At 55.1% G+C, this 112,989-nt stretch overlaps 36 protein-coding genes and 2 non-coding genes across 38 annotated transcripts; 18 read left to right on the top strand and 20 right to left on the bottom strand.

Annotated features, from left to right (window-relative positions):
- Positions 1–1,717: 1,717 nt before the first annotated feature.
- BO86DRAFT_451397 (uncharacterized protein) lies at positions 1,718–4,317 on the bottom strand. The gene is made up of 3 exons (XM_025676856.1): positions 4,142–4,317; positions 3,803–4,066; positions 1,718–3,716 (listed from the first exon to the last, which is right to left on the bottom strand). The coding sequence occupies exons 1-3, from the start codon at positions 4,175–4,177 to the stop codon at positions 1,950–1,952; spliced, it is 2,067 nt and encodes a 688-aa protein (XP_025522777.1). The 5' UTR covers positions 4,178–4,317; the 3' UTR covers positions 1,718–1,949.
- A 1,040-nt stretch (positions 4,318–5,357) lies between these two features.
- On the top strand, positions 5,358–9,505 carry BO86DRAFT_422842 (putative MFS transporter; the record flags this gene model as incomplete). Its single annotated transcript, XM_025675366.1, has 7 exons — positions 5,358–5,586; positions 5,687–5,720; positions 5,775–5,939; positions 5,999–6,470; positions 6,525–6,852; positions 6,909–7,218; positions 7,849–9,505. 7 exons carry the CDS (start codon positions 5,358–5,360, stop codon positions 9,503–9,505), a joined length of 3,195 nt encoding a protein of 1,064 aa, XP_025522776.1.
- Positions 9,506–10,284: 779 nt separating this feature from the next.
- On the bottom strand, positions 10,285–10,852 carry BO86DRAFT_404278 (40S ribosomal protein eS30; the record flags this gene model as incomplete). Its single annotated transcript, XM_025673999.1, has 4 exons — positions 10,285–10,308; positions 10,457–10,600; positions 10,746–10,757; positions 10,844–10,852. 4 exons carry the CDS (start codon positions 10,850–10,852, stop codon positions 10,285–10,287), a joined length of 189 nt encoding a protein of 62 aa, XP_025522775.1.
- Positions 10,853–11,369: 517 nt separating this feature from the next.
- On the bottom strand, positions 11,370–12,599 carry BO86DRAFT_348577 (uncharacterized protein; the record flags this gene model as incomplete). The annotated part of the gene is made up of 3 exons (XM_025669324.1): positions 11,370–11,858; positions 11,963–12,251; positions 12,352–12,599. 3 exons carry the CDS (start codon positions 12,597–12,599, stop codon positions 11,496–11,498), a joined length of 900 nt encoding a protein of 299 aa, XP_025522774.1. The 3' UTR covers positions 11,370–11,495.
- Positions 12,600–12,901: 302 nt separating this feature from the next.
- Positions 12,902–13,149, bottom strand: BO86DRAFT_404276 (uncharacterized protein; the record flags this gene model as incomplete). The annotated part of the gene is made up of 2 exons (XM_025673998.1): positions 12,902–12,993; positions 13,059–13,149. The coding sequence occupies 2 exons, from the start codon at positions 13,147–13,149 to the stop codon at positions 12,902–12,904; spliced, it is 183 nt and encodes a 60-aa protein (XP_025522773.1).
- Positions 13,150–13,452: 303 nt separating this feature from the next.
- On the bottom strand, positions 13,453–14,299 carry BO86DRAFT_324625 (Zn(II)2Cys6 domain-containing transcription factor afumD; the record flags this gene model as incomplete). The annotated part of the gene is made up of 2 exons (XM_025668484.1): positions 13,453–13,594; positions 13,632–14,299. 2 exons carry the CDS (start codon positions 14,297–14,299, stop codon positions 13,453–13,455), a joined length of 810 nt encoding a protein of 269 aa, XP_025522772.1.
- A 1,108-nt stretch (positions 14,300–15,407) lies between these two features.
- Positions 15,408–16,695, top strand: thiA (thiamine thiazole synthase). Its single transcript, XM_025667063.1, has 2 exons — positions 15,408–15,965; positions 16,022–16,695. The coding sequence occupies exons 1-2, from the start codon at positions 15,623–15,625 to the stop codon at positions 16,678–16,680; spliced, it is 1,002 nt and encodes a 333-aa protein (XP_025522771.1). The 5' UTR covers positions 15,408–15,622; the 3' UTR covers positions 16,681–16,695.
- A 359-nt stretch (positions 16,696–17,054) lies between these two features.
- Positions 17,055–19,128, top strand: BO86DRAFT_451393 (uncharacterized protein). Its single transcript, XM_025676855.1, has 3 exons — positions 17,055–17,373; positions 17,462–18,158; positions 18,204–19,128. The coding sequence occupies exons 1-3, from the start codon at positions 17,219–17,221 to the stop codon at positions 19,074–19,076; spliced, it is 1,725 nt and encodes a 574-aa protein (XP_025522770.1). The 5' UTR covers positions 17,055–17,218; the 3' UTR covers positions 19,077–19,128.
- A 1,068-nt stretch (positions 19,129–20,196) lies between these two features.
- Positions 20,197–21,956, bottom strand: BO86DRAFT_393123 (inositol phosphosphingolipid phospholipase). Its single transcript, XM_025672957.1, has one exon. The coding sequence runs from the start codon at positions 21,857–21,859 to the stop codon at positions 20,315–20,317; it is 1,545 nt and encodes a 514-aa protein (XP_025522769.1). The 5' UTR covers positions 21,860–21,956; the 3' UTR covers positions 20,197–20,314.
- A 167-nt stretch (positions 21,957–22,123) lies between these two features.
- Positions 22,124–25,524, top strand: BO86DRAFT_348565 (WD40 repeat domain-containing protein). Its single transcript, XM_025669323.1, has 4 exons — positions 22,124–22,977; positions 23,725–24,004; positions 24,070–24,233; positions 24,299–25,524. The coding sequence occupies exons 1-4, from the start codon at positions 22,462–22,464 to the stop codon at positions 25,211–25,213; spliced, it is 1,875 nt and encodes a 624-aa protein (XP_025522768.1). The 5' UTR covers positions 22,124–22,461; the 3' UTR covers positions 25,214–25,524.
- A 3,151-nt stretch (positions 25,525–28,675) lies between these two features.
- On the top strand, positions 28,676–29,239 carry BO86DRAFT_237156 (uncharacterized protein). Its single transcript, XM_025667062.1, has 3 exons — positions 28,676–28,969; positions 29,073–29,136; positions 29,212–29,239. The coding sequence occupies exons 1-2, from the start codon at positions 28,800–28,802 to the stop codon at positions 29,113–29,115; spliced, it is 213 nt and encodes a 70-aa protein (XP_025522767.1). The 5' UTR covers positions 28,676–28,799; the 3' UTR covers positions 29,116–29,136; positions 29,212–29,239.
- Positions 29,240–29,396: 157 nt separating this feature from the next.
- On the top strand, positions 29,397–30,257 carry BO86DRAFT_324611 (glycoside hydrolase family 128 protein; the record flags this gene model as incomplete). The annotated part of the gene is made up of 1 exon (XM_025668483.1): positions 29,397–30,257. The coding sequence occupies one exon, from the start codon at positions 29,397–29,399 to the stop codon at positions 30,255–30,257; it is 861 nt and encodes a 286-aa protein (XP_025522766.1).
- Positions 30,258–31,506: 1,249 nt separating this feature from the next.
- On the bottom strand, positions 31,507–38,303 carry BO86DRAFT_237069 (putative ubiquitin-protein ligase E3 component (UBR1)). Its single transcript, XM_025667061.1, has 2 exons — positions 31,882–38,303; positions 31,507–31,787 (listed from the first exon to the last, which is right to left on the bottom strand). The coding sequence occupies exons 1-2, from the start codon at positions 38,121–38,123 to the stop codon at positions 31,520–31,522; spliced, it is 6,510 nt and encodes a 2,169-aa protein (XP_025522765.1). The 5' UTR covers positions 38,124–38,303; the 3' UTR covers positions 31,507–31,519.
- Positions 38,304–38,855: 552 nt separating this feature from the next.
- BO86DRAFT_393119 (cytochrome b-c1 complex subunit 9) lies at positions 38,856–39,680 on the bottom strand. Its single transcript, XM_025672956.1, has 5 exons — positions 39,580–39,680; positions 39,471–39,490; positions 39,343–39,408; positions 39,200–39,248; positions 38,856–39,124 (listed from the first exon to the last, which is right to left on the bottom strand). The coding sequence occupies exons 1-5, from the start codon at positions 39,589–39,591 to the stop codon at positions 39,062–39,064; spliced, it is 210 nt and encodes a 69-aa protein (XP_025522764.1). The 5' UTR covers positions 39,592–39,680; the 3' UTR covers positions 38,856–39,061.
- A 285-nt stretch (positions 39,681–39,965) lies between these two features.
- BO86DRAFT_348553 (putative RNA binding protein Pym) lies at positions 39,966–41,224 on the top strand. The gene has a single exon (XM_025669322.1). The coding sequence runs from the start codon at positions 40,079–40,081 to the stop codon at positions 40,763–40,765; it is 687 nt and encodes a 228-aa protein (XP_025522763.1). The 5' UTR covers positions 39,966–40,078; the 3' UTR covers positions 40,766–41,224.
- Positions 41,225–41,330: 106 nt separating this feature from the next.
- hem14 (oxygen-dependent protoporphyrinogen oxidase) lies at positions 41,331–43,256 on the bottom strand (the record flags this gene model as incomplete). Its single annotated transcript, XM_025669321.1, has 3 exons — positions 41,331–42,119; positions 42,179–42,859; positions 42,921–43,256. Coding segments are annotated over 3 exons (1,806 nt in total), but the record flags the coding sequence as incomplete, so codon positions are not given.
- Positions 43,257–43,611: 355 nt separating this feature from the next.
- On the bottom strand, positions 43,612–45,636 carry BO86DRAFT_393118 (mRNA-binding protein NAB2). The gene is made up of 2 exons (XM_025672955.1): positions 44,947–45,636; positions 43,612–44,887 (listed from the first exon to the last, which is right to left on the bottom strand). The coding sequence occupies exons 1-2, from the start codon at positions 45,381–45,383 to the stop codon at positions 43,852–43,854; spliced, it is 1,473 nt and encodes a 490-aa protein (XP_025522761.1). The 5' UTR covers positions 45,384–45,636; the 3' UTR covers positions 43,612–43,851.
- A 649-nt stretch (positions 45,637–46,285) lies between these two features.
- Positions 46,286–48,365, top strand: BO86DRAFT_236968 (cytochrome P450). Its single transcript, XM_025667060.1, has 3 exons — positions 46,286–46,613; positions 46,675–47,248; positions 47,318–48,365. Exons 1-3 carry the CDS (start codon positions 46,454–46,456, stop codon positions 48,204–48,206), a joined length of 1,623 nt encoding a protein of 540 aa, XP_025522760.1. The 5' UTR covers positions 46,286–46,453; the 3' UTR covers positions 48,207–48,365.
- Positions 48,366–48,523: 158 nt separating this feature from the next.
- BO86DRAFT_383491 (glycerol kinase) lies at positions 48,524–50,626 on the bottom strand (the record flags this gene model as incomplete). The annotated part of the gene is made up of 4 exons (XM_025670842.1): positions 48,524–49,069; positions 49,194–49,360; positions 49,456–50,444; positions 50,493–50,626. 4 exons carry the CDS (start codon positions 50,624–50,626, stop codon positions 48,524–48,526), a joined length of 1,836 nt encoding a protein of 611 aa, XP_025522759.1.
- A 1,697-nt stretch (positions 50,627–52,323) lies between these two features.
- BO86DRAFT_275209 (MIP/aquaporin family protein) lies at positions 52,324–53,423 on the top strand (the record flags this gene model as incomplete). The annotated part of the gene is made up of 3 exons (XM_025667260.1): positions 52,324–52,478; positions 52,598–53,177; positions 53,307–53,423. Coding segments are annotated over 3 exons (852 nt in total), but the record flags the coding sequence as incomplete, so codon positions are not given.
- Positions 53,424–53,998: 575 nt separating this feature from the next.
- BO86DRAFT_236935 (uncharacterized protein) lies at positions 53,999–55,365 on the bottom strand. Its single transcript, XM_025667059.1, has 2 exons — positions 55,193–55,365; positions 53,999–55,130 (listed from the first exon to the last, which is right to left on the bottom strand). Exon 2 carries the CDS (start codon positions 55,050–55,052, stop codon positions 54,321–54,323), a length of 732 nt encoding a protein of 243 aa, XP_025522757.1. The 5' UTR covers positions 55,053–55,130; positions 55,193–55,365; the 3' UTR covers positions 53,999–54,320.
- Positions 55,063–56,339, bottom strand: BO86DRAFT_324632 (glycoside hydrolase family 16 protein; the record flags this gene model as incomplete). Its single annotated transcript, XM_025668485.1, has 4 exons — positions 55,063–55,130; positions 55,193–55,573; positions 55,632–56,186; positions 56,243–56,339. 4 exons carry the CDS (start codon positions 56,337–56,339, stop codon positions 55,063–55,065), a joined length of 1,101 nt encoding a protein of 366 aa, XP_025522756.1.
- A 2,155-nt stretch (positions 56,340–58,494) lies between these two features.
- On the bottom strand, positions 58,495–58,566 carry BO86DRAFT_t294. The gene has a single exon. It is a non-coding gene; the product is annotated as a tRNA-Met (tRNA).
- A 660-nt stretch (positions 58,567–59,226) lies between these two features.
- On the bottom strand, positions 59,227–59,298 carry BO86DRAFT_t293. Its single transcript has one exon. It is a non-coding gene; the product is annotated as a tRNA-Met (tRNA).
- A 2,569-nt stretch (positions 59,299–61,867) lies between these two features.
- Positions 61,868–68,039, top strand: acyA (adenylate cyclase acyA; the record flags this gene model as incomplete). Its single annotated transcript, XM_025668482.1, has 3 exons — positions 61,868–62,473; positions 62,561–67,807; positions 67,857–68,039. The coding sequence occupies 3 exons, from the start codon at positions 61,868–61,870 to the stop codon at positions 68,037–68,039; spliced, it is 6,036 nt and encodes a 2,011-aa protein (XP_025522755.1).
- A 1,050-nt stretch (positions 68,040–69,089) lies between these two features.
- On the top strand, positions 69,090–71,452 carry BO86DRAFT_383487 (putative sister chromatid separation protein (Src1); the record flags this gene model as incomplete). The annotated part of the gene is made up of 2 exons (XM_025670841.1): positions 69,090–70,702; positions 70,837–71,452. The coding sequence occupies 2 exons, from the start codon at positions 69,090–69,092 to the stop codon at positions 71,450–71,452; spliced, it is 2,229 nt and encodes a 742-aa protein (XP_025522754.1).
- Positions 71,453–73,911: 2,459 nt separating this feature from the next.
- Positions 73,912–74,410, top strand: BO86DRAFT_280254 (Zn(II)2Cys6 transcription factor domain-containing protein; the record flags this gene model as incomplete). Its single annotated transcript, XM_025667329.1, has 2 exons — positions 73,912–73,995; positions 74,117–74,410. Coding segments are annotated over 2 exons (378 nt in total), but the record flags the coding sequence as incomplete, so codon positions are not given.
- A 1,228-nt stretch (positions 74,411–75,638) lies between these two features.
- On the top strand, positions 75,639–78,456 carry BO86DRAFT_413557 (uncharacterized protein; the record flags this gene model as incomplete). The annotated part of the gene is made up of 4 exons (XM_025674757.1): positions 75,639–76,913; positions 76,971–77,405; positions 77,457–78,348; positions 78,412–78,456. The coding sequence occupies exons 1-4, from the start codon at positions 75,931–75,933 to the stop codon at positions 78,454–78,456; spliced, it is 2,355 nt and encodes a 784-aa protein (XP_025522752.1). The 5' UTR covers positions 75,639–75,930.
- Positions 78,457–79,018: 562 nt separating this feature from the next.
- Positions 79,019–82,312, top strand: BO86DRAFT_324656 (putative NRPS-like enzyme; the record flags this gene model as incomplete). The annotated part of the gene is made up of 3 exons (XM_025668486.1): positions 79,019–80,040; positions 80,091–81,090; positions 81,149–82,312. The coding sequence occupies 3 exons, from the start codon at positions 79,019–79,021 to the stop codon at positions 82,310–82,312; spliced, it is 3,186 nt and encodes a 1,061-aa protein (XP_025522751.1).
- Positions 82,313–82,754: 442 nt separating this feature from the next.
- Positions 82,755–86,693, bottom strand: BO86DRAFT_413556 (putative DNA damage repair protein Mus42; the record flags this gene model as incomplete). The annotated part of the gene is made up of 2 exons (XM_025674756.1): positions 86,587–86,693; positions 82,755–86,509 (listed from the first exon to the last, which is right to left on the bottom strand). The coding sequence occupies exons 1-2, from the start codon at positions 86,639–86,641 to the stop codon at positions 82,755–82,757; spliced, it is 3,810 nt and encodes a 1,269-aa protein (XP_025522750.1). The 5' UTR covers positions 86,642–86,693.
- A 283-nt stretch (positions 86,694–86,976) lies between these two features.
- Positions 86,977–92,566, top strand: BO86DRAFT_451378 (uncharacterized protein; the record flags this gene model as incomplete). Its single annotated transcript, XM_025676854.1, has 11 exons — positions 86,977–87,224; positions 87,277–87,714; positions 87,774–88,443; positions 88,503–88,684; positions 89,470–89,602; positions 89,661–90,211; positions 90,245–91,579; positions 91,629–91,691; positions 91,745–92,219; positions 92,250–92,353; positions 92,522–92,566. Exons 1-11 carry the CDS (start codon positions 87,132–87,134, stop codon positions 92,564–92,566), a joined length of 4,089 nt encoding a protein of 1,362 aa, XP_025522749.1. The 5' UTR covers positions 86,977–87,131.
- A 924-nt stretch (positions 92,567–93,490) lies between these two features.
- BO86DRAFT_236754 (DUF3591 domain-containing protein) lies at positions 93,491–97,687 on the bottom strand. Its single transcript, XM_025667058.1, has 3 exons — positions 94,321–97,687; positions 94,215–94,271; positions 93,491–94,132 (listed from the first exon to the last, which is right to left on the bottom strand). Exons 1-3 carry the CDS (start codon positions 97,449–97,451, stop codon positions 93,637–93,639), a joined length of 3,684 nt encoding a protein of 1,227 aa, XP_025522748.1. The 5' UTR covers positions 97,452–97,687; the 3' UTR covers positions 93,491–93,636.
- A 142-nt stretch (positions 97,688–97,829) lies between these two features.
- On the bottom strand, positions 97,830–99,003 carry BO86DRAFT_371918 (RNA methyltransferase). The gene is made up of 4 exons (XM_025670333.1): positions 98,839–99,003; positions 98,673–98,771; positions 98,314–98,606; positions 97,830–98,243 (listed from the first exon to the last, which is right to left on the bottom strand). Exons 1-4 carry the CDS (start codon positions 98,922–98,924, stop codon positions 97,999–98,001), a joined length of 723 nt encoding a protein of 240 aa, XP_025522747.1. The 5' UTR covers positions 98,925–99,003; the 3' UTR covers positions 97,830–97,998.
- Positions 99,004–99,128: 125 nt separating this feature from the next.
- On the top strand, positions 99,129–100,771 carry BO86DRAFT_348513 (putative Golgi reassembly stacking protein). Its single transcript, XM_025669320.1, has 4 exons — positions 99,129–99,401; positions 99,485–99,568; positions 99,657–100,112; positions 100,188–100,771. Exons 1-4 carry the CDS (start codon positions 99,231–99,233, stop codon positions 100,614–100,616), a joined length of 1,140 nt encoding a protein of 379 aa, XP_025522746.1. The 5' UTR covers positions 99,129–99,230; the 3' UTR covers positions 100,617–100,771.
- Positions 100,772–100,800: 29 nt separating this feature from the next.
- BO86DRAFT_393105 (MICOS complex subunit MIC26/MIC27) lies at positions 100,801–102,030 on the bottom strand. The gene is made up of 3 exons (XM_025672954.1): positions 101,994–102,030; positions 101,845–101,937; positions 100,801–101,752 (listed from the first exon to the last, which is right to left on the bottom strand). Exons 1-3 carry the CDS (start codon positions 102,018–102,020, stop codon positions 101,108–101,110), a joined length of 765 nt encoding a protein of 254 aa, XP_025522745.1. The 5' UTR covers positions 102,021–102,030; the 3' UTR covers positions 100,801–101,107.
- A 273-nt stretch (positions 102,031–102,303) lies between these two features.
- On the top strand, positions 102,304–104,918 carry BO86DRAFT_393104 (mitochondrial intermediate peptidase). Its single transcript, XM_025672953.1, has one exon. The coding sequence runs from the start codon at positions 102,481–102,483 to the stop codon at positions 104,860–104,862; it is 2,382 nt and encodes a 793-aa protein (XP_025522744.1). The 5' UTR covers positions 102,304–102,480; the 3' UTR covers positions 104,863–104,918.
- A 458-nt stretch (positions 104,919–105,376) lies between these two features.
- BO86DRAFT_393103 (uncharacterized protein) lies at positions 105,377–107,288 on the top strand. Its single transcript, XM_025672952.1, has one exon. The coding sequence runs from the start codon at positions 105,437–105,439 to the stop codon at positions 107,018–107,020; it is 1,584 nt and encodes a 527-aa protein (XP_025522743.1). The 5' UTR covers positions 105,377–105,436; the 3' UTR covers positions 107,021–107,288.
- Positions 107,289–107,344: 56 nt separating this feature from the next.
- Positions 107,345–112,047, bottom strand: BO86DRAFT_236692 (M protein repeat protein). Its single transcript, XM_025667057.1, has 2 exons — positions 107,588–112,047; positions 107,345–107,531 (listed from the first exon to the last, which is right to left on the bottom strand). The coding sequence occupies exon 1, from the start codon at positions 111,959–111,961 to the stop codon at positions 107,726–107,728; it is 4,236 nt and encodes a 1,411-aa protein (XP_025522742.1). The 5' UTR covers positions 111,962–112,047; the 3' UTR covers positions 107,345–107,531; positions 107,588–107,725.
- Between the last annotated feature and the right edge of the window lie 942 nt (positions 112,048–112,989).

Below are 112,989 nucleotides of genomic sequence, written 5' to 3'. Positions count from 1 at the left end.
CTGAGATCAGGGGAGTTGAGTGGATCATGTGCTTGTACTCGTACATAGTGCATAGTACTCAGAACTGAACCTCAAACATGACAAACATACACCAACAGACAACCAACAAGGACCCCTTTCAATCACAATACACAAAACAACATACCCAAAGACCAAGCCAAATCCAACCAACCGACAATAAACACACACACACACACACACACACACACACACACACACACACACACACACAATCTGCCTAGAATCTCAACAATCACAAACGCAGCCAAACCCCATCCCTACACTCCGATACCTATCCCGTCCATTCTCAAACCCCCGGATCTAACAACGAGCAGGAATATACTCCACCTCCACCTCCACACAACCCACTTCAGATTCCCTCTCCCTCTCCACCTCCCAAACCCGGCCTGCACAGCGCCCCCATCGACTCACAACAAGACACTCCTCCGGCTCCACGATCTCAACGCATTCCACCGCAGCCGCCGGGATACACCGATACGCGCGACGCACATCCACCCACGCCGGCCGCGGCCGTTCCACATCCACCCGGATCGGAATCAGAGATTCCTCGACGGTCCGGCACCGGCTTCGGCGGACGGTCGTGTAGGAGGGGGCGGGATGACGACGACGACGACGACGACGCGGGGAGTAGCACCGCGGTGGGGGGCGGATGGGGCTGCTGCTGCTGCTGCTGCTGCTGCTGCTGCTACCACTGCACCCGCGACGAGAGCAACTGCGGCTGCGGCCGCGGCTGCAGCTGCGGTATTCGCGGAAGCAGACGCTGCATGTCTCTTCGGTGCAGTCTGTGAAGCACATCGCGTTGCTGTATATCGTAGCCTGGGTATCGTACAGCGTATAGAAAGCGCACGAGCTAGACACGAGAACAGATCTGGATGAAGGGCCAAGAGCAAGAGGGAGAGTATGCGGTTGCTGCGCTAACCCCGGGGGACTGTTGAATGGTACTCGACCTTATGGACTTCAACAATTCAGCCTTAGAACTTCATACTGAATGACCTCAAATTTGGGGGAATCCAGATACCCGTCTATTTCAGATTCAGTGGCACAGCCCGCACTCGGAGGTGGAGTTTGAGAGAGAGTCCATGGGGATCATTTCTCTTAAGACAGGCATACAGTTCCCAAAAATCACTAGAGAGGTGGGTTTTGAGCGAGTGATGGGAAGTTGTTTGATCCTATTCTGCGTGCCTCCGGGAACGGGATCACTTGACCCCCTCTCCCCCCCCCCATGGCGCATCTAATGCGGGTGATCGGCCCCGGTGATAGGGTGATGGGGTTCTTAACCATCCATTTCTCGGGCTCAATATGATTCAAAAGGGGTGTGTTTGTGTGTCTGTTCTTCTGATGTTGGGTTATGACTGACAGGGGACCTAAATTGAGCGTCGGTGGGTGGCGATGTGGCGATGTGACGGACTGGCCTGCCGTGCCCTAAGATTGGGGGTGTCTTGAGGTGGAATAACCACCTCGCTTGAACGGGCATGGGGGCTGTTTTGCTACTGGATGAATCTCTGGCAGTCTGCTGATGTTGTGAGAGTATGGAATGGCTGTTGAGGGGGCATACAATAGTAATACTATCCCGCGATACAACAGTAATACAATCCAGGGATACTAGGAGAAGTCCCAGCATAAGCTTCTGTAAGATACCGCAGAGATTGCCCAGATCATGAATATGAAATGAAATTATAAGTAGATTTGAAACCCTGTCACCTGATTGATTCGAATCCAGGAGAAAATAGCAAGATGGCTTACTCCTATCTCTACACTGGTCTCCACCTCGACCTATACCGGACAGCGCTGCGAAGGCCGGAAGACGACCGAAAGAAACAAATTTAGCGCCAAACCAAGTGGTTGAATATCATACCATCAACACCGCACCGAATCATTACAAGACATCTAGAACTATCCCGAAACACCCACGTCGGCAGCCGTCTCTCTTACGACATGTCGTCAGCATCGTGATGGTGGGTATTTTCATTATCCGACGCATGGAAAGCGTCTCCGAAGGCCGAGTTCTCCAGGTCGGGAAGGTCAAGGCCATCATTCTGCTCGGTGTATGCGGCGAGTGCGTCGCCAGCGCTGTCCATGTTGGTGAAGTCAAAGTTGGCACCATCCAGACCATTGTCCCCGGTACTGCCTGCGTTGCCGGGGGTCAATCCTTGGAGGCCGCTGCCCGGGGTATCGACACCAGGTAAAGAGCTATCGCCAGGTACAGGCTGGTCCTTCTTCTCTTCGTTGACCATCACCCAGTCTCCAGTCTCCCCGGCGGCACTCGCAGGTTGCTGGTCGCCCATATCCATTTCGATATCCAAAGAGGCAGACGGGCCCTGCTGAGGGACGTGCGCTGCCGGTCGAGGCTGTTGTGGGACTGCCCCACCCGCTCCAGCTGCGCCGGCCGGGTTAGGAACATGTGCTGGCCCAGTCTGGCCGGCATCCTGGATTGTTGACTCGCCTGCGGCGGTTCCCGGTGAGCCCAGCTGATCCAAGAAGTGGCTGTCGGCATTCTCCATGTCAATGTCACCCTCAGGTTGAGACTCAGGCTTCTGCTCTGGTTCGATTTTCTCGAGCAGACCACCTTTCTGCACACAAGAGACTCGAGGCTCCGGTACAATCTGCCTCTGCCACACCTTCTCCACATCCCGCACAATATCGTCCACTTTGTACTTGGCCGGGTTCTCAACGTGAGCCGCCTGCGAGTCATCTTCTTCCGAGGGAAGCACCAGGCGACCTTCCAATCTCCATGGCTCCGAGCCTGTCTCTGCGGGATCCGCTGCGGCTTCCCGGAGTCGGAGTTCTGCGTCCTTGAGTAGAGAGGTGCGGTTGAACTTCTCCATTCGACGTGCGTGACGCTTCTTTAGCTTCTCGATCTCAGCAGTCATATCAGCGACCTTCTTAGCAACCCGATCAGCGAACTCCTCGGCCTTGGCGGGTTCCAACTTCTCCGCCTGCGAGGGGGCGGTGGCGTCTTTTGATTCCCCGTTTGCAGGTCCTACTGGTGCGTCGAAAAAGCCGGCCGTCAATGATTCGAGTGCACCTTTCCGGCCCAGGCCCAGAGAGACGGGTGTGATTTGACTGATGGCATATGGCGAAGCGAATATCTCCTCCATCCACTCATGATGTTGCGTGTAGCGCACTTTACTGATCTCGCGAGGTGTGAGGAGATCCATGGTATCCCCGGTTGAGACATCTTCGTCCTCCAGGGCAAAATCCGTGGTGGCAGCGTTCACCGCGGTGGAGGAAGCGCGATGCCCGCGGGCGGCCTTGGCCGGCGGGGCAGCGGCGGGAGGTGGCACGCCTGGTCCGGGAGGAGGGTAGAAGGGTTGACGTCCGACCATGGCACTCGGGTAAGCTCCGGGCATCTGCGGAAAGCCCTGAGGCGCCATGTGTGGGGGGAAGTTGATGGCGGGCCAGTTGTTCCGATCGTGCAGCATGAAGTCCTTGCGGGCAAGCTGGCCTTGGCTCTGCAAGAAGCGCCGCTGAGCTAGCATGTTCTGCACTTGAGGTATGACGGGAATCCGGCTCGCAGGGATATGGTCTTGAGGAGGCGCTCTCGTGTAGTGGACGATCCACAAGGCGGGATCGGGGTTGGGCAGGTTGGGGTTGGGAACCTTCGGTGGTAGCAGACGATACCGGCGACGGCAGTGGATTGCCACGGATTCGTTCGGAGGGTGATATCCGCTACGGTGTAGCCACATCTCTACTGTCTGTTGTGTTCTCCTGTTAGTGACCAATATGTCTGCGCGCAGGGCAGCCGCAGGGAAAGGGTTGGAGAGGAGTGACGTTGACGTACGTAGCCGCGAGCATCAAAGGTGAACGCCTGTTCGACATCGGCCCAAACATATCCATCACTAGCGAAATTGGTTCCGAGTTGGTTGAGGGGCTGCCATGTAAGCATAACCGACCCATCTTGAGGCGCATCGAGGAAGGTCCAGTGCATCGGTTGCTGTTCGCGCACAACCTTGGCTGCGCCGAGCAGGTATTCGACAACAGTGTCTGTAGGCATCATATGCATCAAAGGGTAGCGTTGCCGCGACACCAGATGCATATGCGGCAGCTGAAATGGTCAACATGATGTCGAATTAGTGCTCAAGCTCCATACTGGTTCACTTCATTCGAAGGATTAACGTACCAGCTGCGCGGGAACACGGGTCGCCGGGTCGTCCATCTTGACTGAGAAGCCTCAATGGCGGAGGATCGCAAGCACTAAGTCTGTCGCAAAATGATAAGAGGGAGTGATTGACAGTTTAGACACAGAAGATTGAGAAGCAAGACAGCCTGTCAGCGATCACCCAGCACCGTATACTGAGCAAAGACAGCGAATCCTTAACGCGACGCGGAAATTTGAGGTTCCTTACCGGTTCAGTTGGCGCGGTACGGGAGTCCATAGAAGCCTGAAGCATATTTTTACACCTTACACCTCAGGCACCAAAAAATTACCCGATCGGGTCTAGTGTCGGGGTCGGAGCGCTTTTACTCTTTCCAGCTGGAGATCGTCTCACTCCCCGCAATTTGGCTTGCTGGATCTACAGTTTACATCCTCGACTCGCTTACCCACCCACCCCAATGACCCAACGATGTGGGAACTCGCACGGGCTGATCTTTGCTATGCTTTTTACGGGTACTCTTACAAACGGCAGGGGTCTCTTTCAGACTTCTAGTCAAACGTGCTTCACTGTTTGCTCGTTACTGCTGGGAGAGGCATGCATCAGAATGCGCAAGGGGGATGAAACAAATCAGACTGGGATATCCAACCTCTTTCACCTCGGCTATCGTCCAATGCTATCACTCAGTCTCTGACCAAGCCTTGCGCCTGCTCGGATGGTTTCGTCTCAAGCTTTGGCCCGCCACCCATGAACCGATGGGTTTGTCTCCGCAATTGGGTGTGCGAAAGCATGTCATCATATTTCCGAGGAGCAAGCCCCATGCGTCCATTCTGCCAGTTTCCTGCACATTCAGCATAGTGTATCTTTCACTCTCTCGGATGATTGGGCGTGAGCTCTGTCCCACGTATCACACGGAGCTCTCTTAGAAAGTGACCTCAATCGGCTCGGCTTGACAGTCCACTCATCGCCCGCGCCCCCTCCCTCGTTTTCTCAAACTTTCACGTCACCCCTCGCTAGCTGGACGTCTAAACTGTGTTAGTCGGGAGAACCTCACAGGTCAGGCTGGTAGCTCATTGTCCAATCGTCTAACTCCGTGCCAAACCATAAACAGCGTAAAGGTTTTGGTGTGGACGCGTTCATAAAGCAGTGACCCCCCTCTCAACAAGAGAGAAGTCACAATTACATCCCTGTTGCTGTCATCAAACTCCTGTTACTCCTTATTGCGACACTTTACAGTCGACCATGGGGTTGTTTGGGAAGAAAGACATCCCTAGCAGTCCTGCTGAGGACGTCGACGCCATCGTCGAGGCTCCGAGTCACGATGCGGAGAAGCAGCAGCCCATGCACAAGGAAGAAACCCACACCGCACTCCCGCAGATGCCTCAAGCTGCAATGTCGATAGATCCTGCATTGGAAGCTCGAGTGCTGAGAAAGTTGGACCTCAGAGTTCCGACCTTGTTAGGATTTCTTTGTATGCGCGTCCTGTCTAATTCATCTCCTGCACGATTGCACATCTTTGCTCTTCATATTAGTACAATCGAGTTCTTATCTGACTTGAAGGCTTCGCACAGATCTCTTATCGCTGCTCGACAGGAGCAACATTGGGTAGGCTTAATCGCACAATATTCAATAGTTCCCCTTGGTCTAACGAGCAAACAGGAATGCAAAAATTGCGGGAATGGAAGAGGATCTCAACCTTACGGGAAATCGATACTCATGGCTGTTAACGATCTTCTACATCTCATATACTCTTTTTGAGTTCCTGGCATTGATGTGGAAGATCATGCCTCCGCACAGATGGGCAGCTATCACCGTCTTGAGTTGGTATGTTCAGACTTGACTTATACCTCCCATGTGTTGAGTCATAGCCTTATGTTGTATAGGGGTATTGTGGCAACTTGTCAGGCGGCAGTGCAGAATTGGGGAGGGTTGATGGCCCTGCGATTTCTGTTGGGCATGTCGGAAGCTGCCTTTGGCCCAGGAAGTCCGTACCTGCTATCATTCTTTTATCGACGCCATGAGTTAGGACTTCGATGTGGCATGTTTCTGTCGGCAGCCCCTCTGGCAAACACCTTTGCCGGCGCTCTCGCTTATGGTATCACCTCCGGCCATGCTAGGATAGCGAATTGGCGGCTGCTGTTCCTGGTAGAAGGGAGCCCGTCACTCTTGGCTGCCATTCTGGCTTGGTTTTACCTGCCAGATCACCCGTCGTCCGCACGTTTCCTGACCGAAGAAGAGAAAGAGGTTACCCGAGCCAGATCTCTTCGACGGAGTGGTGAGAGCGAGCGAGTTAGTGGGATCGACTGGAAAGAATTGGGCCATACTTTGCTGGATACGAAGGCGTGGATTTTGGCAGTATGTCCCAGATTAGCCGCCTTTGCCTGAGGTTTATGCTGACAACAGTTCCAGTTTATGTACTTCAGCTGCAACGTGAGCTTCTCATCGCTGCCCGTCTTCTTGCCAACGATCCTGGAAGATATGGGTTTTACTTCAATCAACGCTCAGGGCCTGACGGCACCACCATTCTTTGCGTCCTTCCTCGTCACGATCGCCACGACATGGGTTGCCGATCGGATTCAGCAGCGGGGCCTGGTGATTGCTTGTGCCTCCCTAGTCGGTGCCGTTGGCTATGTATTACTTGCGGCTTGCGATTCTGTTGGGGTTCGCTACCTTGGCGTGTTCCTTGCCGCCATCGGGGTGTTCCCGTCTATCGCCAACATTCTTCCTTGGGCTCTGAGTACGTCTGACTGATCCTCGCAAGTAATATTTCATGCACTAATATGGCTTCTGTAGACAACCAAGGCTCGGATAGCCGGAGAGGCATGGGCATTGTCATTCTGAACGTCATCGGCCAGTGTGGTCCGTTTCTGGGGACCAACGTTTTTCCATCCAGCGATTCACCTCGCTTCACTCGCGGGTTGTCTATCTGCGCCGCGTTCATGTTCTTTAACACGATTCTTGCCCTGTCTTTGCGAGTTCTTCTGGCCTGGGAGAATCGCCGCCTCGATAAGCGGTATGGCGCAGTCGCGGAATGGACAGCTGAGGCTAAGGATGAGACCGCTGTGGGGGAGGAGAATTACGGGGCAGGCTTCCGATATGTGTTGTAGGTTGTGGTGTTCCTTTAGCATGCGTGGTTCTGCTTTTTGTTGCGGTAATGAAGTCATGCTCGTTGACGAAATAGAAGTATGCTGGGCTTAAAATTTAGAAGGCAATTGCATGGTGTTGAGATTGTTGGTGAAACTGATTGTAGGTGCATGTTTGCGGTGATCACCGCCGTGGAGGGGTAGTAACTAATCAGTAGCATAGTCTCCACCTCCGCGGGAATATATCTCGGCTACGTCAACCCAATCGTCAACACAACACCAGCATCTCGCCTCGCTTCTATTGCCTACTCTTTATATTACCCTTTGAAGCCTTACTGCTGAGAGCATAGCCGACTACAGAATCTACTCTTACCCTAAGCTAGCAGCCTCATAGTCAAGCTAGTCGCACACACCCAAACCATGCGATTAAGGTCGTGACTCTCGCAGCACCTACCGTGTTGACCTCACATTTGACATCATTCCAGTCCGGACCCCATCATGACCGAACCATCAACCACAAGCCTCAATCTCTACGGGATCGTGGATATGGGAAGGTGAGTCAGTCCTCTACACTTCACAGCTCCATCAACTACACCCTCAAACCCCTACAACTCGATCAAACAAAAGCACTAAGCCAACCCAACCCACAGCAATGGCATCCGCTTCTCAATCACCGACCTCTCCCCCCCGACCGCGAGAATCATGCCCATTGTCTACCAATCCCGAGCTGGCATCTCCCTGTACGATGCCCAGTTCTCCCGAGCCACGGGCACGCGGGGCCCGATCCCGGAGGTGATCATCGACCAAGTAGTCGACCACCTGCGACACTTCCAGTCGACCTGCACCGACTTCAACGTGCCGGACACCAACATCCACGTGCTGGCTACGGAGGCGACGCGGACGGCCCCGAACTCGGCGGAGTTCCGCGCCGCGATCCGCGCGCACACCGGCTGGGAGGTGCGCCTGCTCTCCAAGGAGGAGGAAGGGCGGATCGGCGCCCTGGGGATCGCGAGCAGTTCCGCGTCGGTGGCAGGGATCGCGATGGATCTGGGCGGGGGCAGTACGCAAATCACCTGGGTGGTGGAGGAGGGCGGGGAGGTGCGGACGAGTCCGCGGGGCTCGTTCAGTTTTCCCTACGGCGCCGCGGCGCTGGGCCGGTTGCTGGAGGAGGCAGATACCAAATCAACAAACGCTGTGACGGAGCTCAAGGCGGAGATGACCCGCCAGTTCCAGACGGCGTACCGCGAGCTCGCGGTGCCGGAATCCCTGCTGCGCCAGACCCCACCCCTCAGTCTGTATCTCTGCGGCGGCGGGTTCCGCGGCTGGGGGTACGTGCTCATGAAGACTTACGCCCAAAAGCAGAGCGAGGCGTACCCGATCCCCATCATCAACGGGTTCCGGGTCCCGCGGGCCGAGTTCCACGACACCGCGGCGGTGCTGGAGGAAGTCGCCGACCAAAACCCGGCCGCCACCAAGGTCTACGGCGTCTCGCGGCGCCGCGCCGCGCAGATCCCCGCCGTCGCCTTCTTGGTGAACGTCATCATGGCCGCGCTGCCGGAGACCGTCGTCACGCACATCCAGTTCTGCCAGGGCGGCGTCCGCGAGGGCTTCCTATACGACCGGCTCCCGCGGCCGGTCCGCGCGCAGGACCCCCTGCTCGCCGCGACGCGGCCGTATGCGCCGCCCTCGGCGGAGGGAATGCGCGCGCTCCTGCGGGCGGCGCTGCCAGACACCCCGTCGCCGCGGGCCTCGTTCCAGATCCCGCGGTCGTTCCTCGCGACAAATCTGCTGGCCGCGCTGGCGAACGTGCTGTTTGCGCATGCGACGGTGCCCCGCGAGTCGCGGGCCGCCGCCGCGCTGCATAGCACGGCGACGGGGATCCTGGCGTCCACCAACTGTCTGTCGCACGTCGAGCGGGCGCTGATCGCGCTGGTGCTCTGCGAGCGCTGGGACGGGGACCTTGCCCCGATCGATGAGGGGTACCATCGGCAGCTGGTCCGGTGCGTGTCGAGCGAGGAGGCCTGGTGGTGTCGGTACCTGGGGCGCGTGGCAGCCATGGTCGGGGATGTGTATCCTGCGGGCCGGGAGTTCGAGGGGCGTTGGAGGGTGCGATTCGAGACGGAGTGGCGCGCGGTCGAGAAGAAGGAGGTGCGCGATGTGCTGCACCTGAAGGTGAAGCGTGGGGACGCTGTCCCGTCCATGCTACATGAGATACTGACGGGAAGGGCGGACGGCCTGGAGAAGGTGGGCAAGAAGAAGAATTGGGTGAAGGATCGGGGGGTGAAGGTCAAGGTCACTATCGTGTAGTTTGGGATTCTACGGATGAAAGGCTTACCAGCCAGCCAGCCAGCTGCCTCGTTGCTACGAAGCCATATGTGCCCTGATCAACCTCTCTCTACAGGTTGACTCGAGGTGCATCTCAGGCATACCGCCCACAGTTTGATAGACGAATCTCCCCCGAGTTTGATATATGGAGTCTGAGGTTACGTAGCGAGCAATGACCCTTAACCAGACAGCGAAACCGAGCCTGGTTGGCCACCGAACTCAGACCCCAAGCCTTGTCATGCAGGAAACAGGATGAAACGCCATCCATCTACTAGCGATCGCAGCACACAGATTGCAACCATCGATTATGCATGAAGAAAAAAAAAACAAGACACAGAGAAACCAGCCATATGAGAGACTTGAGAATAGTGATGGTATTGCATCGCCAGATCAAAAAGTCCGAATAAATATCGTCCTTCCTGCTACCACAGAAGAAAAAAACACCGTCTTTCACTCGCTTTCCCCCACGTCAAGAAAATCCGTAAAGGCGAAAAATCCGTCGTAAAAGTTGGGGAGGGAACCGTGTTTTAATCCTCTTTGATCGAAAAGGCAAGGGGAAATGTTGCCGCTTCCGATCGCAAATAGCGCATCACCAAAATCCTCCAGCCTCTCTTCGCTCCATCATTTCACGCCACCTTGAAAACCCGGGGGAATCGTCGTTTTGCCTTTCAAAGAAAAAGGGGGTCATCGGAATCTCAAATTCGATCGATCACAAAGAAAGAGGAATTTTCTTGTTTCGTTGGGAAGATGATGGGGTGCGTTTAAGCGGTGGGGTTGGCGTTCATCTGTTTTGAGGGTGTTGTAAGCCCTTCCGTTCGGTAATCCATCACACCGCCATCTTTCCCAGCTGGAGGAATTCCATCGAATATCCATCTCAACTGTTGCTGCATCCCTCCCTCTTTTCAGTTCCATGATATTTTGGTGATTTCATACCTTGCGCTTGCCACCGGTGAGGGTGACGTTGACGAAGCGGCGGGTGTAGACGACACGCTTGTAGGCACGGCCCTTGGGCTGCTTGGCCTTCTCCTGCTTGTCGACCTTGGGAGTGGCGGCCTTGACCTTACCGGCACGAGCGAGCTGTTTTGATTGGAAGGTCAGATATCTTTCATTCCTTTATGGTGATCAACTGTTTTTCGATGGTCGTTTGCGTTTTGCAGCCGGTCGTCGGTCGTCGATGGGGCGAAAGAGAGAGAGAGAGAGAGAGAGGGAGGGGAATGCTTACAGATCCGTGAACCTATTTTCATCTCAGATGTTAGTCTTCTCTGCTTTCTTCGTCATATCGCAGACGTGGAGGGCCTCATCTCGTCGAATTAAACTTACCTTACCCATTTTGGCGTTATGTGATGATTTTCAAGAACAACGGAAAAAAAGAGGGATCCTGTCGAGATTTGTCGTACGGGGGGGCGCGGGAAGTGCGAGGGCGATGAGACTTGAGGGGGGGAATTTTCGTCGACGGGGAGGGCCGAGTCACGCGTTTGTGCGCCCGTTCAACCTTTGCCCCACCCCGGTTTCGGTTAGCTTCGTTACATAAGAGGGGATGACTCAGTAGGGTGCATAACCTACTTTATGCTTGTGCTATGCTATCTTGGGTTATCAAGTATGAGTAACTTCCTTGGACTACAAGTCGTAGAATGACTCTACCTTGGTCCCTCTCTGGGGCTTATCCCTCGTTAACCTCCCTCTCCGTTGGTGAGACAGGCTCAACTAGCCCCGGCAAGCCTCCGCATGCATCCTGCATACTTCTACAACGTACACCTTGTTAGACAAGAGCACTGTGCTCTCTGTCAGGTTAGGATTGCTCCAGCTGAGACCATAAAGCACATACACAGATTAAGTATTGGATTCTGAGAGACTTGATCGTATAACGCCTGGCACCAAGCCGCATATAGAGCACCATACAAGAGATCATACACCATTTCGATACGATACTGATCCTCGCCCCCACTCCGCCCCGGAGGTGCTAATGCGAAGGCTATTCATGTGACCTCGAAGGCAACCTCGTGCCATGTTTCGAGCTCGAGCGCCTCCTTCCATGTCTATGAGCATGAGCATGTCTGTGTTGGCGCCCTTGCCCATGCCCATGCCCATGCCCCTGCCCCAGCCCAGCCTCACCAGCCCCAGCCCCAGCCCCAGCATTACCCACTTTCCTGGTCACAATCCCAACGACCACCAAAACCATCGCCGCGAGCAACTCCGGGAGAAATCCCAACACAACACGAACCGCCAGACCCCCAGTCATCGGGTTCAGGTCCGCGCGCTGGGTGAACTGCGCGACAAGCATGTATATCACTGAAACCTCGACGAGGGGAAGGGCGAGGAGGGTGCCGGTTAGAAGCTGTGCCTCGAGGCGTCTTGGTGTTAGCACGACCTAAGCGATCCTCCGTATGCAAAACCAGATACGATCAACGTTCTGGACGAAAAGGCAGGGGATGAACGTACCACCCACCCCTCCCTCCTGGCCAAGCCCGCTGGTGCATCGCCACTTTTCCACCCCGAGCCCCTCCCATCCCAACGAGTCCACAGCCCCCACCCAGCGAGCACGCCCCACGCAACCTCCAGCAGCACCATCCCGACCTTGATGTTGGAGAGATCGCTGGGCTTCGGTGTATCGCCCAGAAGCCCGCCGGCACCAGCCCCGACCATCGCCACCCCCGTCGCCACGAGGACATGGATGAGCGCCATGAACGTCCATTCGGTTCGTTGACTGGGCGATAAACAGTAGATTCTCCTAGGACATATGAGATATGTTGCACTTGCACTTGCTCCTGCATGAAGGACAGGAAATAAGGGCTGGGTGTGTGTGGGGTCAGTTTGAAGGGCAAACCTACGCCTCATGCAACACCCCGTCTATCGCAAGCAGCAGCGGCGAGAGCCCGATACTGGAGAGTATCTGGGCGCCGGTGTTGTGCGGGTCGTGAAGACCCATGGCGGCTCCGGTGACGCGAAGCACGCAGAAGGCGAGGAGGTAAAACCAGGCGAGGAGGCCGGGGCGGCCGTGGCGGAAGAGGAGGTAGAGGGTTTGAAGTGTCAGCGGAGCGTAGAGGGCGAGTTGCGCGATGAGGAGTCCGGATGGCATCTTCGGTCATTCGGTGTAGGAGAGGTGCGATGTTGGTGTAGTGCAGGTTGAGTTGAGGTAATTGAAAAGGAAAAATAGATAATATATCTATATGCATTCTAGGCAACAAGTCTCGGGTATAGGGCATATAGTGAGGATGCAGGGCCGAGATGCAGGCCCACACGCTACTAAACGAGACCGAGAATCCTTGTCTATGAGCGCCAATCATCTGCGAGGCCTCATGCGAGGGTTCACAAAATGTGCGAATCATGAAGACAGTGTCCCAGACCGGGAGAGAGAGCATTGGAGGCGCTTGCCATGGTTCACTGCCCACGTAAGCGTTCGATGGCTGCTGGACCAAGCTGGATAGGCTCGTCGTGTAACTTGTACCCCTCGAGTAAAAGGGCGTTGATGCCTGCGTGTATGGGCGGATTGATGCCTGCCTAGTCGCCGGATCTCTCTTGGTGCAGCAGGATTCACGTTGTACAGCAACGGCGCGCGGCGCGCGTAGCCTCTCGTAGGGCTGCGCGATGCCCCAGGAGCCGTCGGCGTTTGCTGCGAGAGCAGCCATTGGCGGTATTGCCTGCCTTGATCGGGGTCGATGTGTTGGTAGAGCACATGAAGATAGAAGATGTGCTCGCAGGTCACGGTCACATCAGACTCCAGCTCGCCGCACCAGTGGCGGTTGGAGAAGATCTCTCAGGCTCATTTTTTGCTTTGGTCAGAGACATTTGAGCAGACGAAAGAGCCGGTGCCGTTCAGGATGCCTGTGATCGAGAAGGTGCTGTTCCGGGCGGGAATCACCGAGGTGGTTGGATAGCGACTTGTATTTGCTGTGTGGTACGAGATATGATCATGTCCACTGGCCAGGACATTAGGCGCTCCCAACGGGGAGGAAGGATTGGTTGAAGGGCCACGACGTATTTGTGTGCAGCATCTCCGATCCACCATGTGTCGCGTAATGGTGCCGACAAGGCGAGAAAGTAGGCCAGAACCACCAAAGCGCGAGGTGTCCTCTTCTCGATTAAGTCGATGAATTCGGTTGTTACAAACACAGGGAAGGCCATGAGCCGGCGACAGCTAATTTGCGGATGTTCCTTTGCTTCCATGGCCAGCCAGGTGGCGTTGATATGCGCGACGGCCCCTCGATATGTTTCCAGCGCCATATCGTCCTCCTCCTCGTCAGTCGCAGTCGGAAGCAGGAAGGAAAATGCCCCAGCATCAGAATTCGTCCGCAAGGGGAGGGGAAAGGTATCGATAATACACCAGATACTCGCGAGATGGGTATTGTGCCTCGCAATCTCCAAGGCAGCGTCAAAGACAGCTACCGACCCGCGCACTAGGCGCATCCATCCACTGACATGATCGTAAGAAACAACAGGATGATTTTGTAAGGTAGCAAATACATCGACCTGTAACAGGATGCTTGTAAAGCACACCGCATCCGCGGTCTGCGTAGTTATGCCGCCGATACAAAGTCGATGTTCGCGCAAAGCCTGCTCCAGGTAATGGCAGTGGATGCCCGGCAACCCAGCATCGTTTGGGTTGGCTTCGGACAGATGCAGGGCAGAGATGGCGAAGACAGCGTGCAGGAGCGGTTTGTAACTGAATGCGAGTCGGGGCACGTCAATCGACCAACAGTCTTTGATACGCTTCAATTGGGCCCCTGGCATTGTAGCGCTGGCGAATAGGGTAAAGTGATGCAGCAAGCGCAGCTCCATAGCATGTGCGTCATGACTGGGATCCGATGAACTGGGCTCGAGTGGGCGAGATTGGATCCTCTCCACGGGCCTGTCATAAGCACAGGGGATCCCATGACGATGGCAGTCGCGACACACCGGTTGCGTTTCATCACACTACTATCTCAGTCAGGACAGAGTTGGTGATTTTGTGGCAATGGATTTCACCTACCTTTACTCGTCGGGCGCGACATCGCTGACATCCGGTCCTGGACTCACGGTGGGCGAGACGGGGACCTTTGTGCTTATCACGGCTGGATGAGTCTTTGACTGTTGCCTGGCCTCGGCTGTGGCCTCTTGGAGAAGAGGATGAGTTACTGTCTGCGATGGCCGAGGTCATCTCGCTGCTATGGTCTAACATGTCATGGCGACGGGGTCTTTCGGATTTTAGTGAAGAGGAGCAAAGCCTTCTCAGTTCGTCTAGCGGGAATCACGATTTCCGAATGTTTGAATTATTATACTATGCATTGTATGTACTGGCGCTGCGCCTAGGCCCCCAATGCTATACACTGGAGACCATAACGAAAGGGTAGAGATCATGTGACTATTATCTCCCCCCCGCGGATTACAGTACTCCAGCCATGACAATGTAGAGCATATCATAGGCTAGTCCACTTGAAAGTCATCAAGATCGTCGGATTAACTGACTCACCCCGTCAGTAGGTCATAACTATACTTTACTCCTTGAGTTCACCGGTCGTCTGCCGGTGTTAAAACATGTGCGGGCGGAATCGGAGGGACAGGAAGTTAAACGATCGTCGAGGAGGAGGACATTACGTCGTCTCGACTGTCTATTTAAGCTGCCCCTCCTCTCAACCCCGCTTCTTTTCTTCTCATCCTCTTCTCCCAACACAATCACTCGTCCCATCTTCATTCATCATCTTCGACAGATATTACTATCTTCAGAAGTCGTGATCCCTTTCATTCAATTGACTCTCCCCTGGTTCTGGCAAGAGCTTCGACTAACCAATCTATAGGAACTCAATCCGTCCAATGTAAACACCACCTACCATAGGCCCCTCGCGGGTCTTGACGGTGGAAGTCATGCAATGCCTTGAAGCTGGGCAACTCATTGATCAGGTACCTCAGGTAACTTTGGCCATGGACCGGTGTTCGTTCCTATCTGCCAGCGTGCTTGCTTCACGCTGGTGGCTCTGGGTTCGTTCTGAGATTATACGGTTAAACTTGATCTGGATAATACCAGCGAAAGGATCATGCCTTCCCTCGTGCCCCCTTCATTGATGGAATAACTAACAATCCTCAGTCACTACCGTGACTTGAATCCAACAACTCCCAAAGAGCATCATGTCTCCCCCCGCTGCCTTGCTCGAGTCCCCCGTGGCCCCTACCGCCGGTCTCAAAGGAAAGGTCATCGTTCCCGAGATCGCTCCCATGATGGGAGGAGACTCGCAGACCCAGCTGCTCGACCACTTCGGCGGCAAGTGGGATGACTTCAAGTTCGAACCCATCCGTGAGAGTCAGGTGTCTCGCGCTATGACCCGACGCTACTTCCAGGATCTGGACAAGTACGCCGAGAGTGACATTGTCATTGTCGGCGCTGGTTCCTGTGGTCTGAGCACCGCGTACGTGCTGGCGAACGCCCGCCCTGATTTGAAGATTGCCATCATCGAGGCCAATGTTTCTCCTGGTTCGTACCACCGAATAAATAGCCGCATTACAACCTCGACTAACACCGTACTATAGGTGGTGGTGCTTGGCTGGGTGGCCAGCTCTTCTCTGCGATGGTCATGCGTCGTCCCGCGGAGGTCTTTCTGAACGCACTGGGCGTGCCGTACGAGGAAGACCCGTCGAACCCCAGCTACGTCGTCGTGAAACATGCGTCTTTGTTCACCTCGACCTTGCTGTCCAAGGTCCTCTCCTTCCCCAACGTCAAGCTCTTCAATGCCACCAGCGTGGAGGACTTGGTGACCCGTCCCGCCCCCAACGGAGATCCCAAGGAGACGCGCATCGCGGGTGTGGTCACCAACTGGACGCTGGTGACTCTGCACCACGATGACCACTCCTGCATGGACCCCAACACCATCAACGCGCCTCTCGTGATCAGCACCACTGGACACGATGGCCCGTTCGGCGCCTTCTCGGCCAAGCGCTTGGTCTCGATGGCGACCGTTGACAAGCTGGGCGGCATGCGGGGTCTGGACATGAACTCCGCCGAGGATGCTATCGTCAAGAACACCCGTGAGGTCACCAAGGGCCTGATCATCGGCGGCATGGAGCTATCGGAGATCGACGGCTTCAACCGCATGGGCCCGACCTTTGGTGCGATGGTGCTCAGCGGTGTCAAGGCGGCCGAGGAGGCCCTCAAGGTCTTTGACGAGCGCCAGCGTGAGTGTGCCGAGTAAGATGATCGTATCGTCAAGCTGCCACTCTATTTATGGGATGATGACGAAGCTGCTGGTGACTTTTTTTTTTCGAAATGCCCACAAATTGAAACGAATGCGATTGATAGCCAAATATGAACTCTCGTTAATGACTACCAGTTGAATCCCGTAGTGTATCTGTAAATATAGAAAATTCCAGTAAATCCTGATAGCCTTTTCATTACCACCTTTCCACAATGCCTCTGACACACAGGTAAAATAATGTGATCCAAACCTCTCCGGTAACCATGTACAATATCGCTATACTGCCAAGACGCGGGAGAATCTGACGTCGACAGGCCCGGCGGGCGAGGAGCGCATCCCCGATCTGGAACGCTTCTCCTCCGGCGGCCGCAGGCAATTTACCCACCGCATCAACTGAGTTCCACCCACTTTCTTCAATCGCCCGCTCACACCGGGATCTACAACCAAGTAAACCCACCAAAAGAATGCAGTACCTCTGATCCAACACCAACCCGACATACCGTACCACAACTTCGCGCGAGATTTGCCGCCCAGCATGAACAACGACCAATTCCGCCGCCTCGTCCTCGACACCCCGTCCAGCAGCAACAACAATGCGCGCAACCAGAACACAAATAACCCGGGTGCAACGCCCTCGGCCGCCACTGCAGCGCTGGGCTCGCGACTCCGCTCGAGCATCCCTATGACGCCGTACGTATCCCTCCGCCTTCTGCGCGGGTTGTCCTAGAGATCTCGGGCTTGTATCGACGGGCCACGCTAACTACTTGATGGAGCACAGCCGCGCTCTCAACACCACGAAATCCTCCCTGCACAACGACTTCGCGCGCCAACTCGCCGATCACCGCCGGGAGCAGTTGGGCGGCGGTGCACATCCGGCGAAACGGTTTAAGTCGTCGGCTGCGCCGAAGGGGACGAAATTGCCGGAGGGGTATCGGGATCGGGCGGCGTTGTTGCGGAGTGCTGAGGAGGATGGGGATAATAATGGGGATGGGGATACGACTGCGGCTACTGCTGGGGAGAAGGGGGAGTTGGAGAAGCGCGTGAAGGCGTTGGAGGAGATGGTGAAGTTGGGGCAGATTGATCAGGGGACGTTTGAGGGGTTGATTCGGGAGATGGGCGTTGGTGGGGATCTGGGGAGTACGCATATGGTTAAGGGGTTGGATTGGGAGTTGTTGCGGAGGGTGAGGCAGGGGGAGGATGTTTCGGTTACGGTGACGAGGAAGGGGGAGGGTGAGGGGGACCAGAAGGTGGGGGATGTGGATGATGAGTTGGATCAGGTGCTTGGGGAGGAGGAAGCTGGGGTCGACGGGTTGCCTTCTGCTCCCAAGGAACAGAAGGTCAAGAAGAAGGGGATCATGGCCCCGCCGCCTCTGTCGTCGAGACTGGAGCAGGTCGAGCCCGGCGTGCCGAGGTCTAGGGATGAGATTCTGAGGCAGTTGAAGGCTAGTCGTGCTGCTGCTGCGGCGGCGGCGGCGGCGGCGGCAGCGGAGGCTGAAGCTGAAGCGGAGGTGGAGGAGCAGCGGCCGGTTGAGCCCGCGCTGGGGGATCGGTTCAAGCGGATCGGGAGTGAGTCGAAGGTCGAGAAGAAGCGGTGGATCGAGCAGGATGAGACTGGTCGCCGGAAAGAGATCCTCCAGGTCACGGACGCGCAGGGCAAGGTCAAGCGCAAGGTGCGATGGCTGGATAAGCCGGGTGAGGCGCCTGCGCCTGCGCCTGCTGCTAAACCGCTGGGCATGGAGGTTCCGGCTGAGTTCGCGGCCAAGGCTGCGCCGGCCCCGGCGGAGGAGGAAGACGACGATATCTTCGCCGGAGTGGGAGCGGACTACAACCCGCTGGCAGACTTGGGAGACGAGGACGATTCATCGTCGTCCGATGAAAGTGACGACGGCGAGGTCGCTCGGAAGAAGTCCGTGACTACAGACACAGCTCCAGCGGAGGCTACTGCGGATATGGAGAAGACACCTGTCGAGGACACCACAGGCCGGCCACGCAACTACTTCGCTACTTCGACGACGGAAGAAGTCCCCGAGATCGATCGTTCGAATCCCTTGGCTAAAGATGCTACGCTACTGGCCGCTCTCAAACGGGCGGCGGCCTTGCGACAATCCGAGGAGGCTGCTGGGGAGGGAGAGGAGGACGTCGACGCGGAAACAGCCTTGCGGCGCAAGAAGTTCCTGGAAGAGGCGCGGCGGCGTGAGGCGCTGGATGCGATGGATATGGACATGGGCTTCGGAGGCAGTCGGGTGGGCGATGAAGAGGACGACGAGGAAGTGGTACTCGAGGGCGAAGGCCGGGGTGGGAAGAAGAGGAAACGAGGACCCAAAAAGAAGAAGGGCGACAAGAACAGCGCGTCAGATGTGCTGCGTGTTATGGAAGGTCGGAAGCAGGGGTAGTGAATGTATGTGAGTCAGGGGGCTGGTGGTTGGTGAATATCAGTGAATCTTGTGTTATGATACCAGTGAATGGAAATGATGAATTCCAGGCACCTTCCCTTCCAGGAAATCTTCTGGCTATATGAACCCCCATCTCTTCTTCCTCTTCTCCCTTTTCTCTCTCTCCCTCTCTCTCTCACACACACACACACACACACTCCTCTGAGAAGACAACACTCTCAGACCCTCAGACGAGAATCAAGGTAAGATACCGAAACAATCTACCCCAAAACAGCCCAACTCCTACTCCTTTTTTCACCCACCATCCCCCTTTCGTTCGGTGGAACCTCTTCTGGGGCCATGACGGTGGCCTGTCGCGCTTCAGGAAAAGTATGATTTCCCTGCTTCTCTTTTCAAACATTCCTCCATCCTCCTTTCCCAAGTCTCGCAGTTTGTTTCTCAGTTAGGGTCTGGGCTTTGCTACTGCCGAGGGGCCCCTCGGTGCAGTACGAGCTACAGAAACCACTGGATCATCTTGTGAATACCGGGGGAGGACAGGAAACACACTGGAAATTGATCGAGGCACATTTCAAATCTCGATCCTTAATCCTGGGGACGGCAAGGTGCCCGAGCAAATGGTATTCTTCTCACTTTCCAAAGTGGTTGAACTGGACAAAACCCCGGACTTGATCAGGAGGAGTCATCACCCTCTTGCATCTGTTGTGAAGTCTCCGTGGGCGAACGCCGATCCACAGCGGGAGTAGTAGGCTTTGAACGAACGGTCCCGTGGAAGGTTGGAGTGATCAAAGGGGATGCCGCTTGTTTTCTCGCCGAAGCAAAACAGCCGCTGTGGTTGCACTTTGGGCTATGGATCCGGAGGGTCTTACTCAGTGGCGTTTGTCGCTGACTGATGTGTTCTTTTTTTTTAGGTTCCATGCGATGCGATACGATGATTTCGACGACGACGACGAACATGAGGATGAGTATGGGAGTGAGGGGGGGCATGGGTAGTATGGGGCATGGGGAGATCATGTATATAGAGCAAATAGACCGTGCTTGGCATATCGACATAGCATCAACTCCTGCTTTCACCCTGATCTGATTCCTCTTCTCAATCTCTAGAACGAATTATTCCTGTCAGTAAACTCATTGCAGGCATATCATACATGCAAAGAACTCGATCAGCTCATCAATCTCAGCCTAGTAAACATTAACTTATATACAAAGACCACACATATTATACAGACAGTCATACAACCTCATTCCGTCCTCTTTGACTTCCCACCAGCAGCCGCCGCCTCGGCGATCTGCTTCGCGTTCCGAACCTCCCACTCAAACTCCTTCAGCGCGCGCAGCTCGCTGGACATGAACAACCCCCCAATCAATCCATCCAGGATTCCCGCACCAAAGTTCAACGTGCTCACGAACAGCAGAATAAAGGCCACATACGGCAGATGGTCACCCGTCCACCAAACGCCCACCATACAGCCGATCGACACGAACACGGAGGCGACAAAGTGTGCGAGTCGCCAGCGTCGCTGCGAGCGTTCCCGCAGGACATACTTGTGAATCATCTCGATGATGCGGTCATAGGTCTCTGGCTCGAGCGTGGCGTCGGGGGCGAGTGACGAACCATCGTCAGCAGTAGCAGCCACAGCAGCACTACCCCCTTCGGCCTCCAGCTTCGCAGACTGCTCCTCCTCCCCCTCCCGCGTGATGACCGCCTCCACCGCGAAGTGATCGCTCAGCGAGCATCGCAGCGTAGGATGGCGCTCCATCATACTCAGCTGGACCGACTTCACGGACCATTTCGGGGCCGCTGACGGAGACCGCAATCCCGCACCACCACTTCCATCTCCCACAAAGATATAATCCAGCCGCTTGCCGCGCGGACAGGGGTCCTCGGGGTCGACCTCGATCTCCTCGCCCTTCTTCAGCAACCGCTTCTGGTCCTCCTTACTCCACCGCCAGGTATTGAACCGCCCATCGCAGGTGGCGCCATTCTCCGTGATATTATACCCGGCCGACGGCACGGGCTTGCCGCGCGCCTGCTCGACGGGGTCGATGGCGGCGCCCAGGGAGGAGTCCGGATGCAGGACCTGCCAGACGTCGCGGACGGGGGCGTGGGCCTGGATGAGGCGGTGGGCGAACGAGGCGGGCAGCATGTTGAAGTCGCCGAGGCCGATGACGAGGTGCCCCCGCTCGGCGGCGCCGCGCATCAGCTTGGCGATCTCCCAGGCCTGCGCGGTGCGGTGGCAGATGTACGAGTCGTTGGGCTCGCGCTCGTACGGCGCGTGCAGGTGCGTGCAGAACACCTCGGCCACATCCTTTGGGGATGGACCGAACCGCACGCGCGCGCACGCCACCCCTTTCCCCACGTACCAGTCCCCGCGGAAGAAGGCCGTCGGCCGCCCGTTCAGCGGGTACCCCACCATGCTGCTCTCCTCGATCGGCCAGCGCGACAGGATCGCCAGCCCCGCGCCCCAGATCCCCCCGTGGTAGAACTTGCCGTGCGGCAGGATGTGGCGCGTCTGCTGCCGGATGCTCTCGTAGTCCGCCTGCGTCCAGCATTCTTGCAGCCCGACGATCTCCGGCGGTGGGGTGGCGAGGGCCAGCCGTCGGCCAATCTCGGTGAGGCGCTCATGGCGCAGTTTGGCGATGTATTTGAGGCCCCAGCAGTTGAGGGTGAGGATGCGGATGGAGGTAGGGGTGGTTGGGGAGGGGGTGGTTGCGGTGGTTGCGGTGGCTGCGGTGGAGGGAGGGGAGGGTTGTTGTTGTTGTTTTTCGACTGGCGTGTCGGACATTGTGGAGGACGGGATACTTCAGGGACGTGCAATTGTCATCATAGGTTTGCATGCACTGAGTTACATGGAGAGGTAGCGTGGTGTCCAGATAAATTCTGGAGAAACAACAAGCCACCAGCACCAACCGAACAAGTACTCCGTATAGCCTCCGCAATGATTTCATCATTCTCACCGCCCGACCCCGACCCACCGGCCTTCCCACCGACCGCCTTCCCAAAACCCGCGTGATCGTCACGAGGGATGGGCGAAATTCAACTGAAAGAAATCCGAGAATCGCGCAAACGATTCCCCAGAAAACAACATTGTTGCTGTTCCTCTTTCTCTTCTTCGTTTTCGTTCCTTCAATCATCGTGATTCTCTCTCTGGGTAATTCTCCACCCTACCACTATTCCTTCCAACCAAAAAGAAAAAGCAAGATACCATACCATACCATCCAGCAATCAGCATCACTACTCATGACCCAGCCAGCCACAGCCACTACCATAGCCATCCCCCTTTCCACCATAATTCCTTTCCCTTGAAAATTCCCACTCAACCCCAGTTTGCCATCGCATACATCCATACATCCTCTACCCTTGAGTTTCACAAGGGGCTCATCACCCATGGACGCAAATCCCACCCACCGCCCCAAGCGCCGTCGCCTGGACACGCCGGATAGACACCAGCACCAGCATCAACAATCGCACTACCAAACCCCCTCCCACCACCACCAAAACCACCTCTCGCATAAAAAGAACACCAACACCCCCGCCAGCAGCACGAAACACAACGGCTACCACCCGAAAACCCAATCCCCGGTACTACCACTTGCGCCACCACCAGCAGCAGCAGCAACCGCAAGGCCAAGCTCCGCCGCCGCCGCCGCCAACGACCCCGACTCCGACTCCTCGGACGAACTAGCCGCGGGCTCCGAGCACGACGAGGCCGAAGAACGCCGCCGCCGCGCTAGCTGGAGCATCCAAAAGCAGAAGAACGTGTATCCGCCGCAGCGGCCGTATCATCCGCCGGAGCGGCGCAGTCTGAGTGGTTCGGAGAGTCCGGATGAGTTGACCATTGATGCGGAGGAGTATTGGCGGTCGACGAGTCGGAAGCGTGGGTCGATTGGGATTGCCGCCGGAGTGGTTGGGCAGGGGGCGCAGGGGAGGGGCACTCGGAGTGGGAGTAAGAGTGGGAGGAGGTCGGTGGGCGCGACTGCTGTGGCGGTTGCGGTTGATGTTCCTATCTCTAAAGGAAGGGGGAGGGGGAGGAGGGATTTGTCTGGGTTGAGGGGAGAGGTTAAGGTTGATGATGTGGAGGGGGAGGAGGAGGATGAGGTTGAGGTGGATGAGGAGAGGGAGGTGGAGGTGGAGGATGAAGACGGGGAAGAGGAGAATGTGAATGGGGATGGGGATGCGGATGTGGATGTGGATGTGGAGGTTGATGAGGGTGAGGTTGAGGGTGAGGTTGAGGGTGAGGACCAGGGTGAGGGTGAGGGTGAGGGTGAGGGTGAGGTGGGTGCTGATGCTGATGCTGCTACGCCGGACGGGGATGATGTTGAGATTGAAAACGGGGAGGTGGAGGTGGCCGTGGAGGTTCAGGTCGAGAAGCGGAATCTGGACAATCCAGATGGCAACGTTCAGGAGGAAAAAGAACAAGACGAAAAAGAAGATGTGGATGCAGGAGAGGACATGAAGATGGACGAAATGGACCAAACAACCGATGTCGCTGCGCTCCCCTCCGTCGCCGCAGAAGCCGGCGCCGTCGCCGCCGCCGCCGCCGTCGATGCTCCTCCACTCGAAGAAGAACAAGATGCACCTGAAGACGACGAACAAGAGTCTCGCGACAACAACAATCACGACAACAACGATGACGAGAATGCACGTGAGGACGACGAACCCCCCCGCGACAACTACCCCGGAGACAACGAAGACGAGGAGATGGTCAACGCCGATGATGGCCTTGATGTCGACGAACCGAATGGCGATCTGGTGGAAGACACCCCAGAGTCGTACCCCGACCGGTCGCTTACGCCCGTCTCCCAACCGCCGCCACCGCCGCCGAAACCGGATAAGGTGGATTATCGCGCGAAGTTCCTACTTCGCGGTCATCTGCGGGGAGTGTCCGCCGTGCGGTTCTCGCCAGATGCGTCGATGATCGCGAGTGGAGGTGAGATTTGTCTTTTCCGTGAGATGCTTCATGGGGAGGTTAGGCTAACGGTGTTTGTGATGTAGGAGCGGACGGGGCTGTCAAAGTGTGGGACACGGTGACCGGGAAATTGATCCATTCGTTTGAGGGCCATTTGGCGGGTATCTCTACGATCTCGTGGAGCCCGGATGGGGCGACTATCGCATCGGGATCGGACGACAAGACGATCCGACTGTGGAACGTCCTGACGGTATGGAAGACACCACGACCTGGCGCGTAAGCTGTCATTGAGGCTAACTTTTCTACGTGCTCTAGGGCAAGGCGCATCCGATCCCGTTCGTCGGCCATCACAACTACGTCTACCAGATCGCGTTCTCCCCGAAAGGCAACATGCTCGTCAGCGGCTCCTACGATGAGGCGGTCTTCCTGTGGGACGTGCGGTCGGCGCAGGTGATGCGGTCGCTGCCGGCGCATTCGGATCCGGTGGGCGGCATCGACGTGGTCTGGGACGGGACGCTGATCGCCTCGTGCGCGACGGACGGGCTGATCCGCATCTGGGACACGGCGTCGGGCCAGTGTCTGCGCACGCTGGTGCACGAGGACAACCCGCCCGTCACGGCGGTCAAGTTCTCCCCGAACGGGAAGTACGTGTTGGCGTGGACGCTGGACGACTGCGTGCGACTGTGGGACTACGTGGCCGGCCGGTGCATCAAGACCTACCAGGGTCACAGCAACCGGAAGTACAGCCTGCAGGGCGGGTTCGGCACGTACGGCGGAGGGCCCGCCACCGGGACGCCGGTGTATGCCTTTGCGGTCAGCGGCAGCGAGGACGGTGCCGTGCTGTGCTGGGACGTGGTGAGCAAGCAGGTCCTGCAGCGCATTGAGGGCCACACGGGCGTGGTGCTGGGGGTGGATACGTGCTCGCTCGGCGGGGCGCGGCTGATGGTCAGTTGCGGGCTGGATGGGACCGTTCGCGTCTGGGAGGAGGCGAGCACCGCCGGCGATGCGCATGCGCATGCGCATAGCCCGACGATCAACGGCGCGCAGACGAATGGCACAGGGCTGAACGGCTACGGGGGTTCGATCTCTGACCCCAACACGCCGGCCGAACTGGCGGGCACTGAGGACGCAACGCCGATGGCCACGACCACGACGGAGTCTGGGTTGGCCCAGACCAACGGACACCATAGCATGCCCGAGCCAGAAGATACCGAAATGGGTGGGGCCTGAATGATCAGAGCAATCATATCAACAGCATCTTATGTACTGTACAGCGGTGTAAACCAAGGGATCAATGGAGTGGCGTTTCAAGGTTGAGGGTTGGGTGGTTAGGTGGTTGGGTTGTATACTAGACATGAGGGATGAACCACAATTACTCAACATCTACTGTCAGAAATTAAGGGCAGACAAAATTCCTACCGGCGGAGGATGGAGGATCGTCTGTTTGCATGTATTATTATCTCTAATGCCTATGCCCTGGAAAGAATCTCAGGCCCGCTCAATGTATTGTCTCTGACGGAAAGCCGAGATGGAGCCAGACCAGCCCTAGTTGCTAATTCTATATATGTATGCGTCTCAATAAGCACCGCTAAGAACAGCGCATGAGGAGTGGACTTGAGAAGCAACAGTATGCATGGAAGTCCCCTGAAGCCCACCAGCTATCCATTTACTTCTACAAGATAAACCATATTGATGAACTCGAACCTAACCAGAGGCCAAGATGAAAAAATTCATATCAATTACACCACCATGGCTGTGTGCATCAAGCCCTTTACATAGTAACACGACCTACGCAAATTGTCAAATTGACCAGGTCAACTAGTGAACCCAATACTTGACTCAGAATATCCAATCAATACAGTCAGCACACTCGCAATAACTATCAACCCTCGGAGGTAATCTTGCTTTTTTTTTTCAAATGAATGAAAAGCACATGTTCCTCCGTCTCCATCTGTATACTCTCCGGCGGCATCCAGATCCAGACCCTCTCCTCTCCTCTCCTCCGCTCCGCAGCCCGTCTTCCAAACCAGACCGAGGCAGACACAGCACCGCACAGCACCGCACAGCACCAATCTATGCAGTACCGTTATTGCGCAGTAGATCAAGTCCTAAAACTTACGAGTACCTTCCCCATTCGACACGCCCGAGGAACATGCATCAAGGCATTAATTTCCATCGGCTAAAAGTCCACTCATGCTTCACCATCTCTACCGTCTACACAGAACTGTACATGCGGACCCCGCCGATGAACACCCCCCTTCCCCCCTCTCCCCCACTCTCTCATCCCTCTTCTTCTGCGGGATTTTTCCTTCCGTCGAGGAAGTTGAAGTACTAGACTCGGTTCAAGGGTGTTCACGGCAACAGATCATCGGGCGAATGTCTACCGTGGAATCCACGAGAATACAAGGATATGTCGTGCAAGGGCGTTGATATGCATGGGGGGGGGGGGGGGGGGGAAACGGACTCGGAGGATTTTACCCCACCCTACCCCCTCCCATATACGGAGTACTCCGTGGCCTGCTCATCGCTGGGGAGGATGATATGGTGATATTCATGGTGGGAGTACCGGGGACACGAACAGGGAAGAGGGAAGAGGGAAGAGGGAAGAGGGCCGGTGGATCTACCGCGGACCTGGTTTTGCTGGTTTCCCTGGGGGGTAGGTGGGTGGGCGGACGGACGGGATACTGCACGGCACTGCACTGCAGGGCTTAGTTACGTGGCTAAGTGTTTGCTGAGGGGTTATTATCTTCATATAGGCTGGATCATCTCGATGTAGTGTATGGTACTCGGTATCGAAGTATCCTAAGAAGTCATAGATACAGTGAACGTACAGTTCAGTTCCGGTGGGGAGTTTGCATGGAGGAGTACAGTACCTTATGGGTAGGGTAGGGTAGGGTAGGTCGGGTAGAGCAGAGTGGTTAGGTAGTCGACCGATGCTCACCTCTGCTGATACTCAGCATCTCTTTCTTGAACCCACACCTACTCGAGTATGAGTACAGTACACTGCAGACACTGCAGACTGCAGAGTCAATTACTCATAAGTGAGTCGGTGAAGAAAAAAAAGCCCATCACAGGAAGAACCCAAACAGCAAAACCCACACGAGACCTACAGTGCCCAGTACCGTACCCAATGAATGTAATCCCATTGGCGCCCTCGGAGGGCATGTGAAACACCAAACAGAGCAAAAGAAAACTCCTCAGTACATTGAGGTCTGGACCCCGATCAGCGGTGGGCGGATATGCTGAATTGCCAGTTGGTGGGTTGTGCACTGCTAGGGTTTCCCTTGGATCCACTGTAACTGACTGACTGTGAGGGTATTCATGCTAGAGATGATTGTGGGTTAGTGGAGTGGGGTGGAGAGGGGCACCAGAGAGGGGAATGGATTGATTGTTGACGGCGGAGCGCCGGAGACAGAGGATTCTCGCGTGTAAGTGGAGTTGTCTTAGTGTCTTGGTGTCTTAGTGTCAAGGAAAAGTCAATTGGGAATTGGACTGTGCGAGTCGACGGCTACTCTTTGTCTGGTCTTGTCTGGTCTGGGTTTTAGGGGTTGTGGGTTGGTGTTGGTGTACTGGATGTGAATGTGTAGATTACTGTGCATTTAGCAAAACAATCAAAGCGATAGCGACAAGTGGGTGGTGGGGATTCAGGTAAGCAGCGCAAACAACAAAGAGGGAAGGTTACATTTTCTGGCTTGATTTTACTGTAAACAGGCATCGGAGAAAGAGAGACGGGATACATTCGCCACATTGATGATTATTGATGCATAGAGAAAGTTGATTTTCAGGCACCGCCGGATTAAATCCATTCCTGAAGCTGCAGCATGTCACTGCATCTCCTGTCACTGTCACTGTCACTGCACCGCACCGCACTGCACTGTACACCACACACATTTGCTTAGCCATCTACAACATATACAATCTCCTCCATATGGCCTGATTCGAGCCACGCAACAAAACGTTGTCAGGAATTACTCCGTCCACAACCGAGTAACTATGGCCGACACGGAGAGCGAGGCAGCTCCAGGCAACGATGTAGAGCTTCCCCTGGCCCCCATGCGGAGCGGTGTCTTGGCCGGGTTATTGTTGGAATAATCTCAGACCCTTGCTCAGGGATATTTCAGGGTGAGTGGGATTCAGTCAGGAGTATGCTGTAAAAGTGAGAGACAAGAATAACCACGGAGGTGGTGGTGTGGTGTGGTGATGGATCCGATTCGAAGCCTTGAAATGGGTGTGGTCGCTCTGGTGGACGGGTCTAGGGCTGCCCTGTGGAAATCAAGACCGACACACAGACACACACACAGACACACACAGACGCAGACAGAAAGAAAGCCGGGTGAAAAGTGGAGCAGCAGCACAGCAGCAAAGAAAAACAACAACAACAACAACAACAACAGAAGAGGCGTTCGTGGGAGCTCCGCCACTAAATTCACTAAATCTACTAGCGTGCAAGTAGCGCAACTGCAGGCCCCATCCACGCAACTTGGCTGTCGGGCTGTCGGGTCTGGGCTGTGGGCTTTAGGCTGGTGACTGACTGACAGGCAGGCAGGCAGACAGTCCATTGTTCTCATACAAACAAAACATGCCAAAAGTGTTGTTGTTGGGTAGATATCTAAAATCCCGTCAGCAGCTCCAGCTGTCACCCGGGTCGAGAGAATCAGGGCACAAAACTCAACTGCAGCTCGCCTGCAGGAACCGCCCACTTCCCTTGAAGCAACATGGTCGGTCGGCCAGTCAGATGGATACTGCACAGCAGCACAGGCCAATCTTCCACCCGATGACGTTCCACGGATCGGCCCCCCGTTGGCCGCGGTGAAGGATGCAGGGAAAGGGAAAGGGAGTGGTTGTGGTTCAGGTACCCAGACAGACCCGACAGATCCCTTCGAAGAGACCTATCAAAGACCCCCGAAGGATGAATATCGCCAAGATGAAACAGAGAAGTCTCCGACAGTTGTTCATTTTGATTCATTTTTGCTTTTTTTTATTCTGGTTGGTACCTTTTTTATTTTTATTTTTTTTTTTTTAATTGGTTATTGTTCTTTGACTGGAATCCGTTCCTGGGCGTTTCGCCTGATGGAAGGAAGGAAAGAAGGAAGAAAGTCCGCAAAGAAGCCCAGCCCAGCCCTAATTGTTAGTTTTCTCTCTGTTTGTCCAGGGTATATATCCTCCACCCTTTCCCTCGTTTCTCCTCTCTCTCTCTTTTTCTTTTCAGTATACTGATCACTCCTCAGTACCCAGTCATTCCTTTGTCATTGGACACCTGCTGAACCATTACCTGTGCCGTGCACGGTTCTGTTCATCCATTCCTTCATCCCAACGCTACTTGAGTTAGTAGTAGCCACACCCCTCCTTGTCCTTGTCTACGAACTCGAGAACCGGTCTTCTCAGTCGACAACCAGCAACCAAAAAGAGCAAAATGGTCTCCTTCACCCAAGCCCTCCTCGTGGCCAGCAGCGTGGCCAGCACCGCCCTGGCGATGCCCTCGCACATGCACGCGAACCGGCACACCGCCGGCGTCAACCACCCGCACGTCACGCTCGAGCACCGGAGCATCAACTCGACCTCCGGCAAACGCGGCGCGGCCTACAACAGCGCCAGCACGGTGACGACGCTGGCCAACAGCGGCGCGGTGACCTGGGGCTACGACTGGAACATGTACAGCGACGGCCACCTGCCGGCGCAGGTGGAGTACGTGCCGATGCTGTGGGGCAGCAAGATGTTCGGGACGTGGTTCACGGCCATCGAGACGGCGCTGAACAGCGGCAGCAAGTACATCCTGGGGTTCAACGAGCCCGACAACAGCGGCCAGGCCGCCATGTCCTCGGCCGCGGCCGTGTCCGCCTACCAGCACTACATCACCCCCTTCAAGGGGAAGGCCCACCTCGTGACGCCCGCCGTCACCAACGGCGTCGGCGCCGACACGGGCCTCGCCTGGGCCGAGAACTTCCTGTCGGGTTGCGGCGGCAGCTGCGGCGTGAGCGTGCTCGCCGTGCACTGGTACGGCGACTCCGCCGCCGACTTCAAGACCTTCGTCGGCCAGGCGGTGGCGCTGGCCGAGCAGTACGGCCTCCAGGAGACCTGGGTCACCGAGTTCGCCCTCAACAGCGCCGTCAGCGCCGGCCAGGGCACCCAGGAGGCTGCTGCCTTCCTCGAGGAGGTCGTCCCCTGGCTCGATGCCCAGAGTGGCGTCGGCCGCTACGCGTATTTCATGTGCGCCGAGGGCTACCTGCTGAATGGGGACGGGTTGAGTGCCTCCGGCAAGGCGTATATTGCTTGAAAGCCCGAGGCCTCTGGCTGACTGACTGACTGGCTTGGAGGTGGGGTGGATTTGCCTTTGCCTTTTGCCTCTTGCCTTTGTCTTTGCTTGCCATTCGCCTTTGCCTGCCTTTTTTGCCTCCAGGGGGAAAAACATCCTTCCTCCGAGAAAGCGGTCTTGTTATCATGATGATATCGTTTTACCGTTCTTACCGTTTTACCGTTTACACTTTTACAACACTTGATACCAGTTTGCTTTTTGTATTGCACTACAGTTCCAGTTTATTCCATCCTGATGATTGATACAAATTCCTGTCACTAGAGTAACTAGAGTAACCACAGTCCAGTCCAGTCCATGAAACTGAAACAAAAGCCCATCCATACAAAGTCCATTGTCCTGTAACAAGTTCTTACAATGGTATTCCAACCCTCCAACAATCCAACAACAATCCAAACCTGAAACACAATGCAAAGAAAGCACCCCCTGCCCAGAAACCAGTTACTCATTGTTATTATTGTTTGTGCCCTCGATCCATGGATCCAACATCTCCCCCCAGAACAAAACATGTATTACATGCGAGAGTCATCGCCCGAACCAAGGATGCAAGACTGTCTGGACTTTGGGCGGTGGGGAATTTGCTCCCAGATGGGGTGGCCCCGCGATTCAACTTAGGTTTCCGGCATCGGATTCTGATTAGGAGATGTCAATCACTTTTTTTTTGCATTGCATTGCATTATTGCAGACAGAAACTAAAAAAAAAAAAAGGAAAAAAAAAAGGGGAGGACATTGCAATCAATCTTCTTACTAAACTGATTGGGGTGAGGACACTGAGGAGTGGTAACTGAATCTCCAACACTCCCAGAGTCGCGTTCTGACCGTAGGCCCGGAAATGGATAAAGAACAGACTGCCAGGTGGACTGCTTTCAATGCGACTTACTCATCCTGAGTATTCCGTAGATCACCTTACGTACAACCGCATAAACCTGGTTACTCAACAATCCAGTCTGGTAAATACCCAGCAAGATGCTATTTGTCTTATTTCCCCCCAGCACCCACCATCGCAAACTTTTCCCCCAAGCAACAACAAAACACCACACATCCACAGGAAAAAGTTTCATGCATATGGGACGGCACCAGCTTAGTCCATCACCATCACCATCAGCGCAACGCTTTCAAGAGGAAAAACACCATAAGTCACATAAATCACACTTTATCCGCATCGCACCAATCACTCCCTTAATACATCACTCCCCTTAATACATCGATTGCATCAAATCATCGCTTTACATCGTCTCCCAGCCCCCATTGTTGATATCCGCTTCCAGTTTCCGGCTGATCATCGTCGGAATCCCATGCGAAAGCCACACGTCGCGGACCAGTCGATCGTAGCGTTTCTGATTCAGGATCAATTGACGGTTACGCCGGAGGCCCGGGTCCACTTCGCCGTGGCGGTCCAGGTACGGCGCGTTGTGCCAGGATCCGCTGCGGTTGTGTAGGTAGATCACCATACACTTGCGGATGTTGAGGAAGAGGCCGATGTATTTACCACATCTGGTAGACCGTTAGTTTAGAAAGCAGCGCGAAAGTAGAGTAAAAGCAGAGAGAAGAGAAAAGAGAGAAAGGGAGAAGGTAAGGATAGACTCACTTGTAAACATGTTGGTTGCATCCGCCCAGGTTCTGGCTCTTGTCCATGCAACACACGGCCTGCGAGCAGAAGATGTCACCACAGAACAGGCAGATGCAGGGATCGGTCAGCTCCTTCTTCGAGTTCGGGCACCGCCGCCGGTTGGCCTCGTCGATCAGACTATCATAATACTTGGGCAGCCCGACCAGCTCGAAAATCCCCGGGTGAGGGAGGCTCGGCCACAGCGTGTGGTAGCCGAACGTCAGCCCGGGCCGCGACACATTCCAGTGGTGAATCCAGCCCGAGATGACCGAGTCGAACACACTGCCGCGGTTGCGCGAAGCGTTGACAGACCCGAAGATCTCGTCGAGAGACGGCAGATGTAAGATCTTGGTCAAGCGGTCAAGCTCTGGGGCGTCAACGTCGTTCAACCCCGTGTTGGGGAACTCGACCCCGTGCTGGACGTGGAGAAGAATGACCACCTTGCGAAGGAAGGTCAAGGCATAACGTGAAATGAGCCGGCGTAGCGTCATCACCACCCGCGGCGGCACGGCGCTTCCGTCCGCCACGTAGTTACCCTCGGTCGGGAACGAGGCGACTTCCTCCTGTCCGATGTTGGTCCTCAGCTCGGTGACGATGGAGTTGAAGAAATGCCGACTCAAGTCGGCCCGGGGGTCCGTCTCATCAAGCGCCGGCATGTAGTTGGCATCACCATGCTGAACCACCTCTTCCTGCAGCCCCGAAGGCCAGAGAATGTAGGTGATGGCGACCTTGACGATTTCGGCCACATAACACATCTGGATCAAATGGCGCATATCAATGGGAACGGTCGACAGCAGCGAAACCGAACACTCGGCCAAGAATACAAACGCATCCTTGCCCAAGAGCGGTTCAATCTCGCGCCTCTCCCTCAAGAGAGGTGTGCCACTCAAGTAGGGGTGACCAATGAACAGCTGACATATCTTCTGCCGATGCGTTTCGTGCACCTCGTCCGCGCTGAGGTTATGCGGGCTATCGCCATGCTGTAGTGAACCGACCGCCGCGTACGAGAAGGCCGTCTCCGCGAGGATGCGGAGATGCGTCAGTGTCAGCTGAGGGATCTTGCCCAGCAGGGTCAAGCCCGGTTCCGATGCCACACCCCGCTGCGCTATCTCCACCGCCGAAATGCTGTAGCCAAGGCTCTGGAACAGCGAGTCGGTATGCACCAGATCACTGCTTTCCAGCGTACCAGGAACATGGTTGAACGTGGATGGGATGCGATTGACCCGCAAAGTCTGCTTCAGCCTCTGGTAGATCTGCAGCAATTCGGAAAGAGGGTTCTCGATCGGACTGAAGGTCGCCTGGAGCGGGCTCGTGGCAGAAGGGTCCTCCGCAGGGAAGAGACCAGGCATTGGTGCTCTGACCGTAGGCCTGGAAAGAGGAGACGGGAAGGAGGGAGAGGATGGGAGGTTGCCCAATTTCGAAGCGAGCGGTGGGACCAATGTCTTGGACAGATAATTCACAAAGAGTTCCTGGTACGCCAGAGTCTGCGGATTGCTGTTGCTCTCCGCAAGCAATGCGTAGTTGCGGGGCTGCGAGAGAATCGACTTTAGCTCCACATTGATGAACTCATCAAACGAGACAGCGGTACTCAAGGCTCCCGGGTACGACTCTTCCTTACCCTTCCAGACAATGGGAAGGAAGGCGTTGCCGAGAGCCTTGCAGAGAGGGCAGACGAACTCCTTGCGCGCCAGCGACTCCGGGTGGGCGCGAGCGACTTGTTGATGGTGACGACGACCAGTAGCAGTGAGGTAGACCTCGAAGCAGTGGTAATGCATGATATGGCCACAGCCGGTCGTCACCGGCCCCGGATTCGTGTTGTGGGCCTTGAAGCCTTTGCTGAGTCCTACCTTCTCGCTGATGACTTCGCCACCCGTCGAGTCCAGTCGGCGGACGGTCGTGCGATTTTCACCAGCAACTCCAAAAGGACGAAGATGGTCAGCCGACTTGTCCAGGCTCGCCGGTGTCCGGATCACCTCCCGCACCCAGTCCGCGTCCGATACATCAGTACAACGTAGGATGGTGCTATCCTGGATTAGGGCAAACGTGCCGTAGAGTCGCGAGTCGTTGGTCTCCTCCTGACACAGGATGCACGTGCCACTAGGATACTTCCACAGCTTAGTCTCCGGCGCAGTCTCGGGTTCCGACTCAGGATCACTAAAGTCTTCTTCACCCCAGTCAAATTCGCCTTGGCTATTGAGGAAGTTCTGCTGTTGCTGCTGGAACTGGGCCATGACCCGGGCCTGCCTTTCTAAAGCCTGCTTCTTCTTGGTCTCCTTTTCAAGGTCATTGTCAATAGCAGGAGTGCTGGTATCAACCCTGTCAAAGGGGAACTTCAGCGAAGCGGTGGCTGAGGCATACGCCTCGGGACGCTTTTGCCAGAATTGCTTCAGAATATGCCGGATCTTGGCTCCGCACGATTTGAAATCGTTCTCCACGGAAATCTTCTCAAGGAGACCCACAATAGTCACTGGACCAGCCTGCGTCGAGTGTCGAACCTTGTTCAGAGCGTGGGAAATGAAGGATGCCGGCGAGCCGTCGGACATTTCATCCTCATCGCTCTTATCATCCAGCGAGGCGGCGAGAATCAGATGCAGGACCACCTGAAGGAAAGTCTCAATCCGAGTAGGTTGGATATGCGGAGTACGCTCCTTGAACGACACCACAAAATCCAGACAATGGTGCACAAGCTGAGCGAAGACCATTGTCCGGGTGAAGCGATGGAGCTCGGAGAAAGCTCCGGTGGTGATGGGACGTAATTTGGGCTCAAACACCACGTCATCCGCCTTCTTGCCAGTTTTCTTGGCCACCCAGTTTCTATAAATGTTCTCCGCTTCATCCCGTTGATTCTTGGTGTAATGAGCGCTATACGGATCAATAAGGTCAAGATACTCCGGCTTCAACTCGAAGGTACCCGTATCATTCAACCCCTCTGGTGCCCGGAATCTCGCAACCTCCTCGAGCACATCCTGGAACATATCCGAGTCCAGGGGCTTGTCGCTGAGGCGTGTGGACAGGTCGGAGAAGGATAGCGGCCTGAAGCAAAGGACATGCGCGATATCACGAATGATGCTCTCCCGAGTCGCACTGTCGCTGTCGTCGATGGCGGTGAGCGAGGTACGGTCCGTCAGTAGGGTAATCAAGAGGTGGACAAACTCCTCGGCCACGTCGACGATCTGATTGTCCTCGTAGACGCTCCGAGGGCTGTAATCACGGTTCATCCAGTCCACCATGCCGAAACGTTCCGCGATGGAGGCAAGGACCCGACTGGGATCGCAGGTGACCATGGCAGTCTGAAGCAAGAAGATGTCGCGATAATACGCAAAGTCGCGGGATGAGACTCCCCGGTACTGTGACATCTGATGCCGAAGGCTGAGACCGTTGCGAACCCACATGCCAGCCTTCATCTGTGCCAGCCAGGCGCAAACTCTGAGGGGATAATCGAACATTGCCAGGAGCAAATCTTCGGAGTTCAGCTGTGAGTCGTGGATGTATTGGTCATTTGCCGCTTGTGCAGCGTCCATGAGCACATCGCGCATGACGGCGCCGCTTACATTACGACCACACTCCAGCAACCAGGACAGCGTGTAATGGAGCGCATGATGGAAACTCATCCAGCCACGTTCGACGACGAAGTCTACAACCCGGTATCGTGGAACATGTTCCTGGTTGACCTCAAAATCAAAGGGAGGCAGAGTTTTGAAAGACACGTAATCCTTGATCTCGGCCTGGCTGAAACGCTTGAGCTCCAATCCGTATGAGTGAGCCACGGCAGAGATGGTGGCTGATCGGATGGCTCGCAGCAGCTTTGCACCTCCATCGATCTCGGGGTTACGGAAGGCCTCGCAGAATTGGCGACAGAGCCGATTGATCTCTCGCATGAGGACTGACGCGCTGATCCAAGCGTCGGTCTCGTACTCAACATGCTCCCCTACAGCACGCACATTGGGGCATATGCCTTGCGAGAGCTTGACAAGATCCAGGAACTGAGACAGGTACTGTTCTTCCGCGCGCACGCGATTCTGGACGTATTCGGATTGCAGCAGGTACCGCAGATCCAAGAAGAAATGGTACAGACGCCTGTTGGTCACGGACCCAGCGTCGAATGCCAGGGTGGCGTTGGGATTGACTTCATAAGGTTCACCAACCTGCCTAGTCGTAAGAAACGTGTACAATATGGCCATGACCTTGGTCAAAAAGTTTCCACGCAGGAGAATCTCTTCCGTAATTGACGGGGTGGTCAGAAGCTGCAAGGAGAGGTTGACAATGGAGTGGTCGGGCTCTCTGTCTGCAATCAGGTACAACTGCGCGAGCGCCGTGTAGAGGGCTGACAGGCGCAGACCCATGATCCGCTTGAATTGAGGAACATTGACAACGGTGCCGATATAGAGATCGCGGAGTTCGGTACGAGTTTTTTTCCAGAGGCGGAGATCATAGAGAATCATCCAGTCGAGACGAGTGCGCTGCGACAAGTCCTCGTAAACCGGCACACCCTGCCCTTCCCCTGCAGCATGGGATCGATACTGCCAATGAATAGGCGTTTTCGCCGGCGATGGTCGAACCACCCCTGACGGTGTCTTAGGGATAGGAACAAGGGAAGTCGGCGGCCGCTCGTGCTGTTCATTGGGGGCCTGCTCGTTGACGGCGGGTTGCGAACCCTCCTGGTTCGACCGGTTCTGCACCCCTTCTTGCGCCTCCTGTGACTGCTGCTCTCCCTGTTCATCTTGCTGCTGCTGCTGCTGCTGCTGCTGCCGGGCGCGCTGTTGCTCCCGCTGTTGTTCCCGCTGGGCGAGTCCTAGGATGGTCTGAGCGATGTCCAGAGCGTCATCCGCGTCGCCCATAACCATATCATTATCGTCGTCTACCTCATCCCGGAGTCGGTTCAATTCGAGTTCCATGTCATCATCATCTTCGTCTTCGTTGGTCTCGCCCGCTGCACGCAGGTACTCTTCGAATTCTTCGGCCTCCTCCTCGTCATTGACACCTTCCTGCTCGTTGCCCGAATTGACATCCTCATCATCGTCATCGTCATCGCCAGCTGCGGCCAGTACAACGTTGACTTGGGGGGATATCGTGAGCATGACCGTGCGCCACGGGGACGCCTCGTCCTGTTGGTGGTCATCGATGCCTTTCAACCCGATGTCCGCATTGTAGGCACCGCTACCACGCCTCCATGGCGTAAGCAGTTCTTCACAGATGATGTGACGCAGAATCTCGTTATCGTCTCCGACGCTACATCCAGAAATATCCAGCAGCCACTCGACGATGGTCGCGCACATCTGCTCGCGGAACGTATCGCGGGCGGATCGGATAGTGACGGTGACCCTGATGTGCTCGATGATCTTGGACACGTCCAGCAGTCGCGGCAGGTCCCGGGAATACTTGACCACACTGCGTCCGATGTCATTGGTCTCGTGGGCACGCTCGAAGCCAAAGCGATTCGTCTCCCGACAAGCTCGCGTGACTTGCGTGGCGACGTCCTTGATGGTGTGCTTCTCATCGTTCCAGAGGGCGAGGGCGTACTCGGGTTCCTCCTCCGCTTCGTCACCGGGCCCGTACCAGCCCGGACGCAGCCGGGACGCTTCCTCGTCCTTCTTGATCCCTTCTTCAGTCTTGGGCAGTCGCAGCTGTTCGGGCGAGCAGGAGATGACGTCGCAGAAATAGTCCAGGGCGCGAGAGATGGTGAGCCGGATGGCCTTCACCCAGTCCGGCGGCAGTTGCGACTGGGCCCTCTGCTTCCCCTTCTTCTTGTCCTCGCTGTCGGTATGGATCGCACAGAACAACGGCAGGCGCCAGGCCTCCTCGTCTCCACAGTCACAGCAGCCGCAGTTGCCCGACGACAGCGAGATCTGGTACTGGTGGCCGGTGTGGTCGGAGGAGTCGAAGCACCGGCTGCACAGCACGCAGGTGTCGTCCATGGCGCAGGTGATGCAGCGGTAGGTGGCCTCGCCGGCCCTGAAGATATGGCCGCAGCGCTTGCCCCGCGCCGCCTCGGTATACTCCGCACCTTCCTCGGCGCCCTGGGCCTCTGCCAGCTTCCAAGGGCCGGACGGCAGGCCGTTGGGGAATAACTGTCGAAGGTATCCCTCATTCTGGCCGGTCAGCGAGCGGAAGAGCACCTCGAGAAGCTCTTTCTCGGCTTGGGGTCCATAGCGGTTGTTGTGGTCGGCGGGAAGCCGCAGGAGGCGTTCGCTGAGAAACCTCTCACATTCCGTGAGCATCATTTATCGCTGTTGCACGGCGAGCGCGACACCCATTCGGCTCTCGATATAAGGAGTAGAAAGGGTAACGGAAATTGACGGGGGGGTACGAAAGTTGTCTGAGACGAGAGCTCAAGTGTGGGCTGTTTTTTTCCCTCTCGGTTTTGTTGGTGGCGGGCTTATAAATCTGCGAGCTCAACTTTAGTCGGGCGCCGATAACACAGGGCCGTGGATGTTGAGAATGGCTGGATAAGACAAGAAGAACGGCAATAGAACCAGAAGAACGACAACGAACTTTTGAAAGATGGAGTGGGGTTGGGGAAGTTTGGGGGATTCAAAGAGGGTCGCTTGGTTATCGTTGAGATAGCAAGTGGTTAATGAGGGAATGACTTTAGTAGTAGTAGTAGGAGTAGTAGGAGTGAAAGTAGCGAGTTCGATGTCACAGTTTGGTGGGGAAGAGCTGTTGGCTCCGCTTGGATTAGTCCAGAAACAACGACTTATTGAGACTTTAATTCAACGCCTGCTAGAATATGATCTTCCGGTCCAGATTCACAACAGGCAAAGAGTAGAAGCTAAACGAAGAACAAAAGAAAGTGAAAGAGGTGTTTTTGGTGAGAATGCGTTGTGTTCGGAGGAAGGAGGGGAAAAGCATGACATCGTGTTGATTCTACAGACCAAATGCGGCTTGGCGCGACTTGACCGCAGCGTCCCTTTCTTTTACCTTACCGGGCAGCGTCGGATTCTAAGGGAAATGCACGCAGTAGTACAGCTCATTCTTCCAGAAATAAAAAAGGACTATCTCGTACAGGAAACAAACACCGTGGAGGATCCCAATTCCCCTTTCCTCCGATCTCGGTAAAATAACATGGGAATGGATATCTCTACCCTCCAGCACTTGGTCTATCCCACCACCACCACCACCTCACAATCGCGGCACAAAACACTCGATAGGATCGTCATATTTACTCGTCATCCTCGTCGTCGGCCTGGTTGATGTAGCGGTGCTTGATGTCCTTCCATTGACGCTGTGGGCGCGAATCGGAGAGCAACCCGTCAGTAAGAACCTCATATCCGGAAGGGGTCTGCAGGGAAGAACATACGCCGCGGTTGAAACCGTCCCAGACGCGGTTGGAAGCGGTGTCGAAAGCCCTGTTCCGAAGGAGTCGGGATTAGCCCGTGCTTTGTTCCTGCGACAGTTGTCTCCCACCGGGAGGGGAGGCCGGGAGAGTGAGGCTAGACGTACAGCTCGAAAGCGAAGGCACTGGTGAAGATGGCAGTCAAGTAGACAGCGTTGCGCTGGAACAGACTCCTATGGCAATCAATTGTGGTTAGCAGGGTCTCAATTGAGGGTCCGAGAGGGAGGAGACGTACCGGTAGAGAGTGGTAGTGAACTGGATCCGGAGACATCCTGCAGTTAGCCCAGTGAACCACAGGCACCAGGAGCAGCGGTCCTGGCGACCCAGTTGCGGAAGACACTTACAGCGCCGGCCATTGTGCTGGATTGTAAATGGAACGGGGGTGGAAGCGAGAGAAGAGCGAAACGGGGGGAAACAGCGTAACGGGGAGGGAATGAGGTTGGAAGAATCGCCGTTCAACGTTCGGATAAGTTCAGACGAAAAGCAGCAGCGGGAAACACCGGCGCCCTGATTGGCCAGTCGGATCGGCGCCTCCCAACCAGTTGGCCCAGAGCCTCTCCCGCCCGTCACGGATGAATTCATCCATGTTCATCTTATTCCACTTCTTTTCATCTACACTAACTTAATTCAATTCGGGCATCGTCTCAACATCCCGCCCTCCACCCTCAAATTGTCAAACATCTAGGGACATTACTCATTTGTATCTAGCACTCCTTCAGACAGACCCCTTGCTCTTTCCACCCACCACCTTCATTGGTCTGAGGGTCTGAGAATCTTCGTGACTCCGCTCCTAACCCTCAGCCATCCACCATCCACTCTCCCCCCGCCAACCTTCCACAAAAAATGGCAACCAACAAGAACGGAGGGGTCACCTCGTCTGGTATCGCCACCAACGAAGCCACCGGAGAGCGCTTCATCCCCTCCTCAACCCGTGCAGACGGGTCCAAGCGTCGCGAGATCCGCGTCCGACCGGGCTACCGTCCCCCCGAGGATGTCGAACTCTACAAGAACCGCGCGGCCGAAGCCTGGAAGAACCGCGGCAAGACCGGCGGCGGTGTGCCGGGCGCCGAAGGCCTCAAGCCGGTCGAGGATCCCGACGCCAACAAACCGGGCACCGCAGCCAGCAACAAGAACGCCAAACGTCGAGAGGCGCGGAAGAAGGCCAAGGCCACCCAGGATGCACCAGGCGCAGCCAAGGACCTGACGCAGATTGACAACTGGCGCACTGCTGCGGCGGCACCCAACGGCGGCGCGAAGAAGGAAGCGGAGGGCAAGCCGACCGAGGAGCAGGCGCTGGATCCCGAAGCGGAGAATGAGAAGAAGGCCCGCAACTTGAAGAAGAAGTTGAGGCAGGCCCGCGATCTGCGCGACAAGAAGAACCAAGGCGAGGCTCTGCTCCCCGAACAGCTCGAAAAGGTCATCAAGATCCAGGAACTCGTTCGCCAGCTCGATGCGCTGGGCTTTGATGCCAATGGGGACAAGAAAGACGCTTCTGCAGAAGAGAAGGGCGCGGAAAGTGAGAAGGTCTGAAGGACGCTTTATGGCGATTGATGTTATCAGACTCACCAGACCTCGACACGTTGAGCTACTTGTCACCAAGTACCACGATCGCGGTGCATACCTCCGAATGAGGGACCCATAAGAGTTGTCTATGGCCGCCTTCCACAAATGCCGATGTGGCGTCACACTGCAGCTGAACCAAACTCAAGCTTGACCGATGTCCGCTCTGCCGACTCCTCGCTTGGGAGTGTGAGGATCATACCATCACGGAATTTCCTCCGGGCTCGTCGGCTTGCATGAACAATCTCCCACGGCTTTTCGAGACAGACATCGCTCTCGCGGATGATCACTGCTCATGTCGGTCCCGGGGGGAGCTGCACGATGTATTATTACAAAGCATATCTAGTCCCTACCGTCCCCGTTCACATCTTGTATCCAAATTGAACTTGCTGGTCTGTTTACCGGAAGTCTATATACCTCCACATGAGCCGTGTGGATATCTGTCACTATCAGATCAGCCTTGAGCCTCAGTAAGCGGTCACGATCCGACATGGTAGCATGCAACAGCGGATAATGGAGGGCATCAAAGTAGTCGGCGCTCCGATTTCCCAATGTCGGCGAATCGCACGGGTGAAGTCACGATGCCGCCCTCTAGCTCCCAGTTTTCGTAGTCATAGCCTTGCCAGGGGCTCAACCCCCGGCCGACCGTGAGTTTCCGGCCCACCCCATAGGAAGCGGCCAGATAGCCCTGTCGCACACAGTCCAGGACACCATTCCCGCTAGTCCCGTACCACGAGCCAGCAAGCGTCAGCCGGTTGTGGAACTCCTTCCGGACCGCTCCGGAGAGGGCATGCATGCGCTCAAGATGGCCAACAGTATACTGCGGGATGGCATCGACGTGGAGGTAGCTCTTCGCCTCGAGCGGCTCGGCGGTGATCTTGAGGTGCCTCTGAAGTACAGCACGTGCAAGGCTGCAGGCCTGGTCGTGGTTTGGTAAATTCGACTTTGGCAGGCCGTCCCACCAGTGGCCGCCGAGCATTACGGTCAATTTGGTATTACCGGCAGTATCTTGGCCCACGGAAGTTTCGTTTCCGAAGATGACCCCCAGGGCCAACTCAGGGTTCTGTTCATAGGCGACACTCCGTGGGATGAGGTACCCGAACCCCCTAGGTATGTCCAAGTCGTCTTCGGCCTTGTAATATAAGTTGACCACCATGACCGTCACGGCATAGTTGTTTTCGTCGGCCTGAAAATGCTTGACGGATTCAGTAGGGTAGAACCGGCTTTTCGCCATCCACTGAGGAGCCATTTTTGCCATCTGGAGCGGTTTGATGGTAGAGATCACTCGGTGGTATAATTGAGGACCCTCTGTTCCAAGATTGATCTAGAACCGCATCAGCTTTACTCGGCCAAATGCCACACAACACGGGGCCAGCTCCTTACCATGATGTTGTCCGTGCTAGAATCGTGCATCATATATCGTATGTTAGCCGAAGTAATGACCTCAGCCTTCTCGGACTCCTCCAACTGTTTGGCGATGGCGCGGGGAAGTTGTTCAAGGCCCTGCTTCAGGGTGAACACACTAGCACCGCTGAGCAGCGATTTGAGGGATTTCCAGTACTCAAGGTCTTCTTTGGCTCCCACAGACTGCAAGGCCAAAAGATCATCCATCTTCCAGTAACTCCGTCCAGCCAGCTGGTCCAGTAGCATTTCTTTCAAGATGCTTCCGTGCCCTTCCCGCATACGGAGTGTGCCCATCAATGTGCGCGCACTGAGACGATCGATATCACCTGCAAAGATGCCAGCCATGACCGCAGAGACCAAGTTGTCCGCCACCTTCGCGCCGAAACGACGCGAGATGAAGTCCGCGATCGATTCGTCACGTTGATCGGACCCGGGTGCAGGATCCCAGTACTCATGAAAAATATCCTTGGCGACACCATCGAACAAGGGCTCCTTGGTCACCGTGTTCCATAGTTCCGAAATATTCTCGAACAAGCTCTGGTCGGGGCGCGGTTGTGGAATGCGCACCAAATGATCAGGATAGTAGATATAACGGTTGGTGGCGGCCGGGGAGGATTTCGCGGTCACGACTACATCATCAAGCAAGTCTAGCTCAGACATCTGCCTCGCGCATTAGATGGGTGTGGCTTTGGTATGGAAGCGAATGCGGTAGTCAGCATACCATGTCAAGGAGAGGAAGACATGTCGGAAATCCTGCTCGTAAGGTCCGCGGGCCGCGTTCGAGAATGAGGTCCCCTACCCCCGAATCCGCGGAGTCGAGCGTCACCTTATCTGATTGCATCCACCCGCCGAGACGGGGCTGTGACTCGTAGAGCGTGACCTTTTTGCATGCTGGATCTCGCATCAGCCGGTAGGCTGCTGTAAGGCCGGTGATGCCACCGCCAATGACGGCAGCATTATACCGCTTGGTATGCAGGCAACGATTCCCATTGCCATTGCGCACCAATGGCGCCCGCGCCACTCTGAGTGCGACTTTTGAGTGGAATGCTAGCCGCATCTCGAGTGAGGGCAAAGCTGAAGGAGATGATGCCGAGATTGGGGACGAGGAAGAACAATTGGGGTCATATGGAGAGGTTGGAATTGGAGCTGGCAGTATCCCCGCACGGGATGGGCGGTAAATCCCTTCTAGGACAAGGCGGTGGGTTAAAGATCACACTGGACTTGCTGTAGTACTATAGTTGGCCCTAATACCCCTGTTCGTAGTTGCGTAGCCCAGGGCACACCCATAGTGCTAGAACCAAATAACAAGTAGCGCTCTAGCATTATAGTGAAATCTCCACTCTTCGATATTGGTTACAAAGGTACGAAAGAAAGTATGACCATTTTGATAGAGAATTGAAGTAAGTGTCATATCATGTTACTACAAGCAGTGTCATATTGTCCTTTTATGGAAAACGCCGTATGAGAAACGTCCATGATATCCCCATTCTATTTACAAACCAGTAGGTGATTCTGTCATAATATCGAAAGCAAACTTAAACGCCCTTCCCCGCCGTGAACCACCCTTCACACGGACATAGTACATGTCGAACTGAGGACTGTGAGGAGGGATCATATGCAGTGCAAGCAATCATCAAAGCACGCAAGCCACATCATGTCACAATCTCCTGGCTCTGCGAGCCGTCCGTAGCGCCCGGCTTGATCAGTTCCTCCTGCCCATCTTCATCCGTCACGAATTTTCGCTCGCTCACGTGGGGTTTGCCGGAGCCGGAAGTCCAAACTTTATCGGAGAAGGCACCCTTTTGGCCCTCAGCATGCTTATAGGGGCAGCTCGGGTTGAGACAGGGATTGAACTTGCAAGCCGTTTGGAGATGTGTGAACTTGCAGCCTTCGGTGGTGCAGTCGGCACCATTGCGACATAACGGCATGGAAGGGTGCTTGAAGTGGCAGTTGGGATTGGCACAGTTGGGGAAGAACCTGCACATCTCCTCGGCCTGGTGCGCGGACTTGACAGCTGGAGAAGGATGACGTCCTGTGCACTTGCGATTCTTGCATGCCGCTCCATACGGACAAGGGTCCGCGATGTCGACCGGGCTGCCTTCAGGTGCTGCTGGGGACTGGTGGGCGAAAGGACAGTCCCTTCGCGTGCATCGAAAGTTGAATCGGCAAACAGTATCGGTATTGCTCTCATCCTGCTCCCCTTGAGGCTTCATGTCCATATCGGTGTCGTTATCATGTTCGTTTGTGCGATTGTTGCGCTGGTTGCGTTGATGCCGGTGGCCGTGTTGGCGTTCCACGCGATCGAATAATGAGCGGCCCTGCTGGGAACCATTTTGCTGAAAGGCCGGGTTGATTGCGGGGGAGACGAAGCCAGGCATGAGTTGCGCCATCATCCGTGCCTGCTCTTCTAGAAGAGACATCAACTGCATCTGATCGTTCTGACTCATGTTCATCATCTGTCCCATGTTCATCTGACGGCCGCCCTGCATCCTTCCTCCACCATTTTGGTTGAACCGACCCTTTCCATTGTTCTGACCATGAGAGTTGATCCGTCCGCCACCAGGTCCACGAACACGATGAAGAGTCGAGTCGCCACGATCGCCGCGATCCATAGCCCTGTTTATTTGGTTGAGCATCCGCCCTCTTCCACCGGGGCGCCCATTGCGCATTGCCTTCGGGCCCGTTGGTCTTCGAGATTCCTGTTAGCCAGATTCCTGTGGCGGGACAGCGATAACAAAGACACTTACATAGAGTCGCCTGCCAAGGTTCCGTCGTCACCCATAGCCATGTCTGCATCGTCTTGCGCGTTGTTGTCAAGCCCGACCGGCTGAGGAACAGCCGCCTCCTGCTCTGCAAACGAAGGAATTGCTTGCGCAGAAGTCGGGTCGCTCAAGGCCGGGGCGCCGCCACCATTGATCTGTTGGTTGAGGATCTCCACCTGTTCGAACAACCACCGTGAGAACTCGAGAGCCTGAGTATCACCTTCACCAAGGCCAAGGAGATCGTTGGAAAGTTCGCCGGCGATCTGCTCCTGGGTCTTGCCGTTGACCAACATCAGAATCACATATTCGATCAGGGCCGAGTCGTCGCCATCGGAACTCCAACCCATCTCGACCAATTTCGGAGGGATGACATTGCTCAAGGCTTCCGCGAGCGGAGTGCCTGCTGCAACCATCGTCGTCATGATGAAGTGCGCAGTGAAAGCGAGTCAGGTATGGTGTGGCAAGGAGGGAGGGAGGGAGGGAGGGAGAAAAGAGAGGCTTGATAAGTGCTAAATGCCGCACTGCTGGATTGACAGGGCGCGCGTAGCCACGCTGACTGTGTTGAAGAAAACTCGCTAAGTATTTGTGTCTTTAGTGAGAATTCGAGGGATTCTAGGTATGAAAGAGATAAGAATAGAGACAAAAAGTAGGTAGTGATAAGTTGGGATGGTGGCTTGACCGCAGGAACTTTCATTGCGGGCTGATGATGAAAGACAACCACCACCGCCGAGAACACTCGCCCCAGCCACAGTTGAGTCACGTGGATGCAGAATGGGATGATGGGCGCGGTGGCGCAGCAGCTTACTGATAGGCCTGCGCCAACTGGCCACTGACCACATCCCCTTTGGGCAGGAGGTGCCTTAACACCCCATACTATACGGAGTACTTAAGTTAAGGACATCCTCTAAGTTCTACGTAAATCACTGGCCTCCCTGTTGATCCGGGGTACTTGGCACTTCACACTCTTACTTTAATGCTAGACGCTGCAAAATGGCCACTTCTCGTCATGTTAGTATTCGATTTCCAAAGAAGAAGTCCTGCTGACATGTTCAGACAGCCAGTCGGACTTGGGATGTCACACCATGCTGCTGTCTCTGTAGTGCTTTTCGCTATCGCGCCTAGGTCTCGAAATCCACCCAGGAGACCAACCGACTGAGCAGTGGAGCTTGTGATCGAGTATGCCTCGGCCACGGCTATGAAGCCCTGAGCCCATCGGCTTCAACACGCGGGGTTCGCAAGCATTTCTCAAACAGGAATCGCGCTAAGACGTAGACTTGCCCGTACACCAACTAACGAGTGATCGCCGTCGCAGAACCATGTCTGCACATTTCCATGCCAGATCCGGTGGTTGCAATTATAATGATTCCCTGACTCCGCGCCCGGCCCTCATGGCAATTAAATCTTTATATTGCCCTGCTGTCACTGCCAACGCATGCCAGCCTCCTCTTGACCTTATCCCAGCGACAAAGCCGTCAACTCCCGCGCATCGATCATGATTGAGGAAACCCTAGCCCAGATGACCGCAGGCAAGGCAGCACTATGCCTCTTGGGGGTGCTTTTCATTGCAGGCCTGCTTCGCAAAGTCCAGGTCTCCCTCGAGATCTCGCGACTTGGTTGCAGGGCCCCTCGAGTGCCGCTCAGGTTGCCATATGGTGCGTACCTGCATTGTAGCATCCTCTGTAGTGAGAGAAGACTGACAGGTTCACATCGAAGCCATTGATCACATATATAGAGCCTTGGCTGCCAGTACCAAGTTTAAAGACTTGGAGTTCTGGGGCAACACGGTCAGAAACGCCAAAGGCGCGTCAGGGGTGGCATTCCCACAGACAGTGGAGATTGACTCCGGAATCTCCAACCGGGTGATCTTCACACTAGACCCTGAGAACATTAAAGCCCTACTCACCGGCCAGTTCGCCGACTATGGCAAGGGGGAGCAGTTTCACCGTGATTGGAAGGAGTTCCTAGGAGACAGTATCTTCGCGACCGACGGCGAGCTGTGGTCTCGCTCCAGGCATCTGATCCGTCCCATGTTCGTTCGCGAGCGCATCGTCGACACCGAGCTCTTCGAGAAACATGTCCAGAAGCTGATTCCCCTTCTGGCGGGGGGCCCCTCCGCCCGGGAGAGCAAGGTTGTTGATGTTACTCCTTTGTTCTTCAGGTACACTTTGGACGCTGCGACAGACTACCTTCTCGGTCAGGGAACCAACAGTCTTCACAACCCGACCGCCGTCTTTGCCGAGGCTTTCCGTTACGTGCAGCGTTGCCAGGCTGATATCTTTCGAACGGGGTATGTATGGCCCATTGATCGCCACCACTAGCCAGCAGCAACACGACTAACATCCCCCTCAAACCCCAGTCCCTTCAACTTCCTCATCCCGCGCAAGGAGTTCCGCAGGAACCTCCGCATCATGGATGAATTCATGCGACCCTACATCGAACGAGTCCTGGCTCTGACCCCGGAAGAACTCGACCAGAAGCTCTCGAGTAAGGACACCTTCCTCGACGCGCTCGCCCGCTTCACCCGCGATCCGCAGGTCCTCCGCGATCAGCTCGTGGCGATCCTGCTAGCCGGCCGCGACACGACCGCCGCGACGCTGTCTTTCTGTCTCTTCGAGCTGGCGCGCCACCCGGCCGTCGTCGCCCGGCTGCGCGCCGAGATCAAGACGCGCCTGGGTCTCGGCCCGGACGGCCGCAAACCCAGCTACCTGGACCTGAAGGAGATGAAGTACCTGAATGCGGTGCTCAACGAGACCATGCGGCTGTACCCGGTGGTGCCGTTCAACGTGCGCTCGTCGCTGCAGAACACCTCGCTGCCGCGGGGCGGCGGGCCCGACGGCCTGTCCCCCGTCGGCATCCGCGCCAACACCCGCGTCATCTACTCCACCATCCTCATGCAGCGCGCCCCCGAGAACTATCCGCCGCCCGGCAGCCCCGGGTACTGCGACCCGGCGCAGTGGACCCCCGAGCGCTGGCTGTCCGGCTGGCAGCCCAAGCCATGGCACTTCATCCCCTTCAACGGCGGGCCGCGCATCTGCCTCGGCCAGCAGTTCGCCACCATCGAGATGGGCTACACCGTCGTCCGCATCCTGCAGGCCTACCGCGCCATCCGGGCGCTGCCCGCGCGCGGCATGGACCAGGTCGTCGACCCGCCGTTGAAGTTCGAGGTCACGCTGACGCCCGCGGCGGAGTTGAATTGTGTGTTTGAGCGTGATGCCGAGGGCGATCTTGTCGCTGAGAAGGCTTAGTCGGTAGGTAGGGCTGCCAGTCCCAGCGGTCTGACTCTGACCAGGAGGGACGGCTGGGCTGGAACAGTAAAGTGGGTAGGTAGTGAAGGAAAGGCTTTTCTCATATGGCGACAGACTCGCAGGATCGAGGGGACCGGATCTCTTGCTGTATTACGGCCTATACACGGTCGGCTCTTTTGCACACTGTATTCATTCACAATCTGCTCGTACTTTCCTTGCTGCGCTAGTCGACGAATGTTGCCTCATGTTTCCATCTCAATCTCAACCCACGACAACGGAGGGGTGGTGGGCAGCAAGAGACATCTCTTGTTTCATAATCACACAATCCCAATCTTAGCCTTCCTCACCTTCCTCATCCTCTGCAGGATCTCCACCCTCCGCAACTCCAGGTACAAGTCCTCCTCATCCGCATCCTCCAGATCCGCCGACGTGCTGATCAAGGAGACCTGGAGCGGCCAGACCACCCCTACCGCTTTCGAGGTAGAAGTAGCAGTAGCGGTAGTCACGCGATGTTGACCACCAACCAGCCCGTTCAAATCCAGGGGCATATCAACGCGAACATGGTCCGACGCCGCTGGGTTCTGCTCTTCCGTCCCACGATGATGACGGTGATCGCCCACCCACCCCCGACTCATCGCCACCGCCTTCTCCCACAACGCGAACGCCTGTGCACTCTCCTCGCGATATCCGGGCCGGGGCTCGAAGACCGTGCCCCCGCTGCCACTGCCCCGGTTGATCTCGCGCAGCTCGGTGAAGTTCCGCCAGACGCCGGCGGCGAGGCTGGCGGCGATGGCGGCGCCCAGGGCGGTGGTCTCGCGCATTTGGGGCCGGTAGACGGGGATGGAGACTATGTCTGCTTGGATCTTGCTTGCGCTTGTTAGTTCTTGATGGTGGTGATGGTGGTTAGGAGCTTTAAGTGGAAAGGGAAGGAATTGTGGGAGAGGAGTATGGAGGGAAGAGGTGTATGGTCGGGTTGATTGACTTTACCTGCATAGCTAGGTCTGAGTTGCTCATGCCTCCGTCCACGGCCAGCTCGGCGAGGGCATGGCCGCTGTCTTTCTCCATGGCGTCGAGAATGGCTTTGGTTTGGAAGCAGGTGGCTTCCAGGATCGCGCGGGCGAGGTGGCCTTTCTGGGTGTATTGGGTTATTCCGACTGTCTTGTCTGTTAGTGGATGGTGGCTTAAAGGGGGAGGGGAGTTGTATGGAGGGATAAGCTGAGGGTAGAGTGGGAAGGGGTTACTATCTTACAAACAGTCCCTCTGGCATCGTCGATCCAGTAGGGAGCAAATAGGCCACTGAATGCAGTGACAAATACACAGCCACCATTGTTATCGACTGTCAACGCCAGATCGTTGACTTCTGCGGGCTCCTCGAAGAACTCCAGGTTGTTCTGGAGGAATTTGACACCGGATCCTCCTACTGCGATGCTTCCCTCCAGGGCATATACGGGTTTCCCGTCGAAGTGATACGCCACAGTGGCCAGTAATCCGTGTGAAGAGATGACCGGGGTGTCTCCCACATTATACAGAAGGAAGCAGCCCGTGCCGTATGTGTTCTTGGCCATTCCAGGCGAGAATCCCTTCTGGCCGACCAGCGCTGCCGATTGATCTCCCAGACAGCCCGTGATAGGTGTGCCCGCTAGAGCGCCATGCGCGAGCGTCCCATAGGCCTTGGGGTCCGAAGAACGGATTATTTTGGGCAGATGGATCCTGCCTTTGATGCCGAAGAAGTCTAGAAGATAGTCGTCGTATTTGAGGGTCTTCAGATTCATGAACATGGTTCGCGATGCGTTTGTGGGGTCTGACACGAAGACATTCTTTACTTTAGGACCTCCATTGAGTCGGTACACTAGCCACACATCGACAGTCCCAAAAGCCAGGGTGCCTTTTTCGTAGGCCTCTTGGACTTTGGGGACGTTATCAAGCATCCAGAGAAGCTTCGTCGAAGATGAATAGGTGGACAGCGGGAGACCACAGATCTGCTGCAGTCGCGATGTCCCCGGTTTTTGTTTGAGCCGATCCACAATATCTTGCGATCTGGTGTCTGTCCAGACAATTGCATTGTAGAGTGGTTCGCCGCTTTCCGAGTCCCATACGATGGTGGTCTCGCGCTGGTTTGTAATGCCGACTGCTTTGATATCTGAGCGAGATAACCATTGAGCCTCGAGCTTGGTGACCGCTTCTTCTATGCAGGTTTCCACGGAGGAGACTATCTCGAGCGGATCTTGTTCATGCCATCTGAGTTTGTGTCAGTAACAGGCAGTTTTCAGGATGTCATTGCCTCACCCTGGGTTTGGATAGATTTGTGTAAACTCGACTTGGTGAGATACCACTAGCTCGCCAGCTTCGCTGAAAATGAGGAACCTGGTGCTAGTAGTTCCTTGGTCGATTGAGCCAACAAATACATCTGGTCTGTCCATCTTGCTGGGAGGGACAAAGTCCTTGTTGGCGGTAGTTTAAGCACCAAGCTCTTTGTGCAAGTAATGAGATGTGAGTGGATGGCTTCTGTAGTCATTGGGGAGACTTCCAAGGGCTATTTGTGTTATATATCAAACAATGTAGAAGGCAGACCATTGAGGGGCTGGGGAAGTTGGCGGGGCAGTTACTGTAATGTACAAACGATGCTTGTACAACCCAACACTCGTGACAAAGTGCTCATCTGCGGGGCATCTTGGAAAGACCATATTCCACGGCGCATGGCTCAGATGGCCTGTTCAGGGGCTCAATCACTCACTTGCACCGCATCTTTGTTTGTAGAATGGTTTTGACACTGAGTGGGTTCCAGTCAGCTGGGAAGGTGGACAACATTCCAAACACGAGAGCCAGATAAGTTTGCCCTGTGTCGGTCTGTCTGCGGCAGGCTATGGCGCCAGCAGAGATTGGGCCGGCAGTTCAATTCTCCCATTGAGTTTGGTCTTGTGACATCGTGGCTTGAAGACTTGAGGGGATGTGGAAAGAATGATGAAGTGGTTGTGAAGAGGAGGGAGAAAAGGGAGAGGAGGAAGTATCCAGTTTAGCTCGGTCAGCCAGTTGTCTTCTCACCACCAACATTGAACCTACATCCATACAACTACTAACTGCACTCCAGTCTCATGCATGGATGAATTCTAGATGGCTTTGACCTTTAGATTGAGTAAGTAATTCGTACTTTATGCGCAGCCAGTGCTTGACTACACACTTTGACACAGTGACAGCAACATGGTTGGTTACAAATCGTGCACGTTCGTGCATAAGTCGAATACTGATGATAGTGTCACTCTAATTCGAACAACCTCACTTCAGGGACTTCGTGTCTCTCGCATGTGGTTCGTCATGGTAGCCCTCCACCATGCATACAGGTTGCACAAGCGGTGGTGTTCAGTTACTCAATGGACACAGGGGTGCTGTAGGACATGAGCAACTTCTATGTGCAAGCCTGTTCCTATCGGTCGAGTTGATTGATCAATGATACCAGTCCAAGCAACGCCTATCGAATCATCTGCCGTCCCTACCCTGGTTAGACAAGGAAAGTTCAGCTCAATCGGCACCATCAGGATCAGCAGGCTGCTGTTCAACAACCCTAATTCTATACGTCCATATCCCCGAGTCGTCAAAACCGGGCCTGGGCAATGTCTGTAGGTCTGTTACCCAGGTTGGACAATCTGCACTCCCGAGAAAGAGATATACAGAATTATGGTACCTATCGTTCGACTTATGGTCCTTTTGTTTCGCGCCATGTATTGCGTACCAAGGTATCAGATTGGCGAGGAAACCCGTTTCGGGCCATCTAAACAAGCTATACTGACTATGGCGACGGCGAGAAAGTGAATGTGAAAGTCACACCATGGAGAATATTGACCACCAAACTAGTAGCAGCATGTCCCACCACATCTCTTCAACTTCTCCTTTTCTACATCTCGGTGATTTCTACTGGACCTGACTGAGCCTTCTTCTACATAAACACTTCTCCGTCCCCCTTCGACCTCTGGCCTTCGAGATGGACAAATTTTACTACTCCTACATGGCGGACCCTGTCATCCAGAGCAGCATAACCCTAGCCAGTGCGAGCAAGAGCCTCGAAGCCGCCGTTGATGGCCTCAATCTTACTGAGGGCGAGTCCACGCCACAGCCAATCCCGCCACGATGGAGCCGGATCCGACATGTCTTCCGCTATGCGTTCTCCGAGTTCTTCGGCACCATGATCATGATGCTCTTCGGTGACGGGGTGGTAGCGCAAGTGCTGCTCAGTGGGAAACAGAAAGGCGAGTATCAGTCAATCACCTGGGGCTGGGGGTAAGCTGTTGTTGTTTCCATTCTATCATCCGTGACACTCCCCCAACGTACTGTGCACACACCCCACCTCATCACCTCATCCCCATATGCTACTCACAGCTAAACACCCACCACCACAGCCTCGGCGTCATGCTCGGGGTCTACGTCTCCAGCCCCTCAGGCTCGCACCTCAACCCCGCCGTCACCCTCGCCAGCTGCCTGCTCCGCCGCTTCCCCTGGCGCCGATTCCCCATCTACCTCCTCTCGCAGGTGCTAGGCGCCATGTGCGGCGCGGCCATCATCTATGCAAACTACCGCTCGGCCATCGACGCCTACGAGGGGGGCTCTACAATCCGCACCGTCCCCGGGTACTCCTCGACCGCCACCGCAGGCATCTTCAGCACCTATCCCGCCCCGTTCATGACGCGGACGGGCATGTTCTTCTCCGAGTTCATCGCCAGCGCGATCCTGATGTTCGGGATCTTTGCCGTGAAGAATAACACCGAGCTCAAGCAGGACAACGCCGCCACTCCAACAAACCCCCGTCTCCCCCTCATGATGCCCCTAGCCATGTTCTTCCTCATCTTCGGCATCGGCGCCTGCTTCGGCTGGGAAACAGGGTACGCGATCAACCTGGCCAGGGACTTTGGTCCGCGCCTGGTGGCGTATATGATCGGGTACGGGACGGAGGTCTGGACGGCCGGAGGATATTACTTCTGGGTATGCGTCTTCTTCTCCGTTCAGACAGTATGCACGCAACCACTCCCCTTTAGGACTTGAGAAACACATCCCCCACAACCCACACCCCCCCCCCCAACAACAACACTGACCCAGAAAAACTCGGACCAGATCCCAATGATCGCCCCCTTCCTCGGCTGCGCCGTCGGCGGCTGGCTCTACGACGTCTTCATCTACACCGGCGCCGACAGCGTGGTCCACGCATCCCCGCTGTTCGGGCTGGGCCGCTGCTTCGTCCACCGGTGGAAGGTCCGGTCCGGTCATCGGAGCAGGGGCCAGGGCTTGGATGAGACGCTGCAGGGTCGCAGTCCTGTGTGATGCTTGCACACATATCGCAGAAAAAGAGGTAGGAGAGCATGGGTCGGATGCGGGAGTTTCTGCGGTGTTGCTCGGTGATTTTTGACGGAGATGAACGTAAGTATCTGGACGTGGTTGATGTTTTATGTTGGGGTTTGGGTTTGTGAAGTAGGGTGGGTTATACTCTAGGTTACTCTAGGATCGCGCGCGCGGGGATTCTACTGTGTATCTCTGCAGAGAAGCGGTGGCCCCCGCTGTTTGTTGGATTGTTGTGGGGTTGTTGATCGTGGGCGCTGGGGGCTGCTTGGTTCCGATTATGATGTTGTGGGCTGGGTGGTTGGGGTACTTTGTTAGAAAGATGGTCTGGGTACTCTCCCGGTGAAAATTCTTAGTTGAGTGTCGTGTGCGTCGAGTCAAATGGCAAGAAAAAGCTTGACCTGCTTGCTTGGTCGGTTTTCAGAACAGTGATCTACAGATCGCTCCGACAACAACTAGCTCATGTACTTCTGGTTGCAGCGTATCACGTCTCGGAGATGCTCTTTAGGGTTACTGCTATCTAGGAGTGTCTAGGCCACGGGCTCTTAAGTTTAAATCCAACACTCTCGCCAGCATGTTGATGGCTGCCCCACTGACATTATACATATCCAATAGAAAATATCAACAAGATCAACCCGAGGTCGTCATTCATATACATAGGAAGCAATTATTCATAAAAGGTCGTGCATCATTAGTCTTGGTTGTATCGTGTCGCATAACGTCGCCTCACAATGATCGTAGAAATGTAACATAACTCGTAAAGGTTAATCATTCGCAATGGATAGGCATGGTTTAGACCAGAGCCAGTGTGAACGAGATGAGCCCACATATAGCGGCCATGGAAAGTGGAACGTCATCAAAACAACCGCGTCCTGCGTCGACGTTAGGTGCTATGTGGACTGTCTCGGTCGGCGATACTTGTGTAGGTCGAGTCGAGGATCCAGTTGAAGTAGTAGGCTGGGTGGTTTTGATGGCTTTCGTGGTCATGGTGGAAGATAAAGAGGTTGTATGGCCAGTGTTCAGGCTGGTCTGTGATGTAGCAGTAGAGCTATGTGATGTAGAGCTGCTGACATTCGAACTGGCTGTCATTGAGCCACTTGAAGTCGAACCGGTATGCGAGCCAGTCGGTGTTGGGCTAGTCGGCAATGAACTGGGTTTGATCGAGCTGGTCGCCACCGAAGTGGTCGTCGTGGAACTGGTCGTCGTGGAACTGGTCGTCGTCGGACTGGTCATCATCGAGCTGGTCGTTTTCCAGCTGGGCGTTGGAAGGATCATCGTCGAACTGGTCATCATCGAACTAGTCATTGTTGGGCCGGTCAGATGGGTGCTAGGTCTCTTAGAACTGCTAAGCATCGCACTGCTTGTCATCCGGCCAGTCGTTGTCGAGCTGGTCGTTTTCCAGTAGGGCGTTGGAATGGACTCCAGCGAGCTGACCCTCGTCGAGCTGGTTAAGCTGATCAAGCCGGTCAATGTCACACTAGTCCCCGTTGAACTGGCGATTGAGCTGGCGATTGATCTAGCCATCGAGCTAGTTCTAGAGACGAAGTGGGAGGATGAGGCCGGCGCAGATGGCGAGCAGGCTGATGTAGACCGGAAGGAAGGCTGTTCATTGATGCGTCAACTATCGTCCAACAATTCATCAAAATTGTACTGGAGATGCTCACTCACGGACGCCGCACTTGGCGGCTGAACCTGTCCTGAGCTGGAATATGACCAACTACCAGTGTAGGCAGCGGCTGCCCCTGTGCCAGTAACCCAAGGCCAGACGTCGGGGGTCACGTAACTCGAAGTTTCTCGATGGGTCCCAGGCCAAGGAATCGGAATGCTGACCGTCGCGGTTATGGTAGGTGCAGATTGAATGGAGGAAATTGTGTCTGCATTGATGTTGCCGTTGATCTTGCCTCCATCGGAGGTAATTGACGTCCACAGTCCACTTTTGTCACTATATGTGTAAGAGGACCCTGTCGAGTAGTCGGTAACCTTGAGGGACTTCATGTACATTGTGTACGGCCCAGCGCTGTAGTCAGTCTCTCCACCAGCCCAGTCTAACCAAAATGTTAGCACACTGAAAAGATCTTTAGGCACATTGCTAGTATATCTCACCGATAGTGCCCTGTGCGTTGTTCGGGTCGCCTCCGGCCCAGATTCCCACTTTCACTACCATTGGCGACTGGGGATATTGATTGGCGTTAGCTGTCTCCGGAGTGAGCACCCGCACTGTCTTGCCGTCAATCTGCCAGACAATCTGCTCGTCGGTCCAATCGATGGTATATGTGTGGAATTCGTCGTGGTTGTTAGCGACGTCATGGGTCGCTCCGCGATTGTTTGGGGTGGTTGCTCCTTTGCCAAAGTAGTTGCTTTGCACCAGATTGTCGTTCCCACCGAGCCACTCCCAATCAATCTCATCCAGGTCGTCGGACTGTAATATGGCACTGCTGACAATACCGGTTCCGGGAGCCGCTTTGATCACATATTCAACACGTCCGAACATGATGTACCACTTGGATTGGATAAGTGGGGCATCCCCCTCTTTAGCCACTGTGAACGCAACCCCATCATCACTATATGTTGGGGTACCCGTTGGCTCAAAGTCGGAAGAGCTTCCTTGGGTAAAATCGAAAGATGCGGACTTTCCCAGTGCGGTGTCCGCAGGACATGCTGTTAAGGGTGGTTAGCATGCTGTTTCTCCATCATCTGGGAGTAACTCAGCGTACTGCTCTCCGTAGGATTACAGCTAGTGTAAGTCTGAGCCGTGGCCAGGCTCAAGTAGGAGAAGAGGCCCAGGACGGCCCCAAATCGAGGGAGCTGCATGGCAAGAAGTATGTGTAGTAGACAGTCGGGCAAAGGGGTGGACACGGAGACGAATTAAATATCGATGAGGATAGGATGTCTTAACGAGGGAGGACTTGGAAGTCCTTGTGTAACCCGAGTCACTTTCAACTGACAAAATTAGGCGACGGAACAAGGTGGTGAAGTATTACTCCGTGGGTAAGGTAGTATACGATCGATCACGGGCAGCCCACCACGTGCTGAAGAATTGACGAAAAGGTGCAGTTCGGAATATGGGGGGAGAGGGGGAAGTCAAAGAATTAAGAATTGAAGTACTCACAGCCATGGCTCAGACGCAGGAACTAGGAAGAATAGTGGGGAGAGAGTGTTGGAAGAGTGAAGTATGAATCGTCCAGCCTCCTCGGTTTTCCACTCCGTATTTTACCCAATCGGGCAGGGAACCTCGGAGCTCTCCCAGTGATGCTCTCTCATTGGCTCCCTCCGAGCGGCGGTCAAAACATCCTTGAGCGACGCTGCCTTATGTAAGGCATCACCTTCACTCCAGCAACCCAAGATTAAATACTACTAATATTCAGGTATATCGATCCCTGCAGTGACCGCATTGTTGCTCAGATGTACTTTACTGATGATAGAATCAACCAGATCTGACTGAAACTCTCTGGCTTCATCTACACCGACGGGCCTGCGCACACCGTCAACACTTGTGTGACTGTGTCATATGCAAACCGCCTTTCTAACAATAGCATCAAGCGCCACCCGCCGATTAAACTATTTTAGCACCGTCTGCCCGCCCCATTCCCAGCCTCCTCTTTTTTGTCCTGGGCCTATGCATGTACGGAGTACACTTCGAGGCAGAAGATTGTGCCGGTGGCTTTGATCAAGGAATGACATGTTCATTGTTTACGTACCTGCAAGCTTCGGCAGATGTGGGGCAAGGTCCCTGGCAATCTGCCGTGCATGCAGCCAGAGTGACGCTCTGCCCACGTCTGATGCGATGCACTTTGCGTGGCCTCTGCAGTCGCACGCTGGCACTAGCATGGCATTTCCGGGTCAGTCGATGTTGCTGATTCTTGCCTTGTCATTGCATCATCCTGTGTGACCTGCAGTCACCGAATGAGATGTCTTTAAGTGAGGTTGTTATCTCGAACTAATGTAGGCTTTGGATTCGACCTTGAGCGTAGTCAGCAGTCAGGTCAGCACTAAAGTATACCTGTAGGCTTGAGTTTTGCACTTGTCTGCATGGTTTGATGACGATACAGCTCCGTACACTTGGCATGGATCTTCGTACATTTGTAGTCTGCATTGACTCGGGCGAGGGGACTGGACCTCGGAATAGCCTCGTTGTCTACTCCGTACGTCACAGGGCATAAAAGCGTGTGTCGCTGATCACATTCAACCATGTTCAAACACCCAATACCGCTGCAGGCTTGCGGGTGAGCAAACATGCCACGTCTGTTGCAGAAGTTAAGCTTAAATTCGACCCTTTCTGATCGAGTCTCTTGATCGTCTTGTCTTGGGGTTGGCGAGTGACAATAAGGTGCCTCGGATATGGAGAATGGTTGAGGGCTGGGTTACAGCGAAGGGGGGTGTATTATAGCTGTGGTCAATGCCTGGTAGCTGCTACAGATGGGCACTCTCTTCGGTCGCATGGCGACATTGGCCAGGTCTCTCGACGGCTGACATGGAGCACGATTTAGGCCCAGTTGCTCTGGGTATACATACTCCGACCATCGGTTTCCTGTCGCTGACTGCCGGGCTTCGATCAAGCGAAAGCGGTGCGACGTTCATGGTCTCGGTACGCGGACCCCCTGCTAAAGTCATTTGCTGGGATTGTAACTGGAAGGATTCTGATATTGTATTTCTTTGACGGGGATGACTCTTGTAGACTTTGAGTCGGTTGCATAGATTGAGATTCCGCCTATTGTTGGAACCAGTGACATTGCCAGCAGTCTTCGGGGCGGGACAAAGAAACCGCTGGGCCGGGTGGGGGGTGGCGAGCAGATGGAGATCAAGCGGGATTTACAATGATCCGTGTTCGGGGAGCGAATGAATTAGAATGAGGACCTTTTGTAGGGACATGTTACTGGATAAGTTGCAGGCAGGGGATAAGCGTGGTCAGATAAAGATGAAGCAAAAAAAAAAAAAAAAAAAAAAAAAGGAAAGAAAAGTAAATCAATAGCATGTCCTGGTTTCGATCCAGGGTCCTCCGGGTTATGAGCCCGGCGCTCTTCCCCTGAGCTAACATGCTTCGTTGATGTCACTCGATGCTTATCAATGCTTTATTAGCCACGATGACAGCATCAAGCATAAGAGTTTACTCACCACAGGTGGAATGGGGTCTGTTTTGTCAGCTAGCGTTTTTCTAATGTTATTAGCATGACTATCCATTGTTTGTATCAGTGTGATTGTCATCTCCTGGTCACGGGCCCGGTCTGAATGATTTTGCCAGATCAATATCCATTCAAAGTGAATGTATACATCATTGCTCTTTTTGGTTTTTACATGGGGTATGGGAGCGGTGCTAGGATATATAGAGCGGCTCCAGTGTGGAAAGACCAACACACACAAAGAGTAATAACTTACATCACTCAGACAGTAACATCAGCATGGCTACACCCTATATCAGGATTCCCACAGAGACCACTGAGCCACAATAGGCTTGGGAATAGGGCGCGCTTGACATGGAAGTTAATCCATTTCCACATTGGCAGGCAAACCTCAGCGGTACAGGAAATGGCGACTCTCAAAGGGCATAGATTTCTGGCATTTTTTGCTAAAGGTAGCATACTACCTCAAAGGCTCACATACAAGCCCATTGAAAAACATAAGATGAATGCAACATCAAATAAGAAAGGATAGAAAGTTGTTGGTGATGCTCAGTACAATGCAAAAACAAAAAGGAATTCTTTAGCATGTCCTGGTTTCGATCCAGGGTCCTCCGGGTTATGAGCCCGGCGCTCTTCCCCTGAGCTAACATGCTGGGATTAATGAAATGACACCTGGACTTTGTCATTATATTCCAAATTTAGACTCTGATTGTATCAGCGCGGGCAATGGACACAGAGATCAATCTCACGACATCACTCAGGCTGCATACCTCAGTATCCTTCCCTGACAAGCTACCCATACCCGAGCCATCAGAACGAAGCCCAGATAAACTGCGATCATCAACCCGAGCCACCCGGGATCGAGATCGAGAAACAAAGGGAGATGCTCAAGACGAACACCCGAAATTTCCCCGCGACGGATTCTAGGTCTGGATCTGGTGACTGATCAATGAGCAGCAACTACGGAGACAGACACTAGACTACTAGACTAGGTAGCCAGATTACCTTCACAGCTACTACGTACTAAGCTATATATAGCTACTCCCGCCATTTACACTTCGAAGGTCAAACACGCGTCAAATATAGTCGAAACATGAAACACCTGGCTCCTGGGCTTATCGTTCTTGGTCATTATTGATGCGAGAGAGGCAACAACTATGAGCATGAGCACTAGTGATATGTCCATGCCTGTAAAACGGAGTACAGAATCGAGCATGCACTGTGCATGGTCAAGGTGCAGATGACCAGCATCTGAGGTAGGATTCCCGTCAGAAAGCACAGACTCGCCCACGGACCATGCAATCCCCGGAGACCACTCCCTTTTCTAGCGACGTTAGTTGAGGTCGGACTGGTCGGGTTGTTAACGTAAGTTCGTAACTAATTGGACTTATTTCACCTTAGATAATCGATCCATTCTGCGCACTCGGAAGAGAAGTAAGTATATTAACCTTATTCCATATGAAAAGTGAGAGGGTTCGGAAAATCAGTCGGATCTTGACATCATTACCAACGATCAAATTTTCCAGATCCTAGTCTGGTACTCGTACTTAGTATTTGGAAGGTTCGGGTATGTAAAGTTCGTACTGCATGTATAGAAACTGTAGAAACTGTAGAAACCGTAGGAACTGTAGGAACTGGTGTAGTGCCCAGCTGTACAGTTGTACAGTACTCAGTACACTCAATACGTAGTGTAGTGTTCGGTGTTCGGTGTTCACTGTTCAGTAAGTCAATTTAGTAGGCGGGAAGGTCCCACCTTTTCTTTCCCCCCTCCCTCTCCCTTTAACAGCCCAGCCCGGCCATAACTTGCGAAGAGCAGAGCTACTCGGTCTGGTTTAGCGGGTTGGCGGTAGTCAGAGCCTCAACTAACCAACTAACTCTGCGCAGGTTCACTCACACCCGCCGACCGGACAATCCGTCACCCACTAACCACTGCCACTAAACTGCCACTACCACTACCACTACCACTACCACCCAGTACTGTACCACTTCTTCTCTCCCTCCGCCCACCTACCCACCACCACCCCCCAGTCTGAGTCTATCCCGACTTTTGGACCCTCGTCTATTCTGTCCATTACCTGCACCTCATTCCCTTCTTCTTCTCAATCCTAAAATCTCTCCATGTACCAGAATATCCTTGTCTGGACTATGTCATGACGTTTCCTCACTCACCACTGCCGCTCACCCTCTAGAACATGAAGCATGCCTTGTCACCGTCGCGCCCGACGCTAAACCCCCGTGCTACGAAAGAACACCTCTTCCACCGTAATCTCCAACTTCAACAGCATATACCAGCAGTCGCCGATGGCGACTGAGGCGCTTGCCTAGACTTCATACAACCTCTCCTTCAAACACCCACCAACCAACCAACCAACCTTGCACTCTCCCACCGTACCTCGTTCTCCCACCAGCTTTTCTCCGCCTGCACTCTTTCTACCGGATTAAGCGGCGTATAATCGCACGGCACCCCGACCAACTTATTACACCTACCTGCGCTTCAGGGCTATTTCCAAATCCATTAATGCTATTGCTCTCCTCCCCCTAATCCTCCCCCTCCCCGTGATCGCCATTCCCGACAGCCGACCGCCCACTCGCCGCACCCCTCCTCGACCCCTCGGAAGTTGTGAAAAACTCACTTGGGAAGCATGGCTTATCGGGCTGGCGATCGGTCGGAAGGCCGACGCAGCTCGGAAAGCTCGGGTGCACATAGCTGGTTGTCGCAGGAGACTGTCAGAGAAGGTCGAAACCAGCGCCAGCAGCATAATCATGGCTATTCCCATGGGCGCAGTGTTTCCCCGCTCTCTGGAGGTCGAGAGTTGTTAAGGTAGGAACACCTGTACCCTATATTCCCTCCCACATTCCATGGTTGGTCTGGATAGACACTCGACGAATCATCCGAGAGAAGAAGTCTGTCGATGTAGCTCATGTGGCGCATCTCACACCCTTCTTCAGGCTGATTCGGTGGCTTGGATCTTCCTCCGACAATATCGCTCACAGGGGTGGGTATCATGGGCACTGCATCTTCCCGGAAATCAAACTATGAGATTAAACGATGCGCAACTGTACCAGATACTGATGCTTCCCAGATCCAATTCACAGGGCCGCAAATCACCACCTCTAGGGGTTCCTGCCGATCTATACAATTCCATATTCTCCTGGGCTTCCCCGGATGTGTCTCCGACAGATCAGCGCAAGCCGCCACAATTCGGCAGTCACAGAAAGGCAATGAACATGCTGGGCACCGATGAGCGAAATCATTCTTCCGCATCTAACCCCCGCGGACGGCCGTCTAATTTGAGCATCGGCCCCACCGACACCTCCCAGCCGGAACTCTCTCCCTCACAATCATCCTCGCCTAAGATGCTGGCGGCTGATGCCTCTAATACCTTCTTTCATGACTTCTCGGAACAAGAAGCCTCCCCAGCCTCCGCCACATTTCGCCCTGGAACCGCCCAGACATACACGAGTGAACCGCTCGATTTGGATTTCAATGTTGACCACCGGAGACCGTCGGTAGCTAGTGCCATGACCGCTAGTAGCCAAGGATCTAAATCTAGTACTGGTGCGCTCTTCAGAAAGAAGCTGCAAGGCTTCTTCGGCGATGAATACCAAGGCAATGGAGACCCGAAGCACGACTCAGATAACAACACTCAGGCTTCGGTGTCGAAGCCGTCTTCGATCGATTACTTCAGAGCTCGAGAACGGGCGAATTCAGACGGATCACGCAACACCACGGACACCTCACACGAAAGAACCCCGCAAAACCACACAAGACCACGAACTCCTCTTCCTTCCAGCGAGATCACCCCCTGGATGTACCAAAACTACAACGTGAGTCCATGTCCCCGACAACGTTCAATAATGTCAATTTTTGTATTGGTGATCACCATGAGTCGTGCTGACGCGGACATACTGTAGGATATACCTCAGTTTGGAGAGGCCCCTGTCCGCCAAGCGCCCACAGCCGAAGGGCAACGTGCTGCAGCAGCTCAAAAAGATCCGAATCGGAGACATTTCAGCGGCCACCGCCACTCTCGGAGCAAAGAAGAAAAGCCAACCGCGGCCGGTGATCTTGCCGGCTATCCAGCTCGCCCGGCAACCGGCCGAGATGATCTTTCGCTTGGGCTTCATCCATCTAGGGAGGGTAGTCTCAATTACCCCACCCCAATGACATCGACCACAACTCTTGGGCGTGCCACTAGTCCCACACCCAGCGTCCAGAGCGCCCACGTAAAGGGACAGGGTCAGAACTCCCCGGGTGCTCAGCCGGGGAAGCGTTCTTTCCTCGATAAAATACGTCGCCCAAAGCATGGCCACCTGAAAAACATTGCGACAGCGAAAGGAGTGCAGGATACCACGAAAGCTGCCGCATCAAAATTGACGCGAAGAGAAGCTTCGCCCGCCAGGCGAGGCAGACAGGGAAGTATTGAGAGCGCGACATCTTCCAGGTACAACGATGGAGAAAGCGATCGAAAGAAGGACGGTAAAGGATTGGCAATCGGCACCTCCAAGCTTCGTGGGCGGCGAGGTGCGGGCAACGAGTATCCGGTCGGCAGAGATTCCAGATTTTCAGACGACTCCAACATGTGGGCTCTCGATACGGATCTCTCGCATATGGAGGGCATCGTGAATCCGCCCTCTCCAGGTGACCGGGGTCGGATACCAGATGGAGCTTTCGCGCAGGTAGAAGACCGGACAAATCGAGATAACCTGCCTGCCGGAAACTGGGATGCGCCGGAGAGTTGGCACGTCAAGAAGCAGAAGGATGATATATCATCCTTACTGCCAGACGAAGGCGTTGAGCAGCCTGGTCCCACAATATCCGAGCCCGACGGTGTGGGTTATTTCATACGAGTATTTCGCGCTGATTCGACCTTCGCCACCCTCTCAGCTGGTCTATATGCGACTGTTGCCGATGTTCTCCTTCTACTCGGACGAAAATCATTTCTGACTGATCATCTGAATAATTATGAGTTAGTGATGCGGAAGAATGATCTTTCCAGACAGCTCGGCCCGAGTGAGATGCCCATTCTCATGCAGAAGCGCATGCTGGAACAGGTAGGTTACACCGAGAAGGATAAGATCGAAGAGATTGGCCGCGAAGATCATAGTTATATCCTTCGTTTCACCTTTCTCCCAGCCCGCATCAGTGGTTACAGCAGTCTTGAGAGCGAGCCTGTCCTCAATAAGAACCAAAAATTCAGCCACGTGGACCTTTCGAATCGGAGCCTTGTCACCATTCCGATCACTCTTTACAAAAAGGCACCCGAAATCATATCTTTGAACCTATCAAAGAACCTGTCCTTGGATGTGCCCAAGGATTTCATCCAGGGATGCATCAACCTACGAGAGATAAAATTCATCGGCAACGATGCTCTTCGTTTGCCTGCCAGTTTCGGCCTTGCTAGTCGACTGACATATCTTGACATCTCAAACAACCGTATTGAAGATCTGAGCCATGCCAACCTGGATAGGTTGCACGGCCTTGTCAGCATCAAGATGGCCAACAACAGACTCACGGAACTTCCTGCATACTTTGGCAATTTTCAATATCTGCGGAGCTTGAATATATCCTCAAACAATTTCCAGGTGTTTCCGGAACTGCTCTGTGAACTTAAGAGCCTCGTGGACTTGGACATCAGTTTCAACAACATTTCTCAGTTACCCAATCTGGGGAGGTTGGCGACACTCGAGCGAATTTGGATGACAAATAACATCGTCAGAGGTTCACTCGATGAGGTATTCCGAGGCCTCGACAGCCTGAAGGAGATCGACGCGAGATTCAATGAGATTACCAATATAGACTGCCTGTCTCTCCTCCCGCGACTGGAGCAATTGGTCATTGGTCACAATGCTATCTCGAAGTTCAAAGGATCATTCCCCAGATTGCGGACTTTGATCCTTGACCACTGTCCCATGACACAGTTCGACATTGATGGACCTGTCCCAACATTGACATCTCTGAACATAGCTTCTGCCAAGCTGGTACAATTCCGCGATGCGCTCTTTGAAAATCTGCCGAACCTGCAGAAGCTCATCCTTGACAAGAATCATCTTGTCTCAATGTCGCCACACATCGGCAAATTGCGTAGACTTGAACATTTCAGCATGATTAAGAATCCCCTGGCTTCGCTGCCTGCCACTATTGGCTGCTTGACAGAGCTTAAATACCTCAACCTGCGGGAATGCAATCTTAGGCGACTTCCACCAGAGATCTGGCACTGCCTTAAGTTGGAAACTCTGAATGTCTCTTCAAATGTGCTGGAGGCGTTCCCAAAGCATGGTAGTCCCCAGCCCCAGCTCCCAGTTGACGCATCTATGACTTCTGCAGTGACCTCAGGGTTGTCGAATAATTCCAACTACGAAGAACTAGGTGCCGTTGATGAACAGGAGGCACGCCGACCCAGCCAAGCATCAGGAGCTGGTGCACTCAGCACCGGAGGTTCACCCAACGGGACAGCTTATCGAAAGCCCTCTATTGCCTCATCTCTAGGCCAAGGGGGGAGGAAAGTATCTGCGGCTTCTCGCTCGCTCACCGATGGAAGCCCCTCGTCGCGCAAAGACTCCAACTTCTCACAACATGTTGCGACGACATTCGGAGGGTCACTAAGGAATCTCCACCTGGCAGATAATCGACTGGAAGACGATATTTTCCGAGAGCTGTCGCTGATCCCGGAGTTGCGTGTTGTTAACCTTTCATACAACGAGCTAACGGAGCTTCCTCAGGGCCTGTTGAGACGTTGGCCATTGTTGACTGAGCTGTATCTCTCGGGTAACGAGCTCACGTCTCTTCCGTCCGATGATCTCGAGGAAGGCAGCAACCTGAAGGTACTCCACATCAATGCGAACCGTTTCCAGGTGCTTCCAGCCGAACTCTGCAAAGTCAGCAAGCTCGCAATTCTGGATGTTGGGAGCAATTCTCTCAAGTACAACGTCTCCAACTGGCCTTACGACTGGAACTGGAACTGGAATCGCAATTTGAAGTACCTCAATTTCTCTGGTAACAAGCGGCTGGAAATCAAGCCTCATGCGTCGTCACTGGGGACGCCCACCGCACCTGGGACAGATTTGACCGACTTCAATTCCCTGACGCATCTGCGCGTTCTCGGCTTGATGGACGTCACTCTCACAATTTCTACGATACCCGAAGAGACCGAAGATCGTCGTGTCAGGACTTCCGCTTCCCTAGCTGGGTCTCTTGCATATGGCATGGCCGATTTTCTTGGCAAAAGCGAACATCTTTCCATCTTCGATATGATCGTTCCTCGACTCAAGCCAGACAAAGTGGAGACAGTGGTCGGAATGTTTGACGGTCAATCCCAGTCAACGGGAGGATCTAGAATTGCCAAATTCTTGCACGAGAACTTCATACACACTTTCTCATCCGAGCTTAAGCGGATTCGGACCGAAGACCTGGAGACTCCGCTAGATGCACTCAGACGAGCATTCCTGACCTTGAATAAGAACATGGCGTTCGCGTGCTACAAGTCGATTGACCAAGATGTACGTCATTATCAGGAAGATCCCGCGGAATCGAAGAAAGTGCGGTTGAACAAGGAGGATGTTCATTCAGGTGGAGTCGCCACCGTGATATACTTGAACAACATGGATCTGTTTGTTGCCAATGTAGGTGATGCGCAGGCTATACTTGTCAAGTCCGACGGTTCACTGAAGCACTTGACCCGAAACCATGACCCTGCAGAATCACACGAAAGAGCAAGGATCCGCGCTGCAGGCGGATTTGTCTCTCGCAATGGCAAGTTAAACGATACCCTTACAGTATCAAGGTCGTTTGGACATTTCCAGATGATGCCCGCCGTTATTGCGGCACCCCACACCATGCATCTTAACCTTACGGAACAGGATGAGATGATTATTGTGGCGTCAAGGGAGCTGTGGGATTATGTGACGCCGGATCTTGTTGTCGACGTTGCTAGAGCTGAACGGAGAGATCTTATGATTGCGGCTCAGAAGATCAGAGACCTGGCTATCTCATTCGGCGCCAACAACAAACTCATGGTCATGATACTGGGTGTGAGTGACTTGAAGAAGCGAGAGAAGATAAGGTTAAGGCCGAGTCTTTCTATGGTTGGACCACCCGAGGATCAGATCATTCCGAGCACGAAGCGTACCAAAAAGCCGCGTGATACACCGGGCGACTCCAGGCTCGCCCGTTTCGATTATGTGGACGCCCCTGTTGGAGAACTCGCTATCATCTTTACTGATATCAAGAAGTCAACAAGCCTTTGGGAAACCTGCCCAGATGCGATGCGCTCGGCTATTCAAATTCATAACGACATTCTTCGTCGACAGCTGGGTATAATCGGTGGCTATGAGGTGAAAACGGAAGGTGACGCTTTCATGGTTGCGTTCTCCACAACCACGGCCGCTTTGCTTTGGTGCTTCAACTGCCAGACACAGCTATTGGAAGCCGAATGGCCTACAGAAATTCTGGAGCAACCACAGTGCCAGGTGCAGTACGACATGGAGAACAACGTCATCTTCCGAGGTCTGTCTGTCCGAATGGGAATACATTGGGGTGAGCCTGTCTGCGAAAAGGACCCAGTGACTAATCGCATGGATTACTTCGGCCCAATGGTCAACCGCGCTTCTCGTATCTCTGCCGTTGCCGATGGTGGCCAAATTTTCGTGTCCTCAGATTTCATGAGTGACATCCAACGCAACCTGGAGGTGTTTGCTGACAGCGAGCGCGCTGCCTCGACTGGCTCCGAAGAGAGCTATGCGATTGACAATCTTGGGTATAATATTCGACGTGAGCTCCAGCAACTCAATAGCCAAGGTTTTGTGATCAAGGATCAGGGAGAGCGAAAGCTGAAGGGGCTTGAGAATCCGGAGCCGCTCTACTTGATCTACCCTCATTCTCTCTCTGGGAGACTGACAACCCTGGAGAAGGACGCATCAAATGAGCATGCCCCAACCACCATTAGCAAGCACTCGCAGCTAGAGATCCAGACCGACTTGATTTGGCGGTTGTGGGAACTTACTCTTCGACTCGAAAGGCTTTGTGGCGCTTTGGAGTATCCTGGTGAAGCCCGCCTCAAGGAACCAAACTTGGCCTTGTTCAACGTTGTGAAGAACCATGGCGGCGAACTTGCAGATTCGACTGTGGTCAGCCTGGTGGAACAACAGGTGACGCGCATCGAGGTGAGTTATGAACACCATAATTTAACAGTTTGTACTAATCATGAATCAGGTTTGCATCAATACTCTTTCCATCCGGCACATGCTGCGACCATTTAAACCCGGTGATCAACTCAATGACCATGCCACCCCGATCTCTGAAGTAATGCAAGAATTGCAAAACCGGCTTGAAGAGTACCGTGTTCTCAAGGAACAAGTAGCTGTCAGTGCTGGCACTACACCAAGCTACAGGTGAATTTTAATTGCATCGGAGCCGCGGTAAAACCCACCCCAATACTACTCGACCGTTCTCTTCACTCAAGGAGTCTGTTTGTCTGGCGAGATGAACCCTGGCGGATCTCGCCTTTACTTCCCAATCCCGATGAATATAGTAACGAGGGGTTCTTCCTAATCGATCATACCTGTATTTATTGCCACTTATCATTGCTGTTGTTTTCTTTTTCATTATTTCCCCATCAACCTTCTGCTACACATTTACGCGGGCGTCTCAAGGAAGGGCAGGGTGTGAAAGGATCCCGAAGCATGGGTTTAGGAGCCAATGGTGGCAACATTGTTTTTGCCCTACGTGTCTAGATTCACTTGGTAATTGTGTACTCAATGGAATCCAATTATCTGAACATGATGGCCTATCCTAGTTATGCCTAATTTGGGGCAACGGACATAAGTAGTTGACTGATCGTAACTTATTACTCAGCTGTGATACAGTGTAGCAAACATGTCACATGACCCAAGCACACAACAAATAACTTCAAATCACCCATCATCAACCATCATCAACCCCTTCCTCGCCTCCTCAAAACATGCCCTTGTTGCATCACTAACTCTGATGCCTGCAAATCCTTCATCTACAACGATTCTGATTCCGAGTGTGGGTGCCTCAATCCGACCGAACTGTCTTGTTTGACACCTGCTCAACTGGCCAGTTGGCTTTTTCTTGTTTGGCTGTTGCGCTTGCAGGTCGAGTTTGTTGTTGCCCTGGAGACGATCAGATTTGAGGGACGGCGGCTGTTGCTTGTTGCTTGTTGCGTCTCTGACGAAAGAGAGAATCACCGAAAACCCGGATTTTCGCTTGAGTGGAATTCATCCATCCATCCATCACTGCAGTGTCGACCGCCAACCGGCTGGCCACTTTAATCTTAGTCCTCTTCCTTTCTAAAAATTCCCCCCCCCCCCGGATTTTTTTTCTGCCGTAACATCATCATCACTTCCTCTTCCAACTTCATTCTCCCTTCCCTACCCCTCCCCTGGTGGCGTTGATCACTGCTACGATCAATCACTTTTCATCATGGCGGACGGTTTGGATTATTTGGCTGCCGACTTTGACTTGAATTCGCTCACCGTTCCCCGTCTTCGGTCCATCCTCGTTAGCCACGATGTTCCCTATCCAGCCTCAGCCAAGAAGGCCCAACTCATCAGCATTCTTGAGACAGAAGTTTTGCCTCAGGCCAAGAAACTTTTGCGCGAACGGGAAAGGGTGAGGAGAACCAGTGAAGGAATTACGGATATGGGTAGTCGCGCCTCATCCGTTGTGAGCGATTACAACGATCAACACCATGAATCTGGCAGAGAGTCGATGCCTCCCCCACCTACTCCCTCCACTGTTTCGACCGCGACGGGCGGTCGGCGCGCACGCTCCAAATTGAGCACGAGAGCATCGACGGTTGATACGGAGGATGCCCATGTATCAGCCACGCCATCCACGAGCTCTCGAAGAACGGTCCCCCGATCGACAAGCAAACGCTATCGCGCCTCCGATACGGAATCGCACGACGACATGGCGGCAACCCCGGTCCCGTTCAACACGGCTACTCCGCGAAAGTCGACGACCCGCAAACCACGCAAAAGTGAGATGACTCCTGCCGCCGAACCGCAGCCCGAACGCGAGCCTGAACCGAAGACACCTTTCTCAGCAATCAAGTTGGAACCCAAGGATGAGAGTGTCTTCACCGATGACAACCCCTTCCAAAGTGGATCGCCAGCCCGGTGGGAGCACCGGAGCCCGAGAACCTCGAGTGTTGGGCGGAAGAGCGCCTCGCGATTCTCACTGAACTCCCCTGCTGCCAGCAACGGTATACGGCCTAGGAGGTCTATGACGCCAGTGGATATGAACGCCGACTATGGCTTCACCCCGTCAAAGCGATCTTCGTTTGAGTTCCCCGTGCCTGAGCCTAGATCCCCTCAGCAATCCCTGGAGCCGGTGGAGAAATACGAGGATAGTGACAGTGAGGTTAGTGCTGGTGAAGAATTTACGCCCGAGGAGCAGTTGGCGCTTGAGGAGGACCGGGCGCACCTGATGTATCCGCCTAGCGCCCCCAGCACCCGGCCCCAAACAGCGCGGACAGCAAGCCGTGCTGCGCCTTGGATCATTATATTAGCCCTTGTCGCCGGTTTTGGTGCTTGGTGGCGCAAGGAGAAGATTGAGATTGGATTCTGCGGCATTGGCAAGCCAACCTGGTCATTGGCAGATACCCGGGTTCCTGAATGGGCCAATGTTCTCGAACCGCAGTGCGAACCGTGTCCTCCCCACGCTTTCTGTTATCCCAATTTTGAGGCTCGCTGTGAGCATGACTTTATCCTCAAGGCACACCCTCTGTCGCTGGGTGGGCTGGTACCTCTTGCCCCGACGTGCGAAGCCGACAGTGAGAAGGCACGCCGAGTCAAAGCTGTTGCCGATAGAGCCCTCGAAACTCTCCGCGACCGTCGGGCCAAGTGGGAGTGTGGTGAAATTGTGCACGGTGACCAAGGAGAAACGGGTCCCGAAATCAGTGAAACCGAGCTGAAGCAAGAGGTCGGAAAGAAACGCCGTAAGGGAATGAGTGACGCAGAGTTTGATGACTTGTGGAAGGGAGCCCTTGGTGAGGTGGTTGGCAAAGAAGAAGTCGTCACTCGAGTCCAACAGTGAGTATTTCCTGGTCTCCTCTTTCTGATTCTAGCCTGTTCGCGACACCCTGGCCTTCCGCCTGGCACACCATCCAAGGATTCGGATTCTGACTTGTATTGTGGAACTAACAGAGGCACCCACACAATTACAGACCATCTTCTGTCCTCACCCTCACCTCCACCTCCGTCAGCCGGCTCCCCCTCACCTGCGCGTTCCGCCGCTACGTCCGACTCTCTCTCCTCGCGTATCGACTTCCTATTTCAGTTCTGACTCTCACGCTATGCCTGACACTTTATGTCCGCTCTAAAATCCGGGCTCGTCGCTCGGATATGGCCCGGGTCCCTGAACTTGTGGCCACTACGCTTGACCGTCTCGCGACACAGGCGGCTCTACATGCTCGCGGTGCGGCCCGAGAGCCCTACATCCCCATTGGACAGTTGCGTGATGATGTGCTCCGGTCTGAGTTGCGTGGAAGTCGGCGCGAGGGGCTCTGGAAGCGCGTGCGCAGTATCGTTGAGGGCAACGCCAACGTCCGAGCTGCGGTGCGGGAGGGTCGCGGAGGAGATGTTGCGCGTGTGTGGGAGTGGATTGGGGGGATCGGCAGCGTCCGCAACGAGATTGAAATTAGCGGCGGCAACAGCACTGGCCGGGATGTGCACAAAGTGCATTTCTCGCCTTCATCGCCCGAGGACGGTCGTCTCTTGGCTGCTAGTCAGGATGCTACCCCGGTCCCTCGAAAATGGGATGAAGGTCGGCCTATCTACTGAGACGGTCTTTTCTTACATGAATGACGTCGAAAGAAAGTTGGAAACACTATGAGGTTTTTTTTTTTTTCTTTTTTTTTTTTTCTTTCTTCTTCACGTGCGCGGTTCACTTCTTGCATATTTTTGACACTTCTTATCTTAATTTCGGTTAGCTGGTCAACATTCCGTGATTCCCCCAGTTGATTGTATTATCGTATTATCCAGGATCATTTTCTTTTCTCCTTCAAGGGAGTGTTTGGTGTGTTGTGTGTTGTGTGTTGTTTGTACTGTAGATGAGAGTGCACGACCTCGATTACCAGGTAGTACTGAGTAAGTAGCAGATACGGATAGACCGACCAGTGTAAAATTGCTGGGTGGTGTTGACAACTTGACTGAACTATGCCATGCCGGGTCTAGCGGAGAAAGGTCGGAGATTTCCCATCCACTTCTTCCGATTTCCAGTTCCACCCATGGGCCCTTGCCTACTATGGACTATGGACTATGGACTATGGACTACTACAGATCGTAACTTACTCAGTAACTTACTCCCTCCCTTGCTCCATTGAACTTCAGCTCTGCGTCTCCCACGTCTCCCTCCCTCTCCCCCCTTCCCCCCTTCCACAAACCAAAGATTCCGAAAAACTCTCCCATTCCAGTCACTCGTTTCATATCTACACAACCTCTTTTGCGGACGGGCAGACGCCAAGATAGTGGTTCTCGGATCGTATGCCATGCGGGCCGAAGGTGTGACTTTGAGCCGCTGGGTAACTACAGACAACTGACGGAGACTGGAGTACAGTACGTACTATTTAACTACAGGGCAGCCCTCCAGCTGAGACAGACAGACTTCTGCTGTACGTACCGAGTCAGGACAGGCTCTGGTGGGCATGCATGGTGGCACTAGCCTGGATCAGGTTCGGTCCCAGCAGTTAACATACCTACTTTTCTACCCGGCCACAGGGGCTGGTTCCATCCGCCCCCCTCGCAGTATCTATCCGTTGCTGCTGTCCAAGGAAATCTTAAGGATACTTTTTCCGTGGCAGTTCTGCACCCGAATCCGCTAACAGCGTCACAGCCCGTGATTTTGACGAGTAGCCCTCTCCCTCACTCATTTAGCATTGGCTGCTTCTGCCCGGAGACAAGATCCGTGCAATCAGCTCGGTTGGCAAAGCAGACAATCGACGTCATGCATGTTCGTCGTTACGGCAATAATGCAAATCTCGTATGGTTCGGTACTTTCTGCACTGCCAGCCAGCGAGTGATCCCTCCAAGTGCAACGAGACCAGAAGAGATCCGCTCCCGCGGCCGAGAATTCTGGCGATAGTGCGGTGGACCTGCAATGTTACGGGCCCAATCGCAATCGAACCAGAGCCTGGCCTTCGAGTCGAGGAACTGACTCAGGACTGACTGAGATGGCGTACGCAGTCTGGCTCTCCTCGGTGAGGTTATTGCTAATCGCCTTCCCCCCCGCCCCGCCATGGCCGACAGAGCCTTGTTTGTCCTCACCGTCGTCGAGGGCTCGTCATCTGCACGTCAAACCCAAGTTACAACTACCGAAGTTGCGACTACCACTTGCCCACTGGATTCCCACATCTGAACTTTAAGCCCAATCCCTTCCTGCCGGTAGTTGTTCCTTGACAAGGACCCTTTGGTACCTGGGCAGTGTCAGAGAGAAGGAGAGGAGAGGATCGATGGCTCACACCGGTTCGTTCATAACAAGCGATCCAGTGCGGCCCCTCCTCAGTTTTCCCCCCTCCCCCTACCTTCCACTCTTACCTTTCCTTGCTCTGCCCCATCAAAGGCCCAACTTGAAGGCCGCAGCTGCCACAGAACCAGTCCAAGTATCTGAACGCTTTTGTGGCTTCCAAGTTCCCAATGCCCTTTCGAGTTGTATTGGGAAAGGAGGGATTAGACCCGGATGATGCGTAGATATCCTAAATGCCGCCTTCAGGGACTGACGATTTCAGGTTTGGCTGCCTGACCATCTTGGTCAAGTTTGACTTTCGGTGCACTCCTGATTGCCCCCCCTCATTAGCCCCCCGGGAGGGGCTTTTGGCGTCTGACACTGCATTTCTGTGTTTCCTTTTCTCCCGATGCTGGCTTGGCTGAGTCGACTTCACCCACGCACCCATCCTCATTCTTTCCCCTAGCTTCTTCATCAAGTGCAGCAGGGCAGCAGGTTGCTGTACCGAGACGTCTTAGGTCGTCTCGATCGAGCATGATCCTTTCCTCTATCGTGTCATAGATGTGACTCCCCAGGAGGAGCATGATCGGTTGGTCTTCTTTTCTTTTCCACGATTCACCCTAGTGTATTTGTCCCTTCCTCTTTCACCGTTCCCGTTTCGCGTCGAGTCCGATCCACCGTTGTTTGCTTTAGCCCCCATTTCCATCAGTTCGCACGTCAGGGTGGGAACATGTCCGAACACGGTGTCACGTCCTATCGTTCTATCGCGCCCAAGGCAGCCAAGGAAGATGAGGCTCGAGACCCCCCGGCCCCGGCTCCCGAGAGTGGAAAGACACGGCGAGCGTCCACCGCGTGCTATGAGTGTCAACGGCTGCGAACAAGGGTAAGGTACCGTTTTTATTTTGGAGAGTATTCCTGTTTTCGCCTCCTGGATGAAATTTCCGGTCTCTATCCTGGCTCAACCTCGCATCTGCATTAGTCTGACCTGAGAAACCTCGTTACAGTGCACCATCGGAGATACAGGAATACCCTGCACCCAGTGCCGTGTTCACGGTCGTGCATGCCAGATCGATGAGTCCAAGGACAAGCGCCGCAAGGCCGAACAGAAGCGCACCGAGGAACTCCTGAGAGTCTACCGGAGCCTGATAGGTGGCATATTAGAGACCATGCGCATGGGCAACGGGGAGATCGCCCAGGAAGTCCTGTCTAGGATGAGGCATCCCACCGGGCTCCTCGAGCTTCAAGACCTCCTTAGTGAGTATGTGACGCTCTCTGTACCTGAGGAGGAGGATGAGGTGTTATACGAGCTCGAAAGCGACGAGTCAGATGAAGAGTCCGACATCGACTCTCCCGGAAGCCCGTCGATGAACGAACAACGCCTTTAGGGTTAGCCTAAGCTCGCTAGGTAGCCGCTCGTTTCACGCAGCAACAGTTCTTGACATTTTGTTGATGGCGGCCGGCCTTCATTCTTGATCTATACACCCCGACCACGGCCCATCGCACATGGCTTGCACTCCGGTACCCTTGTGCGATAGAACGCGCTATATTCGAGCCTGCATCAAACCGGCAAAGATGCAGGCATCGGAATGAACTTTTCTCGTGGCTGGTCTTGTTCGTTCTGGCGAACTGGAACAGACAATTTGGATACAACCGGGTTGGAAGAGCTGAGCAGAATGGGAGGATACCTGCTGCGAGGGAGGTTGCCTTTGAACATAGTGGGCGTGCGGGGATGTATTTGCAGCGGGATTTGAAGTTCCTATGGTGGCCGCCACCAGCACCGCGCGTTTCGAGCCAATGCCCAATCAGTCCCTTTGCGCGGATAACCCGTGACGTTGCCACTGTATTGTGTTTTTCACTAGAATGGAATCTACATTGTCCGCACTGGAAGGGTCATGTATGCTTTTCTGGTCTCTTACTCATGCTGTAGTCCTACGTGGGTGGTGTTTTCGTTGTATTCTCTGCAGGGTCTTCGGATTATCGGGGAAGATCAGTGGACGTGACGCGTGCGTGCTTCATAGTATACAGATAAACTGAACTGTACTGTACTGTACTGTACTGTACAGTCCAGTAGATGTAGATCTATCATGGTCAAGGGCCCTCCCAGCTACATCAAATCGTCGATTTGGTCTAAGATTCATAGTACGCTTGCTGGCAATCCTCTAGCCCGTACCGCTGCTGCGAGTTGAGATTTAAGCTCCTGAGTAGTAGTTATTATTCAAGTTGGTTGCTTTGATGCTGCTGACTCATCATGAGAGGTGACTTTCCAAGTTAAATCATTTGCATCTGCATCTGCATCTACATCTACATATGTACACAAGTCCTACCCTGACTGTCTCTGATGCACTGTACGTACTGTATAATGTATTGTACTGTACGTCCAGTCGGGGCATGAGGCGAATACATAGTGGATAGGTGTCCCCCGTTTCGATTGCAGCATCTCCGCGGAGATGTCCCAGATTCTAACATTTCTAACTTTATCCACCGACAGCCTGACAGCTTGACAGCCTGACAGCTTGCTTGACTGCACCACAGACATGTTTGTCATGTTTGGGTCAAATCCCACCCCGCAGTTTTGTTTCCGAAGTTCCTCTCGCCTTCCCCGCCTTGGGGAAAAGGGAAACCCGGTGGTCGAAGTGACAACTTCGGATTAGACTCAGTGTTTCCCCGCTCGTCTTGTTCCCCCCCGGAAATTTCTCCCTTCCACTAACTTCACTACCTACTACGTACCTACTACGTATTCTTCTTCTCCTTCCTCTGGTAGGACCTTTCTCGTTAATTCCCCCCCAGCCACCAGTCACGATATCCGGGATATGTCCATATGGCTGCCACTGTCGTCGCTACGGCAGACCGTCTGTCGTCACCGGAGGACCCAGTGCCAGTAAGAGTCGTCAATGACAATCACTGTCGGGCCCGGGCTCGATCTCGTTCTAGATCTAGTGCCAGTGGCCGAGATCTACTTCCTGCAAAACGACCGAGAAGATCCTCCGGGTCCTCCTCATCTATACACAAATCCCATACTCCCCGGCAGAAGATTACCCGAGCCTGCGATCATTGCAAGGAAAAGAAGACTCGTTGTACGGGAACCATTCCCTGCGTAAGGTGTACCCGGCTGTCGCTGGTATGTGAATACAATGCCGCCTACTCACGAGGGCTCCCCCCCGAGCCCCTGCCTGCCTCATCTGGCGAACAGCTCGGGGGCACTCATGCGGTCCACGGCCCGAGAACCCGGCGCTCACTTCCAATCGCACGCTCGTTGCCACGCATTGGATCAGCCTCTCAGCAAGATCTGTATGATCGCACCCGCAGCAACAGTAACAACAATAACCTCTCCCAGCGCAACTCACCGGACCCCGCTGTGACCGATCTGGAAGGCAACTATTTAGGACCTGCCTCAGGTTTGTCCTTCCTCAATCGCGTCTGGCGTCGTCTATATCAGGATGAGAAACGAGCGGTTCCCGATACACTACATGGTGAATCTCCATCCAAGAATACGTCGGTGTTCAAGTTCGGGGATAAACCGTACGCGGCCCATCGCGACAGTGGATTCACACTGCCTCCGTATGAGAAGGCCCGGGAACTGGTCAATACCTACTTCGACTTGTCCATGGTCACATATCGTTTCCTGCATCGCGGGAGTGTGGACCAATGGCTGCAGCAGGTGTATGAATGTAATAATTCTGTATCCAACCCCCCCACGGGGCACATGGTAGCGCGAACAGCCATAATCTTCATGGTCTTTGCGGTGGGCACCTTGTACGAGGAGCAAGACCCAGATAGTCAGATAGATCGGCAGCATGGAAGGTGAGTGTGCTTCGCCTCGACGACCTTGGTTCATTGTGCAGGCTGATATAATCGCAGCGAGCAGTGGTATGCGGCCTCCAAATCCATGACCGCCCTGGAGTCTGGAGCTCCGCGTTTGGAATCAGTGCAGGCGCGACTGGGCCAATGTTTCTATTTACTTTCTTCCTCCAGGGCCAACGAGTGCTGGTACTCCTTCGGTACAGCCCTCCAGTTGGTGACGGCGTTGGGCTTACACCGCAGGCACCGAGGCAAAGTCCCCCGCGACGGCAGTTCCTATCTCGACCGGGAGCTTCGGAAGCGCCTGTTTTGGAGCACTTATACTTTGGATAAATATCTAAGCGTCATGTTTGGGAGACCTCGTCTGCTTCAAGATGAGGACATTGATCAAGAGCTTCCTGAGGAAGTCCACGATGAAGACATGTTGGAAGAATCTTCATCGACCGGACCAGGGGTGGGAGATTGTATGATGACTGCCTCCCTTCTTCACTATAGGTATGCTTATATCTGTTCCTTGGTGCTTGACAGTAGTGATTGACTGCATAGACTGGGTCGTATTCTCGGTGAGATTTCGCGACAGCTGTATACCGTCAGCCCTCTATCGCGAGATGCCTCATTTGAGACGGCTGCACGCCTCATGCTGAAGCTTGAAGACTGGAAAGCAGCCACCCCTCCACTTTTCAATAGTGTTCGTGCCACGAGCCTGATCCCTCCACTATGTAGGCAGAGTCAGGTTCTGCAGTTGGCTTACTCACACGCGGTGATTCATACGACCCGGTCGTTTTTGCTGAACGACTTTACGGATCTGAGCCGCACACCACAGATTCCTCATCCTACGGTGACTCATCATGTGCTCAAGTGCATCGAGGCTGCCGAGCAAGCCATGAGGTTAGTGGATAGCTTAGCGAAACAGAGGGTCCTGATACAATCGTTCTGGTTTACCCACTATGTGTGCTTCTGCGCCATCATTGTGGTGTACATATATACAATCCAACAGCATCGCTTATCTACTACCTTTGGGATATCCTCCCCTGGGATCGAGGACGTCCACCATCTCTACTCCCTTTTCAGCCTGGCGGAAACCTGCCAGCAGCATCTGGCAGAGGCCACCCGGAAGAATTCACCCAGTCGCCGCTACAGCATCATTCTGGAAGAGCTGAGGCGGGAAGTCCGTAGGCGGATTGGCTCATCTAGCGATACCTCCGAGGGGTTTCGCGCTGTCTTCTTTCCGGGCCAGAATCCGAGCACACTGGCGGAGCAAGGACAGCTGAGCGTGACTAGCATATACCCTTCTGGGCCCTTGGAGCCTGCTTCCTATGATTGTTCGGGTGGATTCCCGCCGACTAATTTTACACCGTCGCCTTTGGAGTCGGAGATAGACCTGAGTTTTCTGGATAGCTTGGACGGCTCACTCCTGTGGACGCAGATTGACTCCTGGGTAAGTGATATAATTAGGCAAGGATTTTGACACGGAGAGACTGACTGAATGCTTCTTGCTTAGGCATTTACAAATCTGAGTAACGATCCGCCGACATTCCCTATGTAGCGACTCGATCATGATGTCTTGAAAATGTTGCATGCCTGGCCAGGCTCTTTTGACTGATTAATGATATGAATGGACTACACGACTTAGGATGATCTGTACTATATTGGACCTTACTCCGGCGGATTCTTCCTCGCATGTTGGAGTTGCCCCGGGCAGTTGTTTCGTTGTTGTAGATGCGCTAGGGCCATAGTGAAGATCAACTGCCTTGGCTGGTTATGCTGTTAAGACACATGTGATACGCCTGTGTGGCCTCACTTGCTGGTATTAAAAGACAGACAGGCAGTCAGACTAATCTTGGAAATGGCCCGGAAATGACTTGGATCGTCACGATGAGGGTGCCATGCAAGCATGCAGTTGAGCTCGGAGAAATATCCGGGCTGATCGGATATCCATGCCTCTCTCCACCAACACCAGGAAGCGCATGACGGAACCCTTCTACCATGCGGTTTAGGCGATCCGGATTATTCGCAGGAATGATGCGTTTAAAAGCTGGAGTCTGATCTACTTGTTCAAAGACATAGTCATCTTCATTGAGTGCACAATCAGTGCTTTCTTGACCAAAATGCTTTCTGCAATACTTCCGCAAGCGCCTACTTTGCGGGCACCTCTAGCACAGGCCGACCATGCCTCCCTTCAGACATCACAGCGAGAGCCCTTGACACTCGACGAGCTTGTCCGCCAACGTGCATCTCTGGGAAATTCACAGCCTGTCGTTTCCTACCCACACAACGGCATCGAATACGTGGATTACCCCCTTCGCCAACTCGATGTCTACGCCTTCCGCGTCGCCCAAGTATTGGCCAGAAGTATTCCGCCCCGGACATCCTCCGCAGAAACTCCCACCGTCATGTCTTTACTAGGTCCCTCGGACCTCAATTATCTTGTGATGCTCCTGGCGTTGGCCAAACTCGGACATTCCGGTCTGCTGCTGTCCACGCGGATATCGATCGACGCCTATGTGTCGTTGCTGGAAAGAACACAGTCGAGGCACATTTTCATCCACTCATCCTTCAGAGATACAGCCGAAGAGATCAGGAAGCGCGTTCCGGACTTGGTCATCGATGAGATTCCGACCGAGGAATGCTACGACTTTCCCATCCCGGATGAAGAAATTGACACCAACCTGACGCCATCTCTGGATCCTGTCAAGGAGTCCAAATATATCGCGTGGATTATCCACTCCAGTGGTTCGACGGGCCTCCCGAAGCCCATCTTCCACACCCAACAAGCTGCCATGAAGAATTATGCGGGCCATATGAACATGTCCGGGTTTGTGACGCTGCCGCTGTATCACAACCACGGTATCAGCTGCCTGTTCCGCACGATTCATGCCAGCAAACAGTTGCATCTCTATAACGCTAAATTGCCGCTGACCAGGCAGTATCTTCTTGCTATCATGGAGTCTCATGACTTCGAGATCTTCTATGGTGTCCCCTATGCTCTCAAGCTGCTCGCGGAGACCCCCGAGGGTATCGCTGCGCTTACAAGGTTCAAGGCGGTTATGTTCGGCGGGTCAGCCTGTCCGGACTCACTGGGGAACCTCCTGGTTGAGAATGGGGTACATCTCATCAGTCACTATGGATCGTAAGTGCTTTTGTGATTGGTTAATGAAAGCGTGTTGACAAGGATTGCAGGACAGAGACCGGCCAGTTGATGATGTCTACAAGGCCTCGAGATGACAAAGGGTGGGACTGGCTTCGTCCGTCGGAGACGGTCCAGAAGTATCTGCAATTTGAGGAGCGGTTTCCGGGGGTGTTTGAGCTTATTTGTCTGGATGGCTGGCCCTCGAAGGTCATGTCTAACCGCCCGGATGGCTCGTATGCCACCAAGGATCTGTTCGTGAAGCATCCAACCATGACCGCATTCAAGTACTACGCCCGCCTGGACGACACGCTTGTCCTTGTGAACGGCGAGAAGGTGAACCCGCTCGACCTCGAGGGACGCGTCCGGCAGAATAGTGCAGTAAGTGAGGCTGTTGTCTTTGGGGCGGGCAAGGCCTGCATCGGGCTCGCGGTCGTGCGTGCCCCTGACTCTCAGTCTCTATCGGACGAGCAGATCGTGGAAGCGATCTGGCCTGCTGTCGAGCAAGCCCACGAATCCATGCCTGCGTTCGGTCAGCTGCCGAAGAGTATGGTGCGTGTCTTACCCGCGGATGCAAAATATCCTCGCACCGACAAGGGAACCGTTATCAGACAGGGCTTCTACCGGGAATACGAACGTCTGATAGAAGAGGCCTACGAGGCTGAAGACGCCATGACGGGGACTCTGGTACTTTCGGAGGCAGAGCTCCGGTCGTTCCTCAAGCTGCAGCTCGCGGATATCCTCCCGCTCAAGAGTCAGGGCCTGCTGACCGACAATGCGGACTTCTTTGCTCTGGGAATGGACTCATTGCAAGCCACGCAGCTGCGCTCGGTGATCTTGAGAAAGATCGATACGAATGGACAGAAGCTGGGGCTCAACATTGCCTTTGAGCAGCCGAGCATCCGCTTGTTGGCCCGGTATCTTGCTAATCTGAAGACTGGTGTGACGGATGATGGTGAATCGATTGTTGAGCAGATGCAGGGCATGATTGAGAAGTATAGCCAGTTTGAGCAGCATGTGCCGTGTGCAAATGACTTGGACGGGAAGTACGTTGTAAGTCGTGTTCAATCTCTGTTGGAGATGAGTTCTCTGGTTCGCTAATTCCATCCAGCTCGTCACCGGTGCAACTGGGTCTCTAGGAAGCCATGTTGTGGCCCAGCTTGCAGCCGACCCCGAGGTCAAGAAGATCTACTGCCTCATCCGCGCCGCCTCCCCAATCGAGGCCTACACCCGGCTTCACCATTCCCTCACCACGCGCCTCCTCTACGCCTCTCTGGGCCCCGAGGCGCGCAGCAAACTCATCGCCCTCCCCTCGAACCTCAGCGACGACCCCTCCCTCGGCCTGCCCCATTCCACCTACACCACCCTCACCAGCGAACTCACCACCGTCATCCACTGCGCCTGGTCCGTCAACTTCAACCTTACCCTCCGCAGCCTGGAGAAGGACAACCTCGGCGGCCTGAAGAATCTGATGGGACTTTGCCTCAAAGCCCAACGCCCCCACCCCGCCACCTTCAACTTTTGCTCCTCCGTCAGCGCCGTCGTTAACTCAGACCTCAACCCCATCCCGGAGACCCTGCCGTCCTCCCTCGCCGCCGCGCAGAGCATGGGCTACGCGCAGTCCAAACTCGTCGCCGAGCACATCTGCGCCCACGCCGCCGCCACGGGGCCCAGGTTCGCCGTCCGCGTCCTCCGCATCGGCCAGGTGGTCGGCGACACCGTCCACGGCATCTGGAACGCCACCGAGGCGATCCCCCTGATGCTCCAGTCCGCCCGCACCATCGGCGCCCTCCCCGCCCTGGACGAGGAACCCCTCTGGCTACCGGTGGATGTGGTCGCCACCGCCGTGAACGACATCTCATTAGCCTCGAGCACCGCAGCGCCAGCCACTGACCCTGATCCGGCCACCGCTCAAGGCGAAATCTACAACATCACCAACCCCACCCCCTTCCACTGGACGCGGGACCTCCTCCCTGCCCTCCGCCGCGCGGGGCTGGACTTCGTCGAACTTCCCCCGCGGGAATGGGTGCAGCGTCTGCGCGGCGCAGACCCGGACCCCGTCGCGAATCCGCCGGTGAAGTTGGTGGATTTCTTTGCGGGAAAGTACGAGCTCCCCGAGGAGGTGTTGGCGGAGCGCAGACGGCTGCAGTTCCGGACGGAGAGGGCGCGGGGCGGGAGTCGCGCGTTGGAGGGGGTCGGGACGGTGGTGGATCGGGATGCGGGGCTGGTGCGGAGGATGGTGGAGTGGTTTTTGAGGGAGGGGTGGGTTTCGTGATGTAGCTGTTGTTGCTGTAGGTAGATTGGGGGGGGGGGGCTGGGGTGTGTGCACTTGAGTGATTGAGGTGTTTTTATGCTGCTATGTCATGGGCTGTGCAGGGTGGGTGTGTATATGGTGTTATGGGGCCTTGAAATGCATGCTTGGGTATCGTGGAGAGGGAATATTCAGGGGCTGTGGAGATAGGTGTCTGCTTCGAGAATTGTGCCAATTTTGCTGTATGTGCTTGGTTTTATGGATTGTGCAGGGTATGTACCACTTTGTCAAGATTCGTTGAAGGGCTGCAATAACCCCCCTCCAGTAACCCTAACCAAGCCTCAACCTCTACTCAACCACTCATCAAGTCAATTAAAGTGTACATACAACGCCTGACTAGGTACTTTTCATATCTCATCCGCAACACACAAAACACCAACCACCGATCCCCCGTCCCAAACCCCCCTCAATCAAAATCCACAGCCCCCAACCCCCTCTCCCCAACAGCCTCCACAACACTCTCCTTCACCATCCTCACCGCAACCCCCCACCTCCTCCCAACCCGCTGCTTCCGCCGCTGCTTCCGCCGCTGCTTCCGCCGCTGCTTCCGCCGCTGAGACCCATCCAACCCTTCCAGCCTAGAGATCTTGCCGCTCGGACTAGGCGTCTTGAACGCGTCTTCCTCCTGCGAGCTCCCGAACCCAGACCCGGACCCTGCACCGCTGGCGCTCCCGCTCCCGCGACTGTGAGCCGAACTTGCCGGGCCGTCCGCATCGCCAGCACCCGTGCCGCCGCCATCGGCCGTGCTCCCTGGGTAATCATTCTCGACCAACCAGATCAACCACCGCACGACGGCGACCGCTTTCTCGAGGTCCCGCTCGTCCAGGACAACCCGTTTCAGGTACCGGGCTAGCGAGAGGATGTCTTCGTCGAAGGGGCCTTCTTCTTCTTCTTCATCTTCTTCTTCTTCTTCTTCTCCTCCCTGTTCGTCTTCTTCGTTGCTGTCGACTGCGCCTGCTTCGTCCGCTTCGTCCGCCTCGTCCGGGGCGCGGTTGAATGTGGTGTACCAGGCTGTCAGGGCGTGGCGGAGGTCCGGGAGGGAGGTTAGGCGGTTGGCGGTGAAGGTGGGGCGTGCGAGGAGCGGGGGCAGGGAGATGGTTTTCTCGCGGGGAGGTTGTGGAGGTGCATTGCTTGTTGTTGTGGTGGTGGATGGTGGTCGGGCATGGGTAGAAGGGTGTAGGGCTGGGCGTTGCAGGAGGCGGGTTCGACGCTGTTCTTCGAGGATTTCTTGGCGGATGTCTTCGGGTAAGGCTGCTAGGAAGTCGGCGGAGACTTCTGTTGTTGTTGGGTCGGTGGTGCTGGTGGTTGTGGTGGTTGATGCTGAGGTTGAGGCTGGTGGTGGTGGTGGCGGGTTGGGGCGGATGAATTTCGCTTGCGTTAGGGTCGTGGCTAGACTGGATTTGATGATGGGAGGTCGGCCGCGACGCCGTTTGGTGGGCGTGGTGGGTTTGCGGAGTTTGAGGGAGCTTGAGCTTGAGGATGTTGGGCGCGGCGGGTTGGTGGTGGTGGTGGTGGGAGGTGCTGATGTCCAGGGTTCTGGGGTTTGGTTGTCCGGGTCGCTGGAGTCGCGGGTATAGTAGCCTAGTACTTCGGCTCGGACGTCTTCTGGTAACGCCATCAGTGTCTCTGGGTCGAGTTGGGACGGCGGAGGCAGCTCTGCGCCGCCTATGGGTCGGCGCGTGCGAGTGGGCGGACAGGGCGAGGTCGACCGCGTGTCGCGGCGAGACCGGCCCTGGGCTACCAGCTTCGAGCGGATGTCGTTGGGGAGTTCGGCGACAACCTGGGGGTCGATCTGCGAGGGCAGGATGAATTGCGTTCCTGAGATGTTCAACGGTTTGTGGCCGCTCTCGTGCATCGAGGGGACGGACCGGACGGTCTCGGACTCGCCCCGCCGAGGACTCTCCACGTCGTCCGGGTCCTCCGGTCGCTCGATGCTTTTGCGGATCGGCGAGGCCTTGAAGTTCAGCTGTTGCTGGCTGCCGTCGGGCTTGCGAGGAGACCCGGATTTGAGCGGCTCGAGTTTGGTCATTTGAACCCCCAATCCTCTCAGATCACCGGGTGAGATGCCAAAGCTGCGAAGCATGGCCACGGCCTCCTTGCCCAGAACGTCAGTCGCATTGGTGGCTACGCCGAGCATGACACTCCGGTTGAGAATGTCGCATTTGCCGTGTCCCAGGTGCTTCACAGCTTCCAGCGGCGCGTCGGCTGCTCTCCGCATCACCTTGAGCGTCAACTGCTTGCCCTGAACGAGGTTCTCGACTAGTCGCTTGTGCAACTCGTCACACAATGATCGGATGAAATCCTCGGCCTGATTCTGGTTGACGAAGCGGATCCCCCAGTTAACTTCAGCAGATACAGATTTGCGTATCGTCTCGTTGCCGACCTCGGTCCGATCGATACCTCGCGCATACTCCCAGAGCTTGACGCCTGTCTTGGGACCTAAGCTGGATGTGAGTCTTTCGCGAGTCAACTCCCGAACATCCTTCACGAATTTCACGCCCAGCTCCTCTAACTTGGCAGCCATGCTATGACCGACGCCCGGAAGACTTTGGACCGTCAGACCCCCTATGAAATCAAGTACCCCGTCAGGCTTCAGCTGAAATTGACCCGCCGGTTTCGCTTTGCGCAAGGCTACTTTAGCCTGGAGAATATTGCCACCAATGCCCACGGACACTGCGCAGCCCGTTTGTTCCTTTACAGTTGTGCGCAATGCTTGCGCAATCTCATCGGCTTTAGCTTGTTCCCGGTAGATAGACCCTTCAGAAACACCTCTCCCATCCGAACCTCCAGCATGCAAGCATTGCATTGTGATGTCCACAAGCGCTTCATCAATGCTCACACTCTGCACAATGCCGTCTATAGCCAGGATGGCATGGTAGAATTTTCGACTCGCTTCTTCGTATGCCGGAAAATCATAAGGAACGACCTGTAGACTAGGACACGCTTCCAAAGCGCCTTTCATCCATATTCCGTTCTTAATCCCATGCGCACGCGCCTCGTAGTTGCAGCTTGCGATCTCAGAGCCCGACCCAGCGCCATGTGCCACCGCCACCGGCTTTCCTTCCAGATGGGGGTGTTTCAATGTTGACACAGCAGCAAAGAAGCAGTCGAAATCCACATGCATGATATATCGTCTGGCGCCGGGAACAGGTTTCGCGCGCTTGGACTGAGATTGCGACTTCTCCGTAGCTGCCGATTGAAGTTGGGCTTTGAGATTTGCCTTCCACGTCGAGAGATGATGCAGACGTGACTCTTTGTAGTATTGCTGGATGAAGTCGGGATTGACTACACTGGAGTTGCGCATGCGGGGATCCGTCAAGAGTTGCGCATTGTATTCTTCCGATGTCAATCCTGATTTCGAGGGAGTAGCTTGTTGAGCTGATGGGGATCTTTTTTGCGAAATATTTGAGCGGGGAGAAATAATATCATTTCCTGGGTCGTCCTTTTCAGGTTCAGGATCCCTGGGAGAAGATAGTTCGTTGGTTTGTTGCGAGACAGACAGAGGATTGCCCGTCTCGTCCATCGAGAAACTAGGGAATTCGCCATAGTCCGACTGCGAAGCCAAGTTCGGTTGCGTCTCTGTCGGCGCTGAGCCCGCAGGCTGCCCCAAAGGAGACCTCACCGGACTAGTTGCCTCCGCTGCCTGAAGTTGAGAAGCGTACCAGCTATTCCTGCTCTGCTCCCGATAGCCCGCCTGTGGACTGTTGGTTTGGCTCAGCATACGTCCATTGGCGAACTTCAAGACTTTCTGTGCATGTCCTTCGTCAACGACGCGAAACTGATCCCAGGGGAGCAAGCGACCCGCCTGGACACTTTCCACTACCCATGCCGGTTTCACGATCCGATATCTTCGGAATTCCTCCCGTTTCTTGGGGGTCAGTGAGCTGGCGATGATGTGAGTGGCATCCGTCTTGCCGCTCAGGTACTGGAGAAAGCCACCACCATGGCTGACAATCAATTTATGGAGGTCCTGGAGAGACGGCTGCGTGTAGCCATTCACGTGCGCCACGACGCCTCGAAAGATGGGGGGATTCTCAGAAGCAGAGGAGCGTATCTCAGCGTCCAGATTCTGCAGCTTGAGTTTCTTCCTGCGCATATAATCGCTGAAGCCACCAAAGGTGGAGGCGTCGTATTCTTCGCCACCCTCATCTTCGAACTGATCTATACAGCGACGCGATAAGCGATTAGCGATGCGGACGTGCCTGGCAGCGGTATGAGGGGGAATCAAAGCCACGTACGATTCTGAATACGCTTGCGCACGGCACTAGAATTCTGGTCCAACACTGAGCCCATGGTGGGCCAAGGGAAGTAGCATGATCGGGCGAGGACAGCGAGAGAGTGTCTGTGGTTCCCGATAGCAGCGAATGAATGAATGGGTCTGGAAGCGGCCAAGGCAGCGAAGGACTGTGGAGAAGAGGCAGCACGTGATCTGATAAGAGACTCGAGACTCGAATGATAGCGAAGGCGGTGACGGAGTGGGTCTTCCGAGGTGATTGGTTGCCCGGGAAATTCTTAATGAAGGAAAAAAAAAAAAAAAAAAAAAGCTCAAAGGCGGTGAAGGCCAGTCTCGGTGCAGCCACAGCAAATCCGGGCGTGCTGCGGCGGCGTCAAAACTTTTCCTCTTCCTCGACTCTTCCTCCTCCTTCTGTCTCTTTCGTTCTTCCGTGCTTTCTGGTAGACGATCTTTTTATCTGCCTTTTCTCTCTTTCTTTCCGTCGGGCTCTGTTCGTGTCCTTCTTTACCAAATCACATAACACCCTTATATCACAAATCATATCTCAAAATGTCCGGAGTTCAGCCTGTTGCCGTCTATGCGCTCAGAGTTCCCGCTGGCGGAGCTCTGATTCCCGCCGTGGTCCCTGAGGCCGCTGCCATGGTGAGTTCAATTGACATTGAAGCTTAACAAATAATACTAATGCGATGTGAAGTTCCGTGTGACCATGGCTGCCATCGACCCCGATGAGGCCCCCGAGTACGAGGATGGCTTTGACTCCAACAAGCGTCCCCGCGCCACCTTGAAGCTCGTTCGCCCTCCTCCCGGCTTGGACCTCGAGGACGAGTCTGATGATGAGGACTACGAGGACGACTCCGAGGAAGATTCCGAGGATGACGAGGAGGTCAACGGCGGCCCCAGCGACAAGGAGAAGGCCCGCAAGCTCAAGCTTGCTGCTGCCCGCAAGGAGCTCGAGGATGCTATGGACGAGGACTCCGAGGAAGATGATGAGGATGAGGAGTTCGATCTGAAGGCTGCTATCTCCAAGCTGGTCAAGGGCAAGGCCCCCGCCACCGATGACGACTCTGATGATGAGTCTGACGAGGGTCTCGAGTTGGATGAGCTGGTCCTCTGTACCCTGGACCCCGAGAAGGTAAGAACAAGATCTTTGATCATGCTATTCAGAAATTCGTTGACTTATTTCCAATTTAGAACTGCCAGCAGCCTCTCGACATCACCGTCGGTGAGGAGGAGCGTGTTTTCTTCAAGGTCACCGGTACCCACACCATCTACCTGACCGGTAACTACGTTGTTCCCGCTGATGAGCACGGCCCCTGTGGTTCCGACGACGAGGATGACTACGATGAGGACGACTATGACCTTCCTCCTGGTGAGGAGGAGCTGGACCTCGAGGCTCTGTTGGGCGAGGAGGACGAGAGCGACGACCTCGATGAGCTGGAGGACCCTAGAATCACCGAGGTTGAGAGCGAGGAGGAGGCTCCCAAGCTGGTCGAGACCAAGGGCAAGAACAAGCGTGCCGCCGAGGAGGCCAAGCCTGCTGCCAGCGAGCCTGCTCTGAGCAAGAAGCAGCAGAAGAAGCTCAAGAAGAACAACGGCGAGGCTGCCTCCGTCGAGGAGAAGAAGGATGCCAAGGAGGGCAAGAAGGTTCAGTTCGCCAAGAACCTGGAGCAGGGCCCCACTCCCTCTGCTCAGAAGCCCGCTGAGAAGCCCGCTGAGAAGAGCACCGGCACCCTGGGTGTCAAGGAGGTCAAGGGTGTCAAGGTCGACGACAAGAAGCTTGGCAAGGGTGCTGCCGCCAAGGCCGGCAACACTGTTGCTATGCGCTACATCGGCAAGCTCGAGGATGGCAAGGTCTTCGATGGTAAGTCCTAAATCATATCTCACGTCACTCACTGACTCGACTAACATGTGTGACTGCAGCCAACAAGAAGGGCAAGCCTTTCACCTTCAAGCTTGGCAAGGGTGAGGTCATCAAGGGCTGGGACATCGGTATCGCCGGTATGGCCGTCGGTGGTGAGCGCCGCATCACCATCCCCGCTCACCTTGCCTACGGCAAGCGTGCTCTTCCCGGCATCCCTGCCAACTCGAAGTTGATCTTCGACGTTAAGCTGCTTGAGATCAAATAGAGATCAAATAAGCAGTTTCCTGGGGATGTTTGTTTCCGCCCTCCCGCTTGTTGACCTAGCACCCGGCATCGCTTTGATTGCGGGAACGCCCTCTCTCATCCTATTGCATTTAATCTTCCTATTGCTATCATGTCTGTTGGATTTAATTTCTTTCCCAAAAGAATCGGTGTTCTGGGGGTTTTCGAATATATGATTTGATTTCTGTGATATCCGACTTGTTTCTTTGCACAGCCGTCCGCTGCATTTGGCAGGGAGGAGGATAGTAACGGAATATCTGTGTTCACAATCTCAAAAGTGATTGCATATCATCATACATCATCTTGTTTTCTCCTCGTAGTCATTTAGATACCTACTGGTAGTACTCGGCTAAACAGCGCCCCTTCCTCAGTAGACGTACCGTGGACTCTCGTTGGGGTTGCCTAATCGGGACTGCATCAATCCACACGCTGCATCAGCTTTGCAACTCCCTTCTATTCTCTTTCCAACTGCATAGGCATTCATCTCGGAGGCGTTCATGTCTCGACAGAGTAACAAAGCACATGACGGTGCCTTTCTCTCTTTCATTTCATACAATAGCGCAAGCATCACATACACGTCTATAGCTAAGGGTAGGTGCATGACGAACTCTAGCCCCTTCATAGTATCAATATCGAGTCGGCCCAATCGCCTTCAAGCAACTCAAGATGGACGAGGGCTCGCAAACCCCGGATGATATCCCAGCATCTCTCGATGTCATGAGTAGCGAAGGATCTACCATCGAGACATCGATGTCAAGTACTCGAAGCTCAGATCCTCACGCGAGCCAGCTTAAGAGCGAAGACAGCATCCGAGAACGTATCCGTCAACGGAGCTCGAGAATACTGTCACTCCTGGGTCTCCGAAACCCTGCTCAAGGTAAGTCGCAGCTCGTTCAAATTGAAGCTTAATTCACCAAGCTAATTCATGACCATAGTACTGAAAGCAGTGGCAGCCCACGACGCAGATGGCCTGCGAATAGTCGAGGATGACCGCGTCCCATTACAGACCTTTCACTCGTTCCCTGCTCCTGTCGAGAATGGGCAGAATAAACAGCAATCCGGTCGGGTTGCTGTCCTTGATGGGCCTCCGGATGCGTCTGAAGGATCTAGTCCGACTGGCATCATTGATTCCAGTTCCAATCACATTCCAGAGTCAACCGAAAATGTCCACGCTCACCCAGAGGAGTCCCTCAGACCCTCAGAAACACCCCTAAAAGCCCCTCTCCCCATCGTACGACCAAGCCACAAGCGATTATCCGAAGTTCTGAAGCGAAGTCAGTCGACACCTGCGGCTCTCACACATATTGTGTCAACCAAGCTATCGACCACTTTTGGAAACCCTACGGTCATTCGTCGCTCACATTTTCGCTCGCGACCTACTTTTCGGCTTCCTCAGTTCTCAGGGCCCCCACTTGCCCCTGCATTGGACAAGCAAGGCGACAGTGCTCAAGATAGCTCCGATCCCCAAACCTCACCGGAAGACAGTGTGTCCCCGACTAGCACGCGCTCCACGCCCCAGACAACTCCTCCCACGACTCCTCCCACCTCAGAAGAGCCATCAGGAGGCTCGAAGCAAGGCATTCTAGATACCGAGCAGCCGAAACAAGCAACGTCACCTTCTGGCAGCGACGAGGGTACACATACCCAAGTGATCGAAGGCTCACTCGGTCGGTCGCCCTCGATTATCACAGTGGAGGCCGCTGCCAATGCAAAGGTCTTCTTTGAAACACACTTCAACTCAGTGTTTTGTGGGACGGATCTTCGCTCGCAGCGCCAGCATGAGCTTGAGCAGTATATATATGGCCTTCCTTTGGCGCCCCAAGAAAGGGCGAGAATTTGGGACAACTGGATCACCCAGGAACGGCAGTATCTGCGCCAATGCCGTGTTCTCAAAAGTCACTCTCATTGTGGCCGGCAGGACGAGACGGTATCTCTCGCTGGATTTGAAGCAATCAAAGTTCTAGGAAGGGGAAGTTTTGGAGTTGTGAGGCTGGTCAGAGAGAAGAAAGTAGCGGAAAGTGATAGTAGCAATGCACATGGGGAGAAGCATTCGTTCTGCAGAGGAGAGCTGGCAAAGCTCAAAACCCGGTCTATCTCTGTCATAGACGGGACCACCAGCACACGTCGGAGGATGATGGTAGGGGTCAAAAAGGATGTATTTGCGATGAAAGTGATCCGGAAATCTGCAATGATACGCAACAGTCAAGAAGGCCATCTCCGAGCCGAACGAGACTTTCTTGTTGCATCGGCCAAATCCCGCTGGATCGTGCCATTGATTGCGAGCTTCCAGGATCGTGATCATTTGTATCTTATCATGGACTACATGGTCGGTGGTGACTTCCTAGGTTTGCTAATGCGCCAGTGTATCTTGCCCGAAGAAATCACTCGTTGGTATGTTGCAGAGATGATTCTGTGCATCGAAGAAGCCCATCGGCTATGTTGGATTCATCGCGATGTCAAGCCCGACAATTTCCTCATATCTGCGTCCGGCCATTTGAAAATATCCGACTTTGGTCTAGCATTTGACGGACATTGGGCCCATGATCAAGTATATTACAATGAGCAGCGATACTCCCTGCTCAGGAAACTCGGAATTCAAGTGGCTGGAGACTCCCAGGACAGAAAGGAAGCCCGCAAGCCGGCAAAGGCATCGTTCCATGAATTCGGTCCTGGAGCTGAAACTGACTGCACACCACCCACGATGGGTCTGCTTGGATGGCGTGACCGCACTCAGAAGCGGCGTTTGGCCGCAAGCGTCGTTGGAACCAACCAATACATGGCACCAGAGGTTGTTCGGGGTGAGCTATATGACGGCCGATGCGACTGGTGGAGTATTGGCATCATACTATACGAGGTACGATGATCATTGAGATGTATGAACAGGGCTAACCCGAGTGCGACAGTGTCTCTACGGCTTCACGCCCTTTGCTTCGCACGATCGTCAGAAGACCAAGATGAAGATCCATGTACGTGCCTGTACGATACCTGAAACTTCCGATGAAGCTAATCAAGACAAAAGCATCACCACGAGACACTCTGTTTTCCTGCTAGTAGAGCGTCAGACAAGAGGGTTTCGCCCGACGCAATCGATCTTATCAATTATCTACTTCAAGAAAAGGAGCATCGTCTGTCGTCAAGCAAGTACAAAATCAATGACTCTTTGAGCTCCCGATTACCATCCCGACATTTCTTCTATAACATGGACCCCCGAAATCGAAACTACAAGGGCTTTTACGTCTTCCCAAACGACGCAGCAGATATCAAAACTCATCCTTTCTTCCGCAACATCAAGTGGGACGAGATTCATCAGACTATTCCTCCATTTATCCCCAAAGTGAAAGGGTGGGAGGATACCAGGTACTTTGACGATGCAGGATACGAGGGCGACCACGATGATATTTCCATTATGTCAGATCCTGACCACCCCGAAGACGATAGCGAGATCGATGAGCCGGTGCCAGCTAAAGCCGAAGCTCACCTGCCCCAGGATGCAAGTCGACATCCCGCACCAGGTCCAGGTCCAGGCCCAGGCCCAGGAGGTAAAGTCTCTCCACACAAGGATCGCAAGAGAAAGGAGCGGAAACGCCCGCGGGACAAGCTCCTGCGTGACCGGCAAATGCGGAGAACGGTGCTTGAGATGCGCAAGAAAGGGGCATTCCTGGGTTACACCTATCGACGTCCCAAGTCCGTGGCCGTAGCCTTGACTCCTGATCGGGGTCGTCACCGTCTGGGGCGAGGCCAACTGTCGGAATTATATGGCTCGTAGCATCGTTGGCTGGGCACTCTTTATTTCAAGGACCCCGGGAATCAAGCGCGACGAATGTACAAGAAAGGCTCATGATGTATTCTTCATCAGACATTGTTATGTGGTAGGCATCACTCATTCTTAAGAAGCGAGATACCTTACCCGGTATATGTACATGTTCCGGCTGTCAGTCGTTATTGGATATTGATACGATGAAACGAACAATTACCTTCGCACTTGAGAACGGCTGAGTTATAGCCTACAGTAGAGAAGTAACTCGGTAAATCAGAGCAAGCTACTAGCTTCAAGGGTCATTCGAACCTATGCAGACTACGTGTAGGAGAAAGGAATATTGAATGTTCACACCATTGGGAATCAATTTTTGCAATGGCCATTGCCCGACTGGCAATGGAAAGAAGAATAATAATCAGAAGCCAATTGGCAAACAGATATAATCATGGCTGAGGGACCATTCTGAATGCTGCTAAACTCCAGTGCCGGGCCAAGGCAACGCCAATTACATTTTCAAGCCGAACAGAAGCATGGGAGGTACAAAGTCAAGAATGCTTATTGCTTATGCTTCTGGTCCCCCAAGCGCCGCCTGGCGATTTGAAAAATCGATAGCTCTAGAGCGGCCGTGTGAATGGGAAACACGTTAGGGTGGAATACCGGAAAGTAGGAGATACAGACGGATTGTCCCGAAAGACTGATACGCAGCCAACTGCGATCTGCGATGAAGGTGTAGGAGGAGGAAAATGTGGCGATGAACAAGAGAGCAGAAAAGTCGGAGATTTGGGGGTATCATATGAGCAAAAGTGAGAGATATGGGAGGAGTCGGAGGTGGATGCGATTTGGTGAGAAGAGGTGCGGATGGATCGAAGGTAAATAGGACTTCAGGGTGAGCGATAGTTTCCATTCACAGAGCAGGAGGCGCGCCCATTGCAAAGGCGGAGTCGCTGACTCGGTCTTCGGGTTTCATGGTGCCGTTGAGAAGGGGGCAGAGTCTGTTTGGCGGTTGGGGGTTCATGTGTTAGCTTGGATTCCTTGATTTGGGTTTTGTGAGGATGGGTCCTTGTCTTTTCGTGCGTAAGTTTGGGGTATGAAGGGGGTGAAGAGGTCCTATGCAGTAGGCAGCAGCAATGGGTTGCCGAGCTTGCTTGTTTCCGCTAATTGGGAATCCCGGGGAAGGAGGGTCTAGCGTGGGAGCCAGTGCCAGATCCACATCCAGAGCCAGTCCCAGGGGTGGTGGTGGGCTTTTTCAGAATGCCTTTTGGGGGGAGTGCCATGCGCCGTCGCCCATCGCCTCCTGCGTTTCCTGCGGCTGTGGGGGCCGGAGGGGAGGTGGACAGAGACGGGCGAGGCGATGGAGAGGTCGGCCAAGGGGAAGAGCGGGGTGTTGAAGAAGCAGTAAAGAACGAGGACTGGAAATCAATGGGGCGGTGAAGACACTCATCCTGGTTGAGAACGCACTTTTTGTTGGTCTTGATATGGCCGACCTGGCCGCAATTGGCGCATTTGCGTTGTGTGCCAGCGGACTTGCCAGAGCCACCGCCACCGTCGGCGGGTGAATCTCCGGCGGAGGCACGGGCAGCTCCCTTTTGCTTCTCGCGGGCAAAGCGACGCTCCTTGTTGCGGTTGAGACGGCTCAATTCGGCTTCCAGACTGTGGTGGAATTGAGATGGTTAGTGTGTCCAAGCCCCAGCAGGGCGTATAACCTATGTTTAGGGGAGAAGGCGAGACATACAGTTTCTTGTTACGAGCATCGATTTCCGGATCGCCGGTGGGCTGCAGCGAATCCAGTCTGGGACGGTTAGTCAACTTGTCCAGAGCATTGGGAAGGGAAATCTTACTTGGTGCTCAAAGCTTCCACGCGGTGCCGGTGTTGAATATAGTGCCGAATAACCTTGGGGTCGAAGACCATCTGCTCCTTCTGATAGAGTTGACCCCTTTCGTCCTTGTATGTCCGCATGATGCGCAGAACTTTGCCTCTCTGGTCTGGCAAGCTCATCCTGCTGAACTGACTCGTCGTCTCGTCGTCGCGCCGGTATGGGGCCGGCGTAGGTGCTTCGGATCTAGGGGTCGGCTTGCTGAACTCGGCTTCGTCATCGCGGTCAATATCGCTCTCCTCGTCGGAATGCTCGACGGTCGAAGACAGACTGGCCTTCTGCGCATCCCAGATGCGGCGGATCGACGTCTCGTAGGACTTCTGCTGCCGAGCGACATTGTAGCTGTGGCCACCCAGTTCTTTGAGTCTTTGCGCATCGAGTTTATCCTCCACACTCTCGCCAACAGCCTTAAATCCACCCTTCATGGAGGTCTTGATGAAGCTGAATCCCTCACCACGCCCGGTAGGGTCACCTTCACCGTGTAGTTTGAGCATTGCTTTGCCCTGAGAGGCCAGAAGGAAATTGCGTGTAGCCTTCCACGGTGCCATTTGCTGCTCGAAGCTCTCGCCCTCTCCATCGTCATCATCGTCGCCGCCAGTCTCGGCGTCGTTGCCAAAACCGGTGTCGTGAAGATGCTGCTGACCGACCTGCATGGATTCCAGCAGACATACATCCTCCGGTTGCACCCACGCCCGAATTACATCCTGCTCCGGTACCGGCTCCATGGGCACCCAGTACTTCGAATCCTTATCGTGCTGGAGGAAGTCCTTCACCTTCTGACGATTCTGCATATCACTCGTGCCGGGAATATGCGCCGTGACGTCGCTGATGGAGAGGCGGAGGTCGGGACTCTTCTTCAGCAGACGATAGACCAGCATCTTCATACGATTCTTCGCCACCGTGGTGACCTTCCGCGAGTGGGGCCCAGGTACGTCCACCGAAGGAAACTGCTGCCCAGCCACGTACAGATTCTCAATGTTCCGAATGTAGTAGTCGCTACCGCCGGAGCCAGTCGTGCTCCGCACGATCAGGAAGTCGTTCGACTTGGCCTGGTGCTGGAATAGCGGTGCGCGATACATGGAGTTGGAGATTGCGGGGGTTATCTCGCCCGGATCGACGTGACCGAAGATTGAGAACGGACTCTTGTCTTGCGGAAGCAGAACAACGGTCTCGCCGATTTCTGCCTTCGGGCGCGTGGGGTCTTCCATGCTCTTCCTGCGGTAATAATTGATGAAGCGGTTGGACATACCGAAATTGGACAGCATGATAGGAACTTCTTCCGAGTATTCGACCAGCAAGACATTGGAATTATCAGCTAGGGAGAGGGACTTGGTAGAATCGAAGAGGGCTTTGACGTCTTTGCCCCTTTGGTGTTTGCGTTTGATGTACGCGGTGTTCTTGAACCAACATGTTTGTCCCGGCCTGAAAGCAAGTGCCGGACGGTGGAACGAGCGGGCTTCGGCCTTGGCCAGCTCCGTCTTGTAGTAAGGCCACTGCAGGCGTAGAGCGGGCATACTGTGTTCCAACGTAACATTGCCCAGGGTGCTTCGGACCTTGTTTTGATGGTTCTGCTTGAGCATATCGTAAGCCTGATCATTCGAGATGTTGTACCGTGAGGTGAGACGCTTGGTGACACTGGCGTCCATTTCATCGCGGTTAATGGCTCCCAACGCTTTGGGCTTCTGCGTGGCATTCTCTGGTCCGCGTTCATCGAGGAGGATATGAGGGTCGTTCATGTCGACAACCACCTTCTGGGCGATCCGCGAGGTTGCCTGCTCAGGGTCATCGACAATGGGCACATCGATATGGGCGAGTGCCACCACCTCCAATGGATCCCGCCCGATTTTGCGTTTCTTTGCGGGACGATTTGTGTCGAGAAGCCAGTCGTCCTCCATCGGGTCCAGCTCTTGAGTGTTCGGCTCATCAATGTCCATGATAGAGATATCGTCCTTGACATCCCAGTCTGCGCAGACAGTCTGAAGGTCATGCAGGGAGACACCGCCAGGCAAAGTATCATCAACATCTGTATCGTGCTCGAAATCCTCTCGAATCTCCTCCTCGTCCTCCTGCGCAGCCTCCAGAATAGTCACCAAGCCCGAATGCTCGGCTTCATGCGGGCGTTTGAAAACCTGGCCTGCGGCCTTGAACACTCGCTCCTGGTCCTGCGCCAACTCAATGTTGACTTTACTTGGGATCACCGGTTTAGGAGGCTTCGGCGGCTGCTTGCCCAGGAAGAAGGCCTTCTTATGCGGGATCAGCTCCAGGAACCGGGGCAGAGCATTCCGGTCGAACGTGGGGAATAGCGAATGTAGCAGCTCCTCGACGTTCTCCGGCGGTGCAGGCGGGTTGTCCGGGCCGTACGCAGACATGGCGAACAGCTGCTGCTGGAGTTTCCACGCCCGCAGCGACGCGGGATCCATATCCTCCGCCGTCGGGCTCAGCGCCTCGTCCTCCTGCAGAAGATCCACCTCGTCTTCATCCATTGGCGCCGCCGCCGCCGCTGCCGCCGCCGCAGGCTCCTGTGACATAGAAGGAACCGGGGCCTCCATCACCGGCTCCACCGCCGCCGGCACCGGCCCCTTCATCACCGGTCGTGCTTCATCGGTCGCCGCCGCCGCCGTCGTCTCCTCTTCCTCATCGAAAAACAAGTCTCGCGTGGGATCCGCGCCCGGCGAGGACGGACCCTCGCCGAAGAGATCGTCCAACTCATCGCGGGGCCCTTGCTGTGTATCAACCTCACCCTCCCGGCCGGCAGCACCAATATCATCCTCGTCGCCGCCGCCGCCACCGAAGAGATCCTCGTCTTCCCCTCCAAAGAGATCCTTGTCTGCGTCGTCATCGCCGAGATCCATCATACCGTTGTCATCGTCGGCAGCAGTGGGGGGACCCGTCCGCTCTTCTTCCTCGGGGAGCTCATCGTCGTCGAAGTCCTCGTAGTCCACGGCGTCGTCGGCCTTCTCGCCGGGTTCCAGGTCGCGCGCCAGGAAATCGAAGGACATGGCGCCATCCCCGAGGGGGCCGTTCATCTGTCGCATCACATTTTCGAAAACTGAATCTTCGGTCTCAGGGACCGGGGGTTCAGTCGCGTGAGGCATTTTGACGGCGAAAGTATGGCTGTGATCGTGGGTGTCGTGGGGAGAAAGAGAGAATTCGGCTGGTGGGGGATGGAGGGATGTCACGCGTTCGGGCGCATCGGGGCCGGCTCTGTCTACCAGAGATGATGACCGACCTGGGAACGCGTTAAGATATGTGCCGCGAGTGAAGAGAAAGTGGAGGGTGAAGGGAAAAGCGAAGAGAGCGTGGTTCAAACGGACTGCAGGAAGATGGCACAGGGACATGCAAAGCGGCGAGAGGAAGAAGAGAGAACTGAAGATGAGAGCCCGGCGGAGTTACACCGCCCTAATCCCAATCAGGAAAGCAGCTTACAAGTTCCGTTACTTCTATCGCAATCCATACAAACTGTAAACTGCTAAGGGGTATTCATTTACTTCTAACCAGACAATAATGTACAGCAAAGTGCAAGCCTGCGAGCATATCCAAGCGGGGTGAGCTTTATCTGCGCATCACCTAGATGAACGCAACCCCGACAAACAAATCTAGTGAAAACAACGAAGAAAGCAAGAAAGAGTCGGCCACACGCCATCATTGCAGATTGAACCCACCATAGTATACACAGAGGGCTTTGCTTGCGCCCTCCATGCAGTAATGCATCACCGTTGCATTCTGCCCGTCCTTGACCACCTTGGCCATCTGCTTCACATCCGAGGTCCGCGGAAGATACAGAGCAATGTGCTCGGTGAACAGCGAGTATTCAGTGTACAGTTTCGCTAACGAGTAAGGCTCCATCGTCCGGAGGTTGAAGACTTTGTCCGACCGGTAACCGGGTCCTACACCGATTGTCAGTCAGTGACATGCCTTTTCGTCTCTCCAACCCCAAAAGAAAAGAGTATGACTCACCTCCCCAGGGCGGACTGGCGAACAGAACACTGTACGGAGCCAGATCCATCAGTTGATTCTTGATGATCTCGAAGCAGTCCCCCTCAAACCAGGTGATCTGGTCCGCCACGCCGTAGATCTTGGCGTTGTGTTTCGCGCACTGCAGGACGGCCGGGTTCTTCTCGATGGCGTAGACACGCTTCCACCGGCCGGAGAGGGCAAAGGCAATGGAGTTGCCGCCAGCCCCGGCGAAAGCATCCACCAGGACCATCTTGTCCGCGGGAGCGGCGCTGGCCATATGCTCTGCGATTTTGCTACACGAAGATTGTTAACCCTGGGCTTGCGCATTCGCGGCACGAGAAATACAATTCGAAACGTACTTGGCCACGGGCTCCGGAGTGACACCGAACCAGGCATCATCGGTCAACCACACCCCCTCGTCATACTTGGAGAAGATCTTGTATCGTTGAGCCCAGTAACTGTGGTGATTGGGAATAGTTAGTTAGGTCTGAGATGCATGCGAATAATGATGACTGGGGAACTGACTTCTGGATATCCCACGGCACTTCTCCGAGCTCATCGTAGTGATGCACCTCCGGCGGAGGCACATCTTCATTTGGATCGCGTGCCATGAAGCAGGGAGAAGTAAGTCCCTGAGACTCGACAAATTCTGCTGCTCGACTCGATCGATCGCAGCGCAGCGGCGCATTATTATCGACGGAGAGAGAGAGAGGGAAGACCGATAAACCGGGGGCGATAAGCGATAAGTTCAGACGGGCGGTGTTTGCGTGGTTTGTTTGAAACTCATGGCCAGCATCCATCCTCCCTCCACGTTGCGCCCATCAACGAACAGCTTCGACAACATTGAGGTTGAGGACGAGACTTTCCCACGATCGCATTCCACCTTTGCCTTCCTACAACCTATCCCTCCGCGCGACATGTTCGGCGCCTTCAACCGCTTCATCGGGCTGGACGCCGAGCCAGCCCAGCAGCCCCGATCGTCGACTGCGGACAACTCCTTCGGCTTCCAGGTACTCCGCAACAAGGACCCGGAGGTGCCCCTCGAGCCGTGGTTTGATTTTATCATCGGGATCAATGGACGTCTGATCGTACGTGGTTATTGCTTCCTGCCTTGCTAAGTATACTTGGCCCTCCCTCTCGTTTCCCAAGCTAACCCCTCCATCGACCACAGGATGACCCAGACCCGAACCTCTTCGCAACCGAAGTCCGCAATTGCGCCGGCTCCAGCGTAACTTTTGAAGTTTGGAGCGCCAAAGTGAGCACCCCCATAACCCCAAGACCCCCTTCTCACCCTCAATCCTCCTCCCTCGGTCAAACCTCACCTAACAAACCTCACCCTCCAGGGCCAAAAATCCCACACCGTCTCCCTCCCCGTCCCCGCAACCGCAACCCCAACCCTGGGCATAGCCGTGCAACTGGCCCCGCTCTCCTCGACGCAAAACATCTGGCACGTGCTGTCGATCCCCTCGCCGCTGAGCCCGGCCTACCGGGCAGGTCTGCTACCGCACTCGGACTACATCATCGGCACGCCGAGCGGCACGCTGCGCGGGGAGTCGGCGCTGGGCGAGCTGGTCGAAGACCACCTGGACCGTACCCTGGTGCTGTGGGTGTACAACAGCGAGTTCGACGTCGTGCGCGAGGTCGAGCTGATCCCCACGCGCGGCTGGGGCGGCGAGGGCGCCCTCGGCGCCGAGCTGGGGTTCGGGGCCCTGCACCGGTTGCCTGTTGGGTTGGGGGAGGAGGTGGAGGGGCCGGGGGAGGTGGTCTTCGAAACGGCGCCGTCGGGCTCAGCCTCTAGGGTGGATGGGTCCTCCGGGGCGGCTCAGTTTGGGGGGTATGCTCAGCAGCACCACCAGCCGGGGCAGGAGCAGCAGCATATTCAAGGGTACGGGTACGGGTACGGGTACGGGTACGGGTACGGGGATCAAGGGCAGGGGCAAGGGCAAGAGCAGCACCAGTTCCTCGTGCCGGCGAATCTAAGCTCCCCGCCTCCGCCGCCTATGGCGGGGACGCCGACACATCGCGTGGCGAGTCCGACGACGACGACGACGACGACGACAACGGCGACGGGAGCGGTAGCAAGCCATGGACGTCCGCATCGGAAGGCGAGGGCGGCGCCCAGTGCGTCGGCCTTTGATGAGTATTTCGCGGAGGGGTTGCAGAAGAGTAAAGAGTTGGATTATGCCCCGTCGAGTCGGAAGGGGACTCCCCTGCCGCCGCCCCCGAAGAAGGGTGGTGGTGCGGTGCAGAGCCCCCCTCCGCCGCCTGTTACGAGTGGCTCGCCGAGTCCCGCGGCGGAGTAGCCAGAGTACTATTAGCAGCAAAGGAAGGTTCTTATGTCTCGTTGGAAGTATCGTGCGTCTAGTCTTGCGGAGTTAAAGCTGTCAGGGCTGGTGGGCTCGGTGAGATCCTCTTTTCTTGCCGAGATGGCCCGGGAGTTTACAGAGTTGGTTAGAAGGCATGGTGAGGAAGCTTGTCTAGAACCGTGCGTTCTTCAATTCTAACCCTCGTAAAGTACACACATACACACAGCCAGACAAATGGACAGAGGGACGGAAGGAGGATAAGTTATGCCAGAAGTAGATATACGAGTCCGGTAGGTAGATCATCCCAGTTCCACGGCCACACGGAAGTCTTTCAACCCGCGCACGGAGGTCAGGAAAAGGGAGGAGTAGCAATGTATCACGTCCGCTTCAAAGCAGAGAGGGAGAATGAACACAGGAGAAGGGCTAAACACCAAGAAGGAAGGCAAAGAAAGGTAGATGGAATCTAGCAAGACAAAAGAAGCACCGCTCTAGTGGCCCTTGCTGACAATCTCCTCCAGCTTCTTGCGGGCCTCGCCGATCTTCTCCTCCATCATGGCGCGGCCCATGGCGCTGTGGGCGACCCCGGTGTGGTAGAAGTGCTCGGCCTGCGCGCGGAAGCGCAGGTGCGAGTCGGCCACGACGGGGACCTTCTTCTCGTACTCCCAGACGAGGTCGGAGACGTTGCGCATGGTGACGGGCAGCAGGGTCCAGGCGGCCACGGTGCCGAAGGCGAGCGGGGAGGCCGTGCGGAGGATCAGGCCGCGGTTGCGCGAGACGATGGAGCCGGCCATGGCGGCGACGACGACGTAGACGCCCCCGGGGAGAAGGCGCTCGCCCGACTCGGGCGAGGGGGCCAGCGAGGCGACGGTGTTGGTGAAGGCGTTCTCGATGTGCAGGGCCCGCGACAGGAAGTTGTTGAAGCAGGTCTCCACGGCCAGGGAGTTTTGGTACAGGAATAGACGGGCTTGACGGACCTGGGCCGTCAGGATATCTGTGGGGGTCGGGGAGGAGGTAGCGGAGGAGGTGGTGGGTGTGACCGGGATAATGGACGACGAGACGGCGGCGGGCGTCGTGGGAGTGGGAATGTTTCTGGTGGTCGGGATCTCGTCCTCGTAGTCATCGTAGATCGGTTTCTTCTGGGTGAGAGAGAAGAGCACAAGATACAGTCAGACCACCATTGCTCTAATCACAATCGAGTTCCAGGATATGAGAAGGAAGGTCGTACCAGGTCCCGGGGCTCTTCTGCAAAGGCCGTCCGTCGGGGATAGAGAGCGACTCCTCCAGCCAAAAGAGAGGCCGCGAGGGGAGCCACAGCCCGCTGTTTTGAGGCGGTTAGTGAAGGCATTCGAGTTTCTGGAGCGTTGTATCTCGCACCTGTTGGAACATTGGCCGAAAAGACATGGTGGAGAAAGGCCAATGGAAGGGAATGGAGGGGGGGGGGGATGGAGGAGGAAGATCGGAGGGAGGTGAGTGAAGTTCAGATCGGGAATGACGGGAGGTGAACTTCACATTGAAAGGGAAGGGAAGGGAAGGGAAGTTGCCAAGCGGGTTTTTTCGCTCCCCGTCGCAGCGGCGGCTCATCGGCCACTCCTCCGTCATCGCCCGTTTCTGATTTCCTACTCTCTCCCTTCTTTCTCCGCTTCCCCTCCTCCTCCTCCTCCTCCACATACATTTCTTATCTCTCCCTCTCTCTCCCTCTCTCTCCCTCTCTCTCCCTCTCTTCCATCTCTGTTACCATCTCCGACTCCTTTTTCCCTTTTTATCACCATCTTAACAGCTCGTTCTCCATGCTATAAGCGAATCCTGATGTCAGAACATCGTCTACAAGTCACCCACTCGCCCTAATCCCGCTTATCCCATCATGGGGTCACCTCACATGCTCATGCCGCTTCGGCGGCGTCCGTGGACTTGTCGCACATGTCTGTCGCAGGCCCGACGCTCACTGGAGACCGCTGCCGCCCACCGTCCCGCTATAGACCACACACCCGCCAAGAATCACCAGAAGAAAACCGAGGATGAGACTCTCCGACGCATGTTCGATTCGCAGCCCTTCTGGCGGGAGTTCTCTCAGAGCAGTGCTGCCCAGTTGAAACCCACTGGGCTGGTTCAGAACCAGTACCTCACAAGTCCGGATGGCTTCCGCGTCTTTGCCACCTCCACGCTGCAGAAATGCCAGGCGATCGTCGCCAAAGTGCTCGCCGCCTCGACCTTGGAGGAATACCGGACCATGGCCCGTGATCTCGACCGCCTCAGCGACCTGCTGTGTCGGGTGATCGACTTGTCGGATTTTATCCGGGTCATTCACCCGGACCCGCAGGTGCAGGAGGCGGCCACGCAGGCATATGCGCTGATGTTTGAATATATGAACGTTCTGAACACGACCACGGGATTGAACGATCAGCTGAAGAAGGCGGCCGCCAACCCGGAGGTCACGGCGCATTGGTCGGAGGAGGAGAAGATTGTGGCGCAGATCCTCATCAAGGATTTCTCTAACTCTGCCATTCATATGCCCCCGAACGAGCGACAGCGGTTCGTCAACCTATCGACGGAGGTCAGCCAGCTAGGGTCAGCCTTTGTTAATGGCGCCGAGCCGGCCAAGGCTCACGTGGTCGTCAACGCCAACAGCTTGCGGGGCTTGGATCCCATGCTGGTGCAGAAGATCAAGCGGTGGAATCGCACCGCATCGGTGCCGACCATGGGTCTCATCCCGCGGTTGGCGCTGCGATCGGTCCACAACGAGGACGTCCGCCGAGATATCTACCTGGCTACGCGGACGTCGAGTCCGCGTCAGATCCAGGTTCTGGAGCAGCTGCTCACGAAACGGGCGGAGCTCGCGCAGCTGTCCGGCTTTGAGAGCTTCGCACATATGACGCTCCATGACAAGATGGCCAAGAGTCCAGAAGCTGTGGCCAAGTTTCTGACGGCCCTTGTCGGCAGCAACCGTGAGCTCGTCAAGGAAGAGCTCGCGCAGCTGCAGCACATGAAGGGCGCCACGCCACTGCAGCCGTGGGATCACGCCTATTATGTGCACGGACGGGTCCAGGAATATTCGATGGCACGCCGGTCGCGGGAATTGAACGCAGTGCCCGAATTCTTCTCGCTGGGCACGGTGATGCAAGGCCTGTCTCGCCTGTTTGAGCGACTGTATGGAGTGCGGCTGGTGCCTCAGGAGACGGCTCCCGGTGAGACATGGATGTCGGACGTCCGGCGCCTGGATGTGGTTGACGAGTCCGGCCGACACCTTGCGGTCATTTACTGCGATCTATTCTCACGGCCCAACAAGCATCCGAACCCAGCTCACTTCACGTTGCGGTGTGCGCGGGAGATCTCCGCCGAAGAAGTGGCCGAGTGCGCCACCGTGCTGGACTCGTCGGCGCATCCCAACGACGGCATGGCGACGGCGATTGACTCGGAGAGCAAGACGCTCCGCCAGCTCCCCACAATCGCTCTCGTGTGCGACTTTCCCGAGCCCCCCGCGACGGGAGCGGGACGCCCGGCTCTGCTGACTGAGCACAGTGTGCGCACGCTGTTCCACGAAATGGGTCATGCGTTGCACTCCATTCTCGGACAGACGCGGTTGCAGTCCATCTCGGGAACGCGCTGCGCGACCGACTTCGCCGAATTGCCCTCGGTGCTTATGGAGCATTTTGCTATGGCGCCGGAGGTGCTCTCGCTGTACGCCCGCCACTGGGAGACAGACACCCCGCTCTCGGAGAGCATGATGCAGAGCATGGCCAAAGACCGGACCGCGCACGGCTCCGTCTATGGTGCCGTCGAGAACGAGGCCCAAATCCTCATGGCGCTCGTGGACCAGGCCTACCACACGCTGCCGGCAGATCGGCGGATCGACAGCACGGCACTCTACCATCAAGTGGCGACGACGCATTCCAGCCTGCCCGATCCGACGGACACGCGGCCGCCCACCTCGTGGCAGGGATTCTTCGGCCACTTGTATGGCTACGGGGCCACCTACTACAGCTACATCTTCGATCGGGCGATTGCCAACAAGATCTGGGAGGACGTGTTCCGCGGGGGCCAGGCGGCGGTGGAGCGAGACGCCGGCGAGCGGTACAAGCAGGAGGTGCTCCGCTGGGGTGGTGGACGCAATGGGTGGGAGTGCGTGGCCGGAGTCTTGGGCAGCCAGAATGCGGCCAACGCGGATGGGCGGTTGGTGGAGGGCGGCGACGAGGCGATGCGCGAAGTCGGCCGATGGGGACTGGGGCGCGATGGCGTCTCTGGGTGATGTGTATATATATCTGTATACTACGCTAGACGGACATGCATAGAGCTGGTGCTGGTGCTAAGGTTGAAGTCTCACGGGGCTCCTTCTCTTTTCTTTTCTTTTTTTCCACCCCGGCCAGGCGTAACGGTAGCACGGCAGCACGGCATTTAACGCCACGAGGACGTTGAACGGGCTGGTCTGGTCTGGGTCAGCACGGATGCTACTCTAGATGAGGTGCATGGTAGCTCTGCTCTAGACTGAGACTGAGACTGGGAGTGAGTGAGAGTGAGGAGCGAAGAAGATTGGAGGAGGTAAGGAGAGTGAGTTTAATGAGCGTTCCTGGGAATGAGGGAGGGGAAGAGTTGAAGCTAGGGCTGCATGTCTCAGCACTTGCTGTACAGTGCAAGCACGTACGGTCCAGTCCATGCATGTACTTTTGGCTCTTATCTTTCCTCTCTAGCTACTCCGTACTATATAACCCGATCCAACCCGTCAGTTCAGAAGATAGTTTCCTGTTTCTTCATGTACAGGCAGTCCAGCACTGCACCAGATCTACTCTACTCTACTACTATACATTAATACCTCTCTCATCAACATGCCTCCCCTCAATCCCACCACCACCACCACCACCACCACAACAACCTCCTCCTCCTTCACCCTCAACAACACCCTCCCCTCCATCCCCCAGCCCGATAAGCACCTGACCCCGACCCCGACCCCGAAGAGGAATCGGCCTCTCCTCCGCCGCAAATCCACCATCCACCACCTCCGCCACTGGCTCTCGCAACACCTGCCCACCAACCCATCCCCAAGTTCCCCAGGTTCCCCATCCAGACTCCTCTCCCGCTCCAAATCCCTCCGAAAACCAACCTACCATCGCTCCTCACCACCTCCCACACCACCCCCTCACCCCCGAGAGCCGCAACAACAACAACAGCACTGCAACCCCGACTCCAAATCCGAAACCGACGCCGATACCTTCTCCACAACCATCTCCACCAGTAGCTCCAGAAGCTCCTCCCCGACCCCATCCACCGAGAATCTGGGCGTAGAGTACGAGGCGTACTGTCGGGCGTTTTCGTCCGGGTTGACGGCCGAGAGTTACGCCTACGCCGACGCCGATCCGCACCATCATCCACTGGCCACACTGGCCAGTGACTATCGAAGGAATCAGCATTACCCTCATGCAGAAGCACCTGCAGCAGCAGCAGCAGCAGCAGCAGCAGCAGCAACAACAACGCAGCCCACCCGCGCAACCACAACCACAACCACAACCACCCCAAGAACCAGACCCAGCAGAAGAAAAAGACCATGGCGAATCGACGAGATCCGTCGACCGGAGGATGTGCGGATGTTGTCGGGGGGGTATCAGCACCATCATCATCATTATCATCATCAACACGAGCGGGATCATCACCCGCCGGATCGCCACGATCGACCGGACTCCAGGGATAGCGATGCGGAGCCCGCCCTCGGGCTCATAGATCCTGCACGCGATACCACTGCTCCCACCACGGCCACGGCCACGGCCACGATCACCACTGCCAATGCCGCCAACATAACCCCGAAGACCCAGAAGCACATCCCTCTCAATAATCCCGATGAAAGCAAAGATATAGAACAGTCCTACAACACCACCACGAAAAAAAGCGACCAGGCACCCGAGCCCAACCCCGAAACCACAACCACCGACACCACAACACCAACCCCAGTGGAAGAGCAAGCACCCCTCTTCCCCCCTCCACCAACCACACCAACCACCCAGACTCAAACCCAAGAGATCCTGCACTGGCTACGCCACCGCTCCTCCCGCGACTCCATCGACCGACAAGCGTTCGAGCAGCATCGGTACCTCCACGAAGGCGACCCTACAGACACCGACACCGACGCGGACGCAGACACCGATGCAGACACCGGTGCAGACACCAACGCCAACACCAACACAGACCGACAGACACATGCAGCCGCTGCCCACGGGCACCGCCATCCTCCTCGCCTCTCCCCGCCGCTCCGCGTCCTCACCCCGGCTCGATATGAACAGCGCCGCAAACACGCCACGCCACAACCACTCCGAAAACCCTGGTGGGGGACGGTGCAGAGCTATTGGGCGCGAATGCGGCCACGCAGCGAGGTGGCCAGGCGGGAGGCGAGGAGGGAAAAGCAGGAGGCCGATTTGTAGGAGCCAGAAAACACCTACGGTGCGATTTAGGCCTTACACCCTCCCTGGCGTTGTGTCACCCGCACGGCAAACAGGAAAAAACAACCAAAAAGTTCAACCCAGTCGGGATTGAAATCGCCGGGTGTGGATGGTTTTTTGCCCTTCTGCTTTTTCCTGTGCAACCACAGTTACACGTCCAATGGGATCCCCGGGAGAGGGGCTTTGTAGAACACGAAGAGTCACAAAAAAGAAAGCGGAGAACAGGGGTATCCTGAGTATTCTATTACATACAGCCTAGGCCAATACAACAATAATGAAAATTCCTCTTCGGGACATCATACGACAAAGGAAATAGGGTCATCCTCCCCCGAGCCCAGAGTCTTCTCTCCCCGTTCACGAGGATCCTTCCTCAACCCCTTGCTCGTCCGAACTGCTGCTCGAGCCGTTCGCCTTCTCGGGTTGCGGTGTCGTCGACTGACTCGGAGGGTTAGGCGTCGCCCGACGAGACAACTCGGCCAATTCGCCAAGGATTCTGAGACAACATCCGGTCAGCAGGTGCATCGGCCAAGTATGGGAAGAAACTCTTACCGTCGGTGCTCGTCATACCAATCGTCATTAGTGGTACGGATGTGCTTAAGCTGCTCTTGGATGCTGGCCATCTATATAACCCGAAAAAGAAAAACCAATCAGTCTCCATGTCGGCACATACGTTGGGAACGGGCGTAGTCATGTGAAAGGGTGGAATTGGGGCAGTCCCGTAGGAGAGGGTGATGACGATAAACGGGGAGATCCCACCGTTCCCTGAATAGATGAACCAAGGTCCTCACCTTCGACTGCGGTGGAACCACCGTCTTCTCTGGCAAGGGTCTCTCCAGCCCACCGGCTGCCATCCAGGCCAACCGACGAGCCCTTGGCACTGTCCCTCTCGGCCTTCAGCGCCGCCACTTCCGCCTCCAGTTCTCGCGTGCGCTTGCGGCTGGCCGAGATCATCGAGTCGACTTCTCCCAGCTGGTTGAGGAGTGACATGTTCTTGTCAATCTGGCTGTTCAGGTCTCGTTCACCCTGAAGGACGCGCTCTTCCATGCTCCGGTTCTGCGAGCGGGACTGCTCGAGCTCGCCCGTCAGAGTCTCGTGCTGGCTCTTGAGTTGCGACAGTTCGTAGTTGGATGCGGCAAGTTGTTGCAGGACCGCCTCCAACTCCGTTCTTGCGCTCTGCGAAGCCACCAAGGTCTTCTCGAGCTCTTCGACGCGCGCCGACACGGCTTGATGCTTCTCTTCCAACTCGTGTTTCTCGGCCTCGACCTTGGAAAGGTCGGCGCTGTGCTTGCCAGCGAGCTCACCACTCACCGCAGCAGACCGCTCGGCTTCCGTCAGCTGGTTCTGAAGGTCGGCAATGGTCAGCTTCAGGCTCTCCAGAAGGGAAGCATCCTGGGCCGCAGCTTGAGCCTCCACGAGCTGAGCGTGAACTTCCGCCAGGGTCGAGTCGTGCGCATTCTGTAGCTCTTCAATCTTAGCCCGGTTTGTGGACTCGAGGTCAGCACGGAGGTTGGAAAGCTTTTCCTCCTGAATGGTCAGGAGCTGCTCAATCGCCTTGCTATGCTCTGCATCCGACTCAGCAGCCTTGGAGGCCTGGCTGGCCTGCAGCTCAGCCTGGAGTTGCTTGTGGGTTTCCTCGTGCTGCTTCTGGAGCTCCGCGATTTCTTGGGCGCGAACCTCAGCCTGGGAGGTGATCTCGTTGGCATGGCGCTGAAGGGCCGTGTTGAGCTCGGCCTGGAGCGCTTCCATCTGCTGGGCGTGTCTAAATTCCAGGTCACGCAGAAGAGCCACAGATTCCTCATATTTGGTCTGAAGCTCACCCAGTGCCTGCTCCTGATTCCCAGAAACGTCCGTCCGAGCCTTTTCAAGTTCAACAGCATGTTCGGCCCGGATAGATTCGAGGGTCTGTGCGTGTTGCTCGGCAATAGCAGCGGCCTCTTTGGCCTTGTCTTCCAGCTCCTGGCCGGCAGCGATAGCAGCTTCCTCCAACGATTTCAGCTGGCTCTGCTGCTGGGCATCCTTAGCCTTAGTCTTGTCTTCGAAAGCGTCCAGGCTCTGCTGAAGGGCCTCGGCCTGTCCCTGTTTGGTTTGAATCGCATCCTGGAGGGACTTGATCTCGCCCTGGCCGGTGGACAGTTGCGATTCGAGGGCCCCGACCTTCTCCTTGAGAGACTCAATCTCCTGGATGGCTAGGTCCTGGGCCGAGTTAGCACCATCGTCCAGAGCCTGTCGGACCTCGGTGAGATTCTGCTCGGTGGCCTCCAGACGGTGTCGGAGGGCATTCAACTCAGCCTGATGCGCAGCATCGAGCTCGGCAAGCAATTCCTCTTGGTCCTCCTGCGCCGCTGCAGTTGCGGCTTCGTGGGCGGCTTCGGAAGCCTGAAGTTTGTCCCGGAGCTCCTGAAGTTCTTGAGAGTGGGTGGTGCCTGCGGACTCGACCGCCTCCTTGGCAGCAGCAAGCTCTTGTGCATGGGCAGCAGCAGCAGAAGCGAGCGCTTCCTCGTGCTTCGCCTTCAATTCGGCGATGGTAGCAGCATGAGAGGAGATTGTCTCCTCATGTTCAGATTGAATCTTAGCAACTGCAGCCTCGTGAACGGCTTCGAGCTCCTTGGCTTTCTCACCCATGCCAGTCTCCGTGCTGCTGCGCGCCTCAGCAAGTTCGGCCTGCACCTTCTCGAGAGCCTCTTGATGCTCGAGTTGGAGCTTGGCAACGGCGGCCTCGTGAGCAGCAGTGAGCTCTTTCGTCCTCTCGCTCAAGCTAGTCTCGGCGTCGTTGCGCGCCTGCTGAAGTTCGGCCTGGACCTTATCAAGGGTCTCTTGATGCTCAAACTGAAGCTTGGCAACCGCAGTCTCGTGCGCGACCTCGAGCTCCTCGACCTTTTCTCCCAGGCCGGAGTCGGTGTCATTGCGTGCTTGATCAAGCTCAGCCTGCACCTTCAAGAGAGTTTCTTGATGTTCGGATTGGAGCTTGGCGATCGTAGCCTCGTGGGCAGCCTCAAGCTCCTTGGACTTTTCGCCCAAGCCGGCCTCGGCTTCCTCGCGTGCCTTCTGGAGCTCGGCCCGCACCTCTTTGAGGGTTTCTTCATGCTCGAGCTGGAGCTGGCTGATGACGGCCTGGTGTTGAGCTTCGAGCTCTTTGGCCTTCTCTCCCAAGCCTGTCTCGGTAGCGTCGCGTGCCTGCTGCAGCTCAACCTGCGTCTTCTCCAAAATCTCCTGGTGCTCGGACTGAAGTTTGGCGATCGCGGCCTCGTGAGCAGCTTCAAGCTCCTTGATCTTCTCGGCTAGCGCAATCTCCACAGACTCGCGGGCCTGTTCAAGTTCACCCCGAGCTTTCGTGAGGACTTCCTTCAGATCGGCGATTTCTTGATCCTTCTCGGCCAGACGGGCCGCCGTCTCCTCACCACTTGGGTCGGTGACCGATCCAGCTTCGGCCAGCTTGGTTTCGAGAGAGGCAACCTTGTCCTCCAGGGCAGCAATGGTTTGTTTGGCAGCCTCCTCAGCGGCCCGAGCCTCTTGTTGCTTGGCATGGTTCAGGCGATCCATTTCCATGTGCAAGGTCTCCACCACCTGATCCCGACCGTTCAACTCTCGCTGAAGGTCGTCAAGTTTGGTAGCCTTGGCTTCCAAGGCCTGGGTGACCTCCGTGTAGTGGCTCTTCTGCAACTCCAGCTCGGCCTTCAAGGCATCGAGTTGCTCGGCGTATCCAGCAGCCGCAGCCTTTTGCAATTCCAGCTCCTTCTCGAGCGCTTCCAATTGAGCCTGATGAGTCTGCTTCTGTTCTTCCAAAGCACCGGCGGTCTCATCGTCTCCGGCGGCGGCAGCTTTCTGAGCCGCCTCCTCTAGATCCTTCAGAGATTTCTCCTCGAGCTCCTTGTGCTTGACCTCTGCTTCTTCAAGCTGGAGCCGCAGGGCCTGCAGTTGCTCCTCATGCGTGGCCGTCAACTTCTCGATCTCCGCGGTATGTTGCTCTCGGAGCGCTCTGGTGGCCTCGTCAATATCCTGGGTAGCAGTGTCATTCGGAGCCAACGACAGTTCGGTCAACTTGATGTTGACTGTATCCAGATCCGCCTTGAGCTTAGAGACCGTGGCTTCACTCTCTGACAGCTGGTTCTGCAGGGATTGGATCTTCTCCGCATCCTCTCCGGCACTCTTGGGAGCAGTGCTCAGGCGCTTGGTCACAGTGGATGTGGCAGGCTTAGAGACCAAGGAAGAGGGACGGGTGGTCGGGCGTGCCGTAGTGGATGAAGAGGTGGTCGGGCGAGAGGTCGACGTAGCGGTAGGCGGTCTCGCGAGTGGCTTCACGGTGGACGCTGTACTGGGACGAGAGGTGGAAGTTCTCTTCTCGGCCGTAGTCGAGCCCGCAATGCTGGAGCGCCGATCCAAGGTGGAAGTGGTGGACTTGACCGGGGCCCTAGTGGTCGGGGTCCCTGCCAGCGACATGCGCTTGGCTGCACTGGAGATTCCTCGCTTCTCGTCGCCGGAACTAGCCACCGACCGGGACTTCTCGTCTGCGGAACTGACGGATGCGCGAGACCGGTGCAAGCTTGTGGTGGTGGAAGTGCCAAGGGGCTTGCGCACAGTGGTTGTACTGGTCGGCCGGGTGGGTGGCTTGTTCAGGGTGGTCCCATTGGTCGTGGCGGTGCGCGAGGTCGAAGTTGTAGTCTTGGGAGGTCCCGAGACCGAGCTGGGCCGTTTCGTAGCGCTGGTCGTCCCCGAGAGCGGACGTCTAGTGGTGGTAGTGCTTGTTGGGCTCTTCTTGAGCGGCGATGCCTTGACATTCTCCTTGTCCCTGGAGGCCTCGGGGCTTGTCAGGGGTCCCTCGCTCCCGGAGAGGATGGTGGACTCGACGGGAGTCGCGGGGGGCGCGAGGTCGGCCTCAAGCTCAGCGGGAGCGACAGGGGCGACGGGATCCTCAGTGGAAGCCATGATGCGGTGTGGGAGGAGGTCGCGAGTCGTTGGCCAAAAGGGGGGTGGGCACCACAAGCTTCTTAAAAGGGGAGGGAGAGAGAAAGTTCTCAAGTGGGGAGTCTAGCGAATTGACAGTGTCCACGTTAGCTCGGACAGCGAAGACAAAATAAATTGAGGGGGGGAAAAGTCGAGTAAACAATGCTAAAAGGGACAATGCAGATGATACAGCTCCAGCTGCCAGAAGTGGAAAGTGTAGCCAAAGTCGCCAGCCAGCACCAGATCACCAAAGAGAATCGAGGCCAGAACGCAAGCCAGTGAGACTGAATGTTTTTGTTTCCCTTCAAGCCGGCGGAGGAAGCAGCGACGGGTAGCCGAGGCGGATCTCCTTTTTTTTTTTTTTTAGTCCTCCAAACTCCGGGGGAACCCAGGCGGAGAACAGGCGAGACAAGCGCAATTTGCGCAACCAACCTGAGCGGGCTTCTCTCAATGGCAAGGAGCCATGCTCCGACCAGTGACCCGACATAAAGAAACCGATCATGGAGGGGGAGGGAGAGAGAATGGTAGGAGGGGTTTGTGCTTCTGGCCCGGGCATGCAGATCCAGAGGGGAGAATGTACTATATTATAATACTTACCGAGAACTGGCGGTGGTGGGAAGTAGTGTCAACCACAAAAGGATAGAAAAGAAAAAGAAGAAGAAATAAATTATAGTATTACAAAGGAAGTAAGTACAAGAGAAAAATAGGACAGAGAGAGATGAAGGTGGAGTGATGAGAGGATTGTCACGATGGAAGAGAAGAGAGGGATGGGGAGGAGAGGAAGAGAGAGAGAGAGAGAGAAGGGGAAGAAGTGGAAGAAGAATAGGAGAGGAGGAGGGGAAGGAAGCTGAGGAAGCTGAGGAAGCTGAGGAAGCTTGGACGGAGTACGGTACTATCTATCCAGTTATCCAGTTGGATATGTGAAGTACTGTCACTGTCTAGTACAGTACATCAGTACATTGAAAGCTCTCCCCCTCAGCTCCCCCTCCCCCTCCCCCTCCCCCTCCCCC

Source organism: Aspergillus japonicus, assembly GCF_003184785.1.
Source record: "Aspergillus japonicus CBS 114.51 unplaced genomic scaffold BO86scaffold_87, whole genome shotgun sequence".
NCBI classification, from domain to species: domain Eukaryota; kingdom Fungi; phylum Ascomycota; class Eurotiomycetes; order Eurotiales; family Aspergillaceae; genus Aspergillus; species Aspergillus japonicus.
Note: the sequence above shows the minus strand (reverse complement) of the source record. Positions and strands in the feature narration are given on the sequence as shown.

Bases quoted from the DNA above. Each gene is read 5' to 3' on its own strand.
- BO86DRAFT_451397 (XM_025676856.1), bottom strand. From the start codon at position 4,177: ATGGACGACCCGGCGACCCGTGTTCCCGCGCAGCTG. The intron at 4,067-4,141 runs GTACGTTAATCC...TGACCATTTCAG, and splicing joins CCCGTGTTCCCGCGCAGCTG to CTGCCGCATATGCATCTGGT. The intron at 3,717-3,802 runs GTACGTCAACGT...AGAACACAACAG, and splicing joins CCTTTGATGCTCGCGGCTAC to ACAGTAGAGATGTGGCTACA.
- thiA (XM_025667063.1), top strand. From the start codon at position 15,623: ATGTCTCCCCCCGCTGCCTTGCTCGAGTCCCCCGTGGCCCCTACCGCC. The intron at 15,966-16,021 runs GTTCGTACCACC...ACCGTACTATAG, and splicing joins CGAGGCCAATGTTTCTCCTG to GTGGTGGTGCTTGGCTGGGT.
- BO86DRAFT_451393 (XM_025676855.1), top strand. From the start codon at position 17,219: ATGAACAACGACCAATTCCGCCGCCTCGTCCTCGACACCCCGTCCAGC. The intron at 17,374-17,461 runs GTACGTATCCCT...GATGGAGCACAG, and splicing joins TCGAGCATCCCTATGACGCC to CCGCGCTCTCAACACCACGA. The intron at 18,159-18,203 runs GCGGCGGCAGCG...GTGGAGGAGCAG, and splicing joins CTGCTGCGGCGGCGGCGGCG to CGGCCGGTTGAGCCCGCGCT.
- BO86DRAFT_393123 (XM_025672957.1), bottom strand. From the start codon at position 21,859: ATGTCCGACACGCCAGTCGAAAAACAACAACAACAACCCTCCCCTCCC.
- BO86DRAFT_348565 (XM_025669323.1), top strand. From the start codon at position 22,462: ATGGACGCAAATCCCACCCACCGCCCCAAGCGCCGTCGCCTGGACACG. The intron at 22,978-23,724 runs GTGGTTGGGCAG...AATGCACGTGAG, and splicing joins CGATTGGGATTGCCGCCGGA to GACGACGAACCCCCCCGCGA. The intron at 24,234-24,298 runs GTATGGAAGACA...TACGTGCTCTAG, and splicing joins GACTGTGGAACGTCCTGACG to GGCAAGGCGCATCCGATCCC.
- BO86DRAFT_237156 (XM_025667062.1), top strand. From the start codon at position 28,800: ATGCAGGGAAAGGGAAAGGGAGTGGTTGTGGTTCAGGTACCCAGACAG. The intron at 28,970-29,072 runs GTTGGTACCTTT...GAAGGAAAGAAG, and splicing joins TTTTGCTTTTTTTTATTCTG to GAAGAAAGTCCGCAAAGAAG.
- BO86DRAFT_237069 (XM_025667061.1), bottom strand. From the start codon at position 38,123: ATGATGCTCACGGAATGTGAGAGGTTTCTCAGCGAACGCCTCCTGCGG. The intron at 31,788-31,881 runs GTGAGTCTATCC...ACGGTCTACCAG, and splicing joins TGCAACCAACATGTTTACAA to ATGTGGTAAATACATCGGCC.
- BO86DRAFT_393119 (XM_025672956.1), bottom strand. The intron at 39,249-39,342 runs GTACGTCTAGCC...CCTTCGGAACAG, and splicing joins AGTGCCTTCGCTTTCGAGCT to GGCTTTCGACACCGCTTCCA. The intron at 39,125-39,199 runs GTATGTTCTTCC...TCGCGCCCACAG, and splicing joins GGGACGGTTTCAACCGCGGC to CGTCAATGGAAGGACATCAA.
- BO86DRAFT_348553 (XM_025669322.1), top strand. From the start codon at position 40,079: ATGGCAACCAACAAGAACGGAGGGGTCACCTCGTCTGGTATCGCCACC.
- BO86DRAFT_393118 (XM_025672955.1), bottom strand. From the start codon at position 45,383: ATGACGACGATGGTTGCAGCAGGCACTCCGCTCGCGGAAGCCTTGAGC. The intron at 44,888-44,946 runs GTAAGTGTCTTT...GGAATCTCGAAG, and splicing joins ACCTTGGCAGGCGACTCTAT to ACCAACGGGCCCGAAGGCAA.
- BO86DRAFT_236968 (XM_025667060.1), top strand. From the start codon at position 46,454: ATGATTGAGGAAACCCTAGCCCAGATGACCGCAGGCAAGGCAGCACTA. The intron at 46,614-46,674 runs GTGCGTACCTGC...TTCACATCGAAG, and splicing joins GCCGCTCAGGTTGCCATATG to CCATTGATCACATATATAGA. The intron at 47,249-47,317 runs GTATGTATGGCC...CTCAAACCCCAG, and splicing joins GCTGATATCTTTCGAACGGG to TCCCTTCAACTTCCTCATCC.
- BO86DRAFT_236935 (XM_025667059.1), bottom strand. From the start codon at position 55,052: ATGGCTAGATCAATCGCCAGCTCAATCGCCAGTTCAACGGGGACTAGT.
- BO86DRAFT_236754 (XM_025667058.1), bottom strand. From the start codon at position 97,451: ATGCCTCACGCGACTGAACCCCCGGTCCCTGAGACCGAAGATTCAGTT. The intron at 94,272-94,320 runs GTAAGATTTCCC...TAACCGTCCCAG, and splicing joins GTGGAAGCTTTGAGCACCAA to ACTGGATTCGCTGCAGCCCA. The intron at 94,133-94,214 runs GTATGTCTCGCC...ATTCCACCACAG, and splicing joins GATGCTCGTAACAAGAAACT to TCTGGAAGCCGAATTGAGCC.
- BO86DRAFT_371918 (XM_025670333.1), bottom strand. From the start codon at position 98,924: ATGGCACGCGATCCAAATGAAGATGTGCCTCCGCCGGAGGTGCATCAC. The intron at 98,772-98,838 runs GTCAGTTCCCCA...CAATCACCACAG, and splicing joins GTGCCGTGGGATATCCAGAA to TTACTGGGCTCAACGATACA. The intron at 98,607-98,672 runs GTACGTTTCGAA...ATCTTCGTGTAG, and splicing joins ACTCCGGAGCCCGTGGCCAA to CAAAATCGCAGAGCATATGG.
- BO86DRAFT_348513 (XM_025669320.1), top strand. From the start codon at position 99,231: ATGTTCGGCGCCTTCAACCGCTTCATCGGGCTGGACGCCGAGCCAGCC. The intron at 99,402-99,484 runs GTACGTGGTTAT...CATCGACCACAG, and splicing joins GGATCAATGGACGTCTGATC to GATGACCCAGACCCGAACCT. The intron at 99,569-99,656 runs GTGAGCACCCCC...CTCACCCTCCAG, and splicing joins TTGAAGTTTGGAGCGCCAAA to GGCCAAAAATCCCACACCGT.
- BO86DRAFT_393105 (XM_025672954.1), bottom strand. From the start codon at position 102,020: ATGTCTTTTCGGCCAATGTTCCAACAG. The intron at 101,938-101,993 runs GTGCGAGATACA...GCCTCAAAACAG, and splicing joins TTCGGCCAATGTTCCAACAG to CGGGCTGTGGCTCCCCTCGC. The intron at 101,753-101,844 runs GTACGACCTTCC...CTCACCCAGAAG, and splicing joins CAGAAGAGCCCCGGGACCTG to AAACCGATCTACGATGACTA.
- BO86DRAFT_393104 (XM_025672953.1), top strand. From the start codon at position 102,481: ATGGGGTCACCTCACATGCTCATGCCGCTTCGGCGGCGTCCGTGGACT.
- BO86DRAFT_393103 (XM_025672952.1), top strand. From the start codon at position 105,437: ATGCCTCCCCTCAATCCCACCACCACCACCACCACCACCACAACAACC.
- BO86DRAFT_236692 (XM_025667057.1), bottom strand. From the start codon at position 111,961: ATGGCTTCCACTGAGGATCCCGTCGCCCCTGTCGCTCCCGCTGAGCTT.